General features: G+C 44.8%; 2 protein-coding genes across 2 annotated transcripts in view; both read right to left on the bottom strand.

The window, feature by feature from the left end:
- LOC115080279 (extracellular calcium-sensing receptor-like) overlaps nt 1-2,497 on the bottom strand; it is a 13,244-nt gene extending 10,747 nt beyond the window's left edge. The window contains exons 1-2 of the mRNA XM_029584430.1: nt 2,219-2,497; nt 1-632 (exon numbers count right to left, since the gene is read on the bottom strand). The exon at nt 1-632 is cut by the window's left edge and continues 214 nt beyond it. Of these exons, the coding sequence (XP_029440290.1) occupies nt 1-632; nt 2,219-2,380 (794 nt within the window). The 5' untranslated portion in view covers nt 2,381-2,497. The remainder of the gene's footprint in view (nt 633-2,218) is intronic.
- Nucleotides 2,498-79,285: 76,788 nt separating this feature from the next.
- LOC115080277 (vomeronasal type-2 receptor 26-like) lies at nt 79,286-121,272 on the bottom strand. Its single transcript, XM_029584429.1, has 6 exons — nt 121,151-121,272; nt 112,423-112,714; nt 104,923-105,717; nt 90,503-90,730; nt 82,700-82,826; nt 79,286-80,911 (listed from the first exon to the last, which is right to left on the bottom strand). Exons 1-6 carry the CDS (start codon nt 121,270-121,272, stop codon nt 79,998-80,000), a joined length of 2,478 nt encoding a protein of 825 aa, XP_029440289.1. The 3' UTR covers nt 79,286-79,997.
- Between the last annotated feature and the right edge of the window lie 22,907 nt (nt 121,273-144,179).

Here is a 144,179-nt window from a genome sequence, read left to right as displayed (position 1 = left end):
TTGGTATATGCCTCAATTCCTGTCTGGTTAATGCCAAGGGCAGGCCACTTGCAATCAAATGCCTTCTCCCAGAAAGTTTTAATAAAAACATCTGTGGGGTTCTTGGTGGGATGGAGTTGAATGAGATGTTCTCTAAAACCTGGTATGAATCCTCGACGGACAGAAAATCCCAGGAATCCCTCACACGTTCTCAAAAACATTTTCCCAGAAAATTTGGATGTGGTGGACCATCCATCACTAGCTATCCAGATGCGCCCTGTGCTATTCTTTCTGGCAATCTCTAGCATGACGGGATACAGACTGCTATCGCTAGAGAAGACAATAATGGCTTTTGCTGTGGAATTCTCAATCATTTCCACTATACGGTTGGTCTTTTCCTTTGCAGAGAAGGTGGGCAGGGCTACGAGGAACTCAATGCAGATCCTGGCCTTCTCCAGTTCCTGTTTCAAGATCTGGCTCCCCTGGTGCCCATAGTCACTGTCCTCAGCCATGATTCCGACCCAGGTCCAGCCAAAGTGAGCCACCAGCCTGGCGATGCCATAGGCCTGAAAGTCATCACTAGGTGTGGTCCTCAGGAAGGAAGGGAACCGAATCTTGTCACTCAGTGCAACTACGGATGAGCCATGGCTGATCTGGAAATATAGATTTGATATTTGATAATTTATTAGAATTGTGTATATAAATATAATTCATTTAAGGATAGAAGGGATATTATTGGACTACCTCAGGGATTTGTCCTCGGGCCAATTCTATTGAATATGTTCATAAGGGAGTCTTGCAGTAGGGTTGTAGGAAAAGCTTGTCTTTTTGTAGATGATATTAAGAATGGATGTTCCTGATAAAGGAGAAAATATTAAAGAGCTAAGAAATCTTGAGGAGCAGTCACATACTTGAAGGCTAGGATTCAGTTTACAAAAGTGCAAAATCCTGCATTTCGGGAAAAAGAAATCCATGGGAGCAATACACCATGGTGGGAGATGTGCTGATATGCACCGAACAGGAAAAAGGGTGAGCGAGGTGATCACAGTGTCAAGGTGGTGGACTGACCCAGAGGTACGCTACAGGGGCATAGGGAGAGGTATTATCAGGAGGGGAATAAACTGAAAAGTGTTTTGTTTCTTTTTTTTGTTTGTTTGTTTCAGGGTTACGATTTATTTTGTTTTGATTGATTGATTTTAAAGAAAATAAACCTAAAAGGTGATGGGTCTTAATTCCCCTTTCCCCCCTCAACCCGCTCACCCATCCTGTGTTTCTTCAGTTGTCTCCCTTTGATCCCCTTCTGGATTATCCTACCCCTAGTGAGGGTCCAAATTGTCCATCAACGATCCCCGGTAGTACCCGCCCCACCGCTTCCATATCTCAAAATGGAGGTGATGACGCCTCTGTGATTTGGTGAGACCTCACCTAGAATATTATATTCAGTTTTGGAGGCTGCACCTTCAAAAGCTGATCGACAGATCCGATGCAATCCAGAGAAGGGTCACCAAAACGGTGCAATATCTAAAGCACTTTGAGAGGAGATTTAAGGGGGCAATTTTTTTAAAGAGTTTACCTGGAAAACTACTGGGACTGGAATTTGCTCTCCTTCTCTGAAGGTAAAAGAAATCACACTGAGGGGTCTGTCTGAGGTTTAGAATCCCACTCCAACCCACTAAGCCCCATTTTTTTTTATCATTTCAAGGCTGGTCTCAAAAATAAAAAGATAAAATGGTTTCTTGCCACCAAAAATAGTTTTCTGTTTTCATTATTTGCTTCTGGCTGCATTTTACCCGTTTTGAGAATAGAGTCAGAAAAAAATACACTCACAAACCTGTACCTTTTGTTTGTGTGTCTGCTTTTTCTGGCCAGTTTTATGTGCATATATTGCATGAGCTCTAACCCTGCTCAGATGCTATGTCCAAAAAAACCATTGTTCTGTGTAGAAAAAAGTATGTGTGTATTCGCAGATATGCAGATATGAGGCGATCTTTTCTAAGGCCTCATTTCCATGTGTAAACCACAGTTTTATGGGTGGAAATGCCTTTGACTATTGCAATGAGTTTCAACCTTCACCTACCTTTTATAATATTCTTCTTATAAGGGCATTTGTATCTAAGCACTCTGGGTGCTCTTGTAGGACATAGCCACTCCTCCTTTTGCCTGACATGGCAAATGATACTGGTGTCAGGTAGGCAGTTGTAGAGGACAAGGAAGGCAACATATACTGGGTGTTGCTCACCTGGGGGAACTTGTAAAGCCCCAGAATTGTGGCCATGGGGATTGACTGCATGGAAAAATCTTCTCCTACCACAGCAACCAGTGGAGGTTGGGTCCTGCAGCAGAAGTTGGGGATCGGTTCTTTCTGTTGGGTCAAGAGATGTATGGTGGTCTGAATGGACATTGATATGGAGTCACACGAGTCTTGAATGGAGAACCCCAGGGTAAGATTTGGCAGAAGGCTTCTGTTTCTGTTGACCTCCTCCAGGGCAAAGATAAAGCTCTGAACAATCCGATATCCAGTTAGATCAAATCTGAAGAATAGTGAAGAAAGAATTAAATGCGTATTTTAGAGGTGTGTGAGTAACTTAACCATAATTAAGGGTGCAAGGAATTATCATTGGTTTATATTTCAGTGAGCTCCTCTTGACCAATAATTTAATATTTATTTTAAGTCATCATATTGCCAAGACATGGTTGCCAACTCTCTCTGTACAGAAGAAGTTCACTCCCTTTTGGGCTCCAACCTGTTTCTAATTTCCTACCATGTGAAGCCTAAAATTCTCCCGTCCCTAGTGTGATATCGGATTGAGACTGCTTCCTCCTTCTCTCTCTGGCTTTGATCATTTGTTGAAAGACTAACATTTAAGAGCTACTGGAGACACAAGGAGACTCATTGGTCTCCTGGAGGCTTGTGTTGGAGGAAGGGACTTTTTACAGTTTCGAGAAAGTGGAAAATTGTCAATATTTACATCCAAATCTGAAAGGGAGTTTCTACCATTGGGAGTGTTGGTTGCTTCTGCGATTTATGCAAGTTGACTTTCTCTCTCCATTGTTTGATGAGTGCAATGAATTGTCCTATGGGTTAGATATATGTTTCACATTAGAAATACCCAATTGCTGTGAAAAAGAACTTCTGGTAAATCCAGCCTATTATACCAACTAAAAAACCCTGTTTCTTTTACAATACACAAGTTCTGTTATACTTACTGCTCACAACTTAGTTCGCCTGGGCGTTCCTGAAAGGTGATGTTGGGATTAGCATTGATGTAATTGACTGCAAAAGCGCCCCCAATAATAACGTCCCCGGGACTCTCGAACCCTGCCTTGTTCAGGGTGATGGGGCTCATACAGTTGGCCTCTGAGGTATTGGTAAATGGAACCATAACCATCAGGAAGAAAAGCGTGGTGAAGGGAAACATCTCCGAACATGGAAAAGCTCCTCCAGTGTTTAGAAGTGTCCATGTATCACCAGCCTAAAAAAAATTAGAACACCATTGGCAGCCAAAAGGAAGATACTAGATAGACAGGTGACCCTAAAAAAGAATACGTAACCCTGTCACAAAACAGATGCAGGGATTTGCTGTGATGTGACTTTAAGCCTTGATAAAGTCATTTATCATTGGCACCTTGAGTATATATTGTATATTCTAACTTGTAGTGGAAGCAGAGATTCAGTAAGGGATTCTGAAGAAGAGAGACCTGCAGTATATAGACGTAGAAACAGGCTATTGTGAAGCTTACTGCATTGAGAAAGCAAAATACATTCCAATGCCAATAGGCCAAACTATTAGAGCTCCTAGGCCAGGAGTGGCCAAGTCTGGTCCTCAAGAGCCACAAACAGGTCAGGCTTTCAAGATATCTACAATGAATATGCATGAGATAGATTTGCATGTGCTGCTTCCATTATATGTAAATCTATCTCATGCATATTCATTGTGGTAATCCTGAAAACCTGGTTTGTCTGTGGCTCTTGAGGACCACAGTTGGCCACCCTGCCCTAGGAGGACTATGGGTATCAGAATCCAAGAACCTTGCCTTACTAGACGATTCATATATTTATAGTGCAGATGAACTGTGCTGGTTGTTCCAGAAAATGAATTCAAGCATTGAGGACTTTTATTTGTTGCTGTAGAGCAGTGGTTCTCAACCCTGTTCTGGGGACCCCCCCAGCCAGTCGGGTTTTCAGGATATCCACAATGAATATGCATGAGAGAAAATTTGCCCTGACCCTTGTAGAGTGCAGGCGATGCTTCCCCAGTTGGCACGTTACCCTAATAGGGTGGGGCGAATACTTTGTTGAGCGGAATCCAACATGGTTTTCTTGTTCTCCCACACAGGTCAACTGTAGTCTGTTGGGGTAGGGGTAGTCAATGTCAATGTCCCTTCGGCACGCAGTATGGCTAGCATTAGAATGGGAAGGAGGTTCAGCTGGGGATTGGCAGCCATTTTGCTGAGCCCCCAGTGGAGCATCGTGTGTTGTCCCCACTGGCAGTCATCATAAAAGAAAAGGAGCCTAGGAAATATCGGCTTATACATGGCCTATCTCATCCTATCTCTTCCATTGATGACCATGTTCCATCGGAGTACTTCTCGGTACAGTATGCATCTGTTGATGCTGCATTGGATTCATTAGGATCCTGTGGATAGGGTACCCTCATGGCGAGGGCGGACATCAAGTCTGCATCTCAGCTATTGCTGCTGCACCCTAGCAGTTTCCATCACCCGTTTTCCATTTTGAGGGGGCCTTCTACTGCGATGTGTGTCCGCCAATGCTCAGCCTACTTTGGAGCATTCAGTGCCTTCCTTTGTTGGGCAACCGAAGAGACATCGGGGCTTGCGCCGTTGGTTCACTATCTAGGTGAATGTGTTGAGTTGTTTATCATGTTTCATAAGCTGGTGTATGGGTTTGGAGTCCCCTTTGGTTGAGGACAAGTCTTACGGCATGGTGGCTGTCTTTGCTTTCCTGGGGATTGAGCTGGGTTCCACATGGGTGGAGCCTAGACTCCCAGGTAACAAGTCGACGAGACTGACCAATCTGGTGTCTGTCACCATGCGTGGCGGGAGGGTCATTCTGGGGCACGTGGGGTCCCTCGTGAACAGCCTGGCCTCTGCATGTGAGTTGTTCTTAGGGGCAGGATTTTCTTGTACGACTTGTACGACTTAATCCTGTCTACAATGGGTTGGGTTCGCAACCACTGCCACTTGTGGAAGGGCAGGCAAATTGGGGAAGAATTGGCTTTGTGGTCTGGGCTCCTCGGGGATTTTGGCAGTGTTTCGGCGTGACTCCCCAGAACGGTTGGCAGCGGTGGCTTTCAGTTGTGCTCTGACGGGAGACATGGATTGTGGTGTTGGCTTCGTGGGAGCTTGCTCTGCAGCTGTTGGCTGGACTACTGGTTGATGGGCGGCCTGATCAGGAACATTGCATTTCTTGTGCTGTTTCTCATTGCAGTCACTGTGCACATCTGAGGTGAGGCGCGGTGTTGCAATGTGATGGTGCAGCAGTAGTCCAGTCAATAGACAGGCAGGTTTCTGGGGAGGCGGAAGCCTCCTGGTCTCAGAGTTGCTTAGAAAGTCTGTGCTGGGCTACTTGCTCATGAGCATCATGGCGCAAGTGGGGCATGTTCCTGTAGTGTGTGTTGCGCTCGCTGCCCACAGCAGCCCCACGGTGCGGCCCTCTCACCTCTGTACGCAATGTTCAGGCTCCAGCGCTCCGTCGCTAGTGGCAGTGGGCCGCCAGCCCCGACCTTGGACTTCTGCCAGCATCTCCGGCCCTGCTCTACTTCCCGGGACCTCCAGCCTCCATCCGTCGGGCCTCTCCACGGGGTTCGCGGAGAGATGCCACCGGCAGCGCCGCGCCCCTCCCTAGGCACGAGCATCAATGAACCTTTTAAAGGGCCCGTGGCGGGAACCTGGCCGCGGACCCGGATGCTGATGTCATATCCCTCAGCGTATAAATGCTTAGGCCTCGCACTGTAGCGTTGCCTTTGCAATAGGTCTCTTTGGTCTCCTGCTCCAGGTTATTGAGTACTTGTTGCCTCCGTGCTTGTTTTGTTCGTGTTCCTGTGGATTCCTGGTTCCTAGTCCCGTGTTTGTTTTGTCTGTGTGCTGATTGACTTCCTGGTTCTGACCACTGCTACACTTGACCTTGCCTGCCTTCTCCAAGCCTGACCACTGCTACGCCTGACCTTGCCTGCCTTCTCCAAGCCTGACCTCTGCTACGCCTGACCTTGCTTGCCTTCTCCGTGCCTTGACATTGCCACGTCTGACCACACCTGCCTTCTCCGTGCCTTGACCATTGCCATGTCTGACCACACCTGCCTTCTTTGTGCCTCGACCATTGCTATGCTTGACCACACCTGCTTCTCCATGCCTTTACCATTGCTATGTATGACCATGCCTGCCTTCTCTGCGCCTTGACCATTGCCACATCTGACCACACTTGCTTTCTCCGTGCCTCGACCATTGCTACATCTGACCACGCCTGCTTTCGCCGTGTCCTGACCATTGCTACAAACGACTACGCTATAGACTTTCTTGAGTCCAGAGTTCCATGTTGCTTGCTACATCTTCCAAGTGCCGCCAGCTTTCATTCAAGTCCAACAGTGATGCCTCTGTCTTTATCCTCTGGATGTGGACTATTAAGGCTTCGGCCTTCCTTTGCTCAGGCACCTTCAGTCTCTCCTTGTTCCTTGGTGCTTGAGTTTCTGTTCCACATCCTGTCTGGGATAGAACCACACCACCTGCTGGCTGCTGTCTCTGGGCTGAACCACCTACTACATGTTCTTAATCTCGAGGCCCGCCTAAGTCCTGCCGGCCCCGGCACCCAAAGGCTCAACCCGAGGGGAACGTGGGCTGGTATAGGTGAAGCTCCAGTGGCCTCTAGCTTCAGCCCATTCCACCTGCTGACGGTGGGGACCCATAGGTTCTTGCCTATGGGTTGTGTCAACCCCACCTCAGCCCAAGAATCCACCTCCAACACAACAGTGTGTGTGGGAGCTGGTGGATTCGCTCTCTCACTGTGGGTAGTCACTCTGCAGGAAGCTGGCGCCATGATCGGCGGCGGGTTCCAGGGCAGCTGCGGTCCTCGGATCCCTGTGCAGGAAGCTGGTGCCACAAGCAGAGCCGATTGGCTGGCCACCATGGGAAGCAATAGAAGGGATCAGAGAAAGTGCCGGTAAGGAAGAGAGGGGCCTTAGGGTCACCTCATGGCACTTGGGCCATGGGTTCTAATGTCAGGCCCAGGGATTGGGCCTTGACAAACTGATAGCTGGAGATGTCAGTGAGGGGTTCTGGAGGGGCCTGCTGTGTGGCAGCCTATCCAGGACCCCTCTGGTGAAGGTACTCATGATACCTGTAGGGGGAGTTCGTGGGGAGCAAGACCCTCAATCCCGCTTGGGTGGGGAGAATCTGAGAAATCCCGCTTTGGCGGAGAGTGGTCCCAGAACAGCTTTAGTCTTTCGGAACCGGAAGGTGCTCGAGTTGCTGCGAGGATCACGTGCTTCATCCACATGGAACGCTTCCATTCGGAACTGCAACAGAGTGGCTGATTCATTCACACCTGGCTGCTCTGGCATTCTTCTCGAAACTGGAAATGGGCCACTCAGAGCAGTATCTCACTGTCAAGGGGGTGCCATGGAGTTCTTACCTCGGCACAACATGTGGAGACCACTGACCCATGACCTCCTGTTACTTCCTTGCTGCATCCTGACCCATGATCTTTGATCTCCGGTTACTGCTTTGGTGCGTCCTGTCTGTGACAGCAGCTGACAACTTTGATGCTAAGTGTTTCCAGGTTGCCTTCGCACTTGCATTCTGTGGAACCTTGTGCAGTAACGAGTTGACAGCACCATCGCAGAACGTATCACAGCCACAGGACGTATTGTGGAAAGATAAGAATATAAGAACATAAGAAAATGCCATACTGGGTCAGACCAAGGGTCCATCAAGCCCAGCATCCTGTTTCCAACAGTGGCCAATCCAGGCCATAAAAACCTGGCAAGTACCCAAAAATTAAGTCTATTCCATGTTACCATTGCTAATGGCAGTGGCTATTCTCTAAGTGAACTTAATAGCAGGTAATGGACTTCTCCAAGAACTTATCCAATCCTTTTTTAAACACAGCTATACTAACTGCACTAACCACATCCTCTGGCAACAAATTCCAGAGTTTAATTGTGCGTTGAGTAAAAAAGAACTTTCTCCGATTAGTTTTAAATGTGCCCCATGCTAACTTCATGGAGTGCCCCCTAGTCTTTCTACTATCCGAAAGAGTAAATAACCGATTCACATCTACCCGTTCTAGACCTCTCATGATTTTAAACACCTCTATCATATCCCCCCTCAGTCGTCTCTTCTCCAAGCTGAAAAGACCTAACCTCTTTAGTCTTTCCTCATAGGGGAGTTGTTCCATTCCCCTTATCATTTTGGTAGCCCTTCTCTGTACCTTCTCCATCGCAATTATACCTTTTTTGAGATGCGGCGACCAGAATTGTACACAGTATTCAAGGTGCGGTCTCACCATGGAGCGATACAGAGGCATTATGACATTTTCCGTTTTATTCACCATTCCCTTTCTAATAATTCCCAACATTCTGTTTGCTTTTTTGACTGCCGCAGCACACTGAACTGACAATTTCAATGTGTTATCCACTATGACGCCTAGATCTCTTTCTTGGGTTGTAGCACCTAATATGGAACCCAACATTGTGTAATTATAGCATGGGTTATTTTTCCCTATATGCATCACCTTGCACTTATCCACATTAAATTTCATCTGCCATTTGGATGCCCAATATTCCAGTCTCACAAGGTCTTCCTGCAATTTATCACAATCTGCTTGTGATTTAACTACTCTGAACAATTTTGTGTCATCTGCAAATTTGATTATCTCACTCATCGTATTTCTTTCCAGATCATTTATAAATATATTGAAAAGTAAGGGTCCCAATACAGATACCTGAGGTACTCCACTGTCCCCTCCCTTCTACTGAGAAAATTGTCCATTTAATCCTACTCTCTGTTTCCTGTCTTTTAGCCAGTTTGCAATCCAAGAAAGGACATCGCCACCTATCCCATGACTTTTTACTTTTCCTAGAAGCCTCTCATGAGGAACTTTGTCAAACGCCTTCTGAAAATCCAAGTATACTATATCTACCGGTTCACTTTTATCCACATGTTTATTAACTCCTTCAAAAAAGTGAAGCAGATTTGTGAGGCAAGACTTGCCCTGGGTAAAGCCATGCTGACTTTGTTCCATTAAACCATGTCTTTCTATATGTTCTGTGATTTTGATGTTTAGAACACTTTCCACTATTTTTCCTGGCACTGAAGTCAAGCTAACCGGTCTGTAGTTTCCCGGATCGCCCCTGGAGCCCTTTTTAAATATTGGGGTTACATTTGCTATCCTCCAGTCTTCAGGTACAATGGATGATTTTAATGATAAGTTAAAATTTTTACTAATAGGTCTGAAATTTCATTTTTTAGTTCCTTCAGAACTCTGGGGTGTATACCATCCGGTCCAGGTGATTTACTACTCTTCAGTTTGTCAATCAGGCCTACCACATCTTCTAGGTTCACCGTGATTTGATTCAGTCCATCCGAATCATTACCCATGAAAACCTTCTCCATTACGGGTACCTCCCCAACATCCTCTTCAGTAAACACCAAAGCAATCATTTAATCTTTCCACGATGGCCTTATCTTCTCTAAGTGCCCCTTTAACCCCTCGATCATCTAACGGTCCAACTGACTCCCTCACAGTCTTTCTGCTTCGGATATATTTTAAAAAGTTTTTACTGTGAGTTTTTGCCTCTACAGCCAACTTCTTTTCAAATTCTCTCTTAGCCTGTCTTATCAATGTCTTACATTTAACTTGCCAACGTTTATGCTTTATCCTATTTTCTTCTGTTGGATCTTTCTTCCAATTTTTGAATGAAGATCTTTTGGCTAAAATGGCTTCTTTCACCTCCCCTTTTAACCATGCCGGTAATCGTTTTGCCTTCTTTCCACCTTTCTTAATGTGTGGAATACATCTGGACTGGGCTTCTAGAATGGTCTCGAACAGCACGCTATGCCAAGACTGATCAAGGGGCACGTGGTCATGGCATCACTTTGACAGCAGGCAAAGGTCCTGTTATATGTCCGGGTGCGGCCATTACGCTAGGCTTATCCATATGCCCATAGGGGATGGCTGGATCTTACTTCACCAGGATAAATCCCCATTAAGCAGATACCAGTTTTTGGCAGTCTCCAAGTGAACTTTGTCAAAAACTGGGCTTCAGAGTGAAAGTTTTGGCACTCATTCATTCTGCATTGGAGTCACTTCCACAGGCTGTCATACAGCAGATGGGGTCGTACAGCAGATGGGTCGATTGTGGTCCGGAGCTTTTGTGTCTGGCATTGGGCAGGACAACAGTTTCCCTGTGCTTGCACTGGGTTGGGCGAGTACCAAGATTTAAGTTCTTCCTTCACTTGCAGCTGCTGTCCTTCGTTGTGCTGCGTGGATCGTTGGCCACAGTGCTGGCCTCTCGCTGCTGAACATGAGCAGAGCCAGCTTGAGCCACATTGTCTCATCATGGCCGTCTTCAAAAATCTGTTGGCTGAAATTATTGGATAGTGGGGAAGATACCGCGCCAAATTCAATCATCAGCTAGCCAAGGCCATTCAATGCATGGGCAGATATCATCTGAGGCATGCGAGGGTGGACGCGCATTGTGCAGATTTGTATACTCTGGATGGAGTGCATTTGTCAAATATGGAAATGATTTGTTTCTGCAGGCTTTGCAGAGGGTATTCACTGGTTTAATGTAGGAGCCATAGCTGTTTGGTATGGGGGTAGCCCGTCCTGTTAGGGGGTAAGGGTACTTCTTGGCCCACATATGACGGGATCCCTGTGGCAGCGACGACTGAATCCTGGAAAGACTATTGTAATGCTGAGAGGGGACTTGGGCTTACCACTTTGCGATTGGCCACAGATGAGGAATGTCAGGCCCGGGGATTGGTCTTTGACAAATCGATGGGCAGGCACATTTTTGGCGGCCTGCCTGAGCCCCTATAGTGATGGCGATCTGATGCCGGCCAGGGGCTCATGGAGAGCGAGACTACCCCTTACTGTTTCCGCTTGGGCAGAATGAAATGGAGATATCAGTACCTGCCCTGTGGTTGAGAATAGGCAGTGGTAGCAGGACTCGGCGCCTAAATTAGACTCCCCTGTTAGGGTATGCTAATAAACGACTGCGGTCATTTTCATCCCAGGACTCACGTTTTCTTTGCGTTTGTGTAATGTTGGGTGTCCGGCCCAGATGAGCAAGGGCGGGATAAAACCACGGAGGTCCGGGCTGCCCGGTTAATTGAGGCAACTAATACCATTTGCTTGCTATGTCCTTCAAGATGAGGGTGGGGAGAAAGGGACTTTTCCTGGCCCTTAGGCTTTCAGAAATCCTGTCACGTTCCAAGTCAGGATGGGGTTGTTCCAAAATGAACTTGTGTACTGGGGTATTTAATGCAGTCAAACGATGTAGCAAACAGAATCCTTGTGTCTGGTGCAATCCAATCAGAAATCAAAGAAGTCCAGAATCACAGTAATAAAAATATGAAACATTAGGGAATCCTTTCCTTCGGTGTACTCCTTAGAGATGCTTTCACCCTGGGACTTTCCCTGCATTGGTACCTGCTTGATACTGAGAAGACCTCCCCAATCCAGTAGATGAAACTGGAAAATCTTCCTGAATGATTACAAATGAACTCCTGTTCATGGTTATCTGGATAACTTTAGGATAGGTCGATGGGAATGACCAGACTTAGCCGGATAACTTTTCTGACTAACTCAGCTCCTCCCCAGTTACGCCCCTGGAATGCCCCTGACTTACCCAGCCAAGTTTTAGCCAGATAAAATGTTATCTGATAAGTGCCCAAATATTCATTAAGCCAGATAACTTCTGAGTTACCTGACTAAATGCTTCTGAATATAGACTTCTAGGTTTAACGTTATTAAGCCACGTGTGACCAGATAACTTTAGACTTCGCTGGCTATATTCAAAAGAACATAGCAGGTTATGTGGCACAGGATGTAAAAGAAAGAAAGTGAAGTGCTGGCCTGTGGCCTGAATCCCACATCTCACCCAATGATGTTAAAAATGGGACCTGCTGGGCCGTGCACCCCTCAGTACCCAAAGGCCTCCAAAAGTGCTTCTCAAAAGAAATGTGGTAGGAGTCGCTGGGTGGCCTCACCCCTTCCCTCTATCCCCATCCCAGTTCGGGGAATGCCCCCTCCTTTCTCTCCCCTCACCCTCTAACCCCATCCTCCTGGTACCCTAGAAACCCCGTTGTTGTGCCGGAAGAGCGGATAGGGGTTGGGGATGATCCAGTAGAAGTGTACCGGCAGTGGCAGTTCATTAAAAAGTGAGAGTCCTTTTAAAATTACCTCCTCAGATTGTAAGCCCTCTGGAGATAGGGAAAGCGTGAATATATCTGCCTAAAAATACAGAATATAAACTAAATATAAATAGAATTGTCTTTCCATTGGAAAAGGTTTTCTTCTTATGCATTAATAATACTATTCAGGTATTGGAATGTCTCTTATCACATCTCACCTGTCTTGCCTCGCCTCTAGGGTATCCATAGTTATTGTTATGATTTGTGGGTGTGTGGACCCATGGCTGGAGATGCGAGTTGTTTCCACCTGTGGTGAGGAGCCCCACAGGTCTGCACCATCAGGAAGCGAGGTACTGGCACAGCAGGGAGCTCTGGGCAAAGCAATGGAGAGGTCCTAAGGAGCCAGGAGAGTACCCCAGTAGGGAGGCAGGCTGGAGGCAATACCTGGGCTGAGACCCCCGAAGAGAGAGGCACCAGACAGACTGCAGAGCGGGAGGCACAAGTCTGGCGGTGCAGGAGGTACTCCGGAGAGGCAGCCCCGAGGGGCGGAGCTTGCGCAGCATAGCGGGTGTTGATGTAATGACACAGGCCAACCCGCGGAGCAGGGAAGCCCGAGCCAGATCTCTGCTGGTGACGTATGCACAGTCCCGGAGAGCGGCGGAATGCCAGCAGTCTTATTGTAGTACATAGACACAACCCTGGGAGTGGGGAGGCCCTGACAGTTGCAGTGAAGTACAAGAGCACAACCCCTAGGAATGGGGAAGCCCTGAAGTAGAACTCATGGTTCTACTTCAGGGCTTTCCCTTGGACACCTTCAGAGGTGTCCAAGGGAAAGTCCCGAGAAGCAGGAGGCCTTGTAGGTTAGGGCCCAGGAGATGCAGAGCCTGCCCGAGGAGTGGGGTAGGCCAGGAGAACAAGTCTCCGTAGGAGTGCACACTGGCCCCCGAGGAGCAGGAGCCAGACAGAGTCCAAGTCACAGAGCTTGATAGCATAGCCATAGGAACATGAAGACAGGAGTTGTAGACATGTACGGAACTTGTTGCCAAGTCGGTTAGCTGAGGGTGAAGGTGGAGCTTAAATACACAGGTCCAATGACATCATGAACCAGGGATGCCCCTGAGGTTCCCGCCGAAAAGGCTTCAAAGGAGGAGCAGGTGATGCGCACGCGTGCCTAGGAAGGCCCAAAGTCGGCGTGGGTAGCAGCAGCGTCCATGCCGCCATGAGGAGTCCCAGGGAACACGGTGGTGGAAATTGGCCCATGCGGCGAGCAGACCCAGGGAGGACAGGAGAGCCGAGCAGGAAGTAAGTACATGTGGTCGCAGCCATCTGCGACCAACGGGCATAACAGTTATATTACTAAGTCTCATCAATTCTGATACAGACCACGCACCATTTTGGCAGCCTTGGTCTGGATACTCCCACTCTGTCTACATCTTTCTGGAAGTACACGATGCTCCAAGTGAGGTCTCACCAACAGCCTGCACAATAGAATACTTGTTGAATCTCTCCCTGTGCACCCTAGCATCCTTTGGACTCTGGCCAGTGCCTTGTTGCACCAATTTTGTGGCTTGAAATCATCAGATATCACCACCCCATGGTCTCTTTCTGGTGTCACGGGCATCTGCTCCTTACCCGCTGCTTGTTCTGCCCCCTCAGGTTTCTGCATTTTCTTGGCACTCAAGATTGCTTCCCATTTTGTCTATTCCCTCAGGCAGGCCCACTCCTCTGCAGAACTTAGACAAACCTTTTCCTCCCAACAGCTCCTTAATATCTTAAACCAGCAAATCATCCTTGGGACCCAATATCTCTAAAATTCTTAAAACCCGTCTCAGTCTTGATACTACTGACTATCGCCAAGATAGTTAATCTGTTCCTCTTGAAGGACATATGCCACTTCCATTAAAATGCGCAATTGTTAAGTCTATACTTACAAACAATAAGAAAGATCTGTCTGATTTTAATAATCTTAGACCTATTTCCAATTTACCTTTCCTCGCTAAAATCATTGAAAAAGTAATTCAAAAACAACTGTCAGATTATTTGAACTCCAATAATATTCTTTTTCCTTCACAATATGTATTCAGGAAATACTTTAGCACAGAAACTCTTTTTCTAGCATTTTCTGATACCATCCTCAGAGATTTTGACAATGGCACGTCTTATGTGCTCATTCCATGGCTTTCGATACGTCGACTTCCACATTTTATTTCAAAGATTAACCGATATCTGAATTAATGGAATCGTTCTTTCCTGGTTCAAATAATTTCTGTCTGATCAGTATTATCAAGTTAAAATAAACTAAAAACTCTCGTCTAAAATTGCAACCGAATCTGGGGTTCCCCAAGGATCCTTGCTCTCTGTGACACTATTTAATATCTATCTCTTGCCTCTTTGTAAACTCTTAACCGGATTAGGTATTTCTCATTTCATGTACACAGATGATGTTCAACTTCTGATTCTTATTAAAGATTCCTTGGCCAAAACCCTTAAAATAGTTGAAGTCTATCTTTCCTCTATTAGACAACTTTTATCACACATGAAACTGATCCTCAATCATCAAAAAAACAAAATAACATTGCTGAATAGAAAAGGTTCCTTAGACAAAAACTTTCAATTTAAGACTAATCTTATGCAGATTGTCACTACATCCCAAATTAGAGATCCAGGGATTATGCTAGATAATGAATTTAAACTGAAATCTGTCATAAATCACAAAATTAAGAAGGGCTATTATAAACTTCATGTATTAAAACAGCTAAAATCATTACTAGAATTTAACAACTTCAGAACCATTTTACAATCATTAATTTTCTCTACACTCGAGTACTGTAATTCTCTTTTATTTGGTTTACCATCCTCCTCCGAACTCTTCAGATTCTGCAGAATGCAACTGCAAGAGTCCTATGTAGTGGAAAAAAATTTGTTCACATTACACCAATACTTATCGACCTTCACTGGTTGCCAATCTAGAATTGATTACAAAGTTTTATGCCTAATTCACAAATCCATATATCATGATAACATTGAATGGCTTAGTGCTTCACTTCACCTACACACCCCCAAAAGAAATTTACGGTCAGCCGATAAAGGATTACTATCAGTTCCATCCATTCGGTCGGCTCATTTAACAGAAGTTAGAGAAAGAGCTTTCTCCGTCGCAGGCCCTAAATTATAGAATCAATTACCTTGTGAACTCAGGACACAAAAAGACCTTAAAGCCTTCAAGAAGACCTTGAAAACTTGGCTCTTAAAAAAGGCATACAACATCTGAATCAGCAGCTATGGCAGGCTTTTGACGATTAGACTCTATCTTAGGTTTTTTTTTCAGTTTTATTTTATTGTTTTTATTTCTTTTACTTTTATTTTATCATTTATTGTACTATTGTATTAGAACACTTTTAATTGTAAAAGTATGTTATATGCTACTATTTATTTGTTTTTATTGTTTATATTAGGTAGAATTTAATTTGTAATTTATTATTTTATGAGCATGTTTTATTTTTCTGTACACCGTTAAGAATGAATTACAGATTAACGGTATGCAAACGTACTACATAAATAAATAAAATACTATTGCTCACAAAGATGTTGGTCAGAACCATGCTTGGTATCAGTTCCTAAGGCACGCCGCTCATGCAGGTACCACGCCAGGCTCCGTCACTGCAAGCCTTGGATTCTGTTTACGTTTTCTTCTCGCAGTAGCAATTTTAGCAGGTGGTTGCTGAGCAAATGCACACGCACACGCACACACGCACACATGCACTGACCTTACCTAAAGGGATCATATTTATAAGGGGATTTTTTCCATCTGAGGGACACTTTAAAAACAAAACACGGGAGTATGGTATAATTTGATAGATTGTAGGGGTGCTAGCCAAGTCATTCTCAAATCAATAGAGTCCCTCGCTTTACGGTTGACCTCCTCTTTCTTATCCTTCCTAGTCACAAGTTTTCATTACAGGCTCTTTGACTGATATAGAATAATTGTTCTGTTTTATTATTGAGTCACTCACATTTGCAACTGTCTTTTAATAAAGCTACCACTTCTTCTCTCTCAAGAGATACCTTTTATATAACTAAGAATGTTACCATTTTCTTTGTTTTGACTTCAGTGCACTTCTCCTGCGAATTAGAAATATTTCCTTCATTCACTGTGCCTCCTTCTTGAAGGCACTTCCAGATGTTGCCACCTTGGCTGCAGATATTTGTCAGATAAGTTTTAGAAGGGTATTATTTTTCAGTGATCTGTAAGTACTTGAGTATTTTTCTTCATGTATTGATACTTTTTACAGAATGTTCCTTCCCAGGCTAGTGTCAACTATGTCCAAGTGTTGAGCCTTTCCCACATTCAGTGCTGAGATTTCAGGGATCAGGCTTTAGGAAAGAGCAAAGGATAAAGATCCAGACGAGGGGCTGCCAACACCTTGATGTCTCCATTATGAATGGAGGACGTTAAACCTGGATGCTCTGTCCATACTCGCGCACATGCATCTCACCACTAAAAGTGAAAGATGCAGCATACACACACATATATATACTGTATTTATCGATTGCTTTTCACTAAGCAATCATCAGGCCCTGCTGTGTGTGAAATCTCCAGGGGTTACTGCAAATGAAGTCAGTGACAGATCTGTGTCCCAGGGTTAATTTGAGAAACTCAGAGGAATAGAAGGGAGGACAATGGGAGATAATGGTAGCATGACGGGAAGAAGGAATGAGAGACAATCCTTGGGGAGGAGGATGCTCTAATTGTTGTGACTTTGATTGACTGCCTTTGTTTCCCTGTACCTGGGTTTGAATTCTGGCTTTCTCAGTGACCCTCTGCCTGACCCTGAAATGCCCCCTCGTTACGCTTTCCTTAATGTTTTCTGGTTGCATCCCGCCTGCAGATATTCACTGTCCTTAAATCATCATAGGGTGGGTTCATACCTGCATGGGTGTAGCAGACATGGAGAGAGGAATTTATTTTGACTTCTTATTTATTAACACTTTTTATTTAGCTTTGCCAGGGTAGCTCAAAGTGGAACAAATGTAAAAATATAACGCATGCACAATAACATAGGCAACAGTGATTCAAAACATGAAAACAGCAGCCGAACATAATCACAGTCATAAACAAACCTTAAAGTGTAACAGATGCAATGGCTGAATAAAGCAGAGTTGCTTACCTGTAACAGATGTTCTCCCAGGACAGCAGGATGTTAGCCCTCACAGATGGGTGACATCATCAGATGGAGCCCTGTCACGGAACACTTTTGTCAAAGTTTCTAGAACTTTGACTGGCACACTGAGCATGCTCAGCATGCCACTAACTCTGTGGCCACATGGGATCCCCCTTCAGTCTCGTTTTATAGCAAAAAGCACGAGCGAAAAATAAAATAACTAAACGTAAGCAAACCCAACTCCGCAGGGTGGCGTGAGGACTAACATCCTGCTGTCCTGGGAGAACATTTGTTACAGGTAAGCAACTTTGCTTTCTCCCAGGACAAGCAGGATGGGTGAATAGCAAGCTGCAGGCTGTCCCTGAAACAGAGGAGGCCAACAGACACCCAACAACATGCAACAAGCACTACAACAGGGGTGCTGTTGGCAACAATGGGGCAGCCTGAACATCACACGGGCCCAAGATAGGGAGAGTTGGGTTGTTATACAGGAAACAGATTACGGAGGACAGACTGGCCAAAGATGCTATCCTGTCGACCACCTCTATCCAAACAGTAATGGGCTGCAAAAGTGTGGAGGGAACTCCACGTCTCGGCCTTGCAGATTTCGGTGATAGGGACTTCCCAGAAGTGCGCACAGATGCTGCCATGGCCCTTACTGAGTGTGTGTTCACTCGGCCGTCAAGCGGAAGGCCTGCTTGCTGGTAGCAGAAAGCAATACAGTCCGCCAACCAATTGGAGAGGGTCTGCTTGCCCACCGCAACTCCCAATCTATTTTTGTCAAAGGAGACAAAGAGTTGGGTGGACTGCCTGTGGGCTGCAGTGCGCTCTAAATAAAAAGTGAGAGCACGCTTGCAGTCCAAGGTATGCAGAGCTCGCTCACCTGGATGAGAGTGTGACCTTGGGAAAAAAGTGGGCAACACAATGGGCTGATTTAGGTGGAAGTCAGTCACTTACCTTAGGCAGGAACATTGGGTGAGTGCGCAGTACCACCCTGTCATGGAAGAACCTCGTGTAAGGCAGGTAGGTCACTAGGGCCTGCAATTCACTGACTCTGCGAGCAGAAGAATCCACCACGAGGAAGAGAACCTTCCAAGTGAGGTGCTTGAACTCTCAGGAGTGCAGGGGCTGAAACGGAGGCCGCATGAGCCACGCCAGCACTATGTTGAGGTTCCAGGCCACAACAGGAGGATGCAGTGGAGGCTTTAGTTGTAGTAAGCCTCTCATGAAGTGCCCCACGAAGGTCTGCACCGAGACTTGGGTATCACCCACCCCTCGATGGTAGGTGCTAATGGCACTTAAATGTACCCAAATTGAGCTTGTTTGGAGACTGGATTCCGAAAGGTACCAGTGGTAAACCAAAATCTCAGTGTAGGGCAAGAGAAGGGGTCAAGGCCTTCTTGCATGCACCACGAGGAGAGCCTCTTCCACTTCACCCGATATGACTTCCGCGTGGAAGGCTTTCGCGAAGCTACTAGGACCTGCGAGACATTAGCAGAAAGGTTGAGGGACTTAAGTATCAGGCTTTCAACATCCAAGCTGTCAGGGACAAGGACTGGAGGTTCAGGTGGCGTAGCCTGCCCTGATCTTGCGTGATGAGGTCAGGTGAGGTGCCCAGGCAAATTGGTTCCTGGACAGAGAGGTCGCGGAGAATAGGAAACCAGATCTGACGTGGCCAATGAGGATCATGGAGCCTTGGTCCTGCTGTAGCTTCACGAGAGTCTTGCCTATTAGTGGAATCGGAGGGTACGCATATAGTAGGCCTGCACTCCAGGAGTGGGAAAGGCATCCACGGTTGGTGTCCTTTGGTCCCTGTGTAGGGATCAGAATCGGTCCACTTTGTGGTTCTGCGAGGACAAAAAGAGATCGACGTCTGGCTGACCCCACTGGCGGAAGATCCTGTTCACTACCCAGGGGTTCAGGGACCACTCATGGGGCTGGAATGTCCAGCTGAGGCGGTCTGCCACTACATTCTTTGTGCCTGCCAGGTAGGTGGCTCGCAGTATCATGGAATGCGACAGGACCCAGGCCCAAATCTGTGCTGCCTCTTGGCAGAGCACGTAAGAGCCTGTGCCCCCCTGTTTGTTCAGGTACCACATGGCTACCTGGTTGTCTATCTGGATCAGGATAACCTTGTTGAACAGGCAGTCCTGGAATGTGTAGAGGGCATATCGCATCACTCGGAGTTCCAGGAAGTTGATCTGGCAGGTCGCTTCGGCTCTCGACCACATCCCTTGCGTGTGTAGGCAGTTGACATGGGCGCCCCAGCCTAGGGTGGAGGTGTCCGTGGTCAAATTCACCTGAGCTGCTGGGGGCTGACAAGGAAGCCCTTTGCTCAAGTAGGATGTCTGCATCCACCAGGTGAGGGAGAGCTGGAGTGGTGTGGTTATCCGGCCCAGCGCCGAGAATTTCTGAGAGGCTTGATGCCACTGAGAACACAGGGTCCATTGCGTGACTCTCATGGCTAGGCAGGCCATTGGGGTGATGTGGACAGACAATGCCATGTGACCCAGCAACTTGAGGAGCAGGTGGGCAGAGGCTGTCCGCCAGCAGCAGATGGAGCTGGCCAGGCTGGCCAGGGTGGCTATGCGTTCATTGGGGAGAAACGCCTTTGCCACAGTGGTGTCTAGGTCTGCTCCGATAAAGGACAGTTGCTGGGACGGAGTCAAGTGGGATTTCGGGTAGTTGATGAGGAAACCCAATGACTGAAGGAGGCTAAGGTCAAGTTGAGGGAGTGAAGGGCTCCCTCTTTGGAAGAGCTCTTGATGAGCCAATCGTCCAGATACAGGAACACATGTACTCTGTCTCAGTGCAACTATGCTTCCATGACTGCCAGGCACTTTGTGACTACCTGGGGCACTGGGGTGAGCCCGAAGGGGAGAACCCTGTATTGGAAGTGATGGTGTCCAACCACGAACTGCAGGTATTTGCGATGAGGACGAAAAATCGCAATATGCACGTAAGCGTCTTGTAGATCCAGAGAGCATAGCCATTCCCCTCGCTGCAGGAGCGGTAGTAGGGTGCCCAAGGTCACCATTCTGAACCGCTCAAAGGTTGAGGATAGGTCGGAGGCTACCTGTCTTTTTTGGGATGAGAAAATAGCGGGAGTAGAACCCTTGCCCCCGCTGAGCCCGGGGAACCGGTTCCATGGCTCTGGACTGTAGCAGGGCCAAGAACTCTAACTTGAGGGTCACTGTATGACTGACCAGGTTCCACTCCAGGGAGGGTGGGGAGTCTGGGGGGAACAGCGAGGAAATTTAGGTGGTAACCATGGACTATGATGGACAGTACCCATCGGTCGATGGTGATTGGGAGCCAATTGATGGCGAAGTGGCGTAGGCAACCCCCCACAGGTGGGTTGGATGGTGCGGGCAGCAGGGGTTGGCTTCTGTTCTCTCTGGATGCAAGTCAAAAACCAGCTGCAGGACCAGGCTGGGGAGCTGACATTGCCCTAGGTGCCCTTTGCTGGTGAGAGTGGCCTTTCTGAGAGGACCGAGCTGCATGAGCATGGGATGCTGGAGGATAGTATCTCTGTGGTTTGTAAAACAGTTTCCTGGTATCTCTTCGTGGACCTCTACGGGTCGCTGAAGAAGCATCAGAGGTGGTAGTGGACAATTGACACAGGGTCTCGTGGTGATCATTGAGTTGGGCCACTGCCTCCCAGAACTTGTCCCCAAACAAGTTCTCTCCTGTACAGGGGAGGTCCACTAATTTCTCCTGCACCTCTGGATTAAGGTCTGAGGCTTTGAGCCAAGCCCAGTGTCTGGCACGAATGCCTGCTGTCGAGACCCTTGATGCTGTTTCAAAGGCCTCATAGGCCACCCTTACTTCGTGTTTTCCGACCTTTAATCTCTTTTGGAGGATGGAGTCCAGGCCCTACTGAAACTGCTGTGGCAGGGTTTCCTAGAACTCCTGGACTTGTTTCCAGAGGTTCCTGTGTTATTGAGTCATGTAGAGCTGGTATGCCGCTATGCGAGCAATCAGCATAGAACCCTGGAAAACCTGTCTACCTAAGGCATCTAAGGCTCTTTGGTCCTTTCCTGGAGGGGCGGAGGAGTGAGGGTGGGTCCTCTTGGCCTTTTTATGGGCTGACTCTACCACCACTATATGGTGGGGCAACTGGCTTTTCTGAAAACCCAGGGTCTGTTGCACTAGGTAAATGGCTTGGGTCTTTTCCCAGAGGCTGTGCAGGAGGTCGAGAAGAACCTCGTGTACTGGGATAGCCATGACCTCTTTTGGAGTGTCCACAAACTGTAGGACCTCCAACATCTTCCTCTGTTGAAAGTTGGAAGAGTATGGTTTCCGCCATCTCCCTGATGAAACTGGTAAAGGAGAGATCCTCTGGAGGTGAGTGCTGCCTCTCTTCCGGAGGAGAGGGCTCTGAAAGAAGTTCCTCAGAGGCTTCCGAGAAATGATCAGAGGAGGCATCCTCCCATGGATCATAGGGAGGCTCTTCTTCACCAGCAGGGTGTCTGGGTCAAGGAGACAGGCTAAAGTCCAGAGTAGGGGCGCGGGCACCGATGGACAGTGAGGTGGCACCGACAATGGTGGTGCCGGCACTGAGGGCACCGGGACCTGGGAGGGATGCCGGGGCACCGGGAGACCCGATGGTCCTGGGACAGGATCCGGCATCAGTGGTTCCATCCGTGGAGATAGGCCAGGAGCTGCATCTTCCTCCTCCGAGGATCCCAGAATCAGGATCGAGACCGGAGGAGGTACTGGTGGTTGGCTGGGCACCAAAGGCTCTGCTGGTATGGGCTGCTCTGGCAGAGCACCGAGCAGGACGTCCAGTTTTTCCAGAAGGGATGCCAACATGGAGGGTGCCGGTTCCGAAGCTGGAATGGGAGCTGGCGTCGGTGGAGACTGAAAACCCTGAAAGGCATTGAGCACTACCTGTTGGACTACACGGTCCAACTCCTCTTGGAAGGCGGGTGCAGACAAAACTGACCCAGGAATAGGAGGCAGGCTTGGCATCACTGGAGCGTCCACCGGGGTCCGTGGGGGCTCGGTGCCTGTCACGATATCAGTGGGGAACAGCTCGGGGTCCCAGGTCCAGAGGAGGATGGGGACTCCTCTCCCCAGGGCCTCTTCAGAGGAGGTTCGGACGGGGCTGATGCCGCTCCAGTATAGGTGGCAATACCGGATGGCGATGCACGTCAGTGCCGGTGTCAATGCTTCCCACGGTGCTCAGCCCGGACCTTCTCCAGTGCCAAGGATGACGATGCGGAAGCCTTGGAATGGGTTGATGCTGGCAAAGGTCGGTCCTCTTGTCATGGCTTCGATGGGGAGGGTTGCGAGGCAGATGGCCCTCCTCGACTCAATGCACTCTGCACCAGGGATGATGGAGCAGATTGCTTGGATTCAAACAAGTGCTCCATCTTCTCCAGGTGGGTGCGCCAGCCTTTGGGGGTCATCTGGGCACAACATGATGGATGTCATGGGAAGGCCTGAGGCACAAGACACAGACATCGTGCGGGTCCGTTATGGACATAGTCTGCGGACACTCAGGGCACTTCCGAAAACTGTCGCCATGATAAAAAGAGGCGGCGTATGGTTGGTGACCCACAGGGAACCGACCGCAAAAGCACGAAGCAGACTTACTGAACGTCGGAGGTGCACGATGGGGGACCCTGGGACGGGGAAGAATTGGAAGAATAATTTCAAAAATTTCCGTGAGGAAAATGTGAGGGAAAAAAACCTCTCACAGACCTCCAGTAACCACGAGGCAACTGCTGCATGGAAAAAAAGAGACTGAAGGGGGACCCCGTGTGGCCACTGGGTTAGTGGCATGCTGGGCATGCTCAGTGTGCCAGTCAAAGTTCTAGAAACTTTGACAAAAGAGTTCCATGACAGGTCTCCATCTGATGATGTCACCCATCTGTGAGGGCTACCATCCTGCTTGTCCTGGGAGAATAAAATAATCAAATAAAAGCAATGCTGGGGCAGAACCCAGAAGAAACAGCCATGCTGACGTAAAGTTTTATTTTTTTGAAAAAGAAGCTAAGTATTGTACAGGCGAATTTTCTTTGGGAGAGATGATTCTAATCTAGAGAAATGGGGCCACATATGACAACGTACAATTCTCTGTTATCTGTAATTTTGCTTCTTTCGGTGACAGCAACTGACGATGTGTGTCAGTCTGTGACCTGAGTATTCAGGCTGCGACATAGGAGGAGGAAGGTTGATGGTTATTATTACTGTATGTATAGAAGACATTGGAGTAAGGTGGAATGACAGGAGGGGACAGGCTAATGGTTATTACTATGTGTGCAGATGACATTGGGGTAGGGGAGAATGATAAGAGCAGGCAGGTTGATGGTTATTAATGTGTGAATGGAGGCAGGTGTATGAGAACTTTGTGCTATGATGTAGATGAAGCAGCCTCAAGGTTAGACCCCCGAGGCCTATGCCAGCAGCTGGTGAACACGCCTTGTAATGGCACAGTCTTGAACTTCACCTTTAACAGCTACCTTCCCCGCAGGTTGAGCCTTTGAGTTCTGATGGCCGGCAGGACTTAGGCTGGTCCTTAGTGTGGAGATCACTAGAGTCCAAAGGCAAACCGGGGTTAGGGAAGGCAGCAGACTAACAGTCAGAGGCCAAGGTTGGAGTAGGCAGCTAACACTGTGCCTATATTATTCGCATGCCTATGGGAAGACTGCAGCCTGGCAGTATCAGTGGCAGTTGGCAGCATGCATCAACCACAGGATTCTACAGTGATGGGAAGTATTAGGTAGCATGGAGTCAGTGACCGGGCTGAGTGCAGTGGCTTGTGGGATACTCCTGCATGCTACCAAATGTAACAAACTGTGTATGCAGAACAGGGTAAGGAGGGATGATAGGAAGGGGAAGGTTGATGGTTGATGGTGGTTATTAAGATTTATGTAGAGAACATCGGGCTAAGGGGGGAGGATAGGAGGGGACAGGTTGATGGTTACTACTGTTGGTGTAGGAGACACAGGGTGAGGCGTGATAGGAAGGGAAGGGTTGATGATTATTACTTTGGGTGTAGGGGACATGGGGTGAGGAGTGATAGGAGGGTTTTGGTAGTTATTACCGTTGGTATAGGGGAAATGGGGTGAGGAGTGATAGGAGGTACGGGTTGATGCTTTTAACTGTGCGTGTGTAGGGGACATGGGATGAGGAATGATAGGAGGGAGCAGGTTGATGTTTATTACTGTAGATGTAGAGGACATGGGTGAGCAATGTTAGGAAGGGGAGAGTTTGTTGCAGTTAGGTACTGCAGGCAGGATAGTGGACCCTTGGGCCGGCCCACCTGGGATGACAGGGTAGGCCGGGAGGCGGAGCCACAGGCTGGCGGTGTTCACCCGGGAACCAGGAGCCCCCCAGGAGGAGCCCGTAGGGTCCTGGAACCTTGGGACTTGGTGTATCAGTTCAAGGTCCGGTAGCAGAGAAAGCCTGGGCTGGAAGTGTAGTATGGAAAGTCCAAGAGTGAAAGTCAGTCTGTTGGACCGGCAGTGCAGGTCGAGGGCCAGCTGATGACAGGGCAGCGGGCGGCAGCGATACCTGAAGGAAACCGGGTCGTGCAGCAGGGTCTTGAAGGCTGGACTGGGAGCAGGCTGAAGGCTGTGATAGGAGCGGTCGCCGACCGTGGACTGGAACAGGCTGTAGAGTGGAACGGAGTCTGTAGCTGGCAGAGAACCAGAGCAGGCTTGTAGACTGGAACGGAGTCTGTAGCTGGCAATGAGCTGAAGCAGGCTGTAGCGAAGTCGGAACGGACCAAGGTCTGAGGCAGGCTGCAGGCTGAATCGAAGTCAGGAACGGACCAAGGTCTGAGGCAGGCGGCAGGCTGAAGTGGAGTCAGGAACGGGCCAAGGTCGGAGGCAGGCGGCAGGCTGAAGCGGAGTCAAAGACAGTCCAAAGGTCAAGACAGGAACGAGGTATAGACGAAGCGCAACTCAGAACTACTAGGCAGTAGTGAACCTCGTTGCAAGGCAAAGAGAGGGAGTCCGGACGCCGGTTATATCGGGCTAAGGGCGTGGTGTCACGGGGCCAGACTTCCGGGAGCTGTGCGCACATAGTGTGCGTCCTCACGCGCGCGCGAGGCAGTGGGGAGACGGGCAAGCAATGGCGGACGCCACGTGGAACTGGCAGAGCCGCAGGAGTCTCGGGCATGCGGAACGCGGCGTTTCCAGCAGCGGAGGTAGGCACTGTACAGGGCTAGAGAAGGGGAAGTGGCAGAGACCGCAACAGAGTTGGTGATTATTATGTGAGTGTAGGGGACATGGGGAGAGGAGTGATAGGAGGGGCAGGTTGATGTTTCTTACTGTGGGTGTAGAGGACATGGGGTGACGAATGATAGGAGGAGGCAGATTGGTCGTTATTACGATGGGTGTAGAGGACATGAGGTGAGAAATGATTGGACGGTAGGGTTACTGGTTATTACTGGGTGTGTAGAGGACATGGGGTGAGGGGTGATAGGAGGTGCAGGATGATGCTTTTATCTGTGTGTGTGTTGGGGACATGGTGTGAGGAGTGATAGGAGGGGAAATTTGGTGGTTATTTCTATTGGAATAGGGATTGTGGTTAGGAATGAGAAGAGGTGGAGGGTTGGTGAATATTATTGTGGGTGTAGGAGACATGGAGTGAGGAATGATAGGAGGGGGAGGGTTGGTGGTTATTACTGTGGGTTTAGAGATCATGGGGTGAGGAGGGATAGGACAGGGAGGGTTGGTGATTATTACTGTCAGTGTAGAGGACATGAGATGAGGAATGATAGGAGGGGGAGGGTTGGTGGTTATTACTGTGGGTGTAGAGGAGTTGGGGTGAGGAGTGATAGGAAGGGGAGGGTTGGTAGTTTTTACTGTGAATGTAGAGGCCATGGGGTGAGGAATGACAGGACGGGAAGAGTTAATGTTTATTACTGTGGGAGTGGGGGACATGGGGTGAACAATGATTGGAAAAGGAGGGTTGATGGTTATTACTGTGAGGTGAGGAGTGATAGAAGGGAGAGGGTTGGTGGTTATTACGGTTAGTATAGGGGCATGGGGTGAGAAATGATAAGACGGGAGGGTTGATGGTTATTACTGGGTTAAGGGACACAGGGTGAGGCGTGATAGGAGGATGAGCGTTAGCGATTATTACTGGGAGCGTTAGCGATTATTACTGGGAGTGTTGGGGACATGGGTGTTGCGCCCGTCGGTCGCAGACGGCTGCGACCTTTGCTGCTCACCTCTCTTTTCCCTGCTACAGCGATTCTCAAGGCCATGACAGCCTCAGCCTGCAAACGCCGCCTTCCTCAGCGTTCCCAGGACAGCATGGGTGATCCTGTCCGCCATCTTGAGTTGGGGATTACTTAGAGCATGCGCACGCCAGGCCCTCTCTTATCCACGTCATGGCGGGAACCTCGGGGGGCATCCCCTCCGCATGACGTCACCCGCCAGAAGTATTTAAGCCATCCAGCTTATGCTTCCTATGAGTTAGCAAGGACTTCCTTCCTGCTTATTCCACTCCATTCGGAGATGCTTCGTTTCGCTACTTGAACTGCTTCCTGAAATTAGAACGCCTTAGGTACCCGCTCCTCGGGGCCTTGTTACTTTCTGGCTATCCGCTCCTCGGAGGGCCTACCTGCCTGGAGATTCCTGTCATCCTTATTCAGGACACAGCTAGTTCATTCTTGTGAGTACTACTATCACCTCGACCATCTAGCTGACGGAACCGCCGGCGTACCCTGTGCCTCAGGCCACTACCGTGCTCATCCCAGCTATGCTTCTACACTCCGGAGTAAGTACCATCATCTACTTCGCTCTGCTGACCCTCTGCACTTATCTGATCTACTACTCACTGATCCTGGGCATACCCCGCGCTGTGGGCCACTACCGGATCCATCCTGAGGGGTACCATCTTGAGAAGAGTTCTCTGGCATACCCTGCTCTGTGGTTCACTACCAGGGATATCTACATTGAGCTGCCTTACTACTCTGGACTGTGTCTTCTCTCCATGCTGTGGGTATTACCCATGATTCCAGTACAATAAAGTCTCTCTTATCTGTGTCTGTCTCTGCTGAGGCCACACCCATCGTAGTGAGTCTCCAGAGGGCTCCTGCCTGTGGGTGGAGTCAGCTCTCACTACGATCCAGGGTCCACAACTACACCATATTATGACAATGGGGTGATCCGTGATAGGAGGGGGAGGGTGGCTGATTTTTACTAATGGTGTAGGGGACATGGGGTGAGGAGTGATAGGTGGGAGAGGGTTGGTGGTGATTACTTTGGGTGTAGAGGACATGGGGTGAGGTATGACAGGAGGGGGAGGGCAGAGGGTTATTAGAACATAAGAACTTGCCATGCTGAGTCAGAACAAGGGTCCATCAAGCCCAGCATCCTGTTTCCAATAGAGGCCAAACCAGGCCACAAGAACCTGGCAATTACGCAAACACCAAGAAGATCCCATGCTGCTGATGCCAGTAATAGCAGTGGCTATTCCCAGGAGACCAAGGTTCAAGTCCCGCTATCGCTCCTTGTGACCTTGGGCAAGTCACTTTACCCTACATTGCCTCAGGTACAAAAAAAACTTAGATTGTAAGCCCTCTGGGGATAGAGAAATACCTACAGTACCTGAATGTAAACCAGTGTGATATCTCAATTGAGATGAATGTCGGTATATAAAAAAATAATAAATAAATAAATTGATAGCAGTTAATGGCCTTCTCCTCCAAGAACTTATCCAAACCTTTTTTAAACCCAGCTACACCTACTGCACTAACCACATCCTCTGGCAACAAATTCCAGATCTTGTGTGTTAAGTGAAAAAGAATTTTCTCTGATTAGTTTTAAATGTGCTACTTGCTAACTTCATGGAATGCCCCCTAGTCCTTCTATTATCCGAAAGTGTAAATAACCGATTCACATCTACTCCTTCGAGACCTCTCATGATCTTAAAGACCTCTATCATATCCCCCCTCAGCTGTCTCTTCTCCAAGCTGAACAGCCCTAACCTCTTCAGGCTTTCCTAATAGGGGAGCTGTTCCATCCCCTTTATCATTTTGGTTGCCCTTCTCTGTACCTTCTCCATTGCAACTATATCTTTTTTGAGATGCGGCGACCAGAATTGTACACAGTATTCAAGGTGCGGTCTCACCATGGAGCGGTACAGAGGCATTATCACATTTTCCGTTTTCCATTCCCTTCCGCAAATTCCTAACATTCTGTTTGCTTTTTTGAATGCTGCAGCACACTGAGCCGATGATTTTAAAGTATTATCTACTATGGTGCCTAGATCTTTTTCCTGGGTGGTAGCTCCTAAGATGGAACCTAACATCGAGTAACTACAGCAAGGGTTATTTTTCCCTATATGCAACACCTTGCACTTGTCCACATTAAATTTCATCTGCCATTTGGATGCCCAATCTTCCAGTCTTGCAAGGTCCTCCTGTAATGTATCACAATCCACTTGTGATTTAACTACTCTGAATAATTTGTATCGTCCGCAAATTTGATAACCTCACTTGTCATATTCCTTTCCAGATCATTTAAATATATATTGAAAAGCGGTCCAAGTACAGATCCCTGAGGCACTCCACTGTTTACCCTTTTCCACTGAGAAAACTGACCATTTAATCCTACCTCTGTTTCCTGTCTTTTAACCAGTTTGTAATCTACCGGTTCACCTTTATCCACATGTTTATTAACCCCTTCAAAAAAATGAAGCAGATTTGTTAGGCAAGACTTCCCTTGGGTAAATCCATGTTGACTGTGTTCCATTAAACCATGTCTTTCTATATGCTCTATGATTTTGATCTTTAGAATAGTTTCCACTATTTTTCCCGTCACTGAAGTCAGGCTCACTGGTCTATAGTTACCCAGATCGCTCCTGGAGCCCTTTTTAAATATTGGGGTTACATTGGCAACTCTTCAGTCTTCAGGTACAAGATGATATTATCTTTTTTCAAATATCTACCTAAAATTGTATTTTAAGTTTCACAAGTTTGTTTCACTTAAGTTTATCTAATTTAATTTTCGGATAAGTTAAATATCCAATATGTACAACATAATCTTCCTTGCTCGTTACTCATCTCTTAAATATGTACTTTCTTATGTTATCTAGTTAAACTGCTATCAGCGTTCATTGTAATTTCCTTTCCTTTCACAGTTACATGTAAACCGACATGATGTGTCCTACGAATGCCGGTATATAAAAAGCATTAAATAAATAAATAAATAAATAAATGATTTTAATGACAGGTTACAGATTTTAACTAATAGATCAGAAATTTCATTTTTGAGTTCCTTCAGTACCCTAGGATGCATATCATCCGGTCCAGGTGATTTGCTACTCTTTAGTTTGTCAATCTGGCCTACTACATCTTCCAGGTTCACAGTGATTTCGTTCAGTTCGTATGACTCATCACCCTTGAAAACCATCTCCGGAACTGGTATCTCCCCAACATCCTCATTAGTAAACATGGACACAAAGAATTCATTTAGTCTTTCCACAATGGCCTTATCTTCCCTAGGAGCCCCTTTAACCCCTCGGTCATCTAATGGTCCAACCGACTCCCTCACAGGTTTCTTGCTTTGGATATATTTTAAAAAGTTTTTATTATGAGTTTTTGCCTCTATGGCCAACTTCATTTCAAATTCTCTCTTCGTCTGTCGTATCAATGTTTTACACTTAACTTGACAAAGCTTATGTTTTATCCTATTTTCTTCAGATGGATCCTTCTTCCAATTTCTGAAGGATGTTTTTTTGGCTAAAATAGCCTCTTTCACCTCACCTTTTAACCATGACGGTAATCATTTTGCCTTCCTTCCACCTTTCTTAATGCGTGAAATACATTCGGACTGCGCCTCTAGGATTGTATTCGTAAACAATGTCCATGCCTGTTGAACACTTTTAACTTTTGCAGCTGCACCTTTCAGTTTTTTCTAGCTATTTTCATTTTATCAAAGTTTCCCCTTTGAAAGTTTAGTGTCAGAGCTGCAGATTTACTTATTGTCCCCCTTCCAGTTATTAGTTTGAATGTGATCATGTTATGATCACTGTTGCCAAGTGGCCCCACCACCGTTATCTTTCTGTGGGTGTAGGGGACTTGGGGTGAAGAATGATAGGAGGGGGATGGTTGATGGTTCTTACTGTGGATGTAGGGGACATGGGGTGAGGAATGATAGGAAGGGAGGGTTGGTGGTTATCACTGTGGGGAGAGAGGACATGGGGTGAGGAATGATAGGAGGGAGAGGTTTGGTAGTTATTACTGTGGGTGTAGAGGACATAGGATGAGGAATGATAGGAGGGGGAGGGTGGTAGAGGGGACATGGGGTGAGGAGTGATAGGAGAGGGCGGGTTGGTTGTTTTTATTATGATGGGTGTAGAGGACACACAAGAAGGAATGATAGAAAGGGGATGGTTGATGTTTATTTGCCTTACACTGCAAGTTACACAATACAACCATTTCTGTTGCTTTCCAAACACAACAAATGATTCTTTTCTGTATTTCCAAGGCTCTTGTAGGTCGTAATGTGCAAGACATCCGATGCATTTAGAGTCTTTACAGAACTCAAAGCCACCTTATCTTCCCTCTCCATGTATAATTGCCTGCAAGTCGCAGAGGGTCAATGGCTTTTCCAAGGTGCCTGCAGTTTTCAGGCATTATGCAATTGCCTTTTCATAATTGTATAATTGTGTTTAATTGTGTCATAATCTTTAATTGTGCTGATTGCTTGTGCTGATTCCAAGGAGAAAAATTCATGCCAGAGGGAGAGAACAGAAGTTTAATTATTATGTATTTATGTATTTATTTATTTATTTAAAGTTTTTCTATACCGGCATTCGCGATGAATATCGCATCATGCCGGTTTACAATTAACAAGAGGTGAAGGAACAAAGTAATAATAAAATAATAATAAATAATAATAATAAACATTAACAGGTGCTGACAAAAGGTTGCAGTTACAATAAAACAAGGGAATTACACAACTTGGAGCAGTGAAAAGGAGCTAGGAATTAAACATAGAGAACAAATTTGCCAATTAATGGTGTGAACTAAGTTACAGCATTTGCAACCTTAATGAATTGCCCTGTTGAGGTGGAGTTATTAATTACCATGTTAAGAAAAAGTCTAAGCGTTAGTTAATGGTGAATTAAGGTTCAGTTGGTGTCTGGAAAGGCTTTCATAAATAACCACGTTTTGAGTCGTTTCCTAAATGTAAGAAGGCAACTCTTTCTCACTTAGTAATCCTTAATGTTGAATTGGTGAACCTCATAAGAGCTACACTTAGGATTTTGGAAGAGGCCACACTGCAGTTGGATAGGTCCAGTTAATTTCAAGGGGCAGATTTAGAAATTTGACAGAAGTCTTGCAGTGGTCTCTATGCACCTTTCAGCAGCCCTAACATATTATGATTGTTTGAAAAAGTTGAGAAATATGTTTTTACTTTAACTGAAACCCTAGTCATTCGCTTAAGCAATCATAATAACTAATTTTCCTGCTGGGAAGATAAATGTTAATTGGCTTCAAGTAGAAGGGCAAACCTTAAAGGTGAATTGTAAAAGCCCGACGCACACATTCATTAGGGGCCGCGTGAATGAATCGGGCTCGACCAGTGGATTTTAAACGCTGCCTGGATATACGCATAAATGCAGCAGCACGCACATCTTCAAAGCTTTCAGAAAGTGGCAGGGTATATGCAGTTCGGGGAGTGAAGCAGAGATGTACGTGTAAATACGTATGTGCCCTGGCGTGTTCTGAGGTCCCCTGCCATGTATGTAAGTTCTAAAATAAAGAAAAATAGGCAGATCTTTGGGGTCTTAAGAGTTGGGGCAAAATGGGGTGTTTGGAGGACCTACAACTTAACTGGATGAACTGGGGTTGAACTGGTTTAACTGGCAATGGCATCATTGCGCACCCCTTTTAAAATCCTCTGATTTACGTGGTAGAAGTGGGATTTTTGTGCACAGCCAGATTATTTTATAACATGCGCGTATATCATAAAATGGACGTGGCGCTGGGCGCGGCCAATGGATGAGCGCAAAAGTGCTCTCACGCACCCGTTTGAAAGTTACCCTCTTAATTTAATTTCATTTGCATATTTCGATTCTATATTTTCCAAGCATGGAACTTGGACATTATGGATCATGACAAATAAAATAACAGAGTAGACATCTTATATTATTTTTATCTCCTGTTGGAATTGTGAATTGTGTTTTACTGCTTGGTGTTTGTGACTGTCTTTGATGTAATGGTCTGTTTTATGTTTTTATACTTGTAAAGGTTATGTGTTGTGCTCGTAATCCATGCTGCACAACTATCATTGAAAGAGAGTGGAATAGAAATGTTTTAAACAAAAATAATAATTCTCTCAATTGGGACTACTGTAATTGCCTATTATCAGGACTTCCAGCAAAATCCATTTATCAGCTTCAATGAATTCAACATAGGATGGCCAGACTCTTGTCTGGGACATCTCATTGGGTTGATATTGGTCCCATTTTGGTTGGTTTGCATTGTCTGCCAGTTTTATTTTCTGGGGGATTCAATTTAAAAGTCTTTTACTGGTATTTAAAGCATCTATCATATTAGCCTGATATATCTCTGCTCCCTTTTAGTGCCATCTGTCCCTGCTACTTTACTGGCTACATCATCCTGCTGAAAGGCATGGCTATTCTGCACCAGGAAGCGACCTTTTTCATGTTATGTTCTCACATTGTGGAATCCTCTTCCTCTAGAGGTGAGACTGTCAATTGATATAAATCAGTTTAGAAAGATTATTAAGACATGGCTATTCACACAAGCATTAGGGGTTTAATCCCAGTAATTGACTAAATGATTTAGTGGTTCCCCAGCTTATTTGTATCCCTGAAAGTGGACAAAGCCACGGGGCCTGATGAGGTTCATCCCAGGATACTGAGGGAGCTCAGAGATGTGCTGGCGGGTCTGCTGTATGATCTGTTCAAAAGATCCCTAGAAACGGGAGTGGTGCCGAGTGATTGGAGAAGAGCGGTGGTGATCCCGCTTCACAAGAGTGGAAACAGAGAAGAGGCTGGTAATTACAGACCGGTTAGCCTCACCTCAGTGGTGGGAAAAGTAATGGAGTCGCTGTTAAAAGAAGGAATAGTGAGCAATCTACAGTCGGAAGAATTGCTGGACCAGAGGCAGCATGGATTCACCAGGGGAAGATCCTGTCAGACAAATCTGATAGAATTTTTTGACTGGGTAACCAAGGAATTGGATCAAGGAAGAGCGCTCGATGTCATCTACTTGGATTTCTGCAAAGCTTTTGATACGGTTCCGCACAGGACACTGGTGAATAAAATAAGAAGCTTAGGAGTGAGTGCCAAGGTGGTGACCTGGATTGCAAACTGGTTGACGGACAGAAGACAATATGTGTAATGTAAATGGAACTTACTCTGAAGAGAGAGCGGTGTTTATCTTTGTGAGCAACATTGCGGACGGGATAGAAGGTAAGGTTTGTCTTTTTGCGGATGACACTAAGATCTGCAACAGAGTGGACACGCCGGAAGGAGTGGAGAGAATGAGACGGGATTTAAGGAAACTGGAAGAGTGGTCGAAGATATGGCAGCTGAGATTCAATGCCAAGAAGTGCAGAGTCATGCATATGGGGTGTGGAAATCCGGAAGAACTGTATTCGATGGGGGGAGAAGGGCTGATGTGCACGGGGCAGGAGAGAGACCTTGGGGTGATAGTGTCTAATGATCTGAAGTCGGCGAAACAATGTGACAAGACGATAGCTAAAGCCAGAAGAATGCTGGGCTGCATAGAGAGAGGAATATAGAGTAAGAAAAGGGAAGTGATTATCCCCTTGTACAGGTCCTTGGTGAGGCCTCACCTGGAGTACTGTGTTCAGTTCTGGAGACCGTATCTCCGAAGGGACAGAGACAGGATGGAGGTGGTCCAGAGAAGGGCGACCAAAAAGGTGGAGGGTCTTCATCGAATGACTTATGAGGAGAGATTGAAGAATCTAAATAATGTACACCCTGGAGGAAAGGAGGAGTAGGGGTGATATGATACAGACTTTCAGATACTTGAAAGGTTTTAATAATCCAAAGACAACGTCAAACCTTTTCCATTGCAAAAAATAAGAAGAACCAGGGGTCACGATTTAAAACTCCAGGGAGGAAGACTCAGAACCAATGTCAGGAAGTATTTCTTCATGGAGAGGGTGGTGGATGCCTGGAATGCCCTTCCAGAGAAAGTGGTGAAGACCAAAACTGAGAAGGATTTCAAAGGGGCGTGGGATAAATACTGTGGATCCATAAAGTCTAGAGGATGTGAATGAAGAGAAGAGGCATGGGGGTGGCTTGAGGGAATGATGGCTACTACCTGGAGATGAATATCCTTATTCAATAATGCGACTCCAACATTGATCTTTGCTTCAACGGCAAGAGGAAATGTGGAAAAAAAGAATTTGCAACCACATAAAAGCAGGGGAGTAGCTGGCTTGTCACGGCGGATACTACCCCAAACCAAAAAATACCTGATACTTCACTTTCAATGCAAATCCAGCATAATCTCTGCTTCAACGGCAGGGGAAGAAATCTGACAATTCACGCATATTCAGCATAGCCCTCTGCTTCAACGGCAGGGGAGGAAATTTTGACAATTCACACATATCCAGCAAAGCCCTCTGCTTCAATGGCAGGGGAGCAAGTCTGATATTTCACTTCAATGCAAAGCCAGCATAGCTCTCTGCTTCAACGGCAGGGAGGAAGTTTGACACTTCACGCATATCCAGCATAGTCCTCTGCTTCAACGGCAGGGGAGCAAGACTGATACTTCACGTTCAATACATAGCCAGCATGGCTCTCTGCTTCAACGACAGGGGAGAATGAAGAAAGGTGGATCTATATTCAGGCAACAATCAACAAGGACTGAATTACACAGTCTGAATAAACAGATAAGCATGGGTGTAGCTTGCTTATTGCGGTGGTTAATACCCCTAACTAAATTAAGCTATTTCACTTAGATGCAGTTCCAACACTGCTCTCTACATTAATGGTGGGGGTGGAAGGGAAATAGAATAAAAAAAGGTTACTAAGAGCCAAGAGAAACAGATAAGTATGAGAAAAAAAGTGTGAAGCTTGCTGGGCAGACTGGATGGGCCATTTGGTCCTCTTCTGCCGTCATTTCTATGTTATGTTTCTATGAATGTTATTTGGGGACCTGTTAGGACTTTAGGCTATTAATATGCTTTATTTGAGGTGCTATGCTGAAGTTGTATTATTTAAGGTGTTTTATTAATTCTATTTTATGTTTACTTGGGACATTATACCTGGGACATTATAACAGCATACCCAAAGGAACACCTTTTTCTAGAGTTTCTTTGTTAGCATACTATGATTATATGTGATGTTATAATTTATAATTTGTATAAACGGTTTGTTAACATCTCTGTATCCCAAATCGGAGCGGCCTCAGAGGGAACTTTCCTTCCGCCTCCCCCCACCTTCCCCTCCCTTCCTCTACCTAACCCGGCGCCATCTTAGAAAATGGCGCAGGCCATCAATTGCTCCTTCCATGTGACAGGGGCCGACTAATGGCACCGGTAGCCCCTGTCACATGGTAAGGGCAAAGGCCACCGGTGCCATTTTGATTAGTGGCAGCCAACAGCCCCAAAGGGAGAGATTGCTCCCGGGACCCTGCTGGACCACCAGGGCTTTTAGTAAGTCTTGGGGTGGGGGGGGGGGGGGGGGTTGTAATTAAGTAAATTTGAAGGGTTGGGGTGGTTTTTTTTTTCTTCGAAAATCGCTGGGAAAAAAAAAACGAGCCGCAGGAAAATGACATTTTCACAAGGTGCCTGAACTGCAGCCCGACCCAAAAATCTTAAACGACACACATCTCTAAAATCCATGCTGCCTGTGTCCCATCAAACCATGTCTATCTAAGTGTTTTATGATTTTATTCTTTTTAACAGTTTCCATGATTTTTCCCAGCACCAAAATCAGGCTCACCGGGCTATAGTTTCCCGGATCGCCCCTGGAGCCCTTTTTAAATATCGGAGTTACATTGGCCATCTTCCAATCTTCAGGTACATTGGAAGATTTTAATGACAAATTTTTACTAATAGGTCTGAAATTTCATTTTTTAGTTCTTTTAGTACCCTGGGGTGTATACCATCCGGTCCGGGTGATTTACTACATTTCAGTTTGTCAATCAGGCCTACCTCATCTTTCAGGTTCACCATGATTTGGTTCAGTTGATCTGAATCATCACCCATGAAAACCTTTTCCAGAACGGGTATCTCTTCAATATCCTCTTCAGTAAACACTGACGCAAAGAAATAGTTTAATCTTTCCTTGATGGCTTTATCTTCTCTAAGTGCCCCTTTAACCCCTTGATCATCCTATGGTCCAACTGACTCCCTTGCAGGCTTTCTTCTTTGGACATATTTAAAAAAGATTTTATTGTGAGCTTTTGCTACTATGGCCAACTTCTTTTCAAATTTTCTCTTAGTCTGTCTTATCAATGTCTTATATTTCACTTGCAATCACAAACAACGCCCAAAGTACACTACGTGAATTCCAGAAAACCTTTCAGTGGTAAAACAAACAATGATCAATGGTTTAACTGGTATATCTTTTATGCCATTTCAAATAGCCATATTTGACATAAATAATATATAATTATATCATCTAATGTGGGAGATCTTTGCATATTTTAACAAAAATTTAAATTATAAAAAAAAAGCAACAAAACAAAGTGGATTTAAAATAAAGTAAAAGTGACTCTTCACCAAATTCGAGTTTGATTGATATACAAACTCTGTGAGTGAGGGTCCCTATAAAGATACCTATATTGAGGAACCACGTGGACATTTTTTAAGGTTTAAATGATTAATGTGTAATTTTGTATCAAGGTATATTGTATTAGTGTTTGTGCTGCAAAAATAGTTTTTTGTTCATAAAAAATAAATAGATATATTTTTCAGACATTTTTTATAGTATATTTTGTGTTCATAGTTGTTTATTCTATATTGACAATATATATATATATATATATATATATATAGATAGATAGATAGATAGATAGACAGATACTCCTATTTGCCACTGAGGGTGCAAGTTTTCATACTCTGAGGATGTGTAATGTTTAAGTAGAGAGGTAAGGTTGCAAAGGGTGTATTGAAGTATGGTGAGAAGGATCCAGTGCTTAAAGGTCATCTTTTGGTCAGAGGGTGTTAAACATACTTTTTGACAGACAGCTAATTACAGCCTCTTTGGGCTTAGTTTCAGGAAAAGGTTATAAAAACCTGGAACTCTCACAGGAAAAGTGGACCCTTGGTGCTGTGCTGTGATTGGTGCTGCCTAGCGAGCAAGCCTACTAGGCCCACACTGACAGCTGGCGGAAAAGACCTGTGGCAGGACCAGCTGGAGCTTCACCTGTACCATCCACCTTCCCCACAGGTTGAGCCCTTGTGTTCTGGCAGTTGGCAGGTCTTATGTGGGTCCCTAGGGCAATCCAGATACGAGAAGCCAGGTCCAGATGATGGTTGGGGCAGGCAGCAGAGAGCAGATATGGATACCAGGCCAGAGGTCAGAGCAGGCAGCAGAGTAGGCTAGATCAGTTCCAAGGCAGAAGTTCAGGCCCAAGCAGTGATCAGCGAAGGTCAGGGTCCAAGCCTGAGTCAGAATCTGAGAAGTTAAGCTGAGGGGAACAGGTCGAGACAAGGAGCAAGACAGACAAACAATGGCTAGGGCATGGATAAGAGCATGGGTACAGGAAGACAAAGAAGGCTCAAGAACTCAAGAACAAGACGCAGGAAATTAGTAATACGCACTGGGACAGAAGTCACACAGGGGACCTGTTGCTGAGGTGCAGCGCATGTTATAAAATCGGGCATACAAGTGCGCGCGCCGGGTAGCGTGCGCACATGTACACCCGTGCGCAGGTCTTAAAATCTACCCCATAGAGCGGCCCTGGTAGGTGACCAAGCCTGGAGAGGTTGAACCACTCCCAGCGCCATCATTTGTCAGTGGGATCCTCACTGCGTGAGGCCCAGGCTGGCATCAGAGTTGAGTGAGGCAGCTCATGGGACCTTCCCATGAACCACTGATTGTAACAAAACCCTGACTATACTTGATCTGGGGCTGCTTGAGTTCTTGTGCCTTCTTTGTTCAGAGTAGTTAAATCACAAGCAGATTGTGATAAATTGCAGGAAGAACTTGTGAGACTGGAAAACTGGGCATCAAAATGGCAGATGAAATTTAATGTGGATAAGTGCAAGGTGATGCATATAGGAAAAAATAACCCATGCTATAATTACACAATGTTGGGTTCCATATTAGGTGCTACAACCCAAGAAAGAGATCTAGGCGTCATAGTGGATAACACATTGAAATCATCGGCTCAGTGTGCTGCAGCAGTCAAAAAAGCAAACAGAATGTTGGGAATTATTAGAAAGGTTCTTGTGGCCTGGATTGGCCACTGTTGGAAACAGGATGCTGGGCTTGATGGACCCTTGGTCTGACCCAGTATGGCATGTTCTTATGTTCTTATGTACTGCTGCTGCCCACTGCCTTGCCTGCTCTTCATACCCTGCCTCTCTTCTGGTTCAGCACTTTACTGTGTTGGGTTACTGTTGCTGCCTGGCCTATTCCTCTTGCTCTTCCTTTCTCTTAGTTAAGTATTTTTCTGTGTTGATGCCACTCCTCTTGTTGCCTCATTCTGCATTCTGTGCCTTGCAGTGTTGGATACTACTCCTCTTGCTATCTTATCCATCACTCAATGTCATCACATACGCATATATTTTACATGCAAAATAATTGTGATTGCATGAATACATTACTCAGATGTAAATGCAGAGGCGTGCAAGGTGATGCATATAGGGAAAAATAACCCATGCTATAATTACACAATGTTAGGTTCCATATTAGGAGCTACCACCCAAGAAAGAGATCTAGGCGTCATAGTGGATAACACATTTAAATCATCTGTTCAGTGTGCTGCGGCAGTCAAAAAAGCAAACAATGTTGGGAATTATTAGAAAGGGAATGGTGAATAAAACGGAAAATGTCATAATGCCTCTGTATTGCTCCATGAGGAGACCGCACCTTGAATACTGTGTACAATTCTGGTCGCCGCATCTCAAAAAAGATATAATTGCGATGGAGAAGGTACAGAGAAGGGCTACCAAAATGATAAGGGGAATGGAACAGCTCCCCTATAGGAAAGCCTAAAGAGGTTACGACTTTTCAGCTTGGAGAAGAGACGGCTGAGGGGGGATATGATAGAGGTGTTTAAAATCATGAGAGGTCTAGAACGGGTAGATGTGAATTGGTTATTTACTCTTTCAGATGATAGAAGGACTAGGGGGCATTCCATGAAGTTAGCATGTGGCACATTTAAAACTAATCGGAGAAAGTTCTTTTTCACTCAACGCACAATTAAACTCTGCCAGAGGATGTGGTTAGTGCAGTTAGTGTAGCTGGGTTCAAAAAAGGATTGGATAAGTTCTTGGAGGAGAAGTCCATTACCTGCTATTAATTAAGTTGACTTAGATAATAACCACCGCTATTACTAGCAACGGTAACATGGAATAGACTTAGTTTTTGGGTACCTGCCAGGTTCTTATGGCCTGGATTGGCCTCTGTTGGAAACAGGATGCTGGGCTTGATGGACCCTTGGTCTGACCCAGTATGGCATTTCTTATGTTCTTATGCTTGAGACTGAAGGTACAGATGAAGGATGAAACTGCAATCCTTTCCCAGGGTTGCAGGACTGCTCAAGCATCAGGCGCAGAGATTCTCTTTCAGTGTCTCAGGAAGCCTGATGAACAATAATATTTTATGAAGTTGTTTGGAATAGAGAAAAGTGTAGTTTAACTGTGGTGGGAACTTGTTTGGACCAGGAAGCAAACTGTGACAGCAAGAACTAGCTGTCTACAGAACTGTGGGATGTTTCCTTGAGCTGATCAGGACACAGGACATTGTGAGTAACTTAAAATGGGAATGGAAAGGAAAAGAGGCCAGGTTAGGCCCAAGAAGATACTGTGTAAAGGAAAAGAGGAATGATTATTTTTCTTGTTATGAAGAGAGAAGACTTGACTAGGACTTGTGACTTCTGTATATTGTTATTTTTTTTTAATGTTGTTTCACTATGTTCTACTCCGAGGCTACAGCAATAAACTATTTCTATTTTGGAGTACACATTTTGAGTGGACATTGGTTTATATCTTGGGAGTGCCTAGCCTAGTTTTGGCCCTGCAGGTTATCCTGCCCCCAGCCCATGGCTCTAGAGAAGTTTTCCCCCATGAAATGCCCTTGGTAATGGTGGACCCTTGGTGCTGTGGTGTGGTTGGCACGGCCCAGCGAGCAAGCCAACTAAGCCCACACCGACAGCTGGTGACAAGCCCTGAGGTGGGACCAACCATTGCCCCTGAGGGTTGAGCCCTTCAGTTCTTGCAGCTGGCAGGACTTAGGCGGGTCTCTGGAGCAATCCAAGGAGCAGAGTCCAAAGTCAGGTAAAGGTCAGGGCGGGCAGCAGACAACAGACAGCAGACACGGGAAAATAAGCCAGAGGTCAAGGCAGGCAGCAGACAGTGGATACAGGAAGATAAGCTGGTGGTCAGGGCAGGCAGCAGACAAGGCAAGGTCAGGTCCAATGCAGAGGTTGTGTTCAGGCAGCAATCCAGAAGTGTCAAAGTCCAAGCAGAGGTCAGAATCTGAGAAGACAAGCGAAGGGGAACAAGACAAAACAAGGGCCAGGGCAAGACAAAGACTTCGGCAGACAGGGCAAGATGAACATGGGCTGGATAAGGCAAAGGCACAGGAACACTGGAATCAGGCAAGGACATGGCAGCATGCCCTGAAGACCGAAGAACTTAAGGAGACTTGTTGTTGAAGCAATGATCCAGGGCAACAGAGAGGTTGAAATGGCCCAGAGGGCCTGATATCATCCAGTGGCGCTGCACTGCTGTTCCACCCGTGGAAGCAATAAAGTTTAATGTGTTGGACATGCGCATGCCTTAGGGGGCCAGCAAAGCACAAATGTTGGCTGTGAGGATGGTACTGTTCCTGCCGTGTTGTGCGTTGGCTGCCCTGTGAGTAAGGTGGCTCGTGGGACTGATCTGTGAGCTGCTGAATATAACACCCCACCTCGAGAGAGTGATCCCAGAGCTCTTCAAGGCTGGGAAGTTGACCCAGGGTGGAACTTGGGTTCCATATAGTTGTCTGCAAGAGTTTAGGCACCCCTGGTCAAATTGTATAAGTCAATAAATCTCTAAATGAAAAGAAGTGGAAACAACCTCTACATGGTACAACGTGAAATGACATCTTTCTGCAATGTTTAATGGAAAATTACTATTTATTTGTGTTGTGTTTGGTGGTCTGTGGACCTGCCCCACCGACCATTGCAGTTACCTCCAGCTCTGAGCCCAGGGGAACACACTGCAAAGCCAGAGAAGGCCCCCAAATGGATGCCTGGTAGGCCACTGGGTTCAGCCTGCTCCCAATGTTGCTGCTATCCTGGGTCTTCCTAAGGCATGCACGTGCCCGACGCTGTCACATTTAATGTTCCTGCAGCAGGAATAGTCCAACGGTATCCGATGATGACCTCACTAACAGAGGCCTATAAAAGGCCAGTGCAGCAGCTCCTCCTTGCCTCGGCAATAGGTCCACTATTGTTTATTAAGATGAGAACAACTGGGACAGGAATGTAGGAGACCAGAAAGTGAAGAGACAGAAGACCAGGAATTGATGAGATGAAGACCAGGAACACAGGCAGGGATGCTGAGGCAACTGCATCCCTGCCTGCATTCCTGTCCCTGTAGTTCCTGCATTCCTGTCCCTGTAGTTCTCATCTTCATCTTGTGGTCAGTCTTCAGTTCTTTGATCTCCTTGCCTGCCTGTCTGTGCTGCTTCTCACCTCCCTGCCCACCTATCCATCCCATCTTCCTTGGATGGATCTCCGGTTCTGACTGGCTTGCCTTGAACTCTGCTTGACCTCCACCTGCCACTGACCACTGTCTGCTCTCTGACTATGTCTGAACTCTACCTGTTACTGACCACTGCCTACTCTCTGACTATGTCTGTACTACACCTGCCCCGGACCCTGACCTGTTACCCGACCATCTCTTCGGATCCCAGTTCGTCAGCAGAGGCCCCTGTCTAATTCCTGTTGGCTCAGGCACCTGAGAGCTCAACCTAAGGGGAACTAGGGTTGGTATAGTTGAAGCTCCAGTTGGGTCTCCAGATGGGTCTCCAGGTTGCCAACCCCACCTCGGTCCAAGATTTCACACCTGCAACAGCTTGCTGAAATCATCATAGCTCTCCAGGCCATTCTTGAACTCGTGCACCAGCACCAAGAGCTGCAATGATTTCTTGAACTTCTGACAGCCTCCATGGAATGACTCACTACTCAGCTGGATGCAGTCATAGCTTTGGCCTCTTTGGCACCTCCATCGTCTGCACCAGTGGTACCTCCAGCACTGAGTCACCCTGTTCTGCAGCTGCCACCTCCACTTAAGTATGCCAGGATCCCAAGCAATGCCAGGGGTTCTTAAACCAGTGCTATGTGCACGTCATGCTCAAAGCGATTTTATTCCCAGATGATGCAGTGAAGATCACATATATACTCTACCTCCTGGGTGGCAAAGCTCTGGCTTGGCCCTCTCCCCCCTCTGGGTGCACTTGGATCCTCTCCTCAGATACCTGTAGCAGTTTACCACAGAATTCGAAAGAGTCTTTGAAGAACACAGCCAGTTGGACACCATGGGTTTGGAACTTCTGCACTTTGTACCATGGTGCATTGACTCTAGCAGAATACGCCATTGAATTTCAGATCCTGGCCACCGAACTCTACTGGAGGGAGGTTTGTCTCCGCAGAATGTCCCCAGAGGGCATGTTCCCCAAGATCAAAGACAAACTTGTAGCCCATGATTATCTGGCGACCCTGGAGGGGCTCATTGATCTGATGTGTAAAACAGACCGTCATCTTCAGCAACAAGTCAGGGAGATGTGACCCTCTTGCAGGCCTATCATACTGGCTCTCTGCTTCTAGCAGCCACTGTTTTCACTGAATTCCACTCCATCCTCCACTGGCCTCTCCATGCAGCTTGGTCATGGCTGCCTTGCGTTTGAAGAGAGATGCTGCTGCCGGCAATTAGACCTGTGCCTATACTGTGTGGGTAAGAGCCACTTACTCGCCCAATGCCCACCGAAACTGGGAAACTCCTGAGCCTATGATCTGGTGAGGAGATGATCCTAGGCTTCACTACACTTGCTCTCCAATTGATATATACAGTGACCATTACCTTGGGCCACTTGAATTTCCCCAATCAAGCCCTGGTGGACTCCGGTTCTGGGGGAAATTTTGTGATGAAAGAGCTCGTAGACCATCTATGGATTCCCATCATCCAGAAGAAGTCTCCATTGATTATTTCCTCTGACTACGGGGGATCCTTTGCCTGGCCAGATCACCCTGGCGACTGCACCTCTGACCTGACACATGGGATTGCTCCACCAGAAACAAATAACCTTCTATGTCATCGCTAGAGCTGTTCACCCAATTGTACTGGGGTTACCTTGGCTCCAGAAACATTCTCCACAACTCTGCAGTTCACCCGATGGGGTCGGCAATACCATGACTCATGCTTGGAACACGTGGAACCCCCACTCCTATTATTCATGGCCACTACACTTTGAGCCTTCGTCCTCAGTACAGTGATTTTGAGGATGAGTTCTCTGAGACCCTACCACCCCATTGGTCATACGACTGTGGGATTGAGCTTCTCTCTGACACCAAGCCACCACAGGGTAGAGTATATCCTTTGTCTTTCCATGAGACTCGAGCTATGTCGGACTACATCTGAGAGAATCTGGAATGTGGCTTCATCCGACTGTCCTCATCCCCGGCAGGGGCCGGTTTCTTCTTTGTGGCCAAAAAGGACTGCTCACTCATGCCATATATAGGCTACTTCGACTTAAACGCCATCACCAAGATGGCACCCTTCCATTGAATAGCTCTCACCTTCCATTGAATAGCTCTTACCTTACACCGCTCCCAGTTCTCTCCCCACGGGTCAGAAACCTTGGGGTGGTCATGGATAACCATCTGAGCTTTTCTGATTTCATCAACACTACGGTTAAAGAGTGCTACTACAAACTCCAAGTTCTAAAAAGGCTTCGACCCCTCCTTCATTTTCACGATTTCAGGTCAGTGTTACAATCCATCATCGTCTCGAAAATGGACTACTGTAATTCACTGCTTCACGGTCTCCCAGTCTACACCCTAAAGCCTCTTCAACTTTTACAGAACGCTACAGCAAGGTGTCTCACTAAATCCAACAAAAGAGATCATATAACACCAATTCTAAAGAAGCTCCACTGGCTCCCAGTCAAATCTCGAATCCTGTTTAAACTTCTATCACTCACCCACAAAGCCATATTCAACAACACTCCACTGGACCTCAGAATCCCTCTTCAGCTTCACACCTCTTCCCGACCGCTAAGATTAGCACAAAGAGGAACTCTACATGCACCTCCCATGAAAACATCTTTAAGTAAAAGAGCTCTATCCACAGCAGGCCCCAAACAGTGGAATCTGCTTCCTCCGGAGCTAAGGCTGATACATTGCCCCAACACGTTCAAAAAAAGACTCAAGACATGGCTATTCGGTCAAGCATTCCCTTAACTTACTTAGTCTTCCACAGCTCCCATAGACTGTTTTCATACTGTTGATGTCCAGAACCTATGCTCATGTTTTTACTCATCAATAAGAAATGTCTCCCTCCTCCCCCCCTCCATGAACAACCTTCCTTCTCCCCCCCCATTAGCAAACCTCCCTCCCCATGCGCTAGTTTCGCTCTAATAGTGCAGACTGCTACTGTTCCTAGTTATGTTATGTTATATTATCCAAGTTGTTCACTTCCTTGTTCATTGTAAGACATATGTTGTCATTGTTTTCTACTTGTTATAATGTAAACCGGAGTGATAAGTAATTCTGTTACCTGAACTTCGGTATAAAAAAAGTTATAAATAAATAAATAAATCACCAAAAAGGATCAGTACCCTCTGCCATTAATCTCTGAACTTTTTGACTTGCTTCAGGGTGCTAGACTCTTTACCAAATTAGATCTCTGAGGAGCCTACAACCTGATCTGGATTAAACCTGGTGACCAATGGAAGACAGCATTCACTACTCATGACGGGCATTATGTATATTTAGTGATGCCATTTGGGCTATGTAATGCACCTGCCATCTTCCAAAAAATGATGTATCAAAGCTTCAGGACTTGCTCTGTGTTTGCATAGTCATATACCTTGATGACATCCTAATATTCCCTTGGAATCTCAGCACTCATCGTCGGGACGTTTGTAAAGTCCTACAATGGCTGCGAGAAAACAATCTATTCGTGAAGCTGAAATTTACCTGTTTGAAAGAGAGAGTTCACCCTTACTTCACCATTGCAGCACCTCTTACCACTCTCACCTGAAAATTGCCTGTTTGAAAGAGAGAGTTCACCCTTCCTGGGATATATCATATCCAGAAAAGGCTTCCATATGGATCCCAAGAAAGTAAAGAGATCCAGGACTGGCCAAATCCAGGAGGACTTCAAGCCTTGCAGAGATTTCTAGGATTCGCCAACTATTAACACCAATTAATTCCAAAATACTTCACTATTGCAGCACCTCTTACCACTCTCACCTGTAAAGTAGCTAACATGAAGGATTCCCCCCCCCCCCCCCAAAGCTGTAGCAACCTTCCAAGAATTGAAGGATGCTTTTTTGAGGAATCACCATTTGGACCCTACTTGTCCATTCATCCTGGAGGTGGATGCCATCCTAAGCAAGCACTCGCCTAAGGGAATTCTTCACCCCTGCTCATTTTTCTCAAAGAAGTTTTTTTCCGCAGAGCATAACTATGGTATCAATGACAGAGAGCTTCTAGCTATCAAACTAGCTCTAGAAGAGTGGCGCCATTTGCTTGAAGGTGCCCAACACCTTATCACTATATATACAGATCACAAAAATCTCAAACAACTCAATACAAGACAAGCTCACTGGTCCTTGTTTTTTGCTCATTTTGATTTCGAGTGTATTGCCCACCTCTCAAAGATTTACAAACACCTTCCAGACGGAGGATGTCCTGGAACCTCCTAGGCGCATTATCGACCCAGTCATGCTCTTACTAGCTGCCTCCATGATCGTCCCTCCAGGGAAGACTGTTGTCCCTTCTCGACTATGAGAAAAGGTTTTGAAATGGACCCATGACTCCTGTATCAGAGGTCACCCCTGATGGGCTCAAATCCTTACACTGCTTCAACGATTTTATTGATGGCCTAAAATGGAACAAGATATCGGCTTATGTGGATTCTTGCCCGACCTGTGAACAGGATCGTAAATCGTTTATGGGATAGCCCATAAAGGGAAGTTCAATACACACTACATATAGCTTATAATATTTTGAATCATGTATCAGAACAACTTCGGCACCCTCTGTTTAAAGTAAAATCTATTTCAAATTTATTCATGTGCTTATTTGTAAACTGTTGTGATAGTATATCACTAAACGACGGTATAGAAAAGGTTTTAAATAAATAAATAAATAAATAGTGCCCAAAACCTGCTCTAGACTCTGCTTTTCGAAGTTCTTTAACTAGTCTCATCTCCATGTAAGTATTTTTTTCCCCTTTCAATACCTTTTATCTAATTGCAGGTCCTTTGGTTATTTTTTTTGCTCTCCCTGTGCCTACTTATCCTACTGTCTTATCTGTGTTTTCTGTTTTGAAAGTTTAAATGCCGAGCTAATAAACTGTCTAAAAGGGGTGATAGGTCAGTGATTTAGAAGCAAATGCCATGCGGTGAGTAGAATGAACAGAAACTCCCTAGACGGCCATGCCAGGAGGCAATTGACAAAGCTAAGTTGATTGGGAAATTTATGTAAAATAATAACCACATTTAAGATATATCTATAAGTGGCATACGATAAACAGAAGAAAAGAGAGGATCAATGAACACCACAAGTTCTTTTATTGAGCACAGAATATATTAAAAGCCCGACTCAGGCCGAGTTTCGCTCATTGAGCTGCTTCAGGGGCTAGCAAAATAAAACATATATAAACATATAAATACATGTAAATACATATAAAAATGTTTTAAATACATATAAAAACATATACACCATACATAAATCATATAAAATCATATCAATTAAAAGAATAATGACATACTTAGTCAGGCATCAATTGAAAAACAAAGAACAATTGATGTCTGACTAAGTATGTCATTATTCTTTATACGATAAACAGATGCTGAGAGTCAAAAGTGGTTTATTGCAAATAGACGCTGAGAGCGCTGAATGTTTAAAAACATAAGTGAAGACTGAGCTGTTCAGCCGATTTTAAAGTGCACAATACACAATTTTGATTCACATAAAAAATTCAAAAATTATTCAAGGGTAGGAAGGAGGTTGGTTTATGACTACAATCCATAGTATTCTGTGTACAAAGCCGAGGAGGCATGTTACAGAAAGTGTATGAAACCTTCCTCATCCTATTCCATTAATTTTATACACGAGTGGGGTTTAGAGAGGAGTTTTGATAGATTGAGTATATTTTTGAGCTCACGAAGAGCGGAGATTGATTGCAGAGAGCAGTTTGTGATGCATCAGTGGGGGGAGAGTATGGAGACTCCGGCCCCTCGGTGTTGATTGCTATGGTGCTAGGGGGGGGGAGGGGGCACCAGAATAAGCTGGCTTTTTATTTCATGTTCCTCTCGAAGGAGAGAGGAGTTGGTATTATTTCTAGATGAGGCTAGAAATAAATTAATGACGGAGGTATAGAGTCCTCCTGAGATGCAATCAAATTGTACACTGATTTTATTCCTAGAAGGTGCTAGGAATATTAAAGAGGAGAGAATCGAGTCATTTCAAGACTGGATTGTAAATGTGATTTACAATCACTTGTACACTGATGATACTGCAGCTTTTGGTAAATGGCAATTTTGCTGAAAGAAAATCTTGAGTGGTGATTTTAAACATGGACAGTAGATGGCAGTAGAGGAGAAGATATGAGAGAGGATTTTTTTCTTTTTTTTTCTTTTTTGCTAAGATAAAATATACTGAAGAGTGTGAGTTATGAGCAAGAAATAAAGGGGCAGATTTTTAAAAAGTACGCGAGCGCGTACTTTTGTTCACGCACCCGGCACAAACAAGAGTACACCAGATTTTAATATATATGCGTGTAGCCGTGCGTATCTTTTAAAATCCAGGGTTGGCGCAAGCAAGGCTGCGCAAAATCGGTAGCCTGCGCGTGCCGAGCCGCGCCGCCTGCCTCCGTTCCCTCCGAGGCCGCTCCAAAATCAGAGCGGCCTCGGAGGGAACTTTCTTTCCGGCGCCCCCACCTTCCCTTTCCTTCCCCTAACTAACCCGCCCCCCCGGCCCTAACTAATTCCCCCCCCCTATCTTTATTGCAAAAGTACGCCTGCCCAAGGCAGGCATAACTTACGCGCGCGCCGGGCCGGCTGCTGGCGCCATGTTCCGGTCCGGGGGTTGGTCTGGAGGCCGCGGCCATGCCCACGGAACGCCCCCAGAACGCCCCCGATGATGCGCCGGCCGCGACACGCCCCCCAACACGCCCCCCAGGAAAGCCCCGGGACTTACGCGCGTCTCGGGGCTTTGCACGCGCCAGCAGCCTATGCAACATAGGCTCAGCGCACGCAGGGGGAGCTTGGGGCAAGATTTCGGGGGGTACGCGCGTATCGTAGGCGTGTACCCCTTTGAAAATCTGCCCCAAAATGTGCAAGGCCCCCTTTCCCTCCTCCCAAAAGGTAGAAATAGAATGTGCACAGCCTTCCTGGCCCCGTTACCCCTCCCCACCCAAAGGTGTCAAAATAAAATTGAACTAATCTGCAATAACTGCGTAAACCATGTATATCATAACATCAAACTCAAAAAAACAATGGTTGAATATGTTGGGATCAGAAATGCTAATTTCCACTTACAACCCGACCTCATATAACTTTTTGAGAGCTTAATGCATTAACACTCTCATAGATAAGTCTACCATATATATTGAAACTTGCATGTGTATTGTGGTTTATTATAGACTTTGTAATCATTGGTCATGGTTGTGAGCTCTCACATTTGAATTTCATTATTTTTCCTTTTTTTTGGTTTTTTTAATAATTTTTTTAAGTTAATTTTCTTCAAAACCAATTATGATGAAAACATTTTCCATACGTTGCTGTAGAAAGTACTTATCTTTAGTGATGATGATGACTCAATTAGTCAAAAGACGCTGAGCCGCATAGGCTCTGTGCCAGAACGCCGGAGTAGTGAATAATGTGCCCAACACGGCTCGTGTTTCTTTATCGCTTCTTCAGGGGCGATATAAATTATTCAACAAAACTCCTTTATCACCCGACTTCCGCAGCATAACTAAACAGCTGATCAGCACGCCTGGGGGATTCCAGTTGTGTGTTGTCCTTATCCTGTCCAGTCCAGTCCTGTCTTAGTCTGTTCATGCCCTAGTCTCTGTTCCAGTGTTCCCTGCTCACCTGCACTCTGTTCCTGTGTTCCAGTTCACTCTTACCTCCACGCAGCTCCAGTCCATTCCTGAGCTCTAGCCCAACCTGCACTCCGTTCCTGAACTTCAGCCCTGCCTGCATATTGTCCCTTGCTCCAGCCTCACTGGACTGCCCACATCTAGCCCTAGCCTATCATGCTGACCTGTGCTATTCTGGAGGTGGCGTCCACTACCCTTCACCAGCACTGAACCTGCAACATTATCCCTGAGATAAGCAGCTTGGGATCTATCTACCCCTTGAGATCCTGCCAGGTAGTTGTGAGCTGGCTTGGCTACTGTTGGAAACAGGATACTGGACTTGATGGACCTTTGGTCTGACCCATTATGGCAAGTCTTATGTTTCTATGTTATGCACTGTTTTCCTGCACCTCTCTACTAGTTTCTTCAAGACTAAGAAGCTGTATTCCTCTTTGGCCCCCAAGATGTCCTTTGCTGTCAGGTTGAGCTAATATGCAAATAAATGGATTCCCACAGAGCCTCCATCTTCCTCTGCAATAAAACAAATCAAAACAGAAACAACAGTCCTCTATTTTTGAACTTGCTGACAGCCTTCCATCATCTTCCTTATTGCTGCTAAGATGCAGATTGATTTGTAGCTCTCAACACAGATCACCTTGCTGGTCTGCCTGGTCCCAGGTTTAGACATAAGGAATTGTGTCTGGTGCCAAATTTGTATTGGTGCTGGAGTGTCAATACTACTATGCCATCATCCAGGACTATCTCATCCCCTGTGCCGATCCCCTAGGCAGTTGCAGCACCAGCAACATTCAGCATAAGGTCTGCAAGTCCTCCTTCACTGAAAGATCCTGTGTTGACCATGCACCCTTTTCTGCATGGGCTTCCCATTACCATCAAAACCCGTATGAGGAGAGGGGCCATCTCGAGCCCTCCCTGTGGTCTGAAAGCATGAGGACTTGCCAGACCACAGCAGCCAAATGGATACCCTGCCAATGAGCCCACAATACTAATCCCCTGACACTAGAAGTATCAGATAGCAGGTTTGCCTATCTCCAGGTCCTCATCATGGTCCTCTCCTCATCTGGGTGGGGTGCACTTTCCCCCACTGAAGGGTCTGAAAGCACGTACGGCACAGAAGGAACACAAGCTTTCTGTGAGTTCTGAACAGTAAAACCAGAGGAAAAAGAGTCCTCGTGGAGGGTACATCTTGACTTTAACTACACCAAACTAATCCGAGAGGGGTATGAGTTGATCTGCAAGGAGCTGTCAGACTCGCAAGACTTCGGGGACTTTGTGTGGTTCAGTCTTCAGCAGGAAGCCAACCAGGCGGCCAAGTAAGGAGCGCTGCTCGCTGACTCCTGTCACCGGTGGTAGGACCATCATGCCAGAGATGCAGGGGAGAAAGAAAGATAGAAAGATTTTGCTATTGGTGGTGGCCGAGGCCGTGAACCACTCCCTTCTTCCCCACAGGGGGGGGGGGGGGGGGGCAAAAGGTTTGGGGCACACCCGAGGTTTCCCCCACAACCCGCCTTGGGTTTAATCTCTTGACTCATTGTCAGGATGCCAGCCTTCATGGCAGGTTGCTCGGTTATTATTTTATCTTCCACACTGTTAAGCTGCATTTCTGTAGCTATTTGGTCCATTTTAGGCCTTGCATTTCTCTCTCTCTTGAACTGATAGAATGTACGTGGATTTCCATAGTCCAAATCCAGTTAAGGAGGACCTTGCAAGACTGGAAGATTAGGCATCCAAATGGCAGATGAAATTTAATGTGGACAAGTGCAAGGTGATGCACATAGGGAAAAATAACCCTTGCTGTAGTTACACGATGATAGGTTCCATATTAGGAGCTTCCACCCAGGAAAAAGATCTAGGCACCATAGTAGATAATACTTTAAAATCGTGGGCTCAGTGTGCTGCGGCAGTCAAAAAAGCAAACAGAATGTTAGGAATTATTAGAAAGGGAATGGTGAATAAAACAGAAAATGTCATAATGCCTCTGTATCGCTCCATGGTGAGACTGCACCTTGAATACTGTGTACAATTCTGGTCACCGCATCTCAAAAAAGATATAGTTGCGATGGAGAAGGTACAGAGAAGGGCAACCAAAATGATAAGGGGAATGGAACAGCTCCCCTATGAGGAAAGGCTGAAGAGGTTGGGGCTGTTCAGCTTGGAGAAGAGACGGCTGAGGGGGGATATGATAGAGCTTTAAGATCATGAGCAGTCTTAAACGAGTAGATGTAACTCAGTTATTTACACTTTCGAGTAATAGAAGGACTAGGGGGCACTCCATGAAGTTAGCAAGTAGCACATTTAAGACTAATTGGAGAAAATTCTTTTTCACTCAACGCACAATAAAGCTCTGGAATTTGTTGCCAGAGGATGTGGTTAGTGCAGTTAGTGTAGCTGGGTTCAAAAAAGGTTTGGATAAGTTCTTGGAGGAGAAGTCCATTAATGGCTATTAATCAATTATACTTAGGGAATAGCCACTGCTATTAATTGCATCAGTACATCAACCAACCTCTTCCCTTCAATAATAATTCTCCAACCTACACCAATGCAAGGGACACTTGTGCTATATGGTGTTGCTCATGTACGGTGGCTCTATTGAAGGACAACCAATTGTTGGGTGTCCTTTTCTTTCGCCCCGTCTATTATTCTTTATTATCCAAGTTTTAATGAAGTCTTTTTTCTTTTTGTTTTTTCTTTAGTTTCTTCGTTTCTTAAATTATTTTCTTAAAAAACCCCTTATCTCCCCGTTTTCTAAGGCGACCCGCGGTATGTTTGTGAATACTTATCAAGGCGTCTTTCTCAGCTTTCTCTCACGGGATCGCTGCTGCTTGCCCGACATGGGCCATGTTTCGGCACCGTCGTGCCTGCTTCAGGGGCTACGGGAGGGGTAGTGCTGTGTCCTAACCAGGTACACAGTAGCTGTAATGTCTCCAACTAAGAAGATAACACAGTTAATTCTCATTTCTATTTCATTGCTGCAAACATCATATTCTACATACCATTTGCACGTCTTTAGAAAAACTTACTGTTGTGATGACCGTGTTTCTATCGTGGACGACGCCTACCTTCTGTGTCTGAGGCGCGTTTGCCTACTCGAGTAGGCAAATGGTATGTAGAATATGATGTTTGCAGCAATGAAATAGAAATGAGAATTAACTGTGATGGTATGATGGTATGTAGAATATGATGTTTGCAGCAATGAAATAGAAATGAGAATTAACTGTGTTATCTTCTTAGTTGGAGACATTACAGCTACTGTGTACCTGGTTAGGACACAGCACTACCCCTCCCGTAGCCCCTGAAGCAGGCACGACGGTGCCGAAACATGGCCCATGTCGGGCAAGCAGCAGCGATCCCGTGAGAGAAAGCTGAGAAAGACGCCTTGATAAGTATTCACAAACATACCGCGGGTCGCCTTAGAAAACGGGGAGATAAGGGGTTTTTTAAGAAAATAATTTAAGAAACGGAGAAACAAAAGAAAAAACAAAAAGAAAAAAGACTTCATTAAAACTTGGATAATAAAGAATAATAGACGGGGCGAAAGAAAAGGACACCCAACAATTGGTTGTCCTTCAATAGAGCCACCGTACATGAGCAACACCATAGCACAAGTGTCCCTTGCATTGGTGTAGGTTGGAGAATTAATTGCATCAGTAGCATGGGATCTTCTTAGTGTTTGGGTAATTGCCAGGTCTTGTGGCCTGGTTTGGCCTCTGTTGGAGGTACACAAAAATTGTGCAGAACAACCTCCGTTCAAAATATGAGTCATATATCTACATCAGAGGAACACTCGGCAATATTATAATGCCACCATGATTTTTTATTTAATTTTTAATTTTTAAACCTTTGTACATACGTAAATTACCCCTAAATGTGGACCATATGCATATATATAAAAATTTTTAATAAAACATATCATATTACATCATATCCCATTTATCCATAATACCATTCACACCACTCATTCATAAAGTACATATACAGTGCATCCCGATTCCCTACTAAAACATATATATAATAAATATACATATACAAACTTTCCCCAAATTTAACTTTTTGAAGTCATCATTTTCAAAAGATCCATTAACATTTTTATGCTGTTCCCGACGAGACCGCTCGTTTCGCCTGACCTAACAGGCTTCTTCAGGGAAAAAATTTTTGAACTTACATGCTGTGGACTCTTAAATTCAATGTATTTATTATTTATCCCCGAGAATATAACATAAAATGTTACAAGAATTTTTTGGTCTTCAATGCTTCTTATTCTATTTCACGTTGCGTTGTTTTCTGATGCATATATCTTGTGACTTCAATCAAAATGCACAATGGTCCCATACACCGTTGTAACTATAATACATACAAAAAATGTTCTTTAAACGAAAGTTATATATGACTTATTATAACCTTCTCACAAAACCAATCCTAGATTTAATCGCACCAGAATAAATGCTTACCATCCGTATAAATATTATATCTCACTCTATCAACATCAAATTCTTCTTAACTACCAAAGCGGCGTTGTTGTTCATATCCTTGTTCAAAATTGTGACCAACGTCTCTATCACAGTCTGCTTTCCGCAATATGTATCATTGTATCGCAAGCGAATCTGACCTCCGAAATTTTCTACAAAATAAATACCCAAATTGAAATTCAAACTCCACTAATACCACCATATACCTACTACCTACTCTCTTAGAGAAACAAGTACACTTACCGGGATCAATGAAGTATAAATTTCATAATCCCGGTAAGTGTACTTGTTTCTCTAAGAGAGTAGGTAGTAGGTATATGGTGGTATTAGTGGAGTTTGAATTTCAATTTGGGTATTTATTTTGTAGAAAATTTCGGAGGTCAGATTCGCTTGCGATACAATGATACATATTGGGGAAAGCAGACTGTGATAGAGACGTTGGTCACAATTTTGAACAAGGATATGAACAACAACGCCGCTTTGGTAGTTAAGAAGAATTTGATGTTGATAGAGTGAGATATAATATTTATACGGATGGTAAGCATTTATTCTGGTGCGATTAAATCTAGGATTGGTTTTGTGAGAAGGTTATAATAAGTCATATATAACTTTCGTTTATAGAACATTTTTTGTATGTATTATAGTTACAACGGTGTATGGGACCATTGTGCATTTTGATTGAAGTCACAAGATATATGCATCAGAAAACAACGCAAAGTGAAATAGAATAAGAAGCATTGAAGACCAAAAAATTCTTGTAACATTTTATGTTATATTCTCGGGGATAAATAATAAATACATTGAATTTAAGAGTCCACAGCATGTAAGTTCAAAAATTGTTTCCCTGAAGAAGCCTGTTAGGTCAGGCGAAACGAGCGGTCTCGTCGGGAACAGCATAAAAATGTTAATGGATCTTTTGAAAATGATGACTTCAAAAAGTTAAATTTGGGGAAAGTTTGTATATGTATATTTATTATATATATATGTTTTAGTAGGGAATCGGGATGCACTGTATATGTACTTTATGAATGAGTGGTGTGAATGGTATTATGGATAAATGGGATATGATGTAATATGATATGTTTTATTAAAAATTTTTATATATATGCATATGGTCCACATTTAGGGGTAATTTACGTATGTACAAAGGTTTAAAAATTAAAAATTAAATAAAAAAATCATGGTGGCATTATAATATTGCCGAGTGTTCCTCTGATGTAGATAATTGGCCTCTGTTGGAAGCAGGATGCTGGGCTTGATGGACCTTTGGTCTGACCCAGCATGGCAATTTCTTATGTTCTTATTTGCCCTTGAAGCAGTGGGTGCTGTGAGATAGGTGCAAATGAGATCTGCCTGTCTCAGTTTTCTGACTGCCACAAGTTGCTTTGTGTTCCTAACTAATACCATCACACATTTAAAATTTTAGTTATATTTTTTTGAGCACATGTTTCTTTGTGTTTCTTATACCATCTCTCAATTAAAATTTGTCCATGTGGGTACATTCAGGTCACAACCTTTAGTTCAAACCATAGTATTTTTATGATAAATGTGTTTATATCATTCTTTTTTTACTGTTCGTTTTAAAATTACACAGAATACAAAAACAGATTACTGATATCCTGCACGTGGTAACGTTGTTATTTCAAATACGTTTCATTTCTGAAAAACGAGATACAAGAACGTCTATCCTTGGAAAAAAAGAATTGGAAGCTGAGATTCGTTATGTATTCACATCTTTTACAACAAACTGAAGTGTGTAAGACACAGAGAGTCAAATTAAAATATTTTGTTACAAAATATGTGAATTAAATTGTTACGTTTATTGCTTATCACATAAAATACATATTCTTTATAAAGAAACACCCAGAGAATATTAGTATATTTTTCCATTTGTCAGCATTATTTTGTCTTTAGTAATAGAGGGTCAACAAAAAGTCTGTGACTCATTTTATTTGAAAACGGTTTTTATTATTTTATCAATGTAACAAATTCCAAACATGAGAGAGAGACGTGACACTTCGTCCCCCTCCCCGATAAAGTATCAATTGGTACAAACCATCAAAAAACCCCAACCGCCTGTGAAACCCATACATTCCCAACCCCGCCAACCCCTCCCCCCCTCCCCTCCCTCCCCCCATTTTTGTAATCCCCCCCCCCAAGGCCCCTTGGAGTCAAGAAAACAGAGCAATCCTAGCTCCCATTCAGCGCATATGGAAGCCAGACATGTCCACAAGAAAGAAGGCAATGCCACTCAGTCCAGAAGGTCCATGGGATCAATCGTTGATAATGGAGCTACGCACCGTCTGTGGTAACGACTGCAAGTAGACATCCCAAATGGCTAGAAAGCGTTTCCTCTGGGATGGGGTGTGGCCGCATCAAGCAGCATCATTCGATGAAAGCCGTTTCGCCAGGTCCAGTAAGCAGGAGGCGACACCTCACGCCATTGAAGTAAGATGGTTTTCTTCCCCACCAAATATGCTTTATGGATAAGTAAGCGACTTCCCAGCCCTCGAATTCGTAGTGGAGAAATGCAACCAAATAAAAGCCATAGCGGAGAGATCGGAAGCACCACATCCATCAAATTCTCTAAGTAATGAGCCACGCGCATCCAAAAGTGACGAATAACAGGACAATCCCAAAAAGCATGGGATAAGGTGCCCCTGGCATGACCACAACGAGGACACGCCGCCGAGGGAGAGATCCGTAAATGGAAGGCTCCCTCCGCCGAGACATAACTTCTCCGCAAAAATTTATATTGCATTTCTCGGAAATAGGAATTGATTGAGAGCTGGGAAACCCGCCGAAATCCGGCTTTGATAACATGAACATTGACTGTAAACACCCCATCACTATTCCATCTATCAACCAAAATAGTGCAAGTGTCCACCGACACTAGTGATTGGAGGCATTTATAATACTGAGACAGGGAGGGCGGCCGGTCCCTATCAAGAGACAATAGCCTCCGCAGCGCCTGGAGATGAGATGGCTGCCGCAAAGAGGGAGGAAGGGAACAGACATAATGCTTCAACTGTAAATAGGGAAAAACGTCCCCCGCCGCTATTCCATAACAAGCCCTAAGTTCGGACATAGACATGAAAGCGCCCTCTGGAGTTAACACCCGACCCAGTAGGTCGACCCCCCGCTTATCCCATCTTTGAAAGGCTGCAGTTTGGGAACCGGGGGTAAAATCTGGGTTTCCCCGAATCGGAAGGAGCGGAGCACAGATCCTCGGAATCTGTAACAACCGCGTGAGGCGCCCCCAAGACGTTCGCAGGGGCCGGACAAGAACATTTTGCACTAAGTGGGAGGGGATGGAAGAGGCGGGTGCCTGTAAAAGAAAGTGCAGAGAGGTGGAGGCGGCCAGCTCCAAGTCCGCAGGTAAGCAAATGACCGTAGACGTGGTCAACAACCAGTCTCTGATTAAACGCAAATTGCTAGCCAAATTGTAGAGGGCCAAGTTCGGGACACCCAAACCCCCCCGCCCCCAACGCTCCCGCATCCAGACCAATGGTATACGAGACCTGCCCTCCCTCCAATAAAAACGGCGTTGAGCCTTATCCAACTGCCGCAACTCCACAGCTCGAAGCTGTAGCGGCAGATTCTGAAACAAATATAGCCACTTGGGCAAGAGGACCATCTTAAAAAGATGAACTCTGCCCCCCAAAGAGAGCGGCATGGCCCAACTACGTAACCTGTCTTGAGTTGTGACTCATTTTATATTCACATCTTTTAGAAAAAAGAAAAAAAAATATGGAGTCATGCCCTCTATAGATTTTGTTAAACATGTGCTTCTATCATTCTTTATTATGTATAGTTTAAAAATACATGTACAGATTACAAAAGCAAAAACTTCTTACGGAATGCTACCCACATTGATAATATCCACAACTGTATTTATATCCTCCTTACAAAGCCTCAGTATCTCCATTTTATATCCCACCAGCACCAATAGGCTTATGACTCGCTCTATCGCCAACGCTTCTTACTTTCTGCCTTTCCACATGCCAGCACCATTTCATGGAAATTCTGCCCCGGCATTTCCATGACATCCACCTCCGCGGTCATCATGTGGGGCCCTTTACCATCATTTCTTTACAATGCCTTGCACCATTGATTGCTTGAGCAAATTGAATATGCTGTTATGATAAAGAGCGTGCCTGCATGTTTGTTTACAAAGTTCCATTCCGTGCCACCATCTCATGTCTCCCATATCCTCGGGTCCTTGTTTACCTTCCTCATCTTCCAGTTTGTCATCATTGCAAGTGCAACAACAGCACCCGCAGCCCACTTTTCTTCAGCCAGCAATGATCTGTTGGCGAGCTGTAACATAGAGGGGTAGATTTTCAAAGGGTTACGCGCGTAACCCCCGAAAACCTACCCCTGCGCGCGCAAGCCCCGGGGACGCTTCCGAAAATGGGCGGATCGGGGGAAGGGGCGTGGTGATGATCCGGGACATGGCCGGGGTGTGGCCGGGGCGTGGAGGCGGTCCGGGGCGTGGCCGGAGGTGTTCCCAAGTCCTCCGGCACATCGGCCTTGCTGGAGGTTTGCCCGCCGGCAGGCATAACTCCATCGAATAAGGTGTGTGTGTGGGGGGGATTTAGGTAGGGCTGGGGGATGGGTTAGAAAGGGGAAGGGAGGGAAAGGTGGAGGGGATCCAAAAAAAAAGTTCCCTCCAAGGCCGCTCCGATTTCGGAGCGGCCTTGGAGGGAACGGGGAAAGCCATTGGGGCTCCCCTTGGGCTCAGTGTGCGCAAGGTGCCGAGGATGTTGGATGAGGTCCCTAAGTAATGGAACATTTGCTCCTCCTTGAAAATGATGGGCTTTTCCCTTGTTGTGTTAGAAATCAAGAATTTATTTGAGGCATTTAACTTTTGTAACTTTTGCCTAACTCCATACAGTCATGATCATAATTGTAAGTGGCTGTGCCATCTTCTAGAATACAGAGGATGATGATCGCCCATCGCCGTCTGGCTTAAAGCACATTTATAAGTAATCACCAGGGTTGGCTATCTCTTCTAAAGCTTGTTGAATGCTTACATATATAGCTTCCTGCACTTCCCTGAATGAGGTGACATTGTCCATATTAATAAAATGAAATCCATCTGAATAGATCGCGCTGTTAAAACGTTTGGTAGGTCAGTGCCACCTGTTTCCAAGCTCTACATATGTTCCTACAGAGGGAATGTTAGAAAAGCCTGATGCCGTCTCTGACTCTGAATCAGTTACAGTCTCGAAAGGCCTATAAGTCAGAAATATTTTCTCTTGCTCTGCTTAGGTGAGCGGCACCTGGGCGTTCTTTTGTGGTGCTTGGTTTTATCCTTAGGCTTTCTATATGGGGCCTGCTGATGCGCGGTTACTTTAGGCATGCTTTCTTCATCGGCTAGAAGGTAAAGCAGAAAAAAACAAAAATATTTAGATTATAATAAAACAAGAAATCAAAACGCTTTCATTCACAGAGTCTCGAGGTGCCTACTTGTATCTGTAGACTCGATTCAATTTCTTTTGCGATGCTTGCATTTATTCTTTGGCTTTGTATAACAGATTTGATTTGCAGAGTTTTATTTATTTATTTAGCATTTTTATATACCGAAATTCATGTAACAGGTTACAAATCACCTCGGTTTACATTATAACAATAACCATTGCATAAGAATGCATTACATTGAACAGGGGTGAATCAAACTTGGATCATGGGTTTAAGAACATATAAGAACATAAGAACATAAGAAAATGCCATACTGGGTCAGACCAAGGGTCCATCAAGCCCAGCATCCTGCTTCCAACAGTGGCCAATCCAGACCACAAGAACCTGGCAAGTACCCAAAAACTAAGTCTATTCCATGTTACCATTGCTAATGGCAGTGGCTATTCTCTAGGTGAACTTAACAGCAGGTAATGGACTTCTCCTCCAAGAACTTATCCAATCCTTTTTTAAACACAGCTGTACTAACTGCACTAACCCCATCCTCTGGCAACAAATTTCAGAGTTTAATTGTGCGTTGAGTAAAAAAGAACTTTCTCCGATTAGTTTTAAATGTGCCCCATGCTAACTTCATGGCGTGCCCCCTAGTCTTTCTACTATCCGAAAGAGGTAAGAGGAGGAAAATTTAACCGGCGTGCCGGGTGCTAACATAGGAGTATAGCCAGGTGTCTAAGAGGAGACACTGGTAAGAGAAATTGTGGAGGAGCATTATTAACTCGTCTGTGAAGTGCGCGGCTTGTTAGTGAAGAAGGTCTACTATCGAAACCGTAGGAAGTTCCTTGGGTCATCAGAGTTAGGCGAAGGCTTGGCCGAACAACCAAGTCTTTAGTCTTTTTTTAAAGGTGATTGGGCATTTTTTGAGCCGAAGATCTGGAGGGAGTGAGTTCCATTGCGTTGGTCCAGACGTGGAAAGAGCTCTCTTCGTTAATGAGGTTTTAATGGGGTGGGCCTGTAGGGTGTCTCTGTAAGCTGCTCTCACCGGTCTGGAAGATAAGCGATGTTGAAGTGGGATCTTGAGATCCAGTGGGGTGATGTTGTGAATGGATTTATGAATGATTGTTAGAACTTTGTATAAGATTCTGAATTTGATTGGGAGCCAGTGTAGGTTCCGCAGGATGGGTGTAATATGGTCTTTTTTGTTGGTCTTAGTTAGAATCCTTGCTGAAGCATTTTGTAATATCTGTAAAGGTTTGATGGTATTAGCAGGGAGGCCGAGCAGGAGTGAGTTACAGTAATCTATTTTTGAAAAAATGATTGCTTGAAGAACTGTCCGGAAGTCTTGGAAGTGGAGGAGAGGTCTCAGATGTTTTAAGACTTGAAGTTTAAAAAATCACTCCTTTGTAGTGCTATTGATGAAACATTTACAGTTCAGTTGATTGTCCATGATGACTCCTAGGTTTCTGACTTGGGGAGAGAAGACTGGGTGAATAGCAGGGTGTGTGTTGAACATTGAGTGGTTTCCGTCTTGGGTAATGAGGAGAATCTCCGTCTTATTGTTGTTCAGTATCAGGTTGAGGTTTGTGAGGAGGTTGTTTATGGATTGGAGGCAAGGGATTTAGATAGTGATTCAGTAATCGGTATGAGAATTTGAACATCGTCTGTGTATACGTAGTGGATTAGATTCAGTTTGGAGAGGAGATGGCAAAGCGGGAGCAGGTAGATGTTGAAGAGGGTTGGGGATAAAGAGGAACCTTGAGGGACTCCCAAGGTGGAGCAGATAGGGTGTGACTCTTTGTTGTTGATTTTGACCTTGTAATACCTGTTTTGAAGGAAAGACTTGTACCAGCTGAGCACGGTGCCTTTGATGCCGATGTCCGATAGGCGATCTATGAGAATGGCGTGATCCACCGTATCAAATGCTGCTGATAGGTCCAGGAGAATGAGCAGACAGGGTTGTTTTTTGTCGAGATTCAGGAGAATGGTGTCTGTTAAAGAGATTAAGAGGGTTTCTGTGTGTCTGTTAAAGAGATTAAGAGGGTTTCTGTGTTTCGGGCTTTACGGAATCCGAACTGTGATGGGGAGAGGATTTTATTGTTATCCAAGAATTCCGAGAGTTGTTTATTTACTATTCTTTCCAGAATTTTTGCTATGAACGGCAAGTTTGCTATAGGGCGGAAATTGGCAGGGTTGTCTGGGGATAGATTAGGTTTCTTCAGTAGTGGCTTTAGGTTAGCAAGTTTGAGGGGGTCCGGGACTATACCTTGAGATAAAGAGCAGTTGATAATCTCTGCAATAGGTTTGGCAATGGTTTTGGGGATGGTGATGAGTAGGTTGGTTGGGATCGAGTTTTTGGCTGCACTTGGCTCGAGCTGTGAGGTGAAAAAAAAAACCAGAAGACAGCTTCAATCCAGCTCACCTACCTGCACCCGGGAAGCAAGGCAGCGCTCTCATGCAGCTGAGGCCTGTTCCCTGGCAACGACGAGGATCAGGACGCCAGGGCCCGACCCCGGAGACCACGAGGACCAGCGGGCACGGACCCTTCTCCCACACCACCGGGTCCCAGTGAGACGGTCCCCCCGATCCCGACGCCAGCAGCGTTGGAGACCTGAACCTGACGACATCAGAGTGAGGTGGGTGGACAGAGGCCCAGCACCACCCCCAGTGGAACCCAGCACAAGCAGAAAGATCAGACCGTCCCCTGACGTCAGAGGAGCCGGGTGAGTAAATTCAAATACTCACTCACCCCGGCGCCCCCCTCTGACTACAGAAGACAGCTTCAATCCAGCTCACCTACCTGCACCCGGGAAGCAAGGCAGTGCTCTCGTGCAGCTGAGGCCTGTTCCCTGGCAAAGACGATGATCAGGATGCCAAGGCCTGACCCCGGAGACCACGAGGACCAGCGGGCATGGACCCTTCTCCCACACCACCAGGTCCCAGCGAGACGGTCCCCCCGATCCCGACTCCAGCACCGTCGGAGACCTGAGCCCAACGACATCGGAGTGAGGCGGGCAGACAGAGGCCCAGCACAACCCCCAGCGGAACCCAGCGCAAGCAGGAAGATCAGACCGCCTCCTGACGTCAGAGGAGGAGCCGGGTGAGTAAATTCAAATACTCACTCACCCCGGCGCCCCCTCTGACTACAGAAGACAGCTTCAATCCAGCTCACCTACCTGCACCCGGGAAGCAAGGCAGCGCTCTCGTGCAGCTGAGGCCTGTTCCCTGGCAACGACGACGATCAGGACGCCAGGGCCTGACCCCGGAGACCACGAGGACCAGCGGGCATGGACCCTTCTCCCACACCACTGGGTCCCAGCGAAACGGTCCCCCCGATCCCGACGCCAACACCGTCGGAGACCTGAGCCCGACGACATCGGAGTGAGGCGGGTGGACAGAGGCCCAGCACCACCCCCAGCGGAACCCAGAGCAAGCAGAAAGATCAGACCGCCACCTGACGTCAGAGGAGGATCCGGGTGTAAATTCAAATACTCACTCACTCCGGCGCCCGCCTCTGACTACAGAAGACAGCTTCAATCCAGCTCACCTACCTGCACCCGGGAAGCAAGGCAGCACTCTCGTGCAGCTGAGGCCTGTTCCCTGGCAATGACGATGATCAGGATGCCAGGGCCCGACCCCGGAGACCACGAGGACCAGCGGGCATGAACCCTTCTCCCACACCACCGGGTCCCAGCAAGACGGTCCCCCCTGATCCCAACGCCAGCAGCGTCGGAGACCTGAACCTGACGACATCAGAGTGAGGTGGGTGGACAGAGGCCCAGCACCACCCCCAGCGGAACCCAGCACAAGCAGAAAGATCAGACCGTCCCCTGACGTCAGAGGAGCCGGGTGAGTAAATTCAAATACTCACTCACCCCGGCGCCCCCTCTGACTACAGAAGACAGCTTCAATCCAGCTCACCTACCTGCACCCGGGAAGCAAGGCAGCGCTCTCGTGCAGCTGAGGCCTGTTCCCTGGCAACGACGACGATCAGGACGCCAGGGCCTGACCCCGGAGACCACGAGGACCAGCGGGCATGGACCCTTCTCCCACACCACTGGGTCCCAGCGAAACGGTCCCCCCGATCCCGACGCCAACACCGTCGGAGACCTGAGCCCGACGACATCGGAGTGAGGCGGGTGGACAGAGGCCCAGCACCACCCCCAGCGGAACCCAGAGCAAGCAGAAAGATCAGACCGCCACCTGACGTCAGAGGAGGATCCGGGTGTAAATTCAAATACTCACTCACTCCGGCGCCCGCCTCTGACTACAGAAGACAGCTTCAATCCAGCTCACCTACCTGCACCCGGGAAGCAAGGCAGCACTCTCGTGCAGCTGAGGCCTGTTCCCTGGCAATGACGATGATCAGGATGCCAGGGCCCGACCCCGGAGACCACGAGGACCAGCGGGCATGAACCCTTCTCCCACACCACCGGGTCCCAGCAAGACGGTCCCCCCTGATCCCAACGCCAGCAGCGTCGGAGACCTGAACCTGACGACATCAGAGTGAGGTGGGTGGACAGAGGCCCAGCACCACCCCCAGCGGAACCCAGCACAAGCAGAAAGATCAGACCGTCCCCTGACGTCAGAGGAGCCGGGTGAGTAAATTCAAATACTCACTCACCCCGGCGCCCCCTCTGACTACAGAAGACAGCTTCAATCCAGCTCACCTACCTGCACCCGGGAAGCAAGGCAGCACTCTCGTGCAGCTGAGGCCTGTTCCCTGGCAATGACGACGATCAGGATGCCAGGGCCCGACCCCGGAGACCACGAGGACCAGTGGGCATGAACCCTTCTCCCACACCACCGGGTCCCAGCAAGACGGTCCCCCCTGATCCCAACGCCAGCACCGTCGGAGACCTGAACCCGACGACATCGGAGTGAGGCGGGCGGACAGAGGCCCAGCACTACCTCCAGCAGAACCCAGCACAAGCAGGAAGATCAGACCGCCCCCTGATGTCAGAGGAGGAGCTGGGTGAGTAAATTCAAATACTCACCCCAGGCGCCACGCGACATGCGTCGCACGCCATAGGAGCACATCTAAAGGAGCAGGCCCCTTTGCGCGCCTCTTCACGCTGCCCATTCAGCGCTCCCTCTTACCCCTTCAACGGGACACTGTTCAGCCAACACTAGTCAATTCTGACAAATCAGCTCTCAACTATCTACCACATAATTCCATCCTTGTAACTACTCTCCTCTTAACACTCTCACAAGAGATTGTTTAACAATTAGAATTTCAAACAATAATCATGGACGCAACAAGTAAACTCCCAAATCGAAATAAAAGGACCACGCTCCCAAAAAAGCAACCAATTCAAAGGAAACACACACCTTCTAATCCTCGATATACAAAAAACAGCAACTTTCAAGAATCTCAAACAACACATACATCCAATATTCAAACTATATTCTACTCTCATTCATACTAGTCAACGCACGCTCTATAGTAAAGAAAATACCTTTAATCAACGACCTGCTCATTGACTCTAAACCAGACTTCATCGCAATAACAGAAACCTGGCTCAAAAACACCGATACCGTACTCATCAACCAACTAAACAACCAAGAATACAACATATTCTCAATTCCCAGAAAAAGAAAAAAGGAGGTGGTCTAATGTTAATCTCCAAAAAAAACCTACAGCTGACACCTCGTCCAACAAACATAACTGCACCCTTTGAAATCGCATTATTTGATTCCGCTAAACTTCAAATATGCTTTGTCCATTGTCCACCAGGATCACTCAACAAAAACTGCTCACCCCTAATTGAATACATCAAAAACTTGCCAAACCATCATCGATGCACTATCAACACTACATCTAAAACAAGTGGTTGATACTCCAACCCACAAAGCAGGTCACACTATTGACCTCATATTCGTCAACACTGATGACTGGAATAATATCGCAACCCACACCACAGAAATACCTTGGTCTGATCATCACCTAATCCAAGCATCCTTGACAACCAACTCCATCCTTACTCCTCCTCAAAACCCACTGAATAAAACAACATACTGCCCCCCTTCAACACTGAACCCCTACAAGAAACTCTTCAAACAGAACTAACTAACATTAATCTATCAAATTCTGATGAAGCCACAACATCATGGCTAATGATCACTAAAAAAGTGGCTGATAACATCAACCCCACCATAACTAAAACAATAAAACATTCAAAACACAACAATCCATGGTACAATGATAGCATCAGAGCTTCCAAACGTTTACTCCGAGAAAAAGAAAAAGAATGGAGACGGAACAAAACTGCAGCCACACTAAACAAATATCGAAGCCACCTAGCACAATATAAAAACACCATCAACAACGCAAAGAAAGAATACTTCTCAAAAAAAAATCAACAAATTTCATCATAACCCCAGAATGCTCTTCTCAATAGTACAATACCTCACAAAGACAACCCAGAAAACTACTTGCACCTTACACAAAAGCAACGATTTTGCTGAATTCTTTATCAATAAAATATCAAACTTAATACAATCCAACTTCATCGACAATACCCAGACTATATGTTTGAGCACAAACGTAAAGTCAAAATGGACAAATTTCGACACCACCTCCATCATCGAGATCCAATCAATCATCAAGAAAATGAATCTCGCCAACCACCCTCTGGACAGCATCCACATAACAAGCCTCAAGGCAATTGAACCTACTATAACAAAAACAATTACCAAGATCGTCAACCTATCTCTTACTGAAGGAAGCTACCCCAATTGCCTCAAATCAGCAATAATCAAACCTATACTAAAAAAGAATAACCTCGACCCAAAAAACCTAACAAACTACCGCCCAATTTCTAACCTATCCTTCATAGCCAAGATCGAAAAAGTTGTTCACTCCCAACTTGATGAATACCTTGAAACAAACAACATCCTATCCCCAACCCAATATGGATTCAGAAAGAACCTCAGCACTGAGACTCTCCTTCATTAAACGACACTATACTAAGAGGATTCGACAATGGAAAACAATACCTACTCATACTCCTTGACCTCTCTGCAGCATTTGATAAAGTATACCATCAAATACTCCTAGACAGAAATTGGTATAGCTGACACTACCCTACAATGGTTCTCATCCTATCTTTCCAACAGAAGCTACCAAGTATCAATCAACAACAACATCTCTAAGAAAATTAACCTCAATACTGGAGTTCCACAAGGCTCAGCGTTATCTGCCACTCTGTTCAACATATACCTTTTACCCATTTGCCAGCTACTAAATGATCATCAAATCACCCACTTCCTCTACGCAGATGACATACAACTTCTAATTCCCATCAAAAACTCCATTGACGAAACATACAAAGAAACATCTATTCTACTTAACTCAATCGAACAACTCCTAACAAAATTAAAACTCATAATCAACATTGACAAAACCGAAATAATCATCATGGACAGAAAACCCAATCCAACACCACCACCCCAACTCACAGCTAACAATCAAATGAACCCAATATCCCCTGTCACTCACACCAGAAACCTTGGAGTAATCATTGACAAAAACCTATCCTACAAAAACCACATAACAGCCAAAATCAAAGAAGGATATCACAAACTTCTAACCCTAAGACGTATAAAACCTTTCCTAAACTCATACGACTTCAGAACTGTACTGCAACTACTAATTTTCTCAACCATAGACTACTGCAATTCCCTACTGATTGGCCTTCCATACAACAACATCAAACCTCTTCAGATTCTACAGAACTCAGCAGCCAGAATCCTAACTGGAAAAAAAAAGAACGATCACATCACCCCCATTCTAATTTCACTACACTGGCTTCCTATTAAATCCCAAATTGAACATAAGATCATGACCATCATACATATATTAATACACACCGATCATCAAAATCAAACAGGTCTACAAATCACCCCACAGGTCTACAAATCAACCAAACATCAACCAACATCAACCAGTGCCATACCACTATGAACTTGTAAGAAACAACACAAAGAGACTGCCTCTAAGATGAATAAATCTCAATACCGTTACTATCCTCCTTTCCTTTCTTTTTCCCCCCTCCCTCTCCCCCCCATCCCGTCATCCCTCCCACTGTTATTTTTGCAATGATCAGCATTGTTTAATTATCTGTATTCTGTTTGAATCTTGTAAACCGTTGTGATGGCTGCACCGAACGACGGTATATAAAACTCAACAAATAAATAAATAAAAAATCTTAATGCATCCATGTCTAATGTATTGGTAGAAAAAAAGAGCTCCATCGACACGCTAATACCTTGGACACACATGACAATATATTTGGAAAGCACAAGGTTTTTTTCAATTACAGTTTAGTTCATTTCTTTTTGCTGGCTCAGAGGTTTTGGTTGGACCCTGTTCTTGACCTGTGTGTTGTACCGGTTCAGAGTTTTTGACTGTATATGGTTCTTGAGCTGAAAATGAAACAGAAAAGGCATATAAAAATGTGAATGCCTTAAAATACATGTGCTAATGTAGGCACGTAGACTGCCATGTTTACGTAAGACAGTTTGCCTGTTATTAGAAGATTTCTTTTTCCTGATTGCTATTCCAGTAGTATAAAACATACAGCAGCATTTCAAAAGATTTATTAATAGGCATTTCATCTGCTTTTCACATTTTGAAGGACTCCAAAATAAAAACTGACTTTGTTGTTGAGCCTCATGCTCTTTTAACACATTTCCACTTTTGTTGCACCCTTTAGGTATGACCTGTGTCTGTAATGTCTCCACCTATTTATTTATACTCTTTATTTTGCCTCTGTAATTGATTCTTCTTGGTATAATCATGCTCTGTTTGGATTTGTAAACATTTCTTTTCTTGAACGGTGAAACAATAAAAACATACAATCTTATTAGAAAGCCCATTGCCTGCTTTTTTTTTTTTTTATAATAAACTATAAAATAAACTCTGCGCGCTTATGTCTTTGGAGTAACATTTGAGCTGCATTTCTTTTTGAGATATCTTCACATGGGTTATCAGCCGTATTTCCTCCAGCATTCTCATCCTGGTTTTTGTTTTTTTTACACAAAAAACATACAACCTCTGGTCGATATTAAAAATAGAGGCAGCTGTTGCTTAATGTCATATTGCAATTTTTCTAAAAGTTTAAAACTCACCGCTTTATCAGAAGAAAACTCTACCTTTTCCCTGGGGCTTCTGTATACTCCAGCACAGACCCCGGACCTGCATGCCCCAGGATGACCAACAACGCAATGTTGATCAATGAACAGTCCTCCGACCGTTCCAAGCCCTTTCGGACCTGCCACTGGATATGGCAAGAGGCGGCAGGCCGGACCGAGGACGAGGGCAGACGGAGTCCTTAGAACATAGAAGACTTTGGACGAAAACTGAAGCGAGGACACTATAGATGAAGGCTGAAGCGAAGACACTGTAGACGAAGGCTGAAGCAAGGACCAAAATGCTGGGTCGAGACTGCGACACAGCGCGCCCTACACAGTCCACCCGTGGGACTGGTCGCGGGCCACGCTGGGCTCGAAGCAGATTCCAGGAGGGATAGTGGAAGCTGATACTGGAACATGACGAAGATACTGAAGAGGCCTGCACCAGGGTGTGTCCTACACAGCCCCCTGCGGGACTGGTCGCGGATCACGCTGGGCTTGGAGCAGATTTGAACAGAGTTTTGACATGGACAGACACAAATTGCAATAGGCTCCGAAGACCGGGACAAGACTGAAGCAGGATTCGATTCTCAAGGATTAACAATGGACTGAAGCAGAAGCCTTCCAGAGGGTTGCACTGCGGAGACGAGGATGGCCTTTGTACCGTGAGGCGCCCTACACAGTCCACCCGCGGGACTGGTCATGGACCACGACAACAGCACGCCAGGAAAGTGGACATCAGGGAACCAAGACATGGAGGCAGAGGCGAAGACAAAGGCATCAGGAAGGACAACGGACATCAGGAGGTACAAACGAAGAACATCAGAAACGAGAAGACATCTGAAGACACAGACGAAGGACATCAGGAACAAGAAGACAACTGAAGACCTGGACGAAGGACATCAGGAACATGAAGATGAAGCTGTCAAAGCAGGAGAAGACCACGGAGGACCTGGACCGGTCAGAAGACACAGACGACTGTGGAACCCGATCCGAAGGGCAGGAGTGACTGAAGAGAAGGCCCTCTTATAGGGCAGAAGCAGGAAGTTGTCATCAGATGGAGCCCGTGCATATCCGGCCGCGGGCCCTTTAAATACAGTGAAGAGGCGCGCACCGGCGCCTAAGAAGAAGCAGCAGCACCACGGACAGCAGCGATCCTCTGCACAGAAGGAAACAGAGCAGGGAGGAGCAGGCAGGCTTCAGGACGGCCTCCTGCCGTCCGACGAGGACCCCAGCAATGGCGGCGCGGCTCCATGCCGCGAAGAGGAGTCGGCAGGTGCGGCCACGAGGCCGCATGAAGATGGCGTCGGCGGTAGCGGCACCAGGCCGCACAGAGGAGCAAGGAGCATGGCTTTCCTGCCGCAAGGCAGGAGATCTCGGCGGTGGCTCCTGCCGCTAAAGGGGGAGTCGGCAACAACAGCTGCAGTCTGGGCAGTGGCGGTGAGGTGAGAGGCCTGCTCACGGAGAGTAGCTCTGCGGGCAGGGATCGTAACAAATTCTCTGCTTAGGAGAATAAATTAGCTGTTAAAAGCTAGAAGCAAAAGCTAACTTTAGCACATTATCTTTTATTTAAAAACTACTTGCCTGCATCTAAAAAACAAAAATGTTTGGTATGTAAAACATAAATGGAAGGTTTTCTTTTTTTTTTTTTTACTAACATGAACTACACATTAAAAAAAACCCTTTGTTTACTGTGCATTCTTGGAGTGATGTCATCCAAGATGGTGGTCCCCTTTTAATCATTTTGTGATTTCTGGTGATTCCATCCAAAATGTGCCCCCCCGCCCTTTTAGACATTATGTCATTTCTGGTGATGTCATCCAAAGTGTTCTGGGTTCAGACCATGCACACTGGCATTCTGCTCAGGGGCTCTGACCTGGGGGTCTAATCTCATTGAGGTCTACACTGGAGGCTACCTGAGGGGCTTACCCAATATAAACACACATAATTACTGAATTATACCTGGGGGCTTGAACCCAGGAGCTTATCCCCTGCACAAATAGCCACACACAATTACTGGCATTAATGCATGGGGGCTTTAACCCAGGAGATTATTCCCTACACAAAGAGCCACACACAAACTTTGATTTAGTACATCACAGTTGCAGGTACTTAGGAAACTAAGTTTATTTGAGCAATAGGTGGAAGGAACAAATACAATCAGATCATACAGAAGAAGTATTGGTAGAAAAAGCTTATATGTTTCCAAAGGATGAGCCTGTGCTATCACGTCCAGCGCATGCTCTCTCTCCCTCTCTCTGTTATTTTCCCTTATTTGTATTTGTGCAGAAAGCCTCTGTGCCTAATTCCTGCCTGTTTTAATTTTCTTTATAGTAAGATAATAATTTTCTAGTAAGTTAAATTGCTGTTTGTTGCACAAAGTTAGAACCCCCCCCCCCCCCAACAAAAACTCTCTCCAGCTTGTAAACTGTTATAATTCTCTCTGTTTTGGGGTTAGCTGGCAGAAATAATCTATTCAAACTAAAATATTGGGGCATAAAGACTGTTTTTTAAAACAATTGACCAAAAAGCAAAGATAACCGTCCAGAAGTGACGTAATCTAAGTGAATTGGGTGTGTCTCAGGCCTTGAGGAAGGTAATCAGAGTAGGAGAAGCCATTGTCCTGTGCACACGCTGGAGTGATTTCCCTTGGAGGACGTGTATATTCATTGTGCAACCTGCATTGTGGCTTAAGTAATTCTGCTTATTGCTTTGAACCTGCATCGTGGCTAAGTATTCTGATTATTCTTGAAGTTGTGTAGAAAGCTTCTGTGCCTATTTATAGTGTGTTTCATTTCTTTATAGTAAGAAATTATTCCAGTAAGTTCATTTGCTGTTTGCTTGCACAGGGCTTACTGCTTTGTATTTGTGCAGAAAGCCTCTGTGCCTAATTCCTGCCTGTTTTAATTTTCTTTATAGTAAGATAATAATTTTCTAGTAAGTTAAATTGCTGTTTGTTGCACAAAGTTAGAACCCCCCCCCCCCAACAAAAACTCTCTCCAGCTTGTAAACTGTTATAATTCTCTCTGTTTTGGGGTTAGCTGGCAGAAATAATCTATTCAAACTAAAATATTGGGGCATAAAGACTGTTTTTTAAAACAATTGACCAAAAAGCAAAGATAACCGTCCAGAAGTGCCCTGCTTTACCCAGCTTGTCCCAGGCTTAACTGTTTAACTCCCACCCACCCTACCCCTCTACCCACCCCTGGGGCTTGTTTTCTAATAAAGACTGCCTAACTTGCCATTGGCAGCGACATAAATTAGTACATTGGTAACAGTCAAGGACATACAAATCATAAATTACCAGGATGAGGACTATCCAATGTAACTGCTGTGGAGCCTTTATTTTGAGGGAAAGCATCTGGAAACTTAGAGCTTGCCCAATTTGTGCACAACTCTCTTCCCTGAAAAAGGAGTTGACTGACATTAAAATCAATTAGCTTCAATTAAAAATAATACACCCACATTGCATTACTCAGAATATAATTCCCCAATATCACAGAAAAACCAGGAGTCAAGAAAAGGAAATTCATTAGGCTCAGGAAGGACCCACAGTCACCCATTCTTGACAGAAGAGCAGTCAACAGGTATACCCCCCCACTCAAACAGGTCATTAAAAAACTCTTTAAAATCCAGGAATACAGTGGGCTCAGGTAGAATTAGACCTGTGATGAGGAGACACACCATGTACCAATGCAAAAAGAACAAGCCTTCTCTATATTAAAAACTGAAGAAGTTCATGAGAAAAACATTGAAGTGTTACCAGAAAAGAGGGAAAAAACACAATGCATGCAGTATCTCAGGATCCATAACCAAAAGAAAAATCTAATTGAGAGGAATAACTCTGTCAACAGTGGCACAACTACAAAAAGAAAGAGTGAAGTGAATAACAAATCTCAACTAATATCTTATAAGGAGTCCAGGAAATGCAATAACCTTAAAGAGAGTACCTGGAAGGTAATGACCACAAATGCTCATAGTTTGGGAAATAAAATCCCAGATCTGCAGGCCCTAATGGCTGAGGCAGAATTAGACATTGTTGCTATAACAGAAACATGGTTCACAGAATCTCATGAATGGGATACAACAATACCAGGCTACAACTTGTTAAGGAAGGACAGAAAGGATAGAAAAGGGGGAGGTGTGGCTCTTTATGTCAGACAAAACATCCAAGCAACTGAGCTACAAGGAAGTTGGGGTAAGGAAGAAGCTCTATGGCTCGACCTAAAAAAAGATGACGGAGTATCCATTTATATTGGAGTGGTTTACAGGCCTCCAAACCAAAAGGAAGAGCTGGACAGAGAGCTGGTTGAAGACATCCATAAGATAGGTAAGAAGGGAGAAGTGGTGATTGTAGGTGACTTTAATATGCCAGATGTAGACTGGAAAATCCCATCTGCAGAAACTAAAAATAGTAGAGCGATAGTGGATGCCATGCAAGTATCTTTGTTCAAACAAATGGTGTTGGAACCCACGAGAGAAGGAGCTATACTCGACTTAGTGCTCACTAATACAGATAATGTCTCAGATGTCCAGGTGGGAGCCCACCTCAGCAGCAGTGACCATCAAACGGTATGGTTTAATATCAATAAAAGAATAGGGAAAAGAACCACAAAGACCCGAGTTTTACAGTTCAAAAACACAGACTTTGAGGAAATGGGTAAGTACCTGGAGGAAGAACTAAAAGGATGGGAGAACGAGAGAGATGTGGATCAGCAGTGGACCAATCTAAAAGGAGCAATCACCAAGGCAACTGCTCTATATGTTAGAAATGTAAAGAAAAGCAAAAGGAAACTGAAACCTATCTGGTTCTCAAAGGAGGTGGCTGACAAAATTAAAGCTAAAAGAACAGCATTCAAGATATATAAAAGATCCCAAAGGGAGGAGCACAAAGAAGCATATTTGAATCAACTGAGGGAGACAAAGAAATTAATCAAGTTGGCAAAAAGTCAAGCGGAAGAGAGGATTGCCAAGGAGATAAAAAATGGTGACAAAACATTTTTCAGATACATCAGCGAAAAGAGAAAGGTCCAAAGTGGTATAGCAAAATTGAAAGGTGGTAATGATCAATGTGTGGAGAGTGACGAAGAAATGGCAGAAATATTAAACGAATACTTCAGCTCTGTGTTCACTAAAGAAGACCCTGGAGAAGGACCATCTCTACACAACAAGAAACTGGAGGGAAGTGGAATAGATGAAAATCCTTTCACAGTAGAAAATGTGTGGGAAGAGCTAAAGAACCTGAAAGTGGACAAAGCCATGGGGCCTGATGGTATTCATCCAAGGATATTGAGGGAGCTCAGAGATGTTCTGGCGGCTCCACTGTGTGACCTGTTCAATAGATCCCTAGAAATGGGAGTGGTGCCGAGTGATTGGAGAAGAGCGGTGGTGGTCCCGCTTCACAAGAGTGGCAACAGGGAGGAGGCTGGAAACTACAGACCAGTTAGCTTCACTTCGGTGGTGGGAAAAGTAATGGAGTCACTGCTGAAAGAGAGAATAGTGAACAATCTACAGTCCGGAGAATCGATGGACCAGAGGCAACATGGATTCACCAGGGGAAGATCCAGTCAGACAAATCTGATTGACTTTTTTGACTGGGTAACCAAGGAATTGGATCAAGGAAGAGCACTCGATATCATATACTTGGATTTCAGCAAAGCTTTTGATACGGTTCCGCACAGGAGACTGGTGAATAAAACGAGAAGCTTGGGAGTGAGTGCCGATGTGGTGACCTGGATTGCAAATTGGTTGACGGACAGAAGACAATGTGTGATGGTAAATGGAACCTTCTCTGAGGAGAGAGCGGTTATAAGTGGTGTACCGCAAGGATCGGTGTTGGGACCGGTCCTGTTCAATATCTTTGTGAGCGACATTGCGGACGGGATTGAAGGTAAGGTTTGTCTTTTTGCAGATGACACTAAGATCTGCAACAGAGTGGACACGCCGGAAGGAGTGGAGAGAATGAGACGGGATCTAAGGAAACTGGAAGAGTGGTCGAAGACATGGCAGCTGAGATTCAATGCAAAGAAATGCAAAGTCATGCATATGGGGAGTGGAAATCCGAATGAAATGTATTCGATGGGGGGGGGAAGGCTGATGTGCACGGAGCAGGAGAGGGACCTTGGGGTGATAGTATCTAATGATATGAAGTCTGCGAAACAATGCGACAAGGCGATAGCAAAAGCCAGAAGAATGCTGGGCTGCATAGAGTGAGGAATATCGAGTAAGAAAAGGGAAGTGATTATTCCCCTGTACAGGTCCTTGGTGAGGCCTCACCTGGAGTACTGTGTTCAGTTCTGGAGACCGTATCTTCAAAAAGACAAAGACAAGATGGAAGCGGTACAGAGAAGGGCGACCAGGAAGGTGGAGGATCTTCATCGGATGACGTACGAGGAGAGATTGAAGAATCTAAATATGTACACCCTGGAGGAGAGGAGGAGCAGAGGTGATATGATACAGACTTTCAGATACTTGAAAGGTTTTAATGATCCAAAGACAACGACAAACCTTTTCCGTAGGAAGAAAATCAGCAGAACCAGGGGTCACGATTTGAAGCTCCAGGGAGGAAGATTCAGAACCAATGTCAGGAAGTATTTCTTCACGGAGAGGGTGGTGGATGCCTGGAATGCCCTTCCGGAGGAAGTGGTGAAGACCAGAACTGTGAGGGACTTCAAAGGGGCGTGGGATAAACACTGTGGATCCATAAAGTCAAGAGACCGCCAATGTAGAGTGGGTGGCTCACCAGAAAGATGGCTACTGCCCGGAGACAATACCCTTATTAAATAAACATACAGATGCTAACTGTGACTCCAACATCGCTCTAAGCTTCAACGGCAAGAGGAAATGTGGAAAAAAGGATTTGCTATCACAAAGAGGGGAGTAGCTGGCTTGTTACGGCGGTTACTACCCCAAACCAAATAAGCCTAATACTTCACTTTCCAAGCATATACAGCATAGTTCTCTGCTTCAACGGCAGGGGAGAAGAAAAGAGGGTTTGCACTCACAAAGCGGGGAGTAGCTGGCTTATTACGGCGGTTACTACCCCAAACCAAATGTGCCTGATACTTCGCTTTCGATGCATATCCAGCATGGCTCTCTGCTTCATGGCATGGGAGAGGCTGATACATCAAGCATTTCCAGCATAGCTCTCTGCTTCAACAGCAGGGGAATAAGAAAAGCTGAGGCTTCACGCATATCCAGAATAGCTTCAACTGCAGGGGAGAAGAAAAAAAAAAAAAAAGGATTCGCACTCACAAAGCAGGGAGTAGCTGGCTTGTTACGGCAGTTACTACCCTAAACCAAAAGGGCCTGATACTTCACTTTCAATGCATAACCCGCATGGCTCTCCGCTTCAACGGCAGGAGAGAAGAAAAACAACCAATAGGGGCTGTATGACATAGTCTGGGTAAAGGGAATAAACATGGGTGTAGCTTGCTTATTGCAGCAGTTACTACCCCTACTACCCCTAACTAATCAAGCTAGGTATTTCACTTGGATGCAGCTCCATCACTGCTCTCTACATTAATTGTGGGGGTGGAAGGGAAATAGAACCAAGAGTTAAGAGAAAATGATAAGTATGAGAGAAAAAAATGTGTGAAGCTTGCTGGGCAGACTGGATGGGCCGTTTGGTCTTCTTCTGCCGTCATTTCTATGTTTCTATGTTTCTATGTTTCTATGTTACACCACAATGTTTGTGAAAGCAGTGATGTTCCCCCCCCCCCCCCCCTCTGAGTTCTTATCAAATCTCAGGTGCAGCTGTGTGGCCTTCATTCTCTCTCAGGCTTTAGTATAAGTTAATTGCTTCTTTCTCATCATAGACCTACTGGAATAACTAAATAAACAGACTGTTGCCTGTTCATAAACATTTCACAGTGCAAGAAAGTAAATAGGAGTTCACTCAAAGGTTGGCCTGTGGCCTTCAAACTAATCTGCGTCTGGGTGAAAACTCTGAACTCTCTATATACATTCTCAGCAAAACTAACAAAAAATGACTCCAACTCAAAGCTGCCCCCTTTTAACTGTGATGTCATTTCTGGTGATGTCATCCATAGCCACCCCCAGGGTACCTGGATGCCATCTTTAAAAATGTAGTTCCATGGGCAAAAAGGGGCATGGTGTGGGTGGAGCTAGGCTGAATGTCAACAAAGAGGGGCTAAGGTGGAGAAAGGGGCAGAGCTTGGACCAGGGTGAATGCTGATTGGCTGGGGTGGGGTCAGTGGGTGAGGATTAACCCAGAAGTGGGTGTGGACACCTGTCAAAACAAAGTTTGACAAGTGCTGTGCCCCTTAACTACTGGTGTCATTAGCAGCATAGGAAACAGGATTAACCTCAGAGGCATCACCAGATCTATAGACACAGGCACAAGTCTTCATATGATAATGGTTCAATAAACAAAGCATTTTAGAGTACTGTGGCCAGTTGAAAAGGGAACTGGAAAGTGACACCCAATGGAGTCATGTTTTGCCTGTGCATATCAAAGACACTACCATCTTAGCTTACTTAGCCACAGGCAGTCTTCAAACTGCAATAAGTGACACTACTGGAATAATACAGTCTGCTACATCCCATTGTATAAACCAAAGTATACTTATGAAAAGGGACACTGTGTATATCTGTTAATCAACCACAGTCTTGCGTATATCGAAAAAACATCAATTCCATGATGATTAAATCCACATCAGCTAGCCTGATGGTATGCCTTACATTGCACGGGCCACCCTGACAGCTCAATTATATGTAGAATTTATGGCACTAAAGTGCTCTTCGAAAACATTTTTTGATTTTTTAGTTGCAATTTAAAAGCAAAAACAAAATGCAATAGTCTTGTCAAAATTGTCCAACAGACCCAGCTCAACATTCACCAATGTTTCACGACAAAGCTATGAGACGTTGGTGTCCATTTTGATGACAGTAATCCATGGTTTGAAGTGAAGATTCATGCTATGCTACAGACGGCTCTTTTGGTGCCCTTTTCTGATTTTAAAATACTTTGTACGCTGCTGCTTGGTTATTGACTATGCATCCCGATGTGCAAGACAGTATGCAATGATTCATGTAGCAGCAAATGATGAAGCTTTCACTGTGATTGAGAACTTCAAAGCTATTCTGGTGTGGCGTTACATTTTCAGTGATGACATCGGTAAAATAAGCCCCTGACGCAGCCCTACCCCTGGGCGAAACTCGGCCTGAGTTGGGCATATTTTATTTTAATCTGTGAATTTATGCAATGCTATAAATAAAGGAATCCCAATACCTAAGGCGATTGGTCAGCTCCTACTTTGTTTGCTTCCTGGCTTTGTTTGACCGTCTTTCATGATGATTTGATTTTTGTTTTTTTTTGGACCATGTTTTAGGGACTGACATCCCAGCTATGTATCCTGGTTCCTGCCATGATGTATACATTCCCTCCCAGTCTGTCCTGGCTAAGGACTTTGAGAGATGTGCGCAGAAAAAAAACATTGTTTTGGTTCATTTATTTGAGACGTACGCTCCCAAAATGTGTTTCCTTCATTTCAAAGAAAAACCCAATGTATTTGTTGCATTCTTTCATTTGTCTCCTGTTAGAGTCCAACGGTAAAGCAATGCATCAAATTTTTGTCTCCAAAATTAGAATTCGTTAGAAAACTTCAAAGGAACTTGTGGCTAAATATCATCAGAAGGGAGAAGAGCACGCCAAGACCCAAAACTCTGAAATGCAACAGCTGGGATTTTTCTTCTCTCAGATTTGAAAACCCTAACAAAAATAGGAAAGGAGGCCAGGTTAGGGGGTGCCAAAGTATCTATTGAGATTGCATATTCAAATCTCTGCTGATAGTTTAGGGCACAGCCCTTGCCCCTCCTCTGCTGTAAGGGATTTCCTTTGGAAATGAGCTTGCCATCCCTACCAAAGGCCATAGGTGCCAGCTCTGTAAGTGCTTGATCAATGAAAATATCTGACAGCAATTTGCCACATTTGTGACCTCTCCCCTCAGCTGCCATGGTTACAGGAGACTGAAAAAAGAGAAGTGAGAGGCAGATCTGATCTCAGGGATACTCAGGCACCCACAGCACTCATGGAGCCGGAGTCTATTCTAAAGGCAATTGGCTCCCCAACTGGCTCCATTGCTGTTGGTCAGGTTGATACAGCCATGACTTTAACCCACTTCCTAAGAAAATCAAAACTATGAGGTAATACGTCTTTTATTGTGAATTTTTTAAACTAGTTTAAGCCACCTCATGTTAACATTGTACTGGTCGATTTTAAAAGCCCTTCAGGCACCAAAACCGGGACACGTCGGTTGCATTTTACAAGCTCTGTGAGGAAGTGCGTATCTCCCAGTATGCACACAAAATATTTTTTCACAAAAAGGGGTGGGTGGGCATGGTCTGAGCAGGGCATGGGTGGGTCACATCCATTCCATGAAGTCTGTGCGAAAGTCTTTACGTGCACAAGCACGTGCCGAGTTCCCCTACCGCGCAACTTTACTTCTGCTATGGATGGCATGTAAGTAGTGAAATAAAAAGAAATAGGGTAGTCAGCGAGGTTTTAAGGATCGGGGCTAATAGGGTAAAAGGGAGGCGAGTTAGCTAGAGGAGTTAGGAAGTCCTCTCCTTTACTGGGGCAAACTGGGAATGGACTGGGAAAAGAGGTAATTGCGTCAGCGCGCATGCCTAGTAAAATCCTCCCCACTTACATGAGCGAAGTGGCATTTGTGGGCCCGTGTGCATCAATATGAAATCATGTGCTCATGTATGCGCGAATGGCCAATTTTAAAACATATATGCGTGTAGGTTTTAAAATCACTGGGTCCATGTGTGCGAGCTGGCAAACGCGTGCACCTGTGCGCGGGTCTTAAAGTTTACCTCTAATTGTTTTATCTGCTTTACTATATTTTTACACATATATGTATGTTAATATATTTGCATTGTATGAGAAATCAAATATACCTGCAGTAGAACACATATTCCATAGGATTTCTTGTTTTTAGTTTATGAAAATATTGCTACTATCATTTCTAGGCCTTTAAGTCATTGTATTTTTTTGTCAGATACTTCTTGTTGTTCCTATCAGGCCTCATCAGAATAATGTAGCACTTGGGAATAAAGATACAACCCAGAAGGCCAATGCTAGAAGCTTGGATAGCAAATATCTCCACCGCTACCATGTGCTTGCCCCTGGTGCTCAGGTAGGTTGGGATGAAGGACACCCAAACACTGCAGAACACCAGCATGCTGAAGGTGATGTACTTGGCCTCATTGAAGCTGTCAGGCAGATTTCTTGCTAGGAAAGCCACAATAAAGCTGACACCAGCCAGAAGTCCCAGATAACCCAGAACACAGTAAAATGCAGTTATTGACCCTTCATTACATTCAATTAGTATTACTCCAGTTTCTGATTGCATGTTAAGATATGGGAAAGGAGGAGCAGTGCACATCCACACAAGACACAAAAAGGCTTGAGGAACTGAACAGGAAAGGACAATAGAGTTTGAGACCCTGGAACCCATCCATTCCCGGAGCTTGCTTCCTGGCTTGGTGGCTTGGAAGGCTATGACCACAGTGATGGTTTTTGCCAGGATGGAGGAGAGAGAGATGGAGAAAGTGATCCCAAAGACAGTCTGTCGGAGGATGCAGGTTATGTCCTCAGGACGGCCGATGAATATCAAGGAACAGAGGAAGCAGAGCATGAGGGAAACAAGGAGAATGTAGCTGAGTTCCCGGTTGTTGGCTTTCACTATGGGAGTGTCTCTGTAATTAATAAAGATTCCCAGAATGACAGCAGTGTGGAGAGAGAAGAAAATGCTGCTGACTGTCAAAGCTATCCCCAAAGGCTCTTCATAGGACAGGAAGGTTATCACTTTTGGGATGCAGGTGTCTCTCTTCTGATTGGGCCATTGATCTTCTGGGCACTTCCAACAGGTCTCCATGTCTGAGAGGAAAGAATAATGTATCAGTATCTCACAATTTGAAACCAAGATTTCCTATATTTATGGATATTTTTCCCTTTAGCATTGCCTGCACTAGGAATGTGCAGTGCTTTAGTACTTTAATGATTAATTTTTGGATACAATATTTTCATATTGATTAATCATGGTTGAAAGGCAGGTCCCTCTCAGAGGATTTTTTTTTAAATTAATTTCAATAAATTAAAGTTGCCTGCTTATCTCAGCCATTTGCTCACATATATTTTTGATCTGTTCAGTTTATAAAGGTAAGCAACACACACATACATCTGGTTCTGGGCAGGAGAGAGCATTGAGAGGAGAGGATCACCTTGCTGGTGGCTGAAAGGAATCAGTAAGTTTTGCTTGGGAATTTTTTTTTTTTAAAGTATTGGGGAGAAGTAAACTATTGTGATATATTATTTAGTGTGTTTGTGTATTTGTGCTTTTAAAAGTCAGTAAGGCTGTGAATAAACAGAAGTTAGAGTGTTTGTATTTCCCAACCCTCCCTCCCCCCAGCTCATCCTTTAATTTATAGGCAGGTGCCATTTTCACAGTAAAAAAGAAAAAAATCAGCCTTTTAACTTCTCTTCACGAATTCCCCACACCTTATTGAAAGTTTGATCATTCCCCTGTAGGCCACTACCAGACATAGAGTGAATTCACTAATACATTTAAAGGATGCTAATAAGACACATTCCTACTCCCATAGCAGCCTAAATCTTAACTAGGAACTGAACAAATTTGAGATGAAGGCAGCAGTCCAGCAGCAAGAGGGGGATCTCCCAGTCTTTTGCATCGAGTGTCATATGTATGATTTTGTACCCACCGGTGAGAAATTGTACATGTGCATCCGATGCAAAGAGCTCCTGACTCTCAGAGAAAGAGTCCGATCTCTGGAGGCTAGAGTGGCAGACCTGGAGGAGCTGAGGCAGACAGAGAGGTATATAGATGAGACCTTCAGGGACAGAGTAGCCAAGTCCAAACTTCAGACTGGCAGCCCTGGTGCTGCCTTGGAGGAAGAAGGTCTCATGATTGGAGAGCATCAACCAGGTGCAGCAGGAAAGGATCCTGTAGCAAGGACCTGCTCACCAGGTGATGCATTGTCCTTTTGCACCAAGGATGTCTCTCCCAGGGCTACTGCCCAGGAGGGAAGGGTTAGGTCGGCTGACATAGTTGGTGATTTGATTATTAGGAATGTAGATAGCTGGGTGGCTGGTGGGCGTGAGGATCGCCTGGTAACATGCCTACCTGGTGCGAAGGTGGCGGACCTCACGCGTCACCTAGATGGGATTTTAGACAGTGCTGGGGAGGAGCCGGCTGTCGTGGTACATGTGGGCACCAATGACATAGGAAAATGTGGGAGGGAGGTTCTGGAAGCCAAATTTAGGCTCTTAGGTAGAAAGCTGAAATCCAGAACCTCCAGCGTGGCATTCTCTGAAATGCTCCCTGTTCCACGTGCAGGTCACCAGAGGCAGGCAGAGCTCCGGAGTCTCAATGCGTGGATGAGACGATGGTGCAAGGAAGAGGGATTCAGTTTTGTTAGGAACTGGGGAACCTTTTGGGGAAGGGGGAGTCTCTTCCGAAGGGATGGGCTCCACCTTAACCAGGGTGGAACCAGACTGCTGGCACTAACCTTTAAAAAGGAGATAGAGCAGCTTTTAAACTAGAACAAGGGGGAAAGCCGACAGTCATACCTTTCATTTCATAGAACAGAGGCCAAAATGAATAACCTTTAGCCATGTGCATCCAGCATGTCACATGATATCACCCACCAGTTTTGTTAGAGACCTCTCCCTCTGGACAGGGAATGCAGTCATAGCAGCAGGCAGGCTTTTCTTTCTTGGTGGATTTCCTATAGCCAGGAGGGCAGCTCAAGCTGCATTTGGACTGTGGAGGTGTCTGAGGATTGAGAATAACAAAAACAATGTAACTTTGTTGAACCCTGGATAATTATCGAACTACAGAGTTCCTTTAATTTGCATATCACAAATTGGCCAATTAGGGGTTATTCTTAAGACTGACCACACAAATGCCACGCCTACAATACTTTTTACCTATAGACTTTGTACTTTTTTTCAAAGTAAACGTATGCTCTTTGGAATTCTTCCGGCAAAATTACCAGCTCAGGTTTGCACCCACTGATCTCTGTGGGAATGTTTTCCAATAAAATCTGTGAATATACTTTTGAAAATGAAAACATATTCACAAAGTGCCTTTCCCTTATGGGAATAGAAGAAGTTCGTATAGTGGGCTAGCTCTGTACATACTTTTACCTGCACAATGAGCCCATTTCTATTGGTAATTTTATCTGCAGAAATATCTTTTTTAAATGACCCGGGCTTGGGGGTCATTTTACAAAAGTATCTAGCTACCTGACTGGCTGAAAGGTTTCTATTATGCCGCCGCTAATGATAGCTTCCTACTTTTACAGTTAAAGTAGGTTTACCTGGGTGCATGTTTATGCTATGGGGGAAATAAACAGCTAATAGAATTTTTCATTTCTAACCTGGTTGAGTGGCCGTCTGAAATCTGCCCATTCTTTTGTGCAGGTAAAAGTATGCCCAGGGATCAACAGCACACGGGATTCTCTTTCTTCTTGTAACCACAAGGCTGCATCACAGTGGGCAAATTGAGCCAGCTGCCATGGACAGACTAGGCACTGCCAGCCTCTATACATTTTGGCTGTAGCTTACATTATACACATTAGCAGTCAATACTCCCCAAGCTTTGATCCATGTGTGGCCTTCATTGTGCGCGGGGAAAACTGTGCATCCCTTTTGTTCTGTATGACTTCTGTTCGGCATGGAAGATCACGTTACTTCCGCCTGAAGCACTGTTTGGCGCAGGGAGCACATGGATGCCCTCACTAAGCTCCCACTCAGCATGTTACAGCTGCTAGTGCTAGCTGTGGTGATGCTTTAATTATACTGACTTCTACTTCCCCACTTACCTTGTCCTGATAAGCCCTGCCCTAGAAGTCTTTTGCAGGGAAAGTAGAGCAGAAGGAGAGTTGGGGGGGGGGGGGGGGGCAATCCGATAATTCTTCAGGAGAAGAGGGTCACAGCCCAGGTTCCTGTCTCCCCATAAGGAGGGGGAATCTCCTGCTAGGGTGGCCATACCAGGACCCCACAGGGTCTGGGAGCAGTACCTGGGGGGCTTGATCAAAAGTCCAGAACAACAGGACACGTTTTAGCAAAGATTCTGATCCACCTTCTGCTGGAGATAGAGAAAAACCAATGTCTGCCCTAAGCCACACCTCTTTATAGTGAGCATGACATCACTGAAGAAGTCAGAGAGGTGTAGCCTCTGTCTCCACCAATTATGGAGTGGGGAGTTCCCTAAAGTAAAGACTGGTCTGGCAGAAGGATAAGGAATGGGATGTGGGTGGGCAAAAGAGTGAGTGAAGGGATCACAGCAGCTGTGGTTTGTGTGGGGGAAAGAGGGAAAGAGTGAGCCAGGGATCAAAGGTGTTATGGAGTGTGAGTGAGGGGATAGGAGGGACTATGAGATGTACATGTAATGATCAGAGTGGGGGCAGTCAGTGAGTGAAGTGATCAGAGGGGCTTGGAGAAAAGGTGAAGGAGGGGAGGAGATAGGCTTGAATGGTGGGGGGGAGGGGGGAGGGAGCGAGAAGAAAGTGAGTGAGGGAATCATGTGGCATTGATCCTTTCCTTCAAATCCCAAGGAGGCAAAGAGCAGGCTTTGCGTTTGAATTCCAGGTCAAACACCCCTGTCCAAGAAGACTTGAGGACATCAGACACAGTGCACAAAAGCCTGCTGCCACTATCCCAGAGCCAGCTGATTCTGGTCTGAATGCTCCTCATTCCACCTGCAGGATCCCAGAGGTAGGCAGAGCTCCAAAGTCCATGGTGCAGGGAAGAGGGTTTTAGGTTTGTTAGGAACTGGGAATCATTTTGGGGAAAGGGGGCCTTTTCAGTAAGGACTGGCTCCATCTTAACCAGAGCGGAGCCAGGCTGCTGGTACTAAGCTTTGAAATGGAGCTAGCACAGCTTTTAAACTAGATGATGGGGAACAGCCGACTGTTGCTCAGAAGCACATAGTTCAGAATGTTTTATCTTTGAAGGATACTAACAGAACAGGGGAGTTAGGGCCTCCCAGTAAAGAGGTTGCAGTAAATGCTAAAGTGAACAAGGTGCCTTTAAGTAAAGAGCAGGACGAGCAGAAAGACTCCAGATTACCCCTGTCAACTAATAAGCAAGTTGTTAATATTTATTTATTAAGATTTTTATATTCCACTTTTCACATTTTAGTCAGTTCTTCAAAGTATATTACACTCAAGTACTGTAGGTATTTCCCTATCCCCAGAGGGCTTAGAATCTCAGTTTTGTACCTGAGGCAATGGAGGGTAAAGTGACTTGCCCAAGTTCACAAGGAGTGACAGTGGGACTTAAACAGTGGTCTCCTGGTTTGCAGCCCACTGTTCTGACCACTAGGCTACTCCTCCAAAAACATAGTTTGAAATATCTGTATATAAATGCTAGATGGGAGATTTAGAGTGTATAGCACTGAATGAAGAGGCAGATATAATTAGCATCACTGAGACCTAGTGGAAGGAGGATAATCAATGTGACATTGTGATGCTAGAGTACAAATTATATTGCAATGATAGGATGGATGAAATTGGTGGAGGGGTGGCACTATATGTTAAAGAGGGCTTTGAGTCAAACAGGATAAAAGTTTTACAGGAATCAAAATGAAATGCTGAATCTTTCTGGATATAAATTCCAGGTAAAAAGGGGAATGAAATAGTAGTGGGGGTGTATTACCATCCACCTGGCCAGAATGAACAGACAATGAAATGCTAAAAGAAATTAGGGAAGCTAAGAAAATCAGCAGCACAGTAATAATGAGTGATTTCAATTACCCCGGTATTGACTGTGTGAATGTCACATTGGGACATCCTAGAGAGGTAAAGTTCCAAGATTAAATAAATGACTGCTTCATGGAGCAACTGGTACAAGAACCAAGAGGGGAAACTATTTTAGACCAAGCCCTTAGTGGAACACATGATTTGGTGCGAGAGGTAACAGTGTTGGAGCCATTTGGCAATAGTGATCACTTCATGATCAAATTTGATTTAATAACTGGAGGGAGCTTACTAAAGAAATCTATAGCAACAACAATAGTTGAGAAAAAACTGAAAGGTGCAACTGCAAAGGTTAAGAGTTTAGATCAGGCATGGGTGTTGTTTAAAAATACCATCTTGGAAGCCCAGACCAGATGTATTCCACGCATTAAAAAAGGTGAAAGGAAGGCTAAATGACTACTGGCATCATTAAAAGGTGAGGTGAGAGAGACTATAATAGCTACAAGAACATCTTTCAAAAAATGAAAAAGGGATCTGAATGAAGAAAACAGGAAACAGCATAAGCACTGGCAAGTTAGATACAAAACATTGATAAGGAACAATTGCACAAACTCGTATATTGTCAGCCTTCGATTCCATCTGTTATGAAATATTACTTGAGAGATTAAGTTTATTTGGCATTGGCAGTTCAGTTGTACAGTGGTTTTCTTCCTTTTTACATGGTCGAATGCAACAGTTCTACTTGGTATGAAAAATTCCTCAGGTATCCCACAGGGATAATCCTTATCTGTGGTGCTATTTAACATATCTTTTCAGCCAGTAGTTTCTCTTATGTCTTCACTTGGATTACACTATAAATTCTATGTAGATGATGTACAATTTTATATACTGAGTTAGAATGTGGGTGTGTTGCTTTTGGAGGTGTTTGTAGTGATTTTTAGTGTGATCGATATCTGGTTAACTGAGAGCAGGTTAATCCTTCTTAAGAAAACCACCATATTGTGGTTGGAAAGGAAACCTGGTAATGATCTTACTGTGAATGTTGATAATCTATCTGTTATCCCCTGTTTAGAAGCAAGGAATTTCGGAGTGATTCTGGATTCTGAATTCTCCTTCCAAGCCCAAGTAAAAAAGTGGTTCACTTAGCATTTTTTAAATTAAGCATGGTTGATCCTTTATGAGACCTCAATCTCTTACAAGAATTTAGCATGATAGTACCACCTCAATTATTGCAATTTTTTATACATTGGGAAGCAAAAATACCTTTTGTATGTGTTACAATTTGTTCAGAAGGTGCCGGCCAGGTTGATCTTTAAACTACCATGGGAGATTTTGAGTACTTGCCAGATACTTGTAACCTGGATTGGCCACTGTTGGAAACAGGATCCTGGACTGGATGGACCTTCATTCTGACCCAGTATGGCATGTTCTTATGTTCTTAAATATTGATTTTTTTGCCTTCTCCCCCTCCAAAAAAAAATAACACTAAATTTCATGTTTTTTGCTATCATTTTTTTCAACCCATGAAATGAAATGGGTCCCCACCATTGGGAGGTGGAGCAGAATGGGAAGCGGAGGCCGACTGGATCTTCGTCAATACCAGCCTTTGTTCCCTGCAGGTTGAGCCCTTGGGTACTGGGACCAGCTGTTCTTAGGCGGGCCCCTGCGTGGTTGATCCTGTGAAAGATGCTCAAGGCAGGGAGCCAGGAAGCAATGGAGACACAGGGTCCAAAGAAGCTGAGTACAAGGCAGGGCCTGGATCCAGAAGCCTGGACAGGCTGAAGTAGGCTAGAGGTCAGGAACACATTAAGTCTGGGCTTGTAAATAGGCAAGAGCCTAAGGAAAGCCAAGTCCAAGTAGTCAGCTGGAGGAAAAGTCAGGTTCAAGCTGGAGTCAGGGCAGGCAGCTGGAGACAAGGTCAGGTGCAAGCTGAAGTCAGGGCAGGTGGCTGGAGACAAGGTCAGGTGCAAGCTGAAGTCAGGGCAGGTGGCTGGAGACAAGGTCAGGTACAAGCTGAAGTCAGGGCAGGCGGCTGGAGACAAGGTCAGGAGCAAGCAAGGGTCAGAGCCAGAGAATCCGTCCAAGGCGTGGTCAGGAACAAGCGAGGGTCAAAGCCAGGAGTCTGTCCAAAGCGTAATCAGGAATAAGTGAGGGTCAGGAACATGAAACTGGAACGGAAGCACAGGAATTGGAACAGGAACGCAGGACTGGAACAGATCAGGAACAGGAACAGGAATGAGTAGCAACTAAGCACATGACTGGAAGCATGGAGACCTGTTGCCAAGGCAAAGACCGGATGGTGAAGCCTGCTTTAAGTAGCAAGGCCTGGAGACGTCATCATCCGGGGCCACGGGAAGGTTTCCCGCTGTACTCCTTTAAAGTCGGGGAAGGCGCACACCCCTAAGGTAGACAGACTGGAACCATGTGGTGGCGGCGTCTCCCCTTGACGCATGTGGGGAGACCCGAGTGGGACCGGAGGAGGCTGCGGAGCTGCTGGAGGAATCCGGGAGTATGGCAGGAGTGCGAGCATGAGGGCAACTGCCCGCCGCTGCCAAAGAGGAAGGGCCAGGTCCGGGACCTGGGCGTCGGGGGTGAGTAGGGCCCGTCGTGGGCCTGCCCTGGCCGGGGTACGCAATAGTTGTGTTCCATATTAGGTGCCGGGGTACGCAGTGTTGGGTTCCATATTAGGTGCTACAAACCAAGAAAGAGATCTAGGCGTCATAGTGGATAACACATTGAAATCGTTGGCTCAGTGTGCTGCAGCAGTCAAAAAAGCAAACAGAACGTTGGGAATTATTAGAAAGGGAATGGTGAATAAAACGGAAAATGTCATAATGCCTCTATATCGCTCCATGGTGAGACCGCACCTTGAATACTGTGTACAATTCTGGTCGCCGCATCTCAAAAAAGATATAATTGCGATGGAGAAGGTACAGAGAAGGGCTACCAAAATGATAAGGGGATGGAACAGCTCCCCTATGAGGAAAGACTAAAGAGGTTAGGACTTTTCAGCTTGGAGAAGAGACGGCTGAGGGGGGATATGATAGAGATGTTTAAAATCATGAGAGGTCTAGAACGGGTAGATGTGAATTGGTTATTTACTCTCTCAGATAATAGAAAGACTAGGGGGCACTTCATGAAGTTAGCATGGGGCACATTTAAAACTAATCGGAGAAAGTTCTTTTTTACTCAACGCACAATTAAACTCTGGAATTTGTTGCCAGAGGATGTGGTTAGTGCAGTTAGTATAGCTGTGTTTAAAAAAGGATTGGATAAGTTCTTGGAGAAGTCCATTACCTGCTATTAAGTTCACTTAGAAAATAGCCACTGACATTAGCAATGGTAACATGGAATAGACTTAGTTTTTGGGTACTTGCCAGGTTCTTGTGGCCTGGATTGGCCACTGTTGGAAACAGGATGCTGGGCTTGAATGACCTTTGGTCTGACCCAGTATGGCATTTTCTTATGTTCTTATGTAATAGTAATGTAGCAGCTATCATACAACTGTACATCCTCAAAAACCTACACTGGCTCCCCATCTCCTCCCGTATCCTGCTCAAAACTCTCACCATCATACATAAAGCTATCTACAAACATAACTCCCTATGGCTTAATGAACCATTCCGACCTGCTCAATCCGCCCACCCCACCAGAACGAACCTCAAATGCACCCTACAAGTCCCCTCACTCAAGAAAGCCCAACTCTCAGCAACAAGGACCCGTGCCCTCTCCATTGCGGGCCCCACCCTTTGGAATTCTCTTCCTCCCAACCTCCGTCTGGAGCAATGCCCATTTAAATTCCGAAAATTGCTAAAAACCTGGCTTTTTCACCAGGCCTTTCCGGATTAACTCTTTTGACACCACCGTCCTGCCCCCCCCCCCCCCCATCTCTAGCCTACTTAATCTAATAAACTTGTAACCCTGTTAAACCCTATGTAATCAGTGCAAAACAACCCTGTAGACCATGTAATCTTTTCAGTTCCATTTGTAAATTTGTAAATGGATAGAAATCGATAATTGAGCAGACTGGATGATCCAACTGGTAACAAGATTAACAAGTATGGGAATAGTATATTCCCATACTTGTTAATCTTGTTACCTCTATCCTGTTTCTCTCCTTCATTTAGTTTGTCAGGTTCGCTGTTATGGAACCTTCTTTCGGTTGTCCTCTCTCCCATCCCTGTTAATTGCACTTTCCACCTTTTGTTATTATGTAAACCGATATGATGTGTACTTTATTGTCGGTATAGAAAAGCTGTTAAATAAATAAAAATAAAATAAAACTGAATGCTTACTGAAAATTCCCCCTTTGATTCTTGCCCTCTTTCCCAATATTATTGGAGAGGCCTTATTCCTATTTGTAAATGAAAGGTAAAATGTCCTTTGAGAATTAGGTGGCAATGGAATAACTCAACTACTTTGGGGTGATAACTCAGGTGATTAGCACCTGAATTATCTTTCACATGAATGACCTGCTTCAGCCACCAGAGATGACCTCTCTGCTCGCCTCTCTATTCTCTCCATTAATCTCCCTAATTAAAAATAGGGTGCAGACAACATAATAGCAGAAAAAGACCAGTTGGATCATCCAGTCTGCTCAATTATCGATTTCTATCCACATTGTTAGGTTCTATAATTCTATTATATTCACATGGCAGCAAATCACTGAGCAGTAATTCTTCTCACCATTATATAGTCTGTATAGTTCAGTCCCTTCTACCATTCTGTACTGTAACTTAGTTCTGACCTGGGTGAACAAACTGTCCCAAACGATCGCCTTCTCATCGATGGTAAAATCCTGCCCTGAGGGAGCATAAGGGTTAAAGCTTCCAACAATTTCATTATTCTGTATCCCATTGGGTAGATAGACCTGATTTATAATCTCGTAGCCAATGGCAAGTTCTCCATTCTCATCAAAAAAGATGTCTTCCCCCAGAATGTTCTTAAAGTAGATGTTCCTCAGATAATGATGGAGCTAAGGAAGAAGGGGAAGATCTTCAGTAGTGCCTCTAACTGGAAAGTTGCACAATTAATTTCAAACATTTGGAAAAGCAAACCCATTTTCCCTTTTCACCATGTTTCAAAGTGTCTTCACTTGGAAAGTTGTAAAAGAGAAAAGTACCCAGAGATGAGAGCCTGCTTTTTCTGTGGGTACATTTCCTAATAAAACAATGCAGCTACTTTTGAATATATAAACATATGCATATTATCTCAATCACAAACCTAGCTCCACCTTCCCCAGCACGCCTCCACAAAATACACATAGAAACACTAGAAGCACTGGAACTAGGTTGTGGTAGGAGCTGAAGATTTATCTTTTCTAGATAGCTGTCAATTTGGAGTAGGAGGCTTGAAAATGGAAGAGCAATGGTACTGGCATTTTTTTCTGAGGAACCAGGGAAGGAATGGTGAAAGAGGCATGGTAGATTAGTGAATTCCACAACACATGTTTTAAATGTGCATTCAGCAGAGATGAGGCAGAGAATGGAGGGTATTTGGACCAACTGGGTCATTTCTTAAATGGTGCGGGTGGGAATTAAATCACAAGCCTGTTCTTTGCTTATTTTGCCTCCTTAACAATACCACTTATCTGGATATCTTTTGATGATATCCAGTTAAGTGACAAGCTGTCCGGCTAACTTAGCCAGATACAACTGAAAATCAGCTAAGTTAGATGGATAACTTAGGCCCATCCCAGGACACCCTCAGATAATGACTTATCAAGCTAAAAATCTGGCTACCTGAATTTGATCATGAGAACACCTCATCATCTACCACATGGAAAACTTACTTCAATTCACCTTTCCAGATATCACGTTTTCATAAGCAAGTGAAAGCATTTTTATTCAATGAAGCTTTTATGACTAATTAATTTGCTGTGTTTTATGTATGCCTGCATATCTGTTTTGAAATTATAATGATTTATGTATTTATTGTTCACTGCTTAGATCAATATTACTTGTAATTTACAGTTTATAAAAACTGTAAATAAATAAAATATCCTGGCTCCCCAATCCTCCTAATAGATCCATGATGTTACCACATCTTCAGATAGTCCAAGATGACCAATTACAAATCCCTTCTTATCTCTATCTATAGAAGTATATACCCCACTTTCATGTTTGTATCTCTGCTACTGTAAACTGAGACACAAATGTAATGAGTATTTATTAAATATCTGACTGAATGTCGGTATAGAAAAGCTCTAAATAAACAAATACATAAATAAATAATCTGACTTGAGTATCTTGGAATATCAAATGTTTATTAATGAATAAATAAATTAATATTTTTAGAAAATGAATGCACATTCCTGGCCAGCTAACCATTTCATTATGCTGTTCCTAGGCTCCTCTGTGCCCTCTCACCTTCCCCAAAAATTCTTGGGGCTGGAAACCATCCTGCCCCCCAATTATATCATTCATAGGAGATTAGATGGTCGGGAGGGATGCCCAGTCACTTCCTGCCCAATTATCATCTATATGGTCAGCAATGGGAAATCCACAACAAAAACGGAGTAATATACTGCACCAGCAGATCAATGTATCATAACAAAAAAGATACAGGATCAAGTGTGTCCTTGTGTTTTCATAATAAATTTAATACTTTAAATGAAAAACAGCAACTCCACTGTATTTTCAAGAACACGGATCCCGTGTTTCGTCCGTAGGCTGCATCGGGAGGGACGGAGAAGCAAAGCTTTACACTCTAAAATCAACAGAGAAACATTTATCATAACCAAGGACAAAAATTGGAGATAAATGCATTTAAAATACACAGTTTACATACCTTATTCTGTATGTCAGGTGTACAGGGAGAGCAAGCCAAGCAAACACACATTGATATTTAAAGCCCCTGTAAATGCACGAAACCCAAGAAACCAATCAAAAGTGAGCATTCTCATGATGAGAGTGTTATGGTTTTAAGGTATTTGGGTGGATTCTTGGGTGCTACAGTGATGGCCACTCCCACGGGGAGGAGCCTCATGAGGAACTGCAGTACCAGGCTAGACTCAGAATGTACAAACACACAGGCCAATACGGTAAAGCGCGGCCGCGGTTACCCCGTTTCTAACCCGCTCGGTACGCACAATTTGGACGCGTATGTCTAACCCGCGATTCAGTATCCGGTTTTACGCGCCCTTACCGCTTCTTGAGATCGACGCGTATCCCTTTCCTCCTGCGGCATGTATATGATATGTTAATGATCGGATTATCTATTCCCTCCCATACAGTAACATGCGCCGAGATTATCGCCTTTTTAACCAGCTATTTTGCCGCGTCTTTAACCTGCAAATTTACAGCCTACCCTGACCCTGGCGTTAGTGTGGTGAACTTAGCCGCCCAGTCCCAAACCAACCCAATCCACAGAAAAAAATGCTTCTCGCAGAAGGGGGAAAAATTATTACAAAAAATAAAGCAAGGCGCAGGGCGAAAATCATTTTATTTTATTTATTTTATTTTATTTAAAAACTTTTCTATACCGTCGCTAAGCTATGTACCATTGCAACGGTTTACAAATAGGCACAAATAATGTATATATAGGTGGGTATCGTACATTCTAACAAGTGCCAACTAAAAACGGTAACAATATCGTTAATAAAGATAAATTTTTGGATAGTGATGGATTAGTTCTGGGAAGGTTTATTGAGGTACTTTATTTCGGTCTATTTCTCTACTGTACCATGTATTTATAATATTGTGGTGCCATTTATTCTGGCTGCGTTTTTCTGTATTTTTCATTCTCTCTTTCTCTCTCTACCCCACTGTTTCTTTTGGAAAGGCTTGCTTAAAGAGCCATGTCTTTAAGGTTTTTTTTAAAGGATTTGATGTCACTCTGTAATCTTAGTTCAGTGGGCATCGTGTTCCATAGAAAGGGCCCAGCCAGCCAGTGATAAAGCCCTTTCTCTTACTTGGGTTAGTTTTGCTGATTTTACTGTAGGGATTGTTAGTAGTGCCTTATTAGCCGAACGAAGGTTCCTTTGTGGGACATGGACTCTTAGAGCTGTATTTAGCCAGTCAGCTTCTTTATCATATATTAGTTTGTGTATTGTGCATAAGGCTTTGTACTTGATCCTGTATTCAATTGGTAACCAATGTAGTTCTGCTAAAGTTTCAGTTATATGGTCCCTTCTTTTTTTTCCTGTTAAAATTCTGGCTGCAGTATTTTGCAGTATTTGCAGTGGTCTGATTGATGAGCTGGGGAGTCCCAGTAAGAGTGCATTGCAATAATCAGTACTGGCGAAAACAAGTGTTTGTAGGATTGTTCTGAAGTGGGCAGGTGTGAGTAATGGTTTCAGTCTTTTAAGGATCATGAGTTTTGCGTAACCTTCCCTTACTTTTAAGGATATATGTTGTTTTAAATTGATTTCTGGATCCATTATTACTCCCAGGTTTCTTACTTTTTCGGCCAGTTCTATTTTCTGGTTATTTCCTAGCATTATTGGTGTTTTGACGATTTCAGATTGTTTTCGTTCAAGGTGTAGGAATTCTGTTTTATCAATGTTAATAACCAGCTCCATTTGGGTTAGAAGTTGTTTTATTATGCCAAGGTACATGTTTGCTAATCCTAGTGTTTTATCAATGGAGTCCTCTATTGGTAGAATTAGCTGAATGTCGTCAGCGTAAATGTAATGAATTATCCCTAGTCCTGCCAATAGATGACAAAGGGGTAGAGATGTGAATCGTGTCCTCGATCGTCTTAACGATCGATTTCGGCTGGGAGGGGGAGGGAATCGTATCGTCGCCGTTTGGGTGTTTAGAGTATCATGAAAATCGTTAAAATCGTGAACCGGCACACTAAAACCCCCTAAAACCCACCCCCGACCCTTTAAATTAAATCCCCCACCCTCCCGAACCCTCCCCAAATGCCTTAAATTACCTGGGGGTCCAGCGGCACACTAAAACACCCTAAAACCCACCCCCGGCACACTAAAACCCCCTAAAACCCAATTGATCAGTAATTCTGTTATTGGAAAGTCGGTGTAGAAAAGCTATAAATAAATAAATAAATAAATAAAACCCACCCTGACCCTTTAAATTAAATCCCCCACCCTCCCGAACCCCCCCCCAAATGCCTTAAATTACCTGGGGGTCCGTAGCGGCGGTCCGTAGCTTAAATTACCTCCGTAGCCTTAAATTACCTCCGTAGCCTTAAATTACCTGGGGGTCCGTAGCGGCGGTCCGTAGCTAAATCGGGGGAAGGGGGAGAGCAGGAAAACCGGCACACTAAATCGTGTAGTCTTCAGCCGGCGCCATTTTGCAAAATGGCCGCCGCAAAATGGCGGCGGCCATAGACCAACACGATTCGACGCAGGAGGTCGTTCCGGACCCCCGCTGGACTTTTGGCAAGTCTTGTGGGGGTCAGGAGGCCCCCCCAAGCTGGCCAAAAGTTCCTGGGGGTCCAGCGAGGGTCCGGGAGCGATCTCCTGCCGCGAATCGTTGTCCGTACGGAAAATGGCGCCGACAGGAGATCGACTGCAGGAGGTCGTTTAGCGGGGGTCCGGAACCCTTGCTGAACGACCTCCTGCAGTCGATCTCCGGAACCCTCGCTGAACGACCTCCTGCAGTCGATCTCCTGCCGGCGCCATTTTCCGTACGGAAAACGATTCACGGCAGGAGATCGCTCACGGACCCACGCTGGACCCCCAGGAACTTTTGGCCAGCTTAGGGGGGCCTCCTGACCCCCACAAGACTTGCCAAAAGTCCAGCGGGGGTCCGGAACGACCTCCTGTGTCGAATCGTGTTGGTCTATGGCCGCCGCCATTTTGCGGCGGCCATTTTGCAAAATGGCGCCGGCTGAAGACTACACGATTTAGTGTGCCGGTTTTCCTGCTCTCCCCCTTCCCCCGATTTAGCTACGGACCGCCGCTATGGACCCCCAGGTAATTTAAGGCTATGGAGGTAATTTAAGCTACGGGCCGCCGCTACAGACCCCCAGGTAATTTAAGGCATTTGGGGGGGGGTTCGGGAGGGTGGGGGATTTAATTTAAAGGGTCGGGGTGGGTTTTAGGGGGTTTTAGTGTGCCGTGTTTTAGTGTGCCGCTGGACCCCCAGGTAATTTAAGGCATTTGGGGGGGGGGGTTCGGGAGGGTGGGGGATTTAATTTAAAGGGTCGGGGGTGGGTTTTAGGGTGTTTTAGTGTGCCGGTTTTCCTGCCCTCCCCCTTCCCCCGATTTACGATTTTTTGACGATAAATCGGGGGAATTGGTATTGTATCGTGGCCCTAACGATTTTTGACGATTTAAAATATATCGGACGATATTTTAAATCGTCAAAAAACGATTCACATCCCTACAAAGGGGTAGCATATATATATTGAAGAGGGTGGCAGACAGAGCTGAACCCTGAGGTACTCCAGTTTTGAGTTTAAGTTTTTTTGAAAGCGTGTTTTTTATCATAACTTGGAAGAACCTATTGCTGAGGTAAGATTTAAACCAGTTAATCGTTTTGTCACATAATCCTATTTCTTCTATTTATTTATTTATTTATTTAGCATTTTTATATACCGACTTTCCAATAACAGAATTACTGATCAATTCGGTTTACATTTTAACAGAACAATAACATTGACAAGTAAATGTCTTACAAAGAACAGGTCGATATAACTTGGATAAGTAAATATGGGGTTAACCAGTAAAGATACATTGCCTAATATAGGTATAAGTAAAAGATACAGTGCCTAATGTAGGTTAAATAAACAGTTGCTAATTATAAGGGGAGGCCTAAGTTAAATAAACAGTTGCTAATTATAAGACTAGGTTATGTCTTCGACTGCCATAGATTAAGTGAGTTCTATAGATGATCTAAATAGCTCTCAGGTGGGTAATCATTGGCCGAGATGTTCCACAGGAAGCTGTTATGGGAAAGCTTGGTTGAACAACCAAGTCTTGAGTCTTTTTTTAAATGTAGATGAGCATTGCACTGCTCTGAGTTCTGGTGGGAGAGAGTTCCAGATTTTGGGGCCCGCTGTAGAGAAGGCTCTTTTGCTTAATGCTGACTTCATCGGTAGTGTATGTAGGTTGTTTTTATAGGCTTGTCTTACTGGTCTGGAGGAGGTGTGGAATCGGAGAGGGATTTTGAGCTCGAGTGGTGCCAAGTTGTGTAGAGCCTTGTGGGTTAATGAGAGCACTTTGAATAGTATTCTGAATTTCACGGGTAGCCAGTGTAGGGTTTTCAAAATAGGTGATATGTGGTCTCTTTTATTGGACTTGGTTAAGATCCTTGCTGCTGCGTTTTGCAGCATCTGTAGGGGTTTTATGGCGTTAGCGGGGAGGCCTAGTAGAAGCGAGTTGCAATAATCTATTTTCGTGAGAATGATAGCTTGCAGCACTAAACGGAAATCTTGGAAATGGAGGAGAGGTCTCAACCTTTTCAAAACTTGTAATTTGAAGAATCCATCCTTTACGATATTATTTATGAGAGATCTGTAATTCATTTGATTATCAAGGATAACCCCTAGATTTCTGACTTGTGTGGACATTGTTAATTGAGAAGACAAGATGGTACTGGGATGTGTGTGGGTTCCGTCTTGGGAGATGAGTAGGTATTCTGTTTTGCTTTGATTTAGAATCAGATTGAGGCTCGTGAGCAAGTTGTTGATGGCTAGTTGGCAAGAGTTCCAGAAGTCCAGGGTTTTTTGGAGAGATTCAGTGATAGGAATCATTATCTGCACATCGTCTGCGTATAAGTAGTGTATGAGATTTAGATTAATGAGGAGCTGGCAGAGTGGTAGAAGGTATATATTGAATAAGGTTGGAGAAAGTGACGAGCCTTGAGGGACTCCTAAGGTGCAGGTGACTGGTTGCGAAACTTCCTTGTTGACCTTGACCTTGTACTGTCTGTTCTGTAAGAATGATTTGCACCATTTGAGGGCCTCATCTCTGATGCCTATGTCTGACAGACGATCTATTAATGTGTTATGATTGACCGTGTCAAATGCCGCCGAGAGATCAAGTAGGATGAGAAGACAAGGGTGTCGGTTTTCCAGGTTTAGTAATATGGAGTCCGTTAGTGAGATAAGTAGAGTTTCCGTGCTTCGTGATTGGCGGAAACCGAACTGAGCTGGAGACAAAATGTTGTTATCGTTTAGGTATTCAGTTAGTTGTTTGTTTACAACACGTTCCATGATTTTTGCGATGAAAGGTAGATTTGCAATTGGGCGAAAATTGGATGGGTTTTCTGGAGAAAGACTAGATTTTTTTAGTAGTGGTTTTACGATTGCCATTTTTAGTGGATCAGGTACTAGCCCTTGGGAGAAGGAGCAGTTGATGATTTGTGCAATGGGTTTGGAGATGGTTTTAGCGCAGGCGATGAGTAGATTGGTGGGTATGGAGTCCTGAGGGTGTGAAGAAGGTTTGAGCTTTTTTAAGATATTTTCAATCTCTAAGGATGAGGTCGGTTCGAATTCCCTAAGGCTAACCTTTTGTGATGGGACAGCAGCTCGAGGTGTAACTGGTGAAGTGTTGATATTATTCTTGGACTGAGTTAGGAGTTTTGGGATCTTATTTTTAAAGTAGGTAGCCAGTTCTTCTGCTTTGCTTGCTGCTTTATCATCTGGTATAGATGTCAAAGCGGGTTTAGTGAGTGATGATACCAAAGAAAAAAGCGCCCTGGGGTCGAAGATGAAGTGGTGAATTTTTTGCGAGTAAAAGTTTCTTTTTGCTTGGAGAATGGAAATTCTGTATAGGTGCATCGTGGACTTGAATGCTGTGATGTTGGTAGATGTAGGGTTTTTCCGCCAGTGTTGTTCTTTTTTTTCTGAGCTCTTGTTTTAAGGATTTTAGATTTGGTGTGTACCATGGTTTTCTATTGTCCTTGTTTGCTTGATGAGCTTTGGTGATAGTTGGGCATGTGGTATCGGCCACTTTTTTGGTAATGTTGTTCCAGGACGTGATGGCTGATTCCACGTTTGTGAGGTCTAGTTGGTTGAATTCACCTGATAGGCAATTGCTGAGTGTTTCTTGGCTGCACATTTTCTTGAATTGGATTGAGTTATTCTGCCTTCCTGGGGTTGTAGGTAGGTTTATCTTTAGTACGGTGTTGATCAGCATATGGTCTGACCAAGGAACTGGAATGCATGTAGGGTTAGAGGAATGGGTAATTTCCTGGTTAATGAAAATGAGGTCCAGCGTGTGACCTGCTTTGTGGGTGGGTTCTTTAATTATTTGTTTGAAACCCATGAAGTTTAGTGTGTTTAGGAAGGTTTCACAACTAGAAGAGAGGGGGGATACATCTACATGGAGATTGAAATCCCCCAGGATGATCGCTGGAATGTTGGAGTTGATGTGTTTTACTATATTTTCAATCAAAGGTGAAGGGTCTGTTTCGAGGAATCCTGGGGTGGCGTAAATTAGCCCGATTTGAAGGTGAGAAGATCTGAAAACTGCGAATTCTAGAGAGTGTGAGGATATTGAGGTTTGTAGCGACATTCCCAGTGTTTTTTTTGCTGCAAGAAGAAGACCACCTCCTCTTTTTTTGAGTCTAGGGATAGAGAATATATTGTAAGTTTGGGTGGGGAGTTGGTTGATTGTAGCGATGTCTTCTGGTTTTAACCAGGTTTCTGTAATTGCAAATAGGTCGGTGTTTGTTTCCTGAAGGTAGTCATGTAGAAGGTGCGTTTTCTTAGTCAAAGACTGTGCATTTAGCAGCGATAGGGTAAAAAGTGAGAGGCCTAGTAGTTGGTTTAGAGGCGAGATGATGATAGGAATGAATCTTTTTTGTAAGGGGTGAGGTAAGGCTTGATTTTTTGCAGATGATCTCTTGACATTGTGGATGATTGGGATTGGTGAACCTGCCATGTTTGGTTTTGTGAGGGGGTTGAGGCAGGGATTGCTTTGGTGGTGTGAGCTGTTGGATTTAGAGGTGGTTAGTTTTTGAGCCTGGAGTGTGCATTCAGATAAGAAGCCTCTGAGTTAGTGAGATATATCTTTGATTGAGAGAGGAGGATTTGTAGGTGTGGTAGATTGTATTTTGGCGTTGCTCAGTACTTACTGCGGTTGTTCGGCTGATATGCACAGATGGTCCGACCTTAGTTGTGTGGTTACTGTTGCCCTGAGCGGTCTGTGGTGGTCTTCCCTCGGGTCTGCACGAAGGGGCTCACAAAGGGGCCAGCCCCTTTGTCATGCTCCTTCGGCGTGCGACGCAAGGCGTGCGACGCCTAGGCGCTGTGGATGATTTAAAGGGTTCCTGGCCCTGCCGTGATTGGCGGCGCTGCGGGGCTTCTGATTGGCTGTCGGCCCGGAGGAGGGCTGAAGGAGGAGCCGGTGGGCCGGGATCAGCGCCTCGTGGTCGGCGCGGAGGTCTGCTGGGGTGAGGGTGCGTTTAAGGGCCTTACCCCGGTGGGTCTCGGCGCCGGCTGCGCAGGCCTCGCACGTCCGGTCCCGCTGAAATCGCCGAGGAGGAGGCTTTAGCGTCGCCGCGGGTGAGTTTAAAGGGCTCCTGGCCCTGCCGTGATTGGCGGCGCTGCGGGGCTTCTGATTGGCTGTCGGCCCGGAGGAGGGCTGAAGGAGGAGCCGGTGGGCCGGGATCAGCGCCTCGTGGTCGGCGCGGAGGTCTGCTGGGGTGAGGGTGCGTTTAAGGGCCTTACCCCGGTGGGTCTCGGCGCCGGCTGCGCAGGCCTCGCACGTCCGGTCCCGCTGAAATCGCCGAGGAGGAGGCTTTAGCGTCGCCGCGGGTGAGTTTAAAGGGCTCCTGGCCCTGCCGTGATTGGCGGCGCTGCGGGGCTTCTGATTGGCTGTCGGCCCGGAGGAGGGCTGAAGGAGGAGCCGGTGGGCCGGGATCAGCGCCTCGTGGTCGGCGCGGAGGTCTGCTGGGGTGAGGGTGCGTTTAAGGGCCTTACCCCGGTGGGTCTCGGCGCCGGCTGCGCAGGCCTCGCACGTCCGGTCCCGCTGAAATCGCCGAGGAGGAGGCTTTAGCGTCGCCGCGGGTGAGTTTAAAGGGCTCCTGGCCCTGCCGTGATTGGCGGCGCTGCGGGGCTTCTGATTGGCTGTCGGCCCGGAGGAGGGCTGAAGGAGGAGCCGGTGGGCCGGGATCAGCGCCTCGTGGTCGGCGCGGAGGTCTGCTGGGGTGAGGGTGCGTTTAAGGGCCTTACCCCGGTGGGTCTCGGCGCCGGCTGCGCAGGCCTCGCACGTCCGGTCCCGCTGAAATCGCCGAGGAGGAGGCTTTAGCGTCGCCGCGGGTGAGTTTAAAGGGCTCCTGGCCCTGCCGTGATTGGCGGCGCTGCGGGGCTTCTGATTGGCTGTCGGCCCGGAGGAGGGCTGAAGGAGGAGCCGGTGGGCCGGGATCAGCGCCTCGTGGTCGGCGCGGAGGTCTGCTGGGGTGAGGGTGCGTTTAAGGGCCTTACCCCGGTGGGTCTCGGCGCCGGCTGCGCAGGCCTCGCACGTCCGGTCCCGCTGAAATCGCCGAGGAGGAGGCTTTAGCGTCGCCGCGGGTGAGTTTAAAGGGCTCCTGGCCCTGCCGTGATTGGCGGCGCTGCGGGGCTTCTGATTGGCTGTCGGCCCGGAGGAGGGCTGAAGGAGGAGCCGGTGGGCCGGGATCAGCGCCTCGTGGTCGGCGCGGAGGTCTGCTGGGGTGAGGGTGCGTTTAAGGGCCTTACCCCGGTGGGTCTCGGCGCCGGCTGCGCAGGCCTCGCACGTCCGGTCCCGCTGAAATCGCCGAGGAGGAGGAGTCTTTTGAGTAATGTTTGGTGGTTTACCGAATCAAAAGCTGCGGATAAGTCTAGCATTATAAGGATGTAATGTTTGCTGTTATCGAAACCTCTTAAGATGTTGTCGGTTAATGAGGAGTAATGTTTCAGTGCTGTAGTGTTTACGGAAACCGTGTTGCGAAGGGTATAGTATGTTGTTTTCATCTAGGTGTTCAGCTAATTGCCCTTCGGACGGGCAAGAGAGAGACGAAATTTCACGGGCAAACTTTCCCCCAGCCCCCGCTCACCTGCCCTGGCCGAGGCCACGCAAGCCCCCAGCAGCAGCAGCAGAAGGGCGTCCATGGGTGCCGGTCTCCCGTGCGGGTGCGCTGACAGCAATAGAATGGTCTGCTTTTATATAGTTCTATGTAATGTGAGATCTTTATTTTGATTTGCTGTTCTGCATCATTTGACTTTTTCACGCCATTTTTTAAGTAGTTTAACTTTCAGCTTTGATGCTGGTTTGCGTACGTCACTGGGCTTGTAGCTGTTCTATGGCATCTTAGGTACATTTTGGTATATTTGTATTATATTTTAAGGTGTTTTTTTATATATGATAAAGTTTTTTTAATTGCATAATTTGTACAGATTGTATTCACTGTATTTTCTAATTTTGAATAATTTGTTTTGCTAATAGTTGTGTCGCTCCCAAAGAAGCCGACTCGCAAAACATGGCCGTGTCGGGGGACTTCAATTTTTGAAATTTTATAGCCGATACTGTTGTGGTCCTGCCCGCACTCCTCGCGGGCAGGCTCCTTACCTTTCGCGGCCAGTCGGGCCGCTGACGCTGCTGCCGCTGCGGCGGTCTCCAAGCTCCTCCCTGGCCGCCTTCTACTCCATGCAGCGAGGCCGGCCCACCGCGAGCTCTCCCTCGCGGCCGGGACCCCTGCTGCTGCTTCTGGCTCTCCCCGGCGTGCTTAGCCGCTCCCGGGGTCCTCAGCCGGCAGGGAAGGCGTCCCTGCCGGTGCCCATTGCTGCTCGGTCCCTGCCGGTGCCTGCAGCCTTACCTCTCTTCCTGGGGCTGTCTTCACGGCATGGAGCCGTCCCTGCAGCCAGCCTTACTCTCTATCGGGCAGATTTTAAAAGCCCTGCTCGCGTAAATCCGCCCGGATTTACGCGAGCAGGGCCTTGCGCGCTTATTTTCCATAGGCCGCCGGCGCGCGCAGAGCCCCGGGACGTGCGTAGGTCCCGGGGTTTTTGGAAGGGGGCGTGTCGGGGCGTGTCTGGGGCGGGACCCGATGACGCGGCGTTTCGGGGGTGGGGCGCGGCGTTTCGGGGGCGGGACGGGGACATGGCGCCGGCTCGGGGGCGTGGTCCAGGCCTTCGGACCAGCCCCTGGGTCGGAGCACGGCGCGCCAGCAGTCCGCTGGCGCGCGTAGATTTACGTCTGCTTCTCGCAGGCGTAAATCTACGGACAAAGGTAAGGGGGGGGTTTAGATAGGGCTGGGGGGGTGGGTTAGGTAGAGGAAGGGAGGGGAAGGTGAGGGGAGGGCGAAAGAGAGTTCCCTCCGAGGCCGCTCCGATTTCGGAGCGGCCTCGGAGGGAACGGAGACAGGCTGCTCAGCTCGGCGCGCGCCGGCTGCCCAAAATCAGCAGCCTTGCGCGCGCCGATCCAGGATTTTATAAGATATACGCGGCTACGCGCGTATCTTATAAAATCCAGCGTACTTTTGTTTGCGCCTGGTGCGCAAACAAAAGTACGCGAACACGCTTTTAAAAAAAATCTACCCCTATGCTTCTTCCTGCTTCAGTCTTCGCGGCTGGGAGCCGCTCCAGCAGCCTGCCACATCTCCAGCTTCAGGGCAGGGCTGCTCCGCCGTCTTTGCAAGGAGTTGGTCACTCCTGGGATCCTGCTAGTCTTCGCTCCAGGAGTTGTCCGTGTTCCAGCACTTCTGCAAGGTCCTGTGTTTCTTGTTCTTTGTTGGAGCTCCTCGTCTTGTCCAGATGTCTGCCTTCTGTTTCAGTCCTGATGTTACCTGCTGTTCCAGATGTCCATGTTCCAGCCCTGAGGTTTGTCTCCTGATCTAGTATCTGTGTTCCAGTCCTGATGTTACCTGCTGTTCTAGATGTCCATGTTCCAGCCCTGAGGTCTGTCTCTTGTCCCAGTATCCGTAGTGTTTGTTCCTGACCCTGATGCTTTAACCTGCCTTAGGTTAGCAGTGTGCAGCAACTTGCCTTCGGCTGCCAGGAGTGCAGCACCAGCTTGCTTTGACTGCCAGGAGTGCAATATCCCGCCTCGACTGCCAGGAGTGCAGTACATTTCCCTGAACTACTTTGCCGCATCATGTTTCCTTCCTGCACTGGTCCCACTCCCGCGGATATAGGACAGGGTGGTCCGCGACCAGCCCATGGGGTCTGCCCCTGTCGGTGGGCTGAGTAGGGCGCCCTGAGGGATCGTGCCACTGTCCTGAAACCCAAGTCTCATCTGTGCATCCAGCACCTCGTTCCTGAGTCCACGTCTGTGCCTGAGTCTACGTCGTTCCTGAAGTCTCTTCAGTATCTCAATGTTCCAGTCTTCGCTGCCCTGGCCTCCTTCCGGCCTGCCGCTTCTTGCCGTACCCTGCGGCAGGTCCGAAAGGGCTTGGAACGGTCGGAGGACTGTTTATAAGACCAACATTGCGTTGTTGGTCTTCCGAAGCATGCAGGTCCGGAGGAGGGTCTGTCTTCCCAGTCATCACTCCAGCCTCGTTCCTGTCCAGCTCATGCTCGGGCATGCCACGCCTACCGCGGCACCTCCTCAGAGTTCCGCTGGGGTCGAGCCGTGGCCCACGGACACACATCTCCTGGGAAGTGGGACCGCTCTCCTAGTGCTCCCCAACAGATACAGTGATAACATCAGCTAGAAATTAATAAAGATAACATTTTGAACTTGATCTTTGGAACTCTTATGTTTGCACCAATTAAAAATAACAACATTTGAATTTAAACTACTTCCTCATATCTTTTTGTTTATTGTTAGGGGTTATTAGTACTTCTTTGCTTTTAATTAGGGTTACTTTATTCAAGGCCTGAAATCTAGCTTGTGCGAGTAGAATGTTTAACAGATTACTTTGTTTACTTAATGTTCTTTGCCTAAAATTGTTTGGTGAGACTTCAGATCTTACTTATGTACTGTATTTTTACTCTTCTGTTCAAGTTCATTGACCTTCTATCTTGGAAATAGCCCCATGTGAGCTCTGATGTTCAGGCCTAGTTCTTGTTTTCTATTGATTTGTTTCTCGATCTGAGTACCTTGTAGTAGAGTGAGTCATTGCATTTTGCAAATAAATAAATGCAGACCTTCACTTCATTAGCACCTGTGTGCTGTCACTGCTTCACTACCCTTCTTCTGCATGGAGGTGCCATCTCTTCTTAAGCATCTGTGTGACCATAGAGTCTCCAGGGCACTCTGCCTCCTCCAATGAAAGCTTTCCTTTCACTCTGTGCCAGGGTGTGGCACTGCTTTTTTTCTGAACTAAACATTCCCCAAACAAATGACGTTACCTTCCATGGCAAACGATCCAAAAATCTCTGACTTTCTTCACTCCAAGTGGTGTCATTTCCAGAGGCGGCCATGACCATGTCATGCAGTGCGTGTGCCAGGGCGTACACCGCATTGTATACACTATAGCTGCTCCCCAGGTATTTGTTGTCACAGTGCTGCATATCGGAGAATGTTTTATTAGTGCTGCAGGATCTTCTGATGCTTTGGGGGCACCGACTGCCACACAGGTTCATCCACCAAATCTGATTGTAATCATCTGGAAGCAGGATAGGAGTCACCTCACGGACAAATCTCAAAAAGCTTGGAATATTCTTCTTTAGCACGTTGAATACCAAAGAGTTGTTCTTCATATGCTTTTCCATTGAATAAGTTGATGTAAAGTCCATTTCATTTGTGAATATACAAACTTTACCAGGTAGATTCCAAATGTCTCTGTGCAAATGCATAGTCCATACATACTCTCTACTACAGTAGATAATGATCACATTAGTTGATGAAGCAGAGATGCTCTCATTAATTTTATTTATCTTCTCTATTGACATGACGTTCATGTGACTGAAGGTTTCCATGAATTCGATGCAGCCGCCGTTCTGCTCGATCCCTTCTTTCAGGATCTGGACAGCTTTCTTGCTGTTTTCATCATCAGATGCCATGATACCAACCCAGGTCCAGCCGAAATGCATCAGAAGCTTAATTATCCCAGAGCAGAGGTGCAGCTTACTGGGTACAGTCCGGTAGAAATAAGGAAACTTAACAGCATCATTCATGAAGAGATTCTGTGAGTTGAAACTGATCTGTTGAGAAAAGAACAAGTAAAATATCACCATCTTTGTCACTGTGAGATATTTTAAATCACATATAACATATTTAAAATAGTATTATACACATAATGATAGAAGAAATAATGTGAGATGATAAATTCACCTTGCACAGAGTGGCATTACAGTTGTTGAGTGCTCAGGGAGAAGTGGCATAGTCAACCAGCAAGGATTAACAGTGGAGTAACTTTCATACACTGCACTGAGCTTGCAGGCCTTCAAGTACTTTGTAAAGAGACATCTCTGCAGGTCCAGGCACAGCCTAAGGTTTTGCACAGTACAAGAGACAAACACCTCACTGATCCTGGGAGTGCCTTCCACACAAGTTAGAACATAAGAAATGACCATGCTGGGTCAGACCAAGGGTCCATCAAGCCCAGCATCCTGTTTCCAACAGAGGCCAAACCAGGCCACAAGAACCTGGCAAGTACCCAATTTTTATGGAAGTCAGAGGATAATGGAATTTGGCAATTATATTTTGAGGAAATATTTGACTCTTCAGTCTTTACTGAATATTGCAGAAGAAATGCAATTAAAGAGCCATCCAAGAGACTGAATGTTCAAGGATACCTTCCTGTCTGCTATGATCCAGATCTTCCTTCAAAAGAAAACAGTGCTCATCCAGATCTGGCTCAAGCTGAACCAGTTCCTGCTCTGTAACTACATCATCACAAAAAGCCTTAAAGGGGAATTTTAAAAGCCAGGCACGCGCCCAAACTGGGAGATACGAGAGTATGTTGGGCCAGCATGCGCTGAGCAGATTTTAAAAGCTGCCCATTTACACGTGTTATGCACACAGGGGTCCATATAAAATTATGCAAACATGTCCAGGCTATTTTATACCAGGTATGCATATACGTGAGAATGTTATAAAATGGAAACATCTCTGGATACTTGAGAAGTGGCAGGAGTATATAATCTTGAGAATAATACACCAGATATAAATGCATTGACCTTTTGGAATGCAGCCAACGTTGTCCTTCAGGGACATATTATTTCATATCAAATAGGGAATAGAAAATCACAAAACAAAATAGTTTTTAGAACTTACAAAATGTTTTGGAGATCTGAGGAGAATGCATGTAGATACCTTTAAGCAAGAGAGCAAACAACACTGAACAGCATTCGCAAATAGTTGAATGACATCTTAGATATTAAAGCCAAAACAGAATTTACTTTACTATCAGTTTCGGCTGTTGCAATGGGGAAACAAATCTGGCAGGCTCTTGGCGAAATTGTTGAGAACCACTAAAACAAGGAATGTTATCATGAATTAAATAAGTAATAATTATACTGTCTATAGTACAGAGGATATCTTAAAAGAGTTAGCAGATTTTTTTGAAAAATTTTAAACTGAAGATTAACAAATATTGCATGATTACTTTAAAGATTTAATAATTCTCCAACTTAATGAGGATCAAATCAATATTTTGGAAGTGCCCATTCAAACTATAGAAATAGCTAGGGTGATCCGAGGATTAAAATTTGGAAAGGCCCTGGGGCCTGATGGGTTCGGGTCAGAATTATATAAAATATTGGGTAAAAGTGTAAACCTTCATTTACAGAATATGTATGCCTTACCTTGGGGAAAAGGATGTTTTGAAATGGGTCATAATTTAGCCACTGTTACCAGAATCATACAGACCAATTTCTTTACTTAATCAAGAATTGAAACTTTTGGCAGCGGTTTTGGCAAACAGGTTGAATGTAATAATCCAAAATATTGTGCATGCTGACCAAACAGGGTTTATTAAAGGGTGTCTGCCATTCTTCCACCAATATATTGAAAGCAGTGTTAGCTTCACGTGCAAACAAATGGATAATATTGACGGCATGTTGGTTAGTTTAGATTCAGAAAAAGCCTTTGACAGAGTCCAATGGTCATACATGTGGTATATACTTCAAAAATGTGGATTTAAAAATGATTTGATGAGCTGGGCACAGTTAATATATTTGGAAACTTGGGTGCAGATCCAGGTTAATGGTACATTATCTAGAATATTTAAAATATAAAGAGGGACTTGCCAAGGCTGTCTACTCTCTCCCCTGCTATATATGTTGACATTAGAACCCTTAGCAATTAAACTATGACACATGGAGGGTTTTCAGGATATCACTTTGGGAAAGAAATTGATAAAAATCAGTTTTTTTTGCAGATGATATGCTATTGTTTATTGGTAACCCCATGTCTTGCTTAGATACGATTTTTGGGGAAATTAAATTGTTTGCTACCTTCTGAAGCTTTTCCTTTGTTGGTGTAAAAATAGGTGAGAGACACCTTTCCCTCTCAGTGTGGACTTTGTCAGCATAAACATTTTTGGGTATTTGGCTATCCCACACAGAGAAGGAAATATATCAACGTAATAAAACTCAACCTCTGTTGAAATGTAAAGCTCTTATTACTAAATGGATGTCTTCTACATCAACACTAATGGGCAGATGAGCAGGGGTGAAGATGATAATCCTACCCAAAATACTCTATGGTATTCAAATGCTTCCGGTGTGGATTCAAGTAGTGGAATTATCCAGCTTCAGACCTGTTACAATCCTTTGTCAGAAAAGAGGGCGAGGTTGAAATATATTTTATGTAACGATAAAAAAATAGGGGGGGGGGGGTCTAACTTTGCAAGATTTGAGGGTTTATAATGTAGCTTCTTATATACAAGACTGGGTGTCCTTACACAGAAAAATTGATCCCAATAATTTTTATTGGGAAAACCTATTTGGCCATGGAATCCTGTTAATATGTTACTCTTTCCCAAACCACTTTCCCAAAACCACTTTCCCAAACCACTTTCCCTACTTCCTGATAGATGGGGGTTTTTGGTTTCCAGTGTTTAAAAAAGCTTGGAAATGTTGGAGAACATTGCATCACAGATCACATAAGATATCTCCATTTACATTTCTGTCCAGCAATCAAGATTTCCCAAGAGGTGTGGATTGTTGAATTTTTTGAAGATTGGAAGGCGAAAGGATGGGTCAACTAGTTCAAGCTGAAAGTTTATACTCTTTTCAGCAATTGCATGAGGAATGGGATATTTCTAATAAAACCTTTTTGATATATCTTCAATCAAGGCATTATTACTTGAGTGTAGCAGGAAAGGATTTTAAACCTAACACCTTCACAGATGCACAGGAGACTTTTATTGAAACGGTACTTGCATTTAATAAAATTGATATTTGGTGATGCATATTAAACAATCTTCATTGAATATGCATTTGAATAAGCTTGCTAATTTGTGGGGAGCAGATTTGGGTATTCCACTCGACGAAGATATTGCTGTTTTTTGGCTTTTTTTAAGATACATTCAACTGGCAAATCTGGGAGGAGTACAGTACAAAATTCTTCATTGTTTGTCCAATTCTCATCTTTGGGGTGTGAAAATGCATACGTGGAAAGTGTAACTGCTGCATTAGAGATCTGTGTCATATGTTCACAGAATGCCCATTTCTGCAGACATATTGAACAAATTCATGATATTATTGACAAATTATTGGGGGAAACAATAGCTTGGAATGGTAAAATGACATAGCTGTCCATATTTGATAAATCGCTAGCATTTCCTGCTGGTAGCGTGAAATTGCTTAGTACTTCATTGACAACAGCAAATAAAAGATTGTTCTTTCTTGTTGGAACAATGAGAATATACCCTCTGCTAACCTCTGGAAATCAGAATGAAAGCTTATACTAATTTAGAAAACTTAAACTGCAAAAACTGGAAGATCATGTGTCTTTACTGAAACACAAACACTATTTTCAGTTGTGGGTGCGTGTTAAGATTGCTTTAAATGTAATCAGCAGATGTTTTGGGGTCTATACTCCAAATGATGTGAATAGTTTCAGGAATATGTGGGGTGTGAATGTTCAGGAATGACTGAGATTCCAAAAACATTTTTTTTGAAAACTAAAAGGAAATTTTGTGGATTTGTCCATGTTATAATATACAGGCACAAATGTTATTTGGTTAACTACAACTTGTAAGCAAATTTCTTTTTATTCCAATAAACATATTTTATATAAAGAATAGGGCAGATAATCCATACAGCATGAAATATTTATCCCAAAGCATTTTAACAACAGTAAATGCTTTTTGGTCTTTGAATGGGAAAGCTTGCAAAACTGGTCAACAACAATTACTATAATATGTTGCTGATGTTCTGGCCGTCAGTCTCTAGTGCCAAAAACTAATTCACTTGGTCCTTTACTGGTACTATATGATAAAGTTGTGGATCTCCTAGGTATAGTCCTGCATGCAACGCATGCCTCATAGTGTCTGCTTCATTGGGCGATCAATGTAATTTGTCTCGTTTAAGAACATAAGAACATAAGAAATTGCCATGCTGGGTCAGACCAAGGGTCCATCAAGCCCAGCATCCTGTTTCCAACAGAGGCCAAAACCAGGCCACAAGAACCTGGCAATTACCCAAACACTAAGAAGATCCCATGCTACTGATGCAATTAATTTGTCACATGTATTGTCTCTGTTCTATTTCTACTGTGTTTCAAAATAGGCAGATTATAAAACTTGTTAAATAATAAATGCCTACAGTAATAAATACCTACAGTACCTGAATGCAATCTGCTTTGAACTGTCTGAAAAGGAGGAAAATCAATAAATAAAATAGAATTGAATATAAATGATCAATTCTCAGATGATCCATGTTATGTAAAATTTTCAAGCAATATCTATGAAACTGCTGGATATTGATGCAAGTTCAACTTTGAGTTCATATAGCAAGTTATCCATTAATTTCAGTGGGTTTCATTCAAGCTTGATATTTTCCCTACACACAATAATAAACTTCGAATTAAAAGTTAATCTTAAACTATCACTCAAATACAAACAGGCAATAACAATTTAACTTTCCAACACAATTCTTTTTCAGGATTAAAACACTCCTTTCCCAGCAAATCCAACTTCTCACCAGATGCAGATGCAACTTTTGCTGTCAACACTCCCTCAGGAAAGAAGATTTTCTACTTCCAGCCTTGCTATGGAAGCAAACTATGCAAGGAATTACTCTATCTGCTTGAGCTTTGATGCCATCCTCTGGGACTGGAATCCAAGAACTGGAATGGCTTTTTTGACTTCTGTTAGAATAGAGCATCGGCTCTATTCCACCCTGGTTAAGGTGGAGCACATCCCTTCAGAAAATACTTTCCCTTCCCCAAAAGGTTCCCCAGTTCCTTACAAAACTGAATCCCTCTTCCTTGCACCATCGTCTCATCCACGCATTGAGACTCCGGAGCTCTGCCTGCCTCTGGGGATCTGTGCATGGAACAGGGAGCATTTCAGAGAATGCTACCCTGGAGGTTCTGGATTTCAGCTTTCTACCTAAGAGCCTAAATTTGGCTTCCAGAACCTCCCTCCCACATTTTCCTATGTCGTTGGTGCCCACATGTACCATGACAGCCAGCTCCTCCCCAGTACTGTCTAAAATCCTATCTAAGTGACGCGTGAGGTCCACCGCCTTCGCACCAGGTAGGCATGTTACCAGGCGATCCTCACGCCCACCAGTCACCCAGCTATCTACATTCCTAATAATCGAATCACCAACTATGATGGCTGACCTTATGCTTCCCTCCTGGGCAGTAGCCCTGGGAGACACATCCTTGGTGTGAGAGGACAATGCACCACCTGGAGAGCAGGTTTTCCTGATTAGAATCTACCAGACTGGCTACTTTCAGAGCCAGGAGGCTGAGCTTATGGTCTATTGATCTGACCCAGCATGAAACTTCTTATCCTCTTATATAACTGCTTGCAGTCAAGAGAGGGTCTCACCAATGACCTACATAGATCATATTGAGCCTAACCTTTATAGATCTCAAAATTTGACTGTCACTGAGCTTCTTTCATCTCATACATTGCCCCATTTTGTAAATGTAAATTTATTTTCTTTTCCAATATTTACTGCAAGGAAAATCCTTTCCTGCAGGATCACTAAGGTATCTTCTGTCTAGGGTCATTTTCCCCAGATTTTAATCACGGTCTTCTCACTGATTGTAAATGGCTGTCATTTCATTTATTTATTTTTTTCCTGTTAAAACTGAAGAATAAATATGCATCTCTGATTTCCAGAGCACATATGAATATTGGCCTTTTTGTAATAAATGAAATTCTGTTTCCATCTACATAAATGTTGTTGAATATTCAGAGCCTGTCTTTGGCCAATATTGATGACTGAAATTGTAAGTGACTAATAGCGCCAGCCATTGGGATCCTGTAGCATTCAGTGATTCAGGGGTTGTATGCACCTTGCTCTTATTATGAAGGAATATCAGTCCACTGGCTGTCTCTCATTTTCTTCGCCTTTCACTCCTAATTCCAACCCCTTTCTTTGATTCCCTTCCATTCAGATTTTCTTCTCTTCATTTTAACTATAATCTCACTGGACTGAGCTAAAAAAATATCTGCAATTTTTGGAATAGATATTGCTTTGCTTCCAAACCCAACAAGCTTTAGGTATTTTGGAAATAGCATAGCAAATTTTTTATCAGTTCCCCTACAAATTATTTCTTTTCTTCAAGTGTTTGTTTCTTAATTACCATCCTTTGGTGTCTGTAGTTTGCCACATTTCAGTAAGTTTTGATAATACATTGAATTAATTTTGATGAAGGATGATGTTTGTTAGCATTGATTATGCAGTAGGATGCAAAGTAAAACTGAGAAGTCCCCTGACCTGTGGGTAGTGAAATATCCTGAACACATTGGATAGTTGAGCTGAATCCTCATCTGAGAGGCCTTCAATGATAGTTGCCAGCGTGCCAGATGTTTCACAGCTATAATTTGGGATCCAGCTGCCCATTCCTGAAAAAACCTTCATGGCAGTGCTAAATATAAAGAGAGGATTGTTGTAAGAATCATAAATGTGGAATCCCAGCGTGAGATTAGGTAAAAGCTCCGAGCTATTGTTAATCTCCTCTACTGCAGAAACCAAGGCCAGGAAGTTGTAGAAGCTTATTGGAGAATACCTGTAATGACATTCAATGCCAGATAATGTAAAACTAAATGATGTAAAACATGGATATTAATTGCAGACCTGAGTAAAATAAATGGAGACCTTTACAAGCTTTACAAATTGATCTGATAAAGAATATGGATGGTGCATCTCCAAGGTATTGAACAAAGTAGATGTACTTTTCTTCTTCCTATGGGAGTTCACTTCCCTCATCAGCTATCTACCATGCTTCTGGGCCACATGGAGAGAGCGTGGCTTCATGCATGCGGTACTAACCCCTGTACCTCTATCTCATAGACTCCAGTCCTCTATTTCACGTTTCACCTACTGTATACAAATCTACTCCTGACTCATGCATGGAGATGGAGAGATGACATGTAGACTGATGGATGGCCAGAGAGACATGGGGATTGCAACAAACATATTGCTTTTGGTCTGTAAATATGTCTATGAAGTATGGGAGGAGATATTTAAAGATATATATTTAGATACATAGTAAATAAAGTGATTCTGGAGCCCTGGAGATATGAAATGCTACCTGGCAGCTCTTTTCCACAAGATCCTTCAGATACAAGACTGTGCAAGTGACAGGAAGCATGCACACATTGAAAACTCTTATAAACACAAGAGAACTACTCCCCTAAGACAGGCTCTGAATATTCAACAACATTTATGTAGATGAAAACAGAATTTCATTTATTACAAAAAGGCCAATATTCATATGAGCTCTGGAAATCAGAGATGCATATTTATTCTTCAGTTTTAACAGGAAAAAAATAAATAAATGAAATGACAGCCATTTACAATCAGTGAGAAGACCGTGATTAAAATCTGGGGAAAATGACCCTAGACAGAAGATACCTTAGTGATCCTGCAGGAAAGGATTTTCCTTCCAGTAAATATTGGAAAAGAAAATAAATTTACCGATGGAAGCCATACAAAATGGGGCAATGTATGAGACGAATGAAGCTCAGTGACAGTCAAATTTTGAGATCTATAAAGGTTAGGCTCAATATGATCTATGTAGGTCATTGGTGAGACCCTCTCTTATTTATTTAAAGGCTTTTATATACCGGAGTTCATGTACTAGTACATACCACTTCGGTTTACACAGAACCAATATTGGAAAATTACATCAAACAAGTGGGTATAAAATAACAAGGCTAACTTTGTAGGAACTTAGAACTTGAGGTAAAGGAGAGAACAGGACCAAGTGGTAACAGATCAATGTAAATAGCTAAATAATAAATACAAATTCTTACAATGAATACAAATGCTTACAGATTACAGTCTTCAAAATCTAAGTTTACATCTTCAGAATAATGTTTAAATCTACAAGAACTAACGGTTACATCTTCAAGGTTTGTAGACTTCAAAGCTGAGGTTACATCTGACTTAAAAGGTATTGGTGTAGCATGCTGTAAATTTAACGATTGGGAATATGAGACCAAGAAATACAATTAAGAGTTGCGGCATCAGACATCTGGTTAACGTGATTATGAAATGCGTGAATGAGTCTAGTTCTGGGACGTGGCTCTGAGCGAAAACTTTAAGTGAAGGCTTTTGTAAAGAGCCAGGTTTTGAGTTTCTTTTTGAATGTTCGAGTACAGGTTTCAAGACGAATGTCCGTGGGGAGGGCATTCCAATGGAGGGGGCTGGCATTCGAGAATGCACGTTTCTTGAGTGAGGACTTGGCTGAAGGTACGTGTAAGGTGCCTAAGTAACTGGTTCTGATTGACTTGACTGCAAGCAGTTATATAAGAGGATAAGAAGTTTCATGCTGGGTCAGACCAATAGACCATCAGCTCAGCCTCCTGGCTCTGAAAGTAGCCAGTCTGGTAGATTCTAATCAGGAAAACCTGCTCTCCAGGTGGTGCAGTGTCCTCTCACACCAAGAGTGTGTCTCCCAGGGCTACTGCCCAGGAGGGAAGCGTTAGGTCAGCCATCATAGTTGGTGATTCGATTATTAGGAATGTAGATAGCTGGGTGGCTGGTGGGCGTGAGGATCGCCTGGTAACATGCCTACCTGGTGCGAAGGTGGTGGACCTCACGCGTCACTTAGGATTTTAGATAGTACTGGGGAGGAGCCGGCTGTCATGGTACATGTGGGCACCAATGACATAGGAAAATGTGGGAGGGAGGTTCTGGAAGCCAAATTTAGGCTCTTAGGTAGAAAACTTAAATCCAGAACCTCCAGGGTAGCATTCTCTGAAATGCTTCCTGTTCCATGCGCAGATCCCCAGAGGCAGGCAGAGCTCCGGAGTCTCAATGCGTGGATGAGACGATGGTGCAAGGAAGAGGGATTCAGTTTTGTTAGGAACTGGGGAATCTTTTGGGGAAGGGAAAGTATTTTCTGAAGGGATGGGCTCCACCTTAACCAGGGTAGAACCAGGCTGCTGGCGCTAACCTTTAAAAAGGAGATAGAGCAGCTTTTAAACTAGAACAAAGGGGAAAGCAGACAGTCGCTCAGCAGGGCATGGTTTGGAGGGAGGTATCTTCAAAGGATACTAATGATGCACTAGAGTTAGGAGATCCCAACAGAGATGTTCCACTAATAACAAAAGTAGTCCAAGTGCCTGTAATTAAAAACTCACCTGAGCAAAAGATTCCAGTTTATGCCTGTCAACTGAAAAACAGAATGCTAATTCAAACAAAAAGCACACATTGAAATGTTTATATGCTAATGCCAGAAGTCTAAGAAGTAAGATGGGAGAATTAGTGTATTGCAGTGAATGATGACAGACTTAATTAGCATCTCAGAGACATGGTGGAAAGAGGATAACCAGTGGGACAGTGCTATATCGGGGTACAAATTATATTGCAGTGACAGAGGAGAATCTTGGTGGCGGGGTGACGCTTTATGTCCGGGATGGCATAGAGTCCAGCAGGATAAAATCCTGCATGAGACTAGATGCACAATTGAATCTTTATGCCTAGAAATTCCTTTTGTGTATGGGGAAAGAGTATAATGACAGGAATATACTACAATCCACCTGGCCAAAATGGTGAGATGGACAGTGAAAGGCTAAGAGAAGTTAGGGAAGCTAACCAAACCAGTAGTGCAGTAATAATGGGAGATTTCAATTACCAAAAAAATATTATCAAAGAGAGTCAATTAAGTTACCCAAAAAGTAACTATAAACAATGAGGGAAACCGAATATATATATAGAGGAAATAGCCTAAGTGACGGAGTCAGCAAGCCTGACGTTGTAGTTTCTAAACAAGAACCCAACCGGTCTTTTAATCATTCACCATCACTTTCAAAAAGAAAAATGCTTTTTTTATTAAATCTCAAAAATATTTTTTATCATATTTTTTTTCTTTAAATAAAAAACCTTTATAACCTTCAACTCAAAATCATGAGAGAAGTATAAACAGCAGTCTCTTTGTTCCACTATTTTTCACAAAGAGACTGCTGTTTATACTTCTCTCATGATTTTGAGTTGAAGGTTATAAAGGTTTTTTATATAACGAAAAAAAAATGATAAAAAATATTTTTGAGATTTAATAAAAAAAGCATTTTTCTTTTTGAAAGTGATGGTGAATGATTAAAAGACCGGTTGGGTTCTTGTTTAGAAACTACAACGTTAGGCTTGCTGACACCGTCACTTAGGCTATTTCCTCTCTATATATATTCGGTTTCCCTCATTGTTTATAATAATAGATTTCAATTTCCCCAATATTGACTGGGTAAATGTAACATCGAGGCATGCTACAGATATAAAGTTCCTGGATGGAATAAATGACAGTTTTATGGAGCAAATGGTTTAGGAACGGACAAGAGAGGGAGCAATTTTAGATCTGATTCTCAGTAAAGCGCAGGATTTGGTGAGAGAGGTAACGGTGGTGGAGCCGCTTGGCAATAGTGATCATAATATGATCAAATTTGAATTAATGACTGGAAGGGGGACAGTAAGCAAATCCATGGCTCTCGTGCTAAACTTTCAAAAGGGAAACTTTGATAAAATGAGGAAAATAGTTAGAAAAGAACTGAAAGGAGCAGCTACAAAGGTAAAAAGTGTGCAAGAGGTGTGGACATTGTTAAAAAATACCATCCTAGAAGCACAGTCCAGAAGTATTCCACACGTTAAGAAAGGTGCAAAAAAGGCAAAACGATTACCAGCATGGTTAAAAGGGGAGGTGAAAGAAGCTATTTTAGCCAAAAGATCTTCATTCAAAAATTGGAAGAAGGATCCATCAGAAGAAAATAGGATAAACTTAAGCATTGGCAAGTTAAATGTAAGACATTGATAAGAGAGGATAAGAGAGAATTTTTTAAAAAGTTGGCGTAGAGGCAAAAACTCACAATAAAAACTTTAAAAAATATATCCGAAGCAGAAAGCCTGCAAAGGAGTCAGTTAGGATCGAGGGGTTAAAGGGGCACTTAGGGAAGATAAGGCCATCACAGAAATTTTAAAAGATTTTTGCTTTGGTGTTTATTGAAAAGGATGTTGAGGAGATACCTATTCCAGTGATGGTTTTCAAGGGTGATGACTCAGATGAACTGAACCAAATCACGGTGAACCTGGAAGATGTGGTAGGCCAGCTTGACAAACTGAAGAGTAGTAAATCACCTGGACTAGATGACCTATTTCAGACCTATTTCAATTAATTTGTAAACACTATCATTCGAATCGTCCCATGGACCTGAAGACTGGAAGATGGCCAATGTAACCCCGATATTTAAAAAGGGCTCCAGGGGTAATCCAGGAAACTATAAATCAGTTAGCCTGACTTCAGTGCCGGGAAAGATCGTGGAAACTGTTATAAAGAATAAAATCACAAAAGATTTATATAGACATAGTTTAATGAACACAGCCAGCATGGATTTACCCAAGGGAAGTCTTGCCGCAAAAATCTACATTTTTTTGAAGGAGTGAATAAACATGTGGACAAAGGTGAACCGGTAGATGTAGTGTATTTGGATTTTCAGAAGGTGTTCGACAAATTCCCACATGAGAGGCTTCTAAGAAAACTAAAAAGTCATGGAATAGGAAGCTATATCGTTTTGTGGATTGCAAGCTGGTTAAAAGACAGGAAACAGAGAGTAGGATTAAATGGTCAGTTTTCACAGTGGAAAAAGGTAAACAGTGGAGTGCCTCAGGGATATGTACTTGGACCGGTGCTTTTTAATATATTTATAAATGATCTGAAAAGGGGTATGACAAGTGAGGTGACCAAATTTGTGGATGACACATAATTATGCAGAGCAGTTAAGTGGATTGGGATGAATTGAAAAAGGACCTTGTGAAACTGGCAGATTAGGCTTCCAAATGGCAGATAAAATTTAACGTGGACAAGTGCAAAGTGATGCATATAGAGAAAAATAACCCTTGCTGTAGTTACATAATGTTAGGCTCTATCTTAGGAGTTACCACCCAGGAAATAGATCTAGGCATCATAGTGGATAATACATTGAAATCGTCGGCTCAGTGTGCTGCAGCAGTCAAAAAAGCAAACAGAATGTTGGGAATTATTAGGAAGGGAATGGTTAATAAAACGGAAAATGTCATAATGCCTCTGTATCGCTCCATGGTGAGACCACATCTTGAATACTGTGAGAAATTCTGGTCGCCGCATCTCAAAAAAGATATAGTTGCACTGAAGAAAGTACAGAGAAGGGCAACCAAAATGATAAGGGGAATGGAACAACTCCCCTATGAGGAAAGGCTGAAGAAACTAGGGCTGTTCAGTTTGAAGAAGAGATGACTAAGGCGGGATATGAAAGGACTTGAACAATTTAATGTAAATAGGTTATTTACTCTCTCAGATTAAAGAAGGACTGGGGGCACTCCATGACATTAACAAGTAGCTCATTTAAATCAAATCGAAAAAAATTCTTTTTCACTCAGTGCGTAGTTAAGATCTAGAATTCATTGCCAGAGGATGTGGTATTGCAGTTAGTATAACTGGGTTTAAAAAAGATTTGGATAAGTTCCTAGATAAAAAAATCCATAAACTGCTATTAATTAATAAACAATAGTAGCTTGAGATTTATTTAATGTTTGGCTACTTGCCGGGTACTTGTGACTTGGACTGGCCACTGTTGGAAACAGGATACTGAGCTTGATGGAACCTTGGTCTGACCCAGTTTGGCATATCTTATGTTCTTATTGCTGTTTATTCTCAGAAGTAAAAGATGGTGAGTCCCCCAATTTTGCCCAGGCAATAATTGTTAATGGACTTGTCCTTCAGAAACTTGTCTGAACTATTTGAAAACCCTGATATCTTATTAACCTTTTGGCAAATTCCACATTTTTGGTGCCGACATGTGCAAAGGGTCATTGAAAACGCAGAGGCAATTCTAAGGAGGGTAACAATACAGCGCAATATCTCAATAATAAGCCATTCCTAGAGACTATGAAGCAAAGAAAGACATGCTCCCAAGATGGAAAAAAGGAGAATGGGACATATGATATAAACAATAATATTCAAGAGCACAGCCAGCTTCAATCAGGTTTCAGAGTGTAGCATTTTCCATAGTTCAAGGTCAGGGAGTTTTAAAAAAGGAATTGAGGAAATACATTTTTTCACAGATAATTTGGTTAAATACTTGAGGTGGTGGAAGCAAACACAGTGAGAAAATTAAACATACTTTGGACAGACTCAAAGGGACCTCTGTAATAAACTAACAGGCATGAAATGAACAGGGATGTCCTTCCTCTCTCTCACAGCAAGATCAAGACCACTGAAGAGGATCCATATCCCTTCCTTCCATGGGAAAAAAAATACCCTAGGTCAGTGGTCTTCATTATTTTTTAAGCAGGGTCCACTTTGGATTCAATAGAGCTGGAGCAGAGCCAGGTTGGGGAGTAGGTCCACTTCTATTATGGATGACAGGGAGGTGGGGGTCCCCCCTCCAACATACAGCTGACCAGTGGGGTTCCCTTCACAACCTCCCATTGGTTGTTACTTCTGCCTCTGTCCTTCCCTTTCTTCTGCTTTTCTGCCTCCTCTCTTGCCTGTAGCTCACTTTGCTGTCAGCTAAATTAAGAAAAAGAGTTCTCAGTCTGCAGCTCTTTCCCTTCACACCTCCCTCTGTGGTTCTCTTCCTGCTCCTGGCTACGTTGAGGTCAAACATATCCTCCTCTGCAGTGCTCTTCCCGCTGCTGGCTATACCATGTTTCCTGCTCATCTGGTTTCAGAAGGAGGGGCGGCCTTCCAATTTCTATGGCCATCAGGACATGGCTGTTCCTGCTCCTCTGGCTTTCAATGCACTGCGGGACCAGAGTGGAAAGGAGATGGGGGCAGGGCTCAGTCTTTGTAGCACAGCATGGTCTGCCTCTCCTTCTTCACTGCAACAAATTATTGGGCCAGGCTGTGAGTACAGTAGGGGGAAGAGATCTTCTAATTGTTGTGGTCCACTGCTGCCTTCTGCTCCATTCCAGCTGTGTAGAGAATGGAGAGGCCAGATGTTGCATGCAGAAGGTATTTTTCCCCAATGGCAGTGGACCAATTGAGGGCTACCTTAGTGGTCTACAGGTGCTGTTACTGGCCCCTGGGTCTTGCCTTGAAGAACACTGCCTTAGGCTCCCTTCTTCCCTGTAGTAATCAGAAACTCCCACCAGCAGAAGAATCTCTCCTATCCCAACTCATCAAACTTGCTATGCCCCCTGCTGCAAAGGAAACCCCCTCGAACCCCTGATTCTGAGTCCTCCTTCCAGATGGTCTCAACTGTACACTGAGTCTAAAATATGTGCATTATAAATGGTGCATACTTTGCAATGGCTCTTGTGTGGGTAATCAAGGGGTGGGGGAAATAGCGAGAGTTCATGGCTAAAGGCGCAATACCACAGGTACGTTTAGTCCAGAGGGAATGCAATTTTCAAAGCTTTTTACATGAAAATTGCCCATCCCTTCTGCAGGTTAAGTTACCCTCACTGGTCAAGCATGGGGAGGTTATCCAACAGAAAAAGGAGTGGAGCTGGGGCAGTGGAAGGTTGGAGAAGAGATCAAAGTAGGTGCAAATGTATGAGGGCACATTGTACACTGGAATTTTTCATGGCAAACCCCTGACAGGTTTTCCTGAAAATACACTTGTAGTCCCCGTCGGACTGCACGTCCCATATGTAGTTTAAAAATTGCCACAAGAAATGGATCTGCAAAAAATTCAAAAGAATCTATAAAATGTTACCAGCTTAAAATATCTTATCATATGGTTGCTAAGGTTACTCAATGTAGTTTTCATCTCTTTACATAAACGGTTTATGTGTTGAATAGTAAATAATTCATTCACTGACTGTGTGAGCAGAAGAAAACCGAAGATCCATATTAAGCTCTACAGTATCTCAGGAGAGAGGCAGGAAAATGGAAAATGCCAAGAAAACCTCCAGCATCTAAATAGCCCTCTCACATATACAAGTTAAATCTGCAGTTCACATAGGCAACCATCCAAAATGAAACTCATAAACTTATCTCTAATAAGAGGAAAATCACAATGTTACTTACAAGATATCTGTTTTCAATTTTGGAGACGTGAAGGAGGTAGGCTCAGTTACATATAAAATGTTCACATTTACGAGTCCTCCAATTATGATGTCCCCATCCCTGTGGTATCCTGGGTCCGACATCAGTTCGTATCCTTGTGAACATTGGCACTCGGCCGTCTTCCACAAGTCAGCATAAAATATCAATAAAATCAGAGCTGTACGAGTTCCCATCTTGCAAGTTGTGAAGTAGCTGCTTGTTGAGCTCTGTGACTGCGGTTAATTTCTTGGCTTGGTGGAGAATGTTGCACAAGTCTTGGTGTACTCACTCATTTCTATGTATTTATTGCGGGGAGAAACAATTACCTATTAACCACACATTTTCATGCTGTGCACGGGCTGCCCCTTGCAGGGTCAGAAATCACATTAAGGATGGAGCAGGTGATCCTTCTGCTGATGCTGAGGGGAACTCTGCTCGTGGCTGGGAAGCAGCAGCTGTGAGAGCAGCCTGGGACTTTTATAGGGCCCTGCTCCTCAAAGGTGCAGCCTCAAGGGGATCTCTACATCTGACATGTGCATTTATTAAATATAAGTTGTTTTTAAATATTACCTGACAGAAGCCAAGCCTTCATTAACTGAAAGACAAATATTAATTTGATGGTCATGCTTGGCGAGGAGAACAATAATACTAATCAAATGAATTGTGCATTTGGTCCATAGGTCACAAAAATAAGCAAAGGAAGAAAAGATGCTGTTGCGCTCGGAGGTGGACCCCTGTCCTGTGGCAGCACAGGGACTGTCCAAAGGGGGCAGAGCATGGAGGGAGACAGAGGCAGTGTAGAGCTTCACCACTGGAAGCCTGAGGTCCCCTCGGGAGGAGCCCATAGGGACCCGGGCTGCTTGGACTTAGGTGGGCCTCGCAGGGTCTCCTGGGAGAGAAAGAGTCCGGCGTGCCCACAGACACTGGGGGAGCGCTATCGGGTTCGAGGCTGGAAACAGGTTGGAGGAGAGCGAACCAGAACAGAGATGGTGAGGACAAGGCTAGGGACAGAGCCAGAATCAAGCGAGGTCAGGCAAGCAAGGTCAAAGTCCAGGAATCAGTCCAAGGAGTGGTCAACGAAGCAAGGGTCAAGATCCAGAGGTCAGGCAAGGTCGAAGAGCAGGCTGAGGTCTTTGGCAGGTGGCAGGCAAGCAGGCAGGTCAGGAGCAAGCGGAGTTCTTTGGCAGGTGGCAGGAAGGCAGGTCAGGATCAAGCTGAGGTCTTTCGCAAGCGGCAGGCAGGCAGGTCAGGAACAAGCTGAGGTCTTTGGCAGGCGGCAAGCAGGCAGGTCAGGGGCAAGCTGAGGTCTTTGGCAGGTGGCAGGCAGGCAGGCGAGCAAATCTGGAACAGAAGGATCCTGGAATGAGACTAGGAACAAGCAAGCAGGAACACAAGCAAGGACAATCTCAGAAACAAACCGACCCGATTGCCAAGGCAAGGAAGTGAGGCCAAGAACTTCCTTTTAACATGAGTTCAATCAGGGTGAGCCGCAAAACTAGGCCCCGCCCTGGAACCTACATCAGGGCGGCTGGTGCGTGCACGTAGGGGCGTGGCTAGTTGCTGGAGTGCCAAGGCCCGGCATGAGGCCTGGCATGCGACCGAAGGCCCGGCGACCGCCACCGCGGGCCACACGGCACACGTGTCCTAAGGTACCTGGAGGACATGGCGGGAGGCAGCACCCAAGCCGGTCCGGGGACACCGGAGAGGTTGGCAGGCAGAAGCTGCAGCAGCCAGGCGTCCATGAGGAGCAGGGGGAGCCACAAGAAAGGAAAGGTAGGCAGAGTGAAGCCATCGGGCAGCGACGGTCGCAACAGTACCCCCCTTCAAAGGGCAGTCTCCTCTGCGGGTGCCAGGTTTTGGTTTCCAAGGATAAGAACATAAGAACATAAGAAATTGCCATGCTGGGTCAGACCAAGGGTCCATCAAGCCCAGCATCCTCTTTCCAACAGAGGCCAAACTAGGCCACAAGAACCTGGCAATTACCCAAACACTAAGAAGATCCCATGCTACTTATGCAATTAATAGCAGTTGCTATTCCCTAAGTAAACTTGAGTAATAGCCGTTAATGGACTTCTCCTCCAAGAACTTATCCAAACCTTTTTTGAACCCAGCTAAACTAACTGCACTAACCACATCCTCTGGCAACAAATTCCAGAGCTTTATTGTGCATTGAGTGAAAAAGAATTTTCTCCGATTAGTCTTAAATGTGCTACTTGCTAACTTCATGGAATGCCCCCTAGTCCTTCTATTATTCGAAAGTGTAAATAACCGAGTCACATCTACTCGTTCATGACCTCTCATGATCTTAAAGACCTCTATCATATCCCCCCTCAGTTGTCTCTTCTCCAAGCTGAACAGCCCTAACCTCTTCAGCCTTTCCTCATAGGGGAGCTCTTCCATCCCCTTTATCATTTTGGTTGCCCTTCTCTGTACCTTTTCCATCGCAACTATATCTTTTTTGAGATGCGGCGACCAGAATTGTACACAGTATTCAAAGTGCGGTCTCACCATGGAGCGATATAGAGGCATTATGACATTTTCCGTTTTATTAATCATTCCCTTCCTAATAATTCCTAACATTCTATTTTTCCTGGGTGGTAGCTACTAATATGGAAACTAACATTGTGTAACTACAGCAAGGGTTATTTTTCCCTATATGCAACACCTTGCACTTGTTCACATTAAATTTCATCTGCCATTTGGATGCCCAATCTTCCAGTCTTGCAAGGTCCTCCTGTCTGCTTGTGATTTAATTACTCTGAATAATTTTGTCTCATCCGCAAATTTGATAACCTCACTCGTCGTATTCCTTTCCAGATCATTTATATATATATTGAAAAGCACCGGTCCAAGTACAGATCCCTGAGGCACTCTACTGTTTACCCTTTTTGACTGAGAAAATTGACCATTTAATCCTACTCTCTGTTTCCTGTCTTTTAACCAGTTTGTAATCCACGAAAGGACATCTCCTCCTATCCCATGACTTTTTAGTTTTCGTAGAAGCCTCTCATGAGGGAGAGATGTGAGAGATGAAAGGCTAATATCCTTGATCTCTTTGTCAAGGATATTAGCCAGAGGTTCCCAAGAATTTCTTCGTGGCCAAAACCTTCCCACGAAAGAAGGTATTCCCAAGTCTTGCCTCGTCTTCGGACATCAAGGACGGCTTCGACCTTGTATTCTAGGTCATCTTCTGCATTGATAGGAGATGGTTCCTGAGACTTGGAAGAGAACTCACTGAGAATGAGTGGTTTCAAAAGTGAAACATGAAAAGCGTTGTGGATGCTCAATCCAGGTGGAAGCTTCAGACTGCAAGTGATGTTGCCAAGACATCAGAGGATTGGAAATGGTCCAACTTAGTGAGGAGCAAATGAAGTGGAGGGTAACTTCAGTCTAAGGTGCTTAGTGGATAGCCAGACTTTGTCACCAGGTTGAAAGACAGGTGTTTTGGAATGGTGAGCGTCATAAAACCTTTTGGCTCGTTCACTCGCTTTGAGTAGCATTTCTTTCGTCTGAGTCCATAATTGATGGATTTCATCAGCAGTGGATTGAGCTGCTGGGGACGTCACTGAGAGCTTCAGTGAAAGTGGCGGTGATGGTGAACGTCCATATACCACTTCAAAAGGTGTTGATCCAGTGGATGATGCTGGATGAGAATTAATGGCGAATTCAGCCCATGGTAACAGTTCGGCCCAGTTATTCTGACGGCAACTCACATAGGCCAGAATGAACTGTTTCAGGGTCCTATTCATCCGTTCTGTTTGGCCATTTGATTGAGGATGATAGGCAGATGTATAATCTAGAGAGATATCAAAAAGCTTGCACAAATCCTTCCAGAATTTTGCCATGAACTGTGATCCTCGATCCGAGACTATGTGCTTCGGTAGGCCCTGAAGGCAAAAGATGTGGGTTATGAAGAGCTTTGCAAGCTCCAAGGCTGAAGGTAAGCCAGGCAGCACCATGAAATGAGCCATCTTGCTGAAGTGGTCGACTGTGACCCAAATGGTATTCATACCTCCAGAGAGGGGAAGGTCGACTACAAAGTCAGTAGCGATATGCGTCCAGGGCTGTTTCAGAGTTGGAAGCAGTTGCAGCAATCCCCATGGTTGGCCAGAAGTAGGTTTGTGCTTGGCACAGTTGGCACAAGATGCTACATAGGAGAGTGTATCTTCCTTGATAGTTGGATAGCTTCAGCAGGGTACGGCGTTGACCAGGATGGCGCCCAAAAGAGCACTTTCTTCCTGAGGTGTTTGGGCACGATGGTTTTACCAGCGGGCACAGTGTGAGTAGCCGCCAAGACGACTTTCTTCGGGTCGATAATATGCTGAGGTTCTTTGGGAACATCCTCCGAGAGAAAGGAGCGTGACAGAGCATCAGCTCTAGTATTCTTGTCTTCGGGGTGGTATTTGAGCACAAAGTCAAAATGGTTAAAAAATAAGGACCATCTGGCTTGTCTATGGTTAAGACGTTGCGCATGGTGGAGATACTCTAGATTCTTATGATCCGTAAACACGGTAATTTGACGTTGAGTGCCTTCGAGCCAAGAACGCCATTCCTTGAATGCTAACTTAATAGCCAGGAGCTCTTTATCTCCGATCCCATAGTTCTTCTCTGCTGGAGAGAAACGTCGCGAGAAGAAAGAGCAGGGACGTAAGGATTTGGAGTCTCCGGTTTGGCTTAATACAGCTCCCACACCGACATCAGAAGCATCAACCTCCACGATAAATGGCTTGTTGGGTCTGGATGACGTAGGCATGGTTCAGTGGAAAAGGCAGTCTTTAAATCCTCGAATGCGGAGATGGCCTCTGCAGACCATTTAGAAGCGTTGGCCCCTTTCTGGGTCATTGCAGTTAAGGGCACAGAAAGAAGAGTAGTTCTTTATGAAGCTTCTATTGTAATTGGTGAACCACAAAAATTGTCTCAGGGCCTTCAGGCTGGCAGGTTGGGACCAATTTTTGATACTCTCTAATTTTTGAGGATCCATCTGGAAGCCATCTTTAGACACAATATAGCCAAGAAAAGGCACAGAGTCCTTATGGAATTCGCACTTGGATAGCTTGGCGTAGAGTCGATGTTCTCGAAGTCTTCGTAGTACTTGTTTGACGTCTTCTGGATGAGTGGACAAGTCCTGAGAAAATATCAGGATGTCATCTAGGTACACTACGACACTCTTGTACAACAGGTCCCGCAGGATGTCGTTCATCATGTTCTGGAGCACAGCAGGTGCGTTGCACAGGCCGAAGGGCATTACTAAGTACTCAAAATGACCATCTCGAGTGTTGAAGGCTGTTTTCCATTCAGGTCAAGTTTCGAGAATACCTTGGCACCTTGCAGCCGGTCGAACAGCTCTGAGATTAAAGGCAGGGGGTATCGGTCTTTGATCGTGATCTCGTTCAGACCTCAATAGTCGATACAAGGATGTAAGGTACCATCTTTCTTCCCCACAAAGAAGAAGCCTGCACCGGCTGGAGACTTTGATGGTTGAATGAATCCTTTCTGTAAATTCTCCTCGATGTACTCGGACATAGCCTTATTCTCTATTGCAGAGAGTGGGTAGACATGTCCTTTAGGAGGTTCAGTGTTCGGTTTCACCCTTATGGCACAGTCATAAGATCTGTGTGGAGGGAGGATGTCATCAGCTTCTTTGGAGAACACATCACAAAAGGATACGTATTGAGGCAGCAGTCCTGCCATCACTGGAGTTGTAGGCATGCAGAGGACAGGAGAGACCTCCTTAAGGCATTTGCCATGACAACCTGTGCCCTAGCGGGAGAGTTCCAAGGTGGCCCAGTCGAATTGAGGCTGATGCGACTGCAACCAGCATAACCCCAGAACGATAGGGTGCATAGCCTTCTCTAACACAAAGAAGGAAATTGACTCCATATGGAGGGCTCCGGTGCAAAGGGTTACCGGCTCAGTGTGACGGGTCACGCCACCTGGCAAAGGCTCTCCATGGATAGAGGATAAGAGCAGTGGAACCTTCAAAGTGATGAGGGGGAATCCTCAAATGTTCCACTAGGTGTCAAAGTATAAAGTTGCCTCCTGCCCCTGAATTCACCAGGGCAAGAGTTTGAATTTCGGTCGGTCCGCAGATCAGGGAGACTGGGAGAGAGAGCGGAGGAGAGGGCATAGTAAGGCCTAAGAACAGTCCTCCTGCGGGACTTAGGCTCGTCCATTTTCTGGATGAATGGGGCATGTTGGGACATTGTGACCAGCTTGTCCACAGTACATACACAGGCCATGCCTCTTCTGAAGTCTTCTCTCTTTTGAAGTCAGAGAACTGCGACCAAGTTGCATCGGTTCCTCTCCACTGGCGACAGGTATTGCTGGAACCATCCGAAGTGCAGGTTTAGCACGAACCTCCTTCTGAACCAGTCCATTACTAGGCTTGAGTTCTTTCACCTTATCATGAAGCCGGTGGTCAATTCTAGTAGCCAAAGCCACTAGTTCATCCAGCGAGTCAGGTGTCTCACGAGCGGCCAGCTCGTCTTTCAAGCAAGTATCCAGACCTCTGAAGAAGAGGGTTTTCAGACATTTGGAATCCCAGCATAGTTACGTAGCAAGAGTCTTGAACTCTATTGCAAAATCAGCCAGTGATCTGTTGCCTTGCTTCAGGTCCACCAGAGTAGAACCAGCAACAGTCACTCGAGCAGGATCATCAAAAACGGATTTAAATAGATCCAAAAATCCATCAATATCCTGCATAATTGGATCCTTACATTCCCACAGCGTTGAGGCCCAAGACAAGGCCCTTCCATCAAGATAAGATAGAATATAAGTAGTCTTGGCATAGGCTGTGGGGAAGTGAGAAGGCTGTAATGCAAAATGCATGCAGCACTGATTTAGGAAACTTCTAGTTCTTTGAATCTCTCCAGAGAAACGAAATGGGGCAGCCAGAGGTACCATAGTCTTTATAGTTACTTCAGGGAACTGACCTTCATTACTGGAAGCACCGCCTTGATTCTTCTGTGTGTGCAGCTGATGGAATGCAGAAGTGAGTTTCTCCAATGCGTCTTGTTGTTCAGCTATGCGCCGGGCCAGGCCGGGAATGGCCTGCAGGGCATTGAGCTGTGCCAAGTCCATGGAGTTAGCAATCTGTGAATGGAAAGTTCCCTCCGAGGCCGCTCCGAAATCGGAGCGGCCTCGGAGGGAACGGGCAGCGCGCGCAGGGCTCGGCGCGCGCAAGGTGCACAAATGTTGTACCTGGATATAATAAAACGACTACTAAACCAAATGGAACTAGTAATTAACATTGAAAAAACAGAATTTATACATCTTGAACGAAAAAACATTGAAAGAATTCAAAATCCCATCAAACTTAAAAATGACAAAACAGTGGAGATAACTAAGAAAGCTAGAAACCTAGTAGTAATTATAGACACGGAACTCAGCCTTAAGCAACACATATCACAGAAAGTAAGAGAAGGCTACGCCAAACTAATGGTACTTAGAAGACTAAAACCCTCATTAAACTCAAGCACATTTTCGTACAGTACTACAAGCACTAATATTCGCTAGCACGGACTATTGTAACACACTTTTCCTAGGATTACCATATACAACAATCAGACCACTACAAATACTACAGAACTCGGCTGCCAGAATACTTACTGGAAAAGGCAGAAGAGATCATATCACCCAAACACTTGCCGATTTACACTGGCTCCCAATAGAACAAAGAGTGCAGTTTAAAATGCTATGCACAATTCATAAACTAATCAATGACGAAAATGCTGACTGGCTAAACACTGTACACGATTACATGTCCCCCAGAGAAATCTCAGATCGGCCAATAAAGCTCTACCTACCATACCCTCGGTCAAAACTGCAAAACTGACCCAAGTCAGAGAGAGAGAGCACTATCTTTAGCAGGGCCATTATTATGGAACACATTACCACTCGAATTAAGACTAATGAAAGATTTAAAACTCTTCAAAAAAAGTTTAAAAACATGGCTCTTCAAAAAAGCCTTTCACAGTGAGGTCGTTGAATAAGAACAGCTGAAAGTCACCCCAAAAAAAGAAAAAAACAGAATTGCTTACTTTATTATTTTGCTCATAATTAAGTATTAAATTAGAAGGACAGTATAAACATATATGATTATCCTATTAATCATATAAATAGAAATCCCAACCCACTTTTCATATAAATTATATTATTGAAACATGTAACCGAAAATTTATTGGCACCCTCTGGATAATTTAGAAACCAAACCAAACCTATTTCGTGCCTAATTGTAAACCGTTGTGATGGTGCATTACTAAACGACGGTATAGAAAAGTTTTTAAATAAATAAAAGTTTTTAAATAAATAAATAAAACAGGAAGCCTGTGAGTGAGTTGGCTGGAATATTAGATGAATGAGGGGTTAATGAGGCATTTAGGGAAGATAATGCCATCACAGAAAGATTGAATTAATTGGTTGCTTCAGTGTTTACTGAAAGGATGTTGGACATAAGAACATAAGAAATTGCCATGCTGGGTCAGACCAAGGGTCCATCAAGCCCAGCATCCTGTTTCCAACAGAGGCCAAACCAGGCCACAAGAACCTGACAATTACCCAAACACCTAGAAGATCCCATGCTACTGATGCACTGATGCAATTAATAGCAGTGGCTATTCCCTAAGTAAACTTGATTAATAGCAGTTAATGGACTTCTCTTCCAAGAACTTATCCAAACCTTTTTTGAACCCAGCTACACTAACTGCACTAACCACATCCTCTGGCAACAAATTCCAGAGATTTATTGTGCGTTGAGTGAAAAAGAATTTTCTCCGATTAGTCTTAAATGTGCTACTTGCTAACTTCATGGAATGCCCCCTAGTCCTTCTATTATTCGAAAGTGTAAATAACCGAGTCACATCTACTCGTTCAAGACCTCTCATGATCTTAAAGACCTCTATTATACCCCCCTCAGCCGTCTCTTCTCCAAGCTGAAAAGCCCTAACCTCTTCAGCCTTTCCTCATAGGGGAGCTGTTCCATCCCCTTTATCATTTTGGTTGGAGAGATAGCTGTGCTGAACACTGTATTTAATGGTAGTGATTCAGAAGAACTGATACAATCACAGTGATAAATCTAAGCGCATAACCTCTGTTACTCAAGATAGCTAAACTATAAAAACAGAGGACTTGGCAAATTATAATGCCAATCAATAAGTGTATATCAGATATTTATTCAAACATGAATTTCATATGTTATAATAGGACCACTATGTGCTGAAAACATCACAAATTAAAACCTACAACGACGCATCACTCACATCATACCACTCATACCATATCCCTAAGTACCCCTAAAAATCAAATGCTTATATCTTCACCACAACCACCCAATGTGAACATGTCCAACCTATAGCATACAATAAACTTCTATAATGTATTCTATCTGGTAAAATACCTATAATGGTTTAACCATTAACAGTTTTGTAATCATACATTTACAAAATGCTATTCATACAACCCGACGGGACACCCGTTTCACCCGTATTATAGGGCTTCTTCAGGGAGATGTCATAAATGTCCACAAATTGTAACTTTATGCTGGCATTTTCATGGTATTAATTTCTTCTTATGCTTGCTTCACATTGTCAAATTTAATCGTTGATGGTCATGTGTTGTAAAAGAACTAATCACACATAGAAATGGACTCTGTAACCGTTATTCTCTCATCCGAGTAATTCTCAAGATCAGGTATAAAGATTTATATATTATGAATGCTGAACAATGTTCTGCCCTCTCATCACACGCAACACCCGGTAAGGTCTAATATTGCTTCCCATGGACTCCGCTTTCAAAACCAAATATCACACCGAAGTTTTAAACCTGACCGCCACGTCTTTAACTCTGGTCATCCAAAAAACTCTGTGCACTAACCACTTCTAGGATCTTGGCTTCAACCAATATTGATAACGCATCTGGTGCATAAGGACGCCGAAAAGTGCAGTGTACTAACTGACTTCACAAATCACAGTGAAGCAGGAAGATGTAATAAGGCAAACTGGCAAATTAAAGAGTAGGAAATCACCCAACCAGATGGTATACACCCCAGATTTCTGAAAGAACTAAAAAATGAAGTTGCAAATCTGTCATTGGTAATTTGTAAGCCATCAGTGTGATCATGCATTATGCCTGAAGATTGGAGATTGGCCAATGTAACCCCAATCTTTAAAAAAGGCCACAAGGGTGAATTGGAAAACTGTAGATCAGTGAGTCTGTCTTCAGTGCTAGAAAAATTGTGGAAACTATTCTAAAGAACCTCATGAGAGGCTTCTAGGAAAAGTAAAAAGTCATGGGATAGGTGGCGATGTCCTTTCGTGGATTGCAAACTGGCTAAAAGACAGGAAACAGAGAGTAGGATTAAATGGGCAATTTTCTCAGTGGAAGGGAGTGGACAGTGGAGTGCCTCAGGGATCTGTATTGGGACCCTTACTTTTCAATATATTTATAAATGATCTGGAAAGAAATACGACGAGTGAGATAATCAAATTTGCAGATGACACAAAATTGTTCAGAGTAGTTAAATCACAAGCAGATTGTGATAAATTGCAGGAAGACCTTGTGAGACTGGAAAATTGGGCATCCAAATGGCAGATGAAATTTAATGTGGATAAGTGCAAGGTGATGCATATAGGGAAAAATAACCCATGCTATAATTACACAATGTTGGGTTCCATATTAGGTGCTACAACCCAAGAAAGAGATCTAGGTGTCATAGTGGATAACACATTGAAATCGACGGTGCAGTGTGCTGTGGCAGTCAAAAAAGCAAACAGAATGTTGGGAATTATTAGAAAAGGAATGATAAATAAAACGGAAAATGTCATAATGCCTCTGTATCGCTCCATGGTGAGACCGCACCTTGAATACTGTGTACAATTCTGGTGGCCGCATCTCAAAAAAGATATAATTGCGATGGAGAAGGTACAGAGAAGGGCTACCAAAATGATAAGGGGAATGGAACAGCTCCCCTATGAGGAAAGACTAAAGAGGTTAGGACTTTTCAGCTTGGAGAAGAGAAGACTGAGGGGGGATATGATAGAGATGTTTAAAATCATGAGAGGTCTAGAACGGGTAGATGTGAATCGGTTATTTACTCTTTCGGATAGTAGAAAGACTAGGGGGCACTCCATGAAGTTAGCATGGGGCACATTTAAAACTAATCGGAGAAAGTTCTTTTTTACTCAATGCACAATTAAACTCTGGAATTTGTTGCCAGAGAATGTGGTTAGTGCAGTTAGTATAGCTGTGTTTAAAAAAGGATTGGATAAGTTCTTGGAGGAGAAGTCCATTACCTGCTATTAAGTTCACTTAGAGAATAGCCACTGCCATTAGCAATGGTTACATGGAATAGACTTAGTTTTTGGGTACTTGCCCAGGTTCTTATGGCCTGGATTGGCCACTGTTGGAAACAGGATGCTGGGCTTGATGGACCCTTGGTCTGACCCAGTATGGCATTTTCTTATGTTCTTATGTTCTTATATTACAAGGAACATTTTTCCTCACCAATCTGATACATTTTTTTAATGGTGGCTGATGTATGTAATGTATTTGTATTTTCAGAAGGCATTTCACCCCATGAGGGACTTATGAGAAAATGAAAAAGTCATGGGATAGGAGGCGATGTCCTTGTGTGGATTGCAAATTGGATAAAAGATAGAGAGTAAGATTAAATGGTCTGTTTTCTCAGTGGAGAAGAGTAAACAGTGGAGTCCCTCACAGATCTGTACTGGGACTAGCGCTTTCTAATAAATGATCTGGAAAGGGGAACAATGAGTGAGATGATCAAATTTGCAGATGACACAAAATGATTCTGAGTTGTTAAATCACTAATGGATTGTGAAAAATTACAGGAGGACCTTGCAAAAACTGGAAGACTGGGCATTTAAATAACATAGTAAAATTTAATGTGGACAAGAGAAAAGAGATTCATATGGGGAAAAGGTACCCACAATGTAATTACATGATGTTGGGTTACATATTAGGAGTTATTACCAAGGACATGGATATGAGTGTCATAGTGGCAAATACTTTAGTTATTTATGTATTTATGTAGAGATTTATATGCCATTTATTCACAGCCCTATGCGGCTCATAGTTAAACACACATAAAAAGTATAAAAACGCTGGGGTCCAAGATGGCGTCCTGATGTGAGCCACGTCTCAGCACTGCTCTTACCTTGGAATCTTTTTTGTCTTTTCCTATCTAAAATGCCTCCTAAGCACAAGGGCAAAGCGAAGGTGTTTCCCTCAATACCTTCACATTTCCAGCTTTATGGCTACTGGAGTTGAAACATCCAGAGGATAACCCCGCTGCATTTGGAGATGGACGAGCGTCTTCGTTGCCTGGGGCCACGGTTTCTCTCAGTCCCCCACTATCGGCCTGTAGAGACTCGCTCTGTGGTGCACTGCTTTCGTGACTGTCTGATGATATTGGCATGCCGAGGCAGCAGGAGGGAGCACACGGCCTACTGAGGGAAGAAGCTGGTGCAGTCAGCCATTCAGCTCAGGAGGGAAGAAGAGCTGCCAGCAAATGGCCATCTTTTCTCCGCAGAGTTTTCTGGGGCTGGTTTTGTGGCTGGCAGAGGGACCTCGATATCTTCTCCTTCAGAGGAAGTCTCTTCAACACCGGGAGAGCTTTCTATCTCCAGTATTAAGCTGGAAGTTGTAAGTTTAGTCACACTTTAGGAACTAACTGCTGGCCCATGAAGAAGTATTGCAGGGTTTACAAACTTCTGTAGGAAAGTTGGAAGGAGATGTCCAGGAATTTCATGGGCTCAGAGAGGTTACCATTAAAGACAGGAATGCTGAATCTAGGAGGGTTGAACTTTTGGAAAACTGGAACCATGGTTTGAATCTTAGACTGATTACCTTTCCTAGAATTATGCGGGAACATCTTATGTTTACTTTTAAAATGTTACTGCATGAAGTTCTTCTGATTCCTGAAGCTGAGTTTCCCTCTATATACAAGGTTATCTTCTTACCAACTCCTTTGGGTGAAAGGCGAATTCCCCTGGAATCTAATGGAGTCTCTTCGGTTCTACAAAATCTTGCAAGCTTCCTTGAACACTCTGCCTTAGACCAACCTATTTTACTTGCTTCCTTAATTGTGGAGCAGGATATTGGTAAACTAATGACTTGCTATTTTCTTCAATTTAATTCCTCTTTTCATGGGTCTCCTATAAGAATGTTTTCTGATATTTCAAGGATTACGCAGGAAAGAGGAAAAGGATTTCTTTCAATGCGACAAGAAACAATCTCTTTAAATGCATCGTTTCTTTCAAAATATCCCTGCAAGTGCATAGTTAAGAAGGATAATGATTGCTATATTTTCTTTATTCCAGAACAATTGAGAGCTTTCTTAGATGCTAGAGGCCAGTCATAGTAGTACCCGTTTGTCTAGTTAGTAATAGATAGCAACTGTGCTTAGGTAAAGCCTTTTCAGTTTCTCGTGTTTCTTTTTTTTAAATCTCTTCTCCTATTGCTGCCCCCCTCACACACACATTTTGGATATTTGTTAATTATGTTTATGGCCAATTTTTTGACTCTATTTTGTTTCTTTTTTTTCTTTTTGGCCTATACAGCATTTCATCTTTTTGAATGATGGAATACTTGTATGCATTAACATTCAATAAAATAATTCATAAAAACAATAAAATAGACTAAGAGAACGTAATTAAATTATAAAGCATCTCATTACCTTTGAAAATCCTCAGTTCAGTGTGCTGCAGCAGTCATAAAAGCAAATAGAATTGTTGCTCACCTCTCTTCTGCCTTTTTTCATTCCATTGGGTAAGATGGCCGCCTCCGCCTCTACACGCCGACCTCTCCGGCGACCTGGACTGGCATGGGCGAATGCGTTCACCATTTTACTTTTGGGATCACCTAGGGTGCACGCTGGCTCTCCTTTTACATGCGTCATGGCAGGAACCTCGGGGGCGTCCCCGCGGCATGACGTCACTACCTATGTGTATTTAAACTCTGTTCACTAATCCAGTTATGAGTTAGCAAGGATTCCCTTCCTGCTGATTTTGCTTCGCTACAGACGCATCCTGCTCTGAGGGACTTCCTCGGATGACTTAGGTACCCACTCCTCAGGGGCCTTGCCTCGTTCCTGACCTACCCTCCGGGGTATCTCAACTACAACTTGGACACCTTAAGGTACCCGCTCCTCGAGGGCCTTTGCCTTGTCCCGGGCCTACGCTTCTCGGAGGTCCTTCCATCTACTCACTGCTGTTTCAGAGTCAGTACTCCCGCTTTCAAGCCTGTCTCTCTCTCTCACCATCTACAGAGTAGATTCACGGCGTACCCCGTGCTGCGGACCATTACCGGATCTCCCTCATGCTGGCTTACCATCTGTGTGCAGATTCACGGCGTACCTCACTCTGAGGACCACTACCGGATCTGTCGTCAGCTTTCACCTGGTGAGAATCCATCTCTGCGTTTCCCACGCTGCACAACAGCTACAAGACATTATCATCCAGGAACCTCTCCTCTGTGCAAAGACTGTCTGCCCGCTCCTCGGGCCTTATTCTCCATCTTGCTGTACAATAAAGATTCTCCATCACTGTGTCTGTTACCCCCAAGAGCCAGCCTATCGCTGCAAGTCCTCACAGGGCTCCGCCCTGTAGGAGGTATCATCTCTTGTAGCGACTAAGGGTTCACAATACCAGACAAACCATAACAAGAACGCTATTAATTATTAGGAAAGGAATGGAGAATTATATGATCAATGTCATAATGCCTATTTATTGCACAATAGTGAGGCCACACTTGGAGTACTGTGTGCAGTTCTGGTCACTGCATCTCAAAAAAGATATAGTTGCACTGGAGAAGGTACAGCGAAGGGAACCCAAAATGATAAAGGGGATGGAACAGCTCCCCTATGAGGAAAGGCTAAACAGATTATGGGTGTTCTGCTTGGAGAAGAGACAACTGAGGGGGGATATGATAGAGGTCTATAAAATCATGAAAGGAATAGAATGGGTAAATATAAATCAGTTATTTACTCTTTCAAAAAAATAAAAAGACCAGGGGACACTCCATGAAGTTAGTAAGTAGCACGTTCAAATCAAATTAGACAAAATTATTTTTCACTCAGTGCACAATTAAGCTGTGGAATTCATTGCCAAAGGATGTGGTTAAGACAATTAGCTTAGATGGATTTAAAAATGGTTTAGACAAGTTTCTGAAGGAGATGTCCATAAACCATTATGAACCAAGTAGACTTAAGGAAATAACTACTATTTATTAGGGATGTGAATCGTTTTTTGACGATTTAAAATATCGTCCGATATATTTTAAATCATCAAAAACCGTTAGGGCCACGATACAATACCAATTCCCCCGATTTATCGTCAAAAAATCGTAAATCGGGGGAAGGGGGAGGGCAGGAAAACTGGCACATTAAAACCCCCTAAAACCCACCCCCGACCCTTTAAATTAAATCCCCCACCCTCCCGAACCCCCCCCAAATGCCTTAAATTACCCTGGGGTAGAGCGGCGGTCCGAAACGGCCTCCTGCTATTGAATCGCGTCGTCTTCAGCCGGCGCCATTTTGCAAAATGGCCGCCGCAAAATGGCGGCGGCCATAGACCAACACGATTCGACTGCTGGAGGTCGTTCCGGACCCCCGCTGGACTTTTGGCAAGTCTTGTGGGGGTCAGGAGGCCCCCCCAAGCTGGCCAAAAGTTCCTGGGAGTCCAGCGGGGGTCCGTGAGCGATTTCCTGCCGCGAATCGTTTTCCGTACGGAAAATGGCGCCGGCAGGAGATCGACTGCAGGAGGTCGTTCAGCGGGGGTCAGGAACCCTCGCTGAACGACCTCCTGCAGTCGATCTCCTGCCGGCGCCATTATCCGTACGGAAAACGATTCGCGGCAGGAAATCGCTCACGGACCCCCGCTGGACTCCCAGGAACCTTTGGCCAGCTTGGGGGGGCCTCCTGACCCCCACAAGACTTGCCAAAAGTCCAGCGGGGGTCCGGAACGACCTCCAGCAGTCGAATCGTGTTGGTCTATGGCCGCCGCCATTTTGCGGCGGCCATTTTGCAAAATGGCGCCGGCTGAAGACGACGCGATTCAATAGCAGGAGGCCGTTTCGGACCGCCGCTCTACCCCAGGGTAATTTAAGGCATTTGGGGGGGGGGGATTTAATTTAAAGGGTCGGGGGTGGGTTTTAGGGGGTTTTAGTGTGCCGGTTATCCTGCCCTCCCCCTTCCCCCGATTTAGCTACGGACCGCCGCTGGACCCCAGGGTAATTTAAAGCATTTGGGGGGGGGGGTTCGGGAGGGTGGGGGATTTAATTTAAAGGGTCGGGGGTGGGTTTTAGGGGGTTTTAGTGTGCCGGCTCACGATTTTAACGATTTTCACGATACTTTACACACCCAAACGGCAACAATACGATTCCCTCCCCCTCCCAGCCGAAATCGATCGTTAAGACGATCGAGGACACGATTCACATCTCTACTATTTATCACCACACGATAGCAACCTGGGATATTTTAGTGTTTGAGATCCTGCCAGGTACATGTCACCTGGATTGGCCACTGATGAAAACAGGATACTGGGCTTGATGGACCCTTGCTTTGACCCAGTATGGCAAATTCTTATGTCATTGTCTACTTGTCTATGTTCCTCTGGCCTTTCAAGATGGTACCTGGTCACTATTAATCTGCCAACATTGGCCCATTTCATTTCTGTAGAGTTGTAGCCTACCGATAACAATCCTACTACTTCACAACCTGTGGTACTGCTAGGTTATGCTTCCCTTATTTGCCTGTTCACTCCTCAATTTCTTCTCTCTCCTTGCCCATCCATCTGAGGGAGTGAAGGGAGCATTGTGATTCTGCTTGTCTTGTAGCCTCCCAACCACCAGAGGTCCTCAGGGAGCTGCTCCTACCAGCTATAGCCTCTGTGACCTCATGATTCAGCAGGACCCTGGCTATTTAACCCTGCTTCTTTCTATGCTTGAGGCCTTGTCATGGAGTCTGCTTGGCTCTCTGCTTGGTCCTATGTTTGTGTATGCAATATGACCTCCCTAGGCCTTCTACTTTTGCCTTGCTCTGAGGCTTCCCTAAGTCTTCTGTTCCAGTATTGCTCATCGTAACATAGTAATGACAGTAAAAAAAGACCAAAATGGTCTATTCAGTCTGCCCAGCAAGCTTCCCAAGGTAGCAACTGCCACTCCATGCAGGTTACCCCCTCGTTTCTGTTCAGGGTAGTAACTGCGCTCCCTTCAGGTTACCCCCAAGTTTTTTTATTCATTCCCATCCTCTTGCCTTTAGGGATCCACAGTGTTTATCCCATGCTCTTTGAAATCCTTCACAGTTTTAGTCTTCACCAATTCCTCTGAAGGGCATTCCAGGCATCTACCACCCTCTCAGTGAAGAAATATTTCCTGACATTGGTTCTAAGTCTTCCTCCCTGAAGTTTCAAATCATGACCCCTAGTTCTACTAAATTGTTTCCAATGGAAAAGGTTTGTTGACGACCATGGATCATTAAAACCTTTCAAGAATCTTAAGATCTGTATCATATCACCCCTGCTCCTCCTCTCCTCTAGGGTATTCATATTCAGGTTCTTCAACCTCTCCTTATAAGTCATTCGATGGAGACCACCCACCATTTTGGTTGCCCTTCTCTGGACCACCTCTATCCTGTCTCTGTCTCCTTGCGATACGGTCTCCAGAACTGAACACAGTACTCCAGGTAAGGCCTCACCAAGGACCCTAAGCCTCCTGTTCCAGTATTGCTCTGTGGCCTCCTTAGATGTTTTGTGTTACTTGTCTGGTCTGTCTAGTCTTTGTCTTGTTTGTGCTGTCCTGCTCCAGTGTTCCAGCCTGTTCTAGTGTGCTGTTCCAGTGCCCCAGCCTGTTCTAGTGTGCTGTTCCAGTGCCCTAGCCTGCTTCAGTGTGCCTTGCCTCCCTGCATCCGGTATCAGACTTCAGCTCCAGCCTCCAGTCCAGCACTAGCCTCAGTCCAACCCCCTAAGTCCTGCTGGCCACCAGAAACCAAGGACTCATTCTGCGGGGGAGGTGGCTGGTATAGGCCAAAGATTCCCTAACTTAGTTCTGTCTTGCCCTGTAGCCCTGGACTGTTCCCGTAGGGGTTCCCGAGCCTAGCTGGGTCCTCAACCACAACAAGGAGGGTTGGTTTCAACACTGCAGTCTCCAGTCCTTCACTCTACAATTCTCTTCTGATTCTTTCCTAGATATGTTTGAATTCTGGCATGGATACTGTGGGAGCTGCTTCTAGCAAAAGGCTGTGGGAGTAATCCTGCTTCTTCTCAGTAAAGAAGCATTTCCTTACATTTCTTCTGATTGTAATATTCCTCACTGTAACCTCAGGTCATTATTTAGAAACTGACAGCCATGGACCAGGCCCTTCTCATTATAGTGGAGGATTCAGAGCAAGCCCTGCACTGCTCTGCCTGGACGTGAAGGTGCTTCTCGCAGGGGGCAGTCCATTACCCAATGCAATTATTTGCAGTCCTGTCCATAAAAGCATTTTCTATATTGGCTTGTTTTCACTGGAATAAAACCCAAGTGCACAAAGAGAAGAATTAATGTTATTATTCTCCTTGGCAGGTGTTCTGCTAAGATTAGTATTTGTGCCTTTGGTAAAAACAAAACAGAATGCAGAGATTCTGAAGAGTTACACCTTTAGAAAGAAAGCCTGTCATTAATATTAAGTGCAGGCCTGATGAAGAGAGCCCATGAGGATATTCCTTTGAGGAGCCGAGCTCTATAAAGGTCACAGGTGAGGGAGCTCTGCCAGAAATGGGACGATCACGTCGTCTGCTGTAGCTTTACTTGTTGCTATTCTTTGCTTCAGGTCTTTTTACACTGTTGGCAGTATCTTACCTATGTGCGGTTATAATATACTTGGAAAATGCAGAATTCTTTCAGAACATAATTGAACGACGTGGCTGATGGTGGTGACAGTCTCTCCTGCCACACTCATTAATTCCTGTAGGGTCAGAAAGAGCAGCGGAGTCTCTGGATGTGATATCATGCAACCGGAAGCCTACAAGTTTCTGATTTGGTTGATGTTTATTGTTGTCATGTGGAAGATCATAAAACAGGATAAAACTGGATATAGGACCTACAAAAAAGGAGACTTCATAATTGGGGGAATTGTAAATAAGGGAGAATGTTATATAATTAACTCTCAAAATTATTCCTTCAAGTCCATTCCAAAACTCATACTAGGCTTAGGGTAAGTAGTATCATAATATATCTGGTGTCTAAAAATCAAAGGTGAGTCTTATTTTATTTGGTCACTGTTATGACCAAGGAAGTACTTTTGACCTGTAAGAGGGGATGAATAGGTGCATGTGTTCTTCCTTAATTTTATATTCTCATACTAGGGTTCTCACAGAGATTATACCCTGTGCAATAGCCTAAGGTACTAGAATTCACCACATATTTTTGGCTGGTAAACTTGGTTCCAACTTGGTAAACTTGGTAAACTTGGTTCCATCCCAAGTTTATTTTCCTTGTTTTTTGTAACTTTCCCTCTCCCTTTTTCTGATTCACTGTATTTAAAGTTCAAGGTTCTTATTGAAAATATTGTTTTTTACGTTACGTTATGCTTTACACTGCTTGTTATTTGTAAACCGGGTTGATGTGATGCCTATCATGAAACTCGGTATAACAAAAACAATAAATAAATAAATAAATAAATAAATAAAGATAATGCCCTTAAAGCTATTATAGAGGCTTTGCAGACATGGCTTAATATAATTGCAACCGATTTGTTACATAAACTGTATTTTATATGATGTACGTTATATTATGATGTTCCTTTAAACATTGCTTAGTGGTTCTGAACATAACTTCTGCTGCTCCAGGAAACTTCCTAGATTGTGCATCACTGAGCTTCTGCTGTCTATAAGCAAACACTGTTCAGTGCAGTAACTTTCATCCCTGATATACTGAAGGCTTGTTATACTACTTAAGTCAACCAACAAAATAAGGGATATAACTAGTATACAATCAAGATGAAATATTAACTAGCTATGGAAATGAGAGTTGGCTGCAAAAGTTTAATACAGCATACAATTAATAAGTAAGGTCTACAATTCTATCTGCAATAGAATTGCAGACCTTACTTACTGTGATTTTTATATAGAGAGATAAGACCTCAGTATTGGCAGGAGATCTGAATTAACAGAAACTTCTTGTGGCCAATTGGTCCAGTCATCGGTCTTGTGATCTCTAATTTTAATTTTTTAATAAAATGATTTAAACTACTTTATTGAATTCAATTTTAATTATGCATTCGTCAGCCGACGCTCAGGGACAAGACCATGTTATAACATACAAGCGCATAGGCGCACATATTATAAAATAGACTGACTGCGTGCACATGTGCACAATTTTAAGTGGACGCACGCCTATGCACACAAATGCCTTTGCTCCCACATAAGTGAGGGGATTTTAATAGACAGGCATGCCACCATTGCCAGTTTTCCCAGTTCATTCCCAGTATGCCCAGGTAAGGGATAGGACTTCCAAATCCCCCTAGTTTTATAGCCTCCCTTCCCCCTGTTAGCCTCGATCCTTAAAACCCCACTGATCTATTTATCTTTATTTTATAACTTGCACGTTGTTATGGTTTAGCAGTGTTTTGGTGGATTCTTGGGTACTGTGGCAGATGACCACGCCTACGGGGAGGAACCGTGTGGGGAGCCACAGTACTGGGCTAGACTCAGGACGCACAAACACAGAATTAGATCTTTTATTGTACAGCTTGATGTGTACCACCAACGGTGGCAGTAGTGAGGTGATCCAGAGGTAGCAGTCCCGGAACCCTCGGCAGAGGGAACCCGTCTCTCCACGTTGGTATAGGGGTATCCAGGTGTAGGTTTCCCAGTACAGCAGAGCTGTAGATGAGACAGACTGAGAATTAGATTACTCACTAGATGGTAGCTGTAAGTTTGGCGATTCCACCAGGTTGAAGTAGATGGTAACAGGCACTGAGGCAGGGAGAGCAGGCCCTCGAGGAGCGAGTACCTGATCCCAGTAAGGCACCTGAAAGGAAAGAAGAGGGCCCCCGAGGAGTGGGTACCTAGGTTAGAGAATATCCCGAAGGGCAGAGAGAGCTTCCAGCGGCAGCAAGGAAGCGGCAGAGTAGCTTAGACCGGACAAGTCCAATCCTTGCTAACTCAATGAGCTAGCAAACAAGGGCAGGCTTAAATACCCAGATTTCTTGACATCACTTGAGGGGGACGCCCCCGAGGTTCACACCATAGCTGGAATAAAGACATGGGTAGCGTGCGCACGCACCTTAGTAGGCCCTTGGGAGGAACATGGTGGGAGGCAACGCCATAGCTGTTCCGGCGAAGCCGGAGAGGATGGCTTGCAGACTCGGCAGTAGCCATCTTCCCAAGGTGAGCGGGAGGAGCCAAGAAAAAGGTGAGGCATAAGGGGCGAAGCCGTCTGACCCCGACGGACGCAACACATGTCATCCATAGCAGAAGTTAAGTTATGCAGCAGGGGACCCTGGCACGTGCCTTTAGTAAGTATTTATGTGCAAATTTCTATTTTCAACTCAGGAATGCCCATGCACTGCCCAGACCATGGCCACGCCCCACCCCTTTTGGGAACTTTTAATTTCTGCATGTAGCAGCAAGTACATGCATACGCAGGTGGCTTTTAAAATCTACTCGGCAAATGCCAGCCCAACTTGTTTGTGCATCTTTCAGTTTTGGCGTATGCCGGGCTTTTAAAATTCACCTTAAAGATAGCAAGATAATTTGCCTGTGATCCCACCTTCTTTGGCTCGATCAGTGTAGGAATTTAAACATTTCTAAAGAAATTATTCAGAAGCTCTTGGAGAGGGGTTATCCAAGTGGGGTGAAAGCCTACAAGAAAGTTAGATGAGCCAATAGAAAGCTATCATTGAAACCAACGCACCATATTTGTGTTTTACCTTACTCTTCCTTTGTTTATTTGGAGCAGCGCAGCATAAAATGGCATTGGCCTACTCTCCGATTACATCAGTCGTTAAGTGTTCCATCATTATTTGCCTTTCAAAGGGGCTGTAACATCCATGATCAATTACTAGTACATTCTTGGTATACTGATAAAAGTTCATGAACAGGTTCCCTCTGATGCTTTATTGCGCCTTTTCCTGTGTGATGGATGCTCAGCATCCATCACACAGGAAAAGGTTACCCTTGGCACCATTGAGATCATTTCATTCTTGCGTGTATACTACACGTGAGTCCAAAGGGGTACTGTATATTATTTAGTGCCCTTGTGAATTCATTTATGTGGGCACACTTTCAAACTGTTTTGCAAGCACTTATATTCGCTAGCACAGACTATTGTAACACACTCTTCCTGGGATTACCGTATACAACACTAAGACCACTACAAATCCTACAGAACTCCGCAGCCAGAATTCTAACTGGAAAAAGCAGAAGGGACCACATCACTCAAACACTCCCCGAATTACACTGGCTGCCAATCGAACAAAGAGTACAATTTAAAACACTATGCACACTCCATAAGCTAATCAGTGAAGAAAATACTGATTGGTTAAACACTGCATTACGACTGCATGTCCCCCAGAGCAATCTCAGATCAGCAAATAAAGCTCTACTTAACCGTACCCTCTGTAAAGACAGCCAAACTGACCCAGGTGAGGGAGAGAGCACTATCTTTAGCCGGTCCAATATTAGGGAACTCAATGCCACTCGAAATAAGATTAATGAGAGATTTAAAACTCTTTAAAAACATGGCTTTTCAAAAAAGCTTTTCAAAGTGAGAGTGGGGAATAGGTAGCACGAATAAACAAGAAAGGGACTCCTACACACAGACAAACAGAAAAAGTCACCAGATAACATATATGCTTTCTTTTTATTTTTTCATACTTAACTAGTAACTTAAAAAATTACAGTATATCGCATATATGGATACTCCATGAATGGAATTACAATCCACATCACATATAGCGTATATTATTTGAATCATGTAACTGAACCATTTTTGGCACCTACTAGATAAATTATAA

Source organism: Rhinatrema bivittatum, chromosome 19 (assembly GCF_901001135.1).
Source record: "Rhinatrema bivittatum chromosome 19, aRhiBiv1.1, whole genome shotgun sequence".
NCBI lineage: Eukaryota > Metazoa > Chordata > Amphibia > Gymnophiona > Rhinatrematidae > Rhinatrema > Rhinatrema bivittatum.
This window is presented reverse-complemented; position numbering and strand designations above follow the sequence as displayed.

Excerpts from the sequence above, each read along its gene's own strand:
- LOC115080277 (XM_029584429.1), bottom strand. The coding sequence starts at position 121,272 with ATGTCGGACCCAGGATACCACAGGGATGGGGACATCATAATTGGAGGA. Across the intron at positions 90,731-104,922 it reads TGGATCGTTTGCCATGGAAG|CTCCATCATTATCTGAGGAA; the intron begins GTAACGTCATTT and ends CTTCTTCCTTAG. Across the intron at positions 82,827-90,502 it reads GGGACAGTTTGTTCACCCAG|ACACCTCCACAGTCCAAATG; the intron begins GTCAGAACTAAG and ends CTCAATCCTCAG.